The sequence below is a fragment of the Mya arenaria genome, chromosome 7 (assembly GCF_026914265.1).
Source record: "Mya arenaria isolate MELC-2E11 chromosome 7, ASM2691426v1".
Taxonomy (NCBI): Eukaryota; Metazoa; Mollusca; class Bivalvia; order Myida; family Myidae; genus Mya; species Mya arenaria.
Genome location: NC_069128.1, coordinates 19,657,307 through 19,769,690, shown reverse-complemented (window position 1 = coordinate 19,769,690; position 112,384 = coordinate 19,657,307). Strand labels below are relative to the sequence as shown.

General features: G+C 35.6%; 4 protein-coding genes and 1 long non-coding RNA gene across 11 annotated transcripts in view; 2 read left to right on the top strand and 3 right to left on the bottom strand.

The window, feature by feature from the left end:
* Positions 1 to 7,073: 7,073 nt before the first annotated feature.
* Positions 7,074 to 96,585, top strand: LOC128240264 (zinc metalloproteinase-disintegrin-like acurhagin). The gene is made up of 20 exons (XM_052956818.1): positions 7,074 to 7,258; positions 9,436 to 9,605; positions 11,753 to 11,830; positions 12,945 to 13,068; positions 16,688 to 16,793; positions 19,113 to 19,209; positions 21,773 to 21,850; positions 24,233 to 24,399; positions 25,160 to 25,197; positions 25,451 to 25,562; positions 28,039 to 28,203; positions 28,678 to 28,804; positions 31,091 to 31,207; positions 32,821 to 32,872; positions 80,620 to 80,769; positions 82,139 to 82,258; positions 84,170 to 84,412; positions 86,224 to 86,360; positions 94,755 to 94,792; positions 96,086 to 96,585. Exons 1-20 carry the CDS (start codon positions 7,147 to 7,149, stop codon positions 96,168 to 96,170), a joined length of 2,316 nt encoding a protein of 771 aa, XP_052812778.1. The 5' UTR covers positions 7,074 to 7,146; the 3' UTR covers positions 96,171 to 96,585.
* On the bottom strand, positions 64,262 to 75,269 carry LOC128240267 (uncharacterized). Of its 7 annotated transcripts, none has more exons than XM_052956821.1 (7): positions 74,861 to 75,269; positions 72,726 to 72,804; positions 66,980 to 67,045; positions 66,689 to 66,754; positions 66,059 to 66,124; positions 65,768 to 65,833; positions 64,262 to 64,926 (listed from the first exon to the last, which is right to left on the bottom strand). In XM_052956821.1, exons 1-7 carry the CDS (start codon positions 74,897 to 74,899, stop codon positions 64,901 to 64,903), a joined length of 408 nt encoding a protein of 135 aa, XP_052812781.1. In that variant the 5' UTR covers positions 74,900 to 75,269; the 3' UTR covers positions 64,262 to 64,900. The 7 variants fall into 7 exon arrangements, with proteins under 7 accessions (XP_052812781.1, XP_052812780.1, XP_052812785.1 ...); XM_052956820.1 differs by having other exon boundaries at positions 72,702 to 72,804; positions 74,861 to 75,268; XM_052956825.1 differs by having other exon boundaries at positions 74,969 to 75,266.
* On the bottom strand, positions 86,485 to 93,922 carry LOC128240266 (uncharacterized). Its single transcript, XM_052956819.1, has 3 exons — positions 93,636 to 93,922; positions 92,701 to 92,873; positions 86,485 to 89,006 (listed from the first exon to the last, which is right to left on the bottom strand). The coding sequence occupies exons 2-3, from the start codon at positions 92,854 to 92,856 to the stop codon at positions 88,683 to 88,685; spliced, it is 480 nt and encodes a 159-aa protein (XP_052812779.1). The 5' UTR covers positions 92,857 to 92,873; positions 93,636 to 93,922; the 3' UTR covers positions 86,485 to 88,682.
* Positions 96,586 to 97,943: 1,358 nt separating the features above from the next.
* On the bottom strand, positions 97,944 to 103,517 carry LOC128239860 (uncharacterized). Its single transcript, XR_008261947.1, has 3 exons — positions 103,413 to 103,517; positions 101,483 to 101,667; positions 97,944 to 98,639 (listed from the first exon to the last, which is right to left on the bottom strand). It is a non-coding gene; the product is annotated as an uncharacterized LOC128239860 (long non-coding RNA).
* Positions 103,518 to 109,966: 6,449 nt separating this feature from the next.
* The window catches only part of LOC128241917 (cadherin-12-like), a 7,915-nt gene continuing 5,497 nt past the window's right edge, over positions 109,967 to 112,384 (top strand). The window contains exons 1-2 of the mRNA XM_052959046.1: positions 109,967 to 110,089; positions 112,071 to 112,350. Coding sequence (XP_052815006.1) covers positions 110,032 to 110,089; positions 112,071 to 112,350 — 338 coding nt within the window. The 5' untranslated portion in view covers positions 109,967 to 110,031. The remainder of the gene's footprint in view (positions 110,090 to 112,070; positions 112,351 to 112,384) is intronic.

Genomic DNA, 112,384 nt, shown 5'->3' with positions numbered 1-112,384 from the left:
TGAAAACACAAAATAACTTTATAATTGTTCAAAATAATTATTCCAAATGTAAATTATTATGTACGAACGTTATGTTTTCTCCAATACATACAGTCGAACCCCGTTGGCTCGAATTCATCGTTGGCTCGAACCGGTTTGGCTCCAATCCCTCGTTGACTCGAACACGTTTGGCTCTAAATCATCGTTGGCTCGATCTCATTTGGCTCCAAATCATCGTTGTTTGGAACAGGATGTTTATGACTCATTTCTTTATACTGAAGGTAAGAACTCCCGCTAGGCTCGAACTCCCCAAGGCTCGAGGTATTTTGGTAGGTCCCTTGGCGTTTAAGCCAACGGGGTTTGCCAGCATTTATATTTATAAATCGCCGATTCCCCATATTTGGTTCGGCCAAAACTCGTCAAACTAAACATTACACTGGTACAGTCTTATTTGTCAAAACGTTCGTTGACTAACTCCGTGATAGTGATTTTATCTTCAAATGATTTCTTTTAGGTTAGAATGCCCAAAACAAATTTAATTTAGTTCATTCAAAGTTGAATTCAGTTGAACGATCGTTGGCCCGTGTCTTTTCTTTAATGATTAGAATCTGCCCGTTCCCCTAAATAATTACCATATCATCATAAAAAAATTGATGAGTTGTACTGTTCATTTTAACCAATTATGTAAATTTATTCATTAGAAAAATATTTCGCTATGTAATGCGGTCGACGATTTTCTATTCCGCACACTAGCATTTGAATCGTATCATAAAAAGTCCGCTTGTATTGAAAAACGAAAAATAATATACAGACGAGTCCATGATATGGTTTAGCTTTTGCGTACTAAATATAAGTCCGTCATTTCTTCCTATCTTATTATATTTTGAATTTTAACTATTCATTCAGGGCCGCAACAAGATGAGAAAAATACCAAAATATATCCACTAAATTAACGTAGGTTCTCGAAGGCTGATTTTAAACCTTAGAGAAAAGACTGGTGCTTGTAATCTATTTTATGATCAAATATGAGCCTTTTATGATATGAATGTATACTAAATGTGTTCTATTATTCAGCCTTGTTTGAAAGGAGAAAATGGATATTTTTGCCTGTTTTATTTTGTTTTCAGGAGCTTGATAAATAATTGAGTTTTCATGGGTTTGATAAATAAAGTGGCAAAATATCTTTCTATAAAAAATAGTTCAACAAAAAAAATGTGTAATTGAGGAAAAATGGAAGAAAAAATGGCTCGTTTTTACAATCTGTACCTAATTCATAGCAAGTGTTTCCTAACTGTTGGATGAAACGGAAAATAATACTTTTCATCTTTGCATCCATTAAGATTAAATTTTATATAATTAATTTTTTCTGTACGAGAATCAAACGTCACAGTCAAAGCAAGTAACACAGACGACTACACGCATAAATTACATAAAAAGAAGTATAATAGTTTATTAATAAATGTTCACAGTCATTTGAATGTGATTTATGAACTTCGAAACTTTCTGCCATTATTAAACTGCAGTAATTCATAGTTATTTTATGGTACTTCGTTGGTAGGAGTGACCCCTTTAATAAATTCTAAAAAAAATACTTTTGAATTAAATGTCACTATTCTTTTCACAGGTCATATGACACCAAGAAGGAGATCATTCCCCTCAATTAACTATGCAAATAATGGGGTTACCGCTTACGAAAGTGAAGTTCACTGGGGGTAATGCCTGTTTGTAAAACGCTCAGGCTCACACTTGTCCAAACATTTCCGAGTATCGATATAACTAATCGGATACTACTGTAAACGATACAACGAAAATGACACCAAATGACAGTAATTTAAGCAAACATTGAGGTATTTTCTATCTATAGATTTTAAGGTAACCGCCGTAAGTATAAAATGGGTATTTCAACCGATATTCGAAGTTCTCATTCTCACCTTCTATAACATTCCTTATTAAAAGCAAAGTTAAACATACGACGTATGACAATGTCAGCGACTCATTTACAACATTTTCAACATCTTAAGAGGCAGCACTGTATTCGACCGATTGGAAACAACGGTAGCAGCAGAACTCTCAGCGACCCATTGACAGCCACAAAAGGAGTGGTTTTGTCAACCCCAAACCCAGCGACCAGCTGACAGTAACGGTAGTGGCAGAACGCCCAGCGACCAATCGGCAGCAACGCTTGAAGCAAAATTGCCAGCGACCAAATGGACGGAGCAGCATGGTCAGTGACTCATGGACAGCAACAGTAGGAGCAGCATGGTCAGTGATTTATGGACAGCACCAGAAGAAGCAGCATGGCCAGTGACTAATTGACATCAACAGCAGGAGCAGCATTGTCAGTGACTTATGGACATTAACAGTAGGAGCAGCACGGTGAGCGACTAATGGACATTAACAGTAGGAGCAGCACGGATAGTGAGTTATGGACAGCACCAGTAGAAGCAGCATGGTCAGTGACTAATGGACAGCACCAGTAGAAGCAGCATGGTCAGTGACTAATGGACATCAACAGTAGAAGCAGCATGGTCAGTGACTAATGGACAGCAACAGTAGAAGCAGCATGGTCAGTGACTAATGGACAGCACCAGTAGAAGCAGCATGGTCAGTGACTAATGGACAGCACCAGTAGAAGCAGCATGGTCAGTGACTAATGGACAGCTCCAGTAGAAGCAGCATGGTCAGTGACTAATGGACAGCAACAGTAGAAGCAGCATGGTCAGTGACTAATGGACAGCACCAGTAGAAGCAGCATGGTCAGTGACCAATGAACAGTACAAGTGGGAGCAGCATTGTTAGTGACTAATGGACAATAACAGTAGGATCAGCATTGCCAGTGACTAATGGACAGCAACAGTAGGAGCAGCATTGTCAGTGACAAATGAACAGTACAAGTGGGAGCAACATTGTCAGTGACTAATGGACAACAACAGTAGGAGCAGCATTGTCTCTGACTAATGGACAGCAACAGTAGGAGCAGCATTTTCAGTGACTAATGGACAACAACAGTAGGAGCAGCATTGTCAGTGACTTATGGACAACAACAGTAGGAGCAGCATTGTCAGTGACTAATGGACAGCAACAGTAGGAGCAGCATGGTCAGTGACCAATGGACAACAACAGTAGGAGCAGCATTGTCAGTGACCAATGGACAGCAACAGTAGGAGCAGCATTGCCAGTGACTAATGGACAGCAACAGTAGAAGCAGCATTGTCAGTGACTAATGGACAGCAACAGTAGGAGCAGCATTGCAAGTGACTAATGGACAACAACAGTAGAAGCAGCATTGTCAGTGACTAATGAACAGTACAAGTGGGAGCAGCATGGTCAGTGACTAATGGACAAGAACAGTAGAAGCAGCATTGTCAGTGACTAATGGACAACAACAGTAGAAGCAGCATTGCCAGTGACTAATGGACAACAACAGTAGAAGCAGCATTGCCAGTGACTAATGGACAACAACAGTAGAAGCAGCATTGCCAGTGACTAATGGACAACAACAGTAGAAGCAGCAGTGTCAGTGACTAATGGACAACAACAGTAGAAGCAGCATGGTCAGTGACTAATGGACAGCAACAGTAGAAGCAGCATTGTCAGTGACTAATGAACAGTACAAGTGGGAGCAGCATGGTCAGTGACTAATGGACAACAACAGTAGAAGCAGCATTGCCAGTGACTAATGAACAGAACAAGTGGGAGCAGCATTGTCAGTGACTAATGGACAACAACAGTAGGAGCAGCATTGTCAGTGACTACTGGACAGCACCAGTAGAAGCAGCATTGTCAGTGACTAATGAACAGTACAACTGGGAGCAGCATTGTCAGTGACTAATGGACAACAACAGTAGAAGCAGCATTGTCAGTGCCTAATAACCGGCAACAGTAGGAGCAGCATGGTCAGTGATAAATGAACAGTACAAATGGGAGCAGCATTGTCAGTGACCAATGGACAACAACAGTAGGAGCAGCATTGTCTCTGACTAATGGACAGCAACAGTAGGAGCAGCATTGTCAGTGACCAATGGACAACAACAGAAGAAGCAGCATTGTCAGTGACTAATGAACAGTACAAGTAGAAGCAGCATGGTCAATGACCAATGGACAGCAACAGTAGAAGCAGCATGGTCAGTGACTAATGAACAGTACAAGTAGAAACAGCATGGTCAGTGACTAATGGACAGCAACAGTAGAAGCAGCATTGTCAGTGACTAATGAACAGTACAAGTAGAAACAGCATTGTCAGTGACTAATGGACAGCAACAGTAGGAGCAGCATTGTCAGTGCCTAATGAACAGTACAAGTAGAAGCAGCATGGTCAGTGACTAATGGACAGCAACAGTAGGAGCAGCATTGTCAGTGACCAATGGACAACAACAGTAGGAGCAGCATTGTCAGTGACTAATGAACAGTACAAGTAGAAGCACCATGGTCAGTGACTAATGAACAGCAACAGTAGGAGCAGCATGGTCAGTGACTAATGGACAACAACAGTAGGAGGAGCAGCATTGTCAGTGACTAATGAACAGTACAAGTAGAAGCAGCATGGTCAGTGACTAATGAACAGTACAAGTAAATGCAGCATGGTCAGTGACTAATGGACAGCAACAGTAGGACCGGCATGGTCAGTGACTAATGAACAGCAACAGTAGAAGCAGCATTGTCAGTGACTAATGAACAGTACAAGTAGAAGCAGCATGGTCAGTGACTAATGGACAGCAACAGAAGGAGCAGCATGGTCAGTGACTAATGGACAGCAACAGAAGGAGCAGCATTGTCAGTGATTAATGGACAGCAACAGTAGAAGCAGCATGGTCAGTGACCAATGAACAGTACAAGTGGGAGCAGCATTGTTAGTGACTAATGGACAATAGCAGTAGGAGTAGCATTGTCAGGGACTAATGGACAGCAACAGTAGGAGCAGCATTGTCAGTGACCAATGGACAACAACAGTAGAAGCAGCATGGTCAGTGACTAATGAACAGTGCAAGTAGAAGCAGCATGGTCAGTGACTAATGAACAGTACAAGTAGAAGTAGCATGGTCAGTGACTAATGGACAACAACAGTAGGAGCAGCATGGTCAGTGACTAATGGACAGCAACAGTAGGAGCAGCATGGTCAGTGACTAAAGGACAAGAACAGTAGGGGCAGCATTGTCAGTGACTAATGGACAGAAACAGTAGGAGCAGCATGGTCAGTGACTAATGGACAAGAACAGTAGGGGCAGCATTGTCAGTGATTAATGGACAGCAACAGTAGGAGCATCATGGTCAATGACTAAAGGACAAGAACAGTAGGGGCAGCATTGTCAGTGACTAATGGACAGCAACAGTAGGAGCAGCATGGTCAGTGACTAATGGACAACAACAGTAGGACCGGCATGGTCAGTGACTAAAGGACAAGAACAGTAGGGGCAGCATTGTCAGTGACTAATGGACAGCACCAGTAGAAGCAGCATTGTCAGTGACTAATGAACAGTACAAGTGGGAGCAGCATTGTCAGTGACTAATGGACAACAACAGTAGGAGCAGCATTGTCAGTGACTTATGGACAGCAACAGTAGAAGCAGCATTGTCAGTGACTAATGAACAGTACAAGTGGGAGCAGCATTGTCAGTGACTAATGAACAGCACCAGTAGAAGCAGCATTGCCAGTGACTAATGAACAGTACAAGTGGGAGCAGCATTGTCAGTGACCAATGGACAACAACAGTAGGAGCAGCATTGCCAGTGACTAATGGACAACAACAGTAGGAGCAGCATTGGCAGTGACTAATGGACAACAACAGTTGGAACAGCATTGTCAGTGACCAATGGACAACAACAGTATGGGCAGCATTGTCAGTGACTAATGGACAGCACCAGTAGAAGCCGCATGGTCAGTGACAAATGAACAGTACAAATGGGAGCAGCATTTTCAGTGACCAATGGACAACAACAGTAGGAGCAGCATTGTCTCTGACTAATGGACAGCAACAGTAGGAGCAGCATTGTCAGTGCCTAATGAACAGTACAAGTAGAAGCAGCATGGTCAGTGACCAATGGACAACAACAGAAGAAGCAGCATTGTCAGTGACTAATGAACAGTACAAGTAGAAGCAGCATGGTCAGTGACTAATGAACAGTACAAGTAGAAGCAGCATGGTCAGTGACTAATGAACAGTACAAGTAGAAGCAGCATGGTCAGTGACTAATGGACAGCAATAGTAGAAGCAGCATTGTCAGTGCCTAATGAACAGTACAAGTAGAAGCAGCATGGTCAGTGACTAATGGACAACAACAGTAGGAGGAGCAGCATGGTCAGTGACTAATGAACAGTACAAGTAGAAGCAGCATGGTCAGTGACTAATGAACAGTACAAGTAGAAGCAGCATTGTCAGTGACTAATGAACAGTACAAGTAGAAGCAGCATTGTCAGTGACTAATGAACAGTACAAGTAGAAGCAGCATGGTCAGTGACTAATGAACAGTACAAGTAGAAGCAGCATGGTCAGTGACTAATGAACAGTACAAGTAGAAGCAGCATGGTCAGTGACTAATGGACAGCAACACTAGGACCGGCATGGTCAGTGACTTATGGATAGAATCAGCAGGAGCAAATTTATCAGCGATTCATTGACATCTCGAAATAGGTTTGTGGTTAACATGGTACAGGATGTTATTTTATGTTCTTAATCCTGAAAATGGACACTTTTTGAAAAGTTACCAATATAAAAATCTGTATGATATATATATATTTATATATATATATATATATATATATATATATATATATATATATATATATATATATATATATACATGTTTTTCAAAGAAACATATGTAAATTGATGAAACACTCGCACAGAAAGTTGCGGAAGACTGTTTATAAGCGAATAATAATTTACTTTGGTCCAATGAATTTGAAGTGCATCAGTTACAAAATAAACATGGTCCATCGAATCTTTTTACAATATGTACGTATATGATTATATGAGGAAGACATTTGGCAGCCTTTTCAACTCTATTTAAAGACCTGTCATGCATGAAGGAGTCGTACGATTGGCCAAAGATATTTAAACATAAGAAATGATCTGTACTATAAAATGCCCCTGAATTTGGAACACGCACTTTAAGCAGTTTGTTTGAATCATAAATTGAAGAAGTATAAATTGAAGAATTAAAATCATAATGATTTTTAGCTTTAAAATGGTTAAAAAAATAACATTTCTTTTAATCAGTGTATGTCATTTGTGTTCAGCACATTTTGACACATCGCTTTTTAATGGATTAACCGAAATAGGTAAGCATATATATATTATTTTTTAAATATTCTCTTATTCCTTATAAAAATAGCTTCGAATTTCGGCGTTGGCATATAATCATCGCTTTTGCAACTTGGTTCAAGTTTTCTTGCAAGCTGGTGTTATTTGACTATATAGTCGAAACTCGACAGTCGAACTCTGTTATCTCGATGTTCTTGTTATGTCGAACTTTTTTCGACTGTGTTGGGTTTAATTAGACATGTTTTGTATTTCGGTTAAAACGACTTTTCGTTATCTCGAAGGTCCCAATGCCTTCAACAAAGCGAGTTTTGACCATTATAAGTGTTTGTTTTTATTAAATAATGTTACTTTCTACAATTTGGTTTAATTTGCAAAATTTGTTGACTCCGAATACTCTTGCAGTATCTTATACTACCATCCCATCAATGTGTTGAGATACAAATAAAAAAAAATTGTTTTCATAAGACAATTTGAAAGCCTATGGATTATCAAAATGTTCCATTTTAAATTGATTTTACTTGTACGTACACATATTTCAACAAGGTAGTAATTTGACCAAAAACAGACCACCCCGGGCTATCATCATCTCAACATACTGCAGATACTCATTTTAATTTAATGCATGGTTTACTTCCATCTTGTCAGTATCCATTCTTGTATCTATCCAATACTGAATATAATTTTTATGATTTCCATAATAATTATATTCCCTTTTCACAAAAACACTTGTTGATACCTGTTCATTATTCCATTACATCGCCATTACCTTCTTCAATTTTGCTGAACAAATATCGCACGATTTTACTATTTTCATATTCAATACATGTTCATATCTTGATGTGGTCTGTCTGCGTTGTTTTGTAATGTTCGTATCTTGATGTTGCCAATGTGATTGTGGTGTTCATATCTTGATGAGGCCTATGTTTGTTAACTTCATATTTTGATGTGGTATATCTGTGTTGTTTGTAATGTTCACATATCGATCTGGTAAATCTGTGTTGCTTGTAAATATCCTGATGTGGTCTATGTTCATATTTTGACCCGGTTTACCTTTGTTCTTTGTAATATTTATATCTTGATATGGTCTATGTTTTTAATATTATATTTTGATGTGGTATATTAATGTTGTTTGTTATCTTCATTTTTGATGTGGCCTGTCTGTGTTGTTTGTTATCTTCATTTCTTGATATGGTCTGTCTGTGTTGTTTGTCATAGTCATATCTTGATGTGGTCTGTCTGTGTTGTTTGTCATAGTCATATCTTGATATGGTCTGTCTGTGTTGTTTGTCATAGTCATATCTTGATGTGGTCTGTCTGTGTTGTTTGTCATAGTCATATCTTGATATGGTCTGTCTGTGTTGTTTGTCATAGTCATATCTTGATGTGGTCTGTCTGTGTTGTTTGTCATAGTCATATCTCGATGTGGTCTGTCTGTGTTGTTTGTTATCTTCATTTCTTGATATGGTCTGTCTGTGTTGTTTGTCATAGTCATATCTTGATGTGGTCTGTCTGTGTTGTTTGTCATAGTCATATCTTGATATGGTCTGTCTGTGTTGTTTGTCATAGTCATATTTTGATGTGGTCTGTCTGTGTTGTTTGTCATAGTCATATCTTGATATGGTCTGTCTGTGTTGTTTGTCATAGTCATATCTTGATGTGGTCTGTCTGTGTTGTTTGTCATAGTCATATCTTGATGTGGTCTGTCTGTGTTGTTTGTTATCTTCATATCTTGATATGGTCTGTCTGTGTTGTTTGTCATAGTCATATATTGATGTGGTCTGTCTGTGTTGTTTGTTATCTTCATTTCTTGATATGGTCTGTCTGTGTTGTTTGTCATAGTCATATCTTGATATGGTCTGTCTGTGTTGTTTGTTATCTTCATATCTTGATGTAGCCTGTATGTGTTGATTGTAATGTTCGTATCTTGATGTGGTTTGTCTTTTTTGTTTGTCATTGATGTGGTCTATGTATGTCCATATCATGATGTGATCTATCTGTGTTGTTTGTAATGTTCATTTCTTCATGTGGTATGTCTGCGTTGTTTGTAATGTTCATATCTTGATGTGGTCTATATGTGTTGTTTGTAAGTTGAGTGTATCAAGATCAGTATCTGTAAAGCCTTAGTCATGTGCCTTTTAACAAAGCCTGCTGGGCCTTCCCCATTTTCCATTATATTACCGGTCTTGTTTTACAGAGAACGTTGACATCTCGCATACGTTTCACCACCATAGAAAACGATCGCTACAAATCAAAGTTGCTCCTGCATTTATACGGACAACACTTACAGGTCCTGATTTAGATGTACAGCTGCGGTTCGTGAGGAAAGAAACTCATATTTTACAAGAGTCATCGGCTCCAAATCGAGTAATATTTAGTTTCGACAACAGTATGTATTTCATTGCCCAGTGTGGCCTACTCCATGAGGAATTATCAATTTTACTTTCAATGTTGTGTCCAAGGGGGGCTACTCCATGAGGAATTATCAATTTTACTTTCAATGTTTTGTCTAAGGGGGGGGGGGCTACTCCATGAGGAATTATCAATTTTACTTTCAATGTTTTGTCCAAGGGGGGCTACTCTATGAGGAATTATCAATTTTACTTTCAATGTTTTGTCCAAGGGGGGCTACTCTATGAGGAATTATCAATTTTACTTTCAATGTTTTGTCTAAGGGGGCCTACTCCATGAGGAATTATCAATTTTACTTTCAATGTTTTGTCCAAGGGGGGCTACTCTATGAGGAATTATCAATTTTACTTTCAATGTTTTGTCTAAGGGGGCTACTCAATGAGGAATTATCAATTTTACTTTCAATGTTTTGTCCAAGGGGGCTACTCTATGAGGAATTATCAATTTTACTTTCAATGTTTTGTCTAAGGGGGCTACTCTATGAGGAATTATCAATTTTACTTTCAATGTTTTGTCCAAGGGGGGCTACTCTATGAGGAATTATCAATTTTACTTTCAATGTTTGTCCAAGGGGGGGGGGGGCTACTCTATGAGGAATTATCAATTTTACTTTCAAAGTTTTGTCCAAGGGGGGCTACTCTATGAGGAATTATCAATTTTACTTTCAATGTTTTGTCCAAGGGGGCTACTCAATGAGGAATTATCAATTTTACTTTCAATGTTTTGTCCAAGGGGGCTACTCAATGAGGAATTATCAATTTTACTTTCAAAGTTTTGTCCAAGGGGTCTACTCCATGAGGAATTATCAATTTTACTTTCAATGTTTTGTCCAAGGGGGCTACTCTATGAGGAAGTATCAATTTTACTTTCAATGTTTGTCCAAGGGAGCCTACACGCGGATGTATACAATTTGCGACGCTCTCAAACTAATGTTGGGGCGAGTTGAACAATCGATCCTCCAGGAACTTCTTGACGTATGCAATAAACAATCATGGAATTTGTTATGTTTGGTGAACTTATATTATTTTGGTATCAATTGGAGGGTTTAATCTGTAGAAGAAGAACGTGTTAATATTTTACCGATACAATAAATTACAAATAAGTTTTGTTTGCTTTGAAATATTGCAGCGTATGTCCTTTCACGTCCGAGTTCAGTTGAAATTAAGATAAAAAACAGACTGCAATAACTTCATTACAATAACTTAGGTGGCATTATTATTAAAATATGTCGATGGAGTTAGGTAAATTGTTGATTATGGTGATTTTCAAAATCAATATATGCATTATTCAATTGTAACCACGCACCCCACCCCCTCCCCATCCCAAGGTCCGGTGTATACTGGGAATAGCGGGGGAAATGGGCTATATTGTTACCTTCGAGGTGGCACCGCAGGGCCGAGAGAGTGCGGTGGATTTGTTTTCGCGCCGAAAAAAGCGGGGAATGGGCCTTATCTGGGATGTCCAGGGGAAGCGTGGGCATTTTGGCGGGGATTTTACCAGCAGTGTGTCCTCGCAGGGCGGGAATTTTACCCGGGATTTGTAATATCAGTTAGTTGAAAGAAACGTTTTAATATGATATGCAAAAAAAATTAGCAGGTTTTTATATCAATGTGGGAATACAACGTGTAAATTGACGCCTTAAATGCTACGTCGGAAGGCAGCATTTTGCTTCGAATGAAGACTTAAAACAAAGATAACTTTTCCTTTTTCTTTACAATTTTAAATGAAACAAAGGGCCGTCTAAGCCGCTTAAAGAGCCCCGCCTTCGTTTGATTACCGGTCGGGAGTTTTATGAGGTGATTAGTTTCCTCAAACACTTCGACAAACCTGTTTTCAAAATAAGTTTTGACAGTGCTCCATTAGGCGGCGGTTTTGTGAAAAGCTCAATCAAACTCTGGTAAAGACCGAAGGCGCAGCTCTGTTTACAAGCGGCATATACTGCGCCATTTTTCATTTAAAATGGTGAAGAAATGGTAAAGTAATCTTTATTTAAAATCTTCATTCGAAGCAAAATATTGCATTTCGACGAAGTATTTATGACGAAAATGGTCACGTGGTATACACACGTGGTTGTATGTGATGTGCTCATCTCTCCATTGCAGTGTACATGTATGTATGAAGACGCCAGTAACTTTGCCCATGCTCTGGTCGACATATGCAAAGGACAAGGGACTCTCTTGGTAAATAGCGCCCATTTTATGTATCGATTTAACATTTTATATCGATACACTACTATTTTGTTCTTTTATCGAAGCATTTCTATTTGCTCTTTTATCGATATATTACTATTTTGTTCTTTTATTGATACATAACTATTTTGTTCCTTTATCGATACATTACTTTTTTGCTCTTGTATCGATACATTACTATCTTGTTCTTTTATCGATACATTACTATTTTGACTTTTTTTGTTAAAATATACCATAATGAAACATGAGTTGTTTTGTTATATTTTGTTTTCATGATCATTGTGGTAACTGTAACCGCGTATATTTGGTGTTGTATGGTGTGATAAACTATTAAAGATTCATCACCAATACGAATTTGCGAAATGTAAATACCTTGTCTGGTTTTATTTGGTTTTGCACTTAAGCTCACCTGAGCTATTGAGCATACAAACGCATGCCTGATCATATATCGAAGCCGGATTTTAATAATAAAAAAAAAGAAATTGCTTGATTTTTTTAATTATTATATTCATTTACTCGATTGTGTTAAGAATAAAGAAGCCAAATTCGAATGTTGAGAGGTATAGAATATATATCAAAACATTTATGTTGCTTAAAGATTTTAGATAGTACATAGAAATACTCTTCCTCGGCACACCAGCGTATTCATAACCTGTATGATATGATATAGGTTATAAATACGCAGGGGTGCCGAGGATATGAAATAGTTTGAAAATTTGAAAGTAACAGCAATGCTTTGATTGATGCAATGGTGATGTAATGCCCTAAGGACAAGCCACATATATAGTCACTCGAAAACTGCAAATCTGCATTTTACCGTACACTTATTACTAAAAGAGCAATAATTTTATGTTTTGATCGATTTGAGGATTTTTTTACGTGTAATAGTTTGACTATGATAATTATATTTAAAGCTTTCTACAAAAGTACCATACCCTGATGAAGTTCGATTTAGTATAGAATCCCTGTTCTCATAAAAGGAAGAAAAAATGCCTACCCTAATTTCATTTGGAAATGTTCGTGGAAATAGCCCTTTTTTTGGGGGGGGGGGTCTAAATGAAGTTTGGCATTAACTTAGCTTACACTCTTATGTTTTCCTACCCAGATGGCAGAACTGTACCGTCAAGATGAATTGTTCATTATTCTGCCCGGAACCCAGGACGCAAACTCACACAGTCTGTTTAGGGTGTCTGAAAACTCTACATATACAGGGGAAGATTATACTTCGGGTGAGTTGAAACATACATAAATTATATTTACAGTGTGTGTATACCACGTGATAAATTACGTCGAAACTAAACTCTCAATCAAACTCTGGTAAAAGACGAAGGCGGGGCTCCGTAAGCGGCGTAGACTGCGCTTTGTTTCATTTAAAATAATGAAAAAAGTGAAGTAATCTTTGTTTAAAGTCTTCATCCGGAGCAAAATATTGCCTTCCGACGTAGCATTTATGGCGCAATTTATCACGTGGTATACACACACTGATCTATTCATAACGATATCTTTAAACGTTTAATATATGTAAATTGTGTCTGTTGTCACGTGGCACTGTGTGCCTCCTTGGTTGTCTGTTTTGCTCACTTTGTTGATATTCAATATGCGACTAAAGTCAATCTTGTGGTCACACGTCGTCATTGACTTTTTTCACTCTATTGGTCATTTATCATTAACAAGTAATCCGATGACCTACACCGTTCTTAGATCCAATTAATACAAATTTTGATTACCAGCCCTGATCACTGTGCATTTAAACTCTCTCATTATTGAAATATTGGCAACTGAGCTAGTTAGTCCCTATCAGTAACAACCATTATAATGTGTTTGACCAGTGATTTTTCTTTCAAACGTAAATGAAATATCGAAAAAATACCAATGAGTATTGTACATATAATTAAACAAATATAAACAATATATGCACTAAAAGTAAGTTACCGAAAGTGGCGCGAAGGTTGGTTCCCAAAATATAGAGCGTATGTATACCCCGTGATAGATTACGTCATAAATGCTACGTTGGAAGCTACGTTTTGCCTCAAAGGATGACTGAAAACAAACTTTTCTTTTTCTTCATCATTTTAAATGAAAACAGGGCATGATATGCCACTCAAAGAGCACCCCCTTTGTTTTATTACAAGAGTTTGATAAAGTGATTGATTTTTTTAAACACTTCGACAAACCTGTTTCCAAAATAACGCTTTGACAGATCTCCATCAGGTCACGGTTTAGGGAAAAGGTCTGTCGAAGTGCTTGAAGGAACTTCACTCACAATCAAACTTAGGTAAAAGACCGAAGGCGGGACGCTGTAAGGCGCGTAAACTGTGCCATGTTTCATTCAAAATAGTGAATAAATGGTGAAACTATCTTTGTTTTAAGACTTTATTTAAAGCAAAGTATGTATTGCCTTCTAACGTAGCATTTATGACGTCATTTATCACGTTGTATACACACACTGATATTAGTGTAGCAAATGGACATAAATATCTTGCTGATTTAGGGGGTCAACCGGTCTACGTCAGATAACAGTAACTCTTATATATCAAAATAATCGTTATGACCTGCAGAATATGAAACAATATTTCCTTTTTACCAAAAGTGCTGGATTCTCCGAAAATCAAAGATGGCGTCCAAGATGGCCGCCCAAAAATTGAAAAATGCCCCAGTTTCTTTTGATGTTCTACTTAGCGCATAAAAAGTGATTTTGGGGGTTGACATACATCAATGTATGCGAAAATGTGTACACCATATTCTGATATGAACATTTTAACATCCTTTCTACACAATTAAGTGAACAATATGTTAAAATATGCATTAAAGTAGCATATCTTCACAAACCAAATGCTAGCAAATATGTAAGAAAAAAATAGTCAGACATACAACAAGAAATATTCGGTGAACAACCGAAAACAACCTGGCAGTGCTTCGAAACTATTTGAACATTTGCAAAACTACGATGACGTGACGAAATATCAAATCATATTTTTATAAAAAAGGACTCTTGGTATTGTTTACACAAGGTTCAATAGTACATTTTTGTCATATTTCTTAAATATTCTCAATTCATATTTTAGAATGTTTCAAACAAATACGTATTTTTGGCCAGTGGCATTGCAGTGAAATGCATTGTATGATAAAAGTTAAACTATGTGGTCAATGGTCGAAATAGAAAACATAGAAACAGTTTTATTTCGAGATGCTGTTATTTAAAGCTGCACTCTCACAGATTGGAGGTTTTGACAACTTTTTTATTCTTTGTCTTGGGACGAGCCAATATTTTGCGAAAATCCATGGAAACTGGTTATATAAGACTGCTGACAAAAAATTATATCGCAGATTTTAATATTTAAATTAAAAAAATATGATGTTTTATGCATTTTCCTTAAACCGTTAGTAACGGTTCAATCCATAAAACATTAATTTTCGAACCGAAATATTGAAATCTGCGATCCGATCTTTTGTCAGCAATCTTTTATCATTAGTTTGCAGATATTTACGCAAAAAAATGCTCTTTCCAAGATAAAAAATAAAAAGTTGTAAAAATTATATATCTGTGAGAGTGCAGCTTTAAACATGTATGTTTATAAAACAGCAGGGGTGAAACATGTGTCACCGTAACGCATGACTTATATGAGGAAGGTTTCTATATATTGGTAACGAGGTCGATTTATTTTGATACGTTAAGCACCATTAACTCGATATGATGACATCTGCACTGATGATTGACTTGTTGTTGATCTATGCTAAAACATTGTTAAAACAGCCTGTAACTTCATGATAGAACGATGTTAAAGGTGTATGGGCGATGTATAAGTTGCCCCCCCCCCCAAAAAAAAAAAAAACAAGAAAGAAAAAAACAAAACAAAAAAACAAACACAAAAAAAAACCAACAATGTGCAGTACACATCCTCCGTTTATTGATCTTTATCTACTTTATCCTGGGCCAATAAACGAATACACAGGAAATTGACCCCTACTGTGACACCAGTGCGATTAGCAGGAGACGCACAGCAGGGGATTATCATGCCAAACATTCCTTAAACAAGGCCTTTAAACATTTAGTTAATTGTGTATACAAAAATATTTAAGCTCTATTGTGAAAAAAGTAGAGCTAATAGAACAACTTTCGGGTCCCTTTCTTGTAGTGTGTAAAAGCCAGTACTGGGCTGGTATACAATATTTGTCTTAATTTGATCTAAGAACGATGTAGCTAATCGGATTTCTTGTTATCTATAACTGACCAATAGCGTGAATGAAGTTAATGACGTATGATCGCAAGATAAGCTTCAATTGAATATCGAATACAAACCACCCCAGGTGTCCATTTAAAGTGGCTGATATCAATACATACAATATTTTTTAATTAAAATAGAAGAGTGAATCCAAACAGCCAAGCACCACTGGCACCGGATTTTCAAACTAAATTATTATTATTTTTTTAAATCCATTTTTTTTTCTAATAGTTCCAAACTAAAAATTATAATAAAAAATTATAATATCAAAAATTTGAAAAAATATATATACAGTACATAAGTGCATATTTATAAAAACATATTTTTCAATATTTTTTCACATTTTTGGTATTACTTTTTTAGTTTTGAATTATAAGATCTTCGGATTTTTTTTTTAAATGAGTAAGTCTGAAAATCCGGTGCAAGTGCCAAAACCCTATCGTAGCTTCTGCAAATCTGACCATATCCAGATTAAAATAAACACTGAACAAGGGACCCAGAAGACATATTACAAAGTTAATGGAAAACAACTGTTGAAATTGAATGCATACTTCAAACGTTTTATATATCTGCAGGCAAGAAAAAATCGTTCATATTAAACTTACTGTTTTCATATTTCTTTCAGATAAATCAAGACCATCAAACATTAGTGAAAGGCAAAAACGGGGGACAACAGCTCAGGCGTATATTGCCGAACTTTGTTTTGTGGTTGACTACAAGCTGTACCAGTTGTAAGTATTAAAGCTGCACTCTCACAGATATATCAGTTTTACAACTTTTTTTTTAATTTTTTGGCTTGGAGAGAGAATTATTTTGCGTAAATATCTGCAAACTAATGATATACCGTTACTTACGGTTTAAGAAAAATGCATAAAACATCAATTTTTGAACATAAATATAAAAATCTGCGATCTATTTTTTGTCAGCAGTTTTATATAACTGGTTTTAATGATTTTTCGTAAAAATTGGCTCGTTCCAAGACAAAAAATAAAATAAAAAGTTGTCAAAACGTTCAATCTGTGAGAGTGTAGCCTTAAAGCTGCACTTCACAGATTGGCCGTTTTGACAACAATTTTATTTATTGATTTGTCTTGGAATAAGCCAAATGTTTCGTAAAGGTCTAAAAACTGGTGATTTAAAACTGCTGACAAAAGATCAGATCGTAGTTTTTTTTTAATATTTACCCTCGGAAATTTATGTTTTATGGCTGTAGACTGCTGGCAGAAGATCAGATCGCAGTTTTTCATATATAAGTTCGAAAATTGATGTTTAATGGCTTAAAGCGTTACTAACGCTTTAAGAAAAATGAAAATTTCGACACCTACCAAACAATTGAGCTCTTTTATATTGTGTGTTATCGTATATGACCTATTTGAAAACATTGATGCCAAAATCAGCTGATTCTGAGACAAAAAATCAAACAGTTGTCGAATCGGTCAATCTGTGAGAGTGCAGCTTTAAAGACATCATCGAATAAGTTTCATGAGAACCTATTCGTACGTACTTTTGTAATAAAACTGGCAATAGCTATACAAATATCTGTTTCAAGTTTGGTGATAAAAAAGTGATTATCTTAGTTTATGAGCTAGAAATATATGTGTTATTAAAGCATTGAAATAAAAAAATTCCCCAAATAATACTTTTTAAGTCATGCTTGTGCATTGGCATGAAAAACAATTATATAATTCAGGAAGTTTTCTGTATATTGGGTTAAAAGGTAGATTATTCATGGTGATACGTAACATATTAGTGCTGTAATTTTGTCATTAAAATCATTTTCTATTAGCTTTTGGATTCAAAATTTATTTTATTTGATAAATTATGGGTTTCAAGCAAACAAGCAAACATTTTACATTTAAGACATTTTAAATGAAATTTTGAAATGCATCCATTAAATAAGTTCTATCTAGTGTCTGTTAAATAACAAGCAATAGATAATATTTGAACTTCTCTCAAAACCCGCTATGTCGAAGTTGTTGGTATCTCGTGAAATATTCGAGAAAACGAACATTCGATATAACCAAAATACAAATCATATTTATCTTAACCCAAAATATTTACAAACAGTTCGACATAACCGGAACATCGAGATAATACTGTTCGACATAACGAGTTTTGACTGTAATAATTTAAACAGCGAATCATTCACTGGCGGTTCAAGCGCATGATAGTTTTTATGAACGGGGGAGGGGGGGGTGCAAACAAGTCGCAATACTAAAAGACTCAGGCCTAACAGATCAGAAATAAACAAAAGACACATAAAGTTCAAAACACTACTTGTTTTATGACAAAGCCTTTATACTGAATTCACTGGCACCGGATTTTCAAGCTCAATCATTTTTTTAAAAAATCAAAAAAAAATCTTATTATTCCTTACTAAAAATTATAATTCCGAATATGTAAAAAATTATTGAAAAATATATATATTTTTTAAATATGCACTTTGTACTGTATAATGTTAGTATATTATTAGTATATAATAATAATTGTTAATTGTTAGTATATTAATGTTGATGATTGTATCACTAACCAAAATCATTTAGATAGAACTGTTTGGTCAACTTTTGTATTAGAATAATTTCTTTCAATTGGGATTAGCGGCCATCTTGAAAATGGCCGCCATTTAAAATAAAGAAGATGGCTAACAGTTTTTTTTTTCAAACAAGTAACCTAAACGGATTTCTTATGCAAATTTTGATGATTGTATCACAAACCAAAATCATTAAGATAGAACTGTTTGGTCAACTTTTGTATTAAAACTATATTTTTCAACCGGGATTGGCGGCCATCTTGAAAATGGTCGCCATTTTGAAAAATAAGATGGCTAACGGGTTTTTCCGAACAAGTAACCTTATAGGAATACCTATGCAAATTTTTATACTTGTATCACAAACTGAACGATTTTTCTTAATATTGACCTAATCTGCCGGGCTAATACCTAAGGAATCGTTGTGGTTTTCTTATATCCAATACTTATCATTGAGGACAAGGAATGGGTACTTGTGATATTTCACACTTATAAGTTAAATAACAGTGTTCATGTTTCGCAGTTGGTACGATAAGACGTCTGCCACACTGTCCGCAACCAACAGGGATCAGATGGCACTCACGATGATCGAGAACTTCTATGCTTTCAAAGGGAACGGGGTAATCTTTTTCTTTCTCTTTTTTGTCTTGCATTGAATACCGTTTGGGGTTATTGTCAACGGGCACGATAAAAAAACTGCTGTGAAACCCTGACAGTTTTAAACGGCGGCTCGGTGTATGTGCGTGCGTCAATCCGTGCAGACATCCGTCCGTCTTTCCGAGTTTGGCTTGTCTGGGTTGTAACTTGGTCAAGGAATTGTTTGCCACAGATTGATTTACTCGTGCAATTGTATGTCATACATTGATTTACACGTGTAATTGTATGTCATAGATTGATTTACACGTGTAATTGTATGTCAAAGATTGATTTACACGTGAAATTGTATGTCATAGATTTATTTGCACGTGTAATTGTATGTCATACATTGATTTACACGTGTAATTGTATGTCATAGATTGATTTACAAGTGTTATGGTATGTCATACATTGATTTACACGTGTAATTGTATGTCATAGATTGATTTACAAGTGTTATTGTTTGCCACAGATTTATTTACACGTGTAATTGAATGTCATACATTGATTTACTCGTGCAATTGTATGTCATACATTGATTTACAAATGTATTTGTAGGTCATAGATTTATTTACACCTGTAGTTGTATGTCATACATTGATTTACACGTGTAATTGTATGTCATAGATTTATTTACACGTGCAATTCTTTGCAACAGATTTATTTGCACGTGTCATTGTATGTCATAGATTTATTTACACGTGCAATTCTTTGCAACAGATTTATTTGCACGTGTCATTGTATGTCATAGATTTATTTACACGTGCAATTGTTTGTAAACAGATTTATTTACATGTGTAATTGTTTGCCATACATTGATTTACATTTGCAATTGTATGTCATAGATTTATTTACACGTGTAATTGTATGTCATAGATTTATTTACACGTGTAATTGTATGTCATAGATTTATTTACACGTGCAATTTTTTGCAACAGATTTATTTACACGTGTAATTGTATGTCATACATTGATTAACATGTGCAATTGTATGTCATAGATTTTTTACACGTGCAATTTTTTGCAACAGATTTATTTACACGTGTAATTGTATGTCATACATTGATTAACATGTGCAATTGTATGTCATAGATTTTTTACACGTGTAATTGTATGTCATACATTGATTTACACGTGCAATTGTATATCATACATTTATTTACACGTGCAATTGTATGTCATAGATTTATTTACACATGTAATTGTTTGCCATACATTGATCTACATGTGCAAATGTATGTCATAGATTTATTTACACGTGTAATTTTATGTCATAGATTTATTTACACGTGCAATTGTATGTCATAGATTTATTTACACGTGCAATTGTATGTCATATATTTTTTACACGTGTAATTGTATGTCATAGATTTATTTACACGTGCAATTGTATGTCATAGATTTATTTACACGTGCAATTGTATGTCATAGATTTATTAACACGTGTAATTGTATGTCATATATTTATTTACACGTGCAATTGTTTGCAACAGATTTATTTACACGTGTAATTGTATGTCAAACATTTATTTACACGTGCAATTGTTTGCAACAGATTTATTTACACGTGTAATTGTATGTCATACATTTATTTACACGTGCAATTGTATGTCATACATTGATTTACATGTGCAATTGTATGTCATAGATTTATTTACACGTGTAATTTTATGTCATAGATTTATTTACACGTGCAATTGTATGTCATAGATTTATTTACACGTGCAATTGTATGTCATAGATTTTTTACACGTGTAATTGTATGTCATAGATTTATTTGCACATGTAATTGTTTGCCATACATTGATTTAAATGTGCAAATGTATGTTATAGATTTATTTACATGTGTACTTTTATGTCATAGATTTATTTACACGTGTAATTTTATGTCATAGATTTATTTACACATGTAATTGTTCGCCATACATTGATTTACATGTGCAAATGTTTGTCATAGATTTATTTACACGTGTAATTGTATGTCATACATTGATTAACATGTGCAATTGTTTGCCACATATTTATTTACACGTGTAATTGTATGTCATACATTTATTTACACGTGTAATTGTATGTCATACATTGATTTACACGTGTAGTTGTATCTCATACATTGATTAACATGTGCAATTGTATGTCAAAGATTTATTTACACGTGTAATTGTATGTCATATATTGATTTACACGTGCAAATGTATGTCATAGATTTATTTACACGTGTAATTTGATGCCATACATTGTTTTACACGTGCAATTGCATGTCACAGATTGATTTACATGTGCAATTGTATGTCATATATTAATTTACACGTGTAATTGTATGTCATACATTGATTTACACGTGCAATTGTATGTCATACATTGATTTACACGTGTAATTGTAAGTCATACATTGATTTACACGTGCAATTGCATGTCATAGATTTATTTACACGTGCATTTGTATTTCACAGATTGATTAACACGTGCAATTGTATGTTACATTATGATTGACATGTGCAAAATGTATATCCCAGATTGATTTACACGTGCCGTTTTATGTCATAGATTGATCTACGGTTCAGAGGGCTGAGCATGTACAACATGGATATAGCAGCACGGCTGACAGGAATCTATGTGATTAAGGTATAGCAACCTGTTTTTTACACAGCTGACTGGAATCTATGTGATTAAGGTATAGCAACCTGTCTCTTACACGGCAGACTGGAATCTATATGATTAAGGTATAGCAACCTGTCTATTACACGGCTGACTAGAATCTATGTGATTAAGGTATAGCAACCTGTCTTCTGGAATCTATATGATTAAGGTATAGCAACCTGTCTTTTACACGGCAGACTGGAATCTATATGATTAAGGTATAGCAACCTGTCTATTACACGGCTGACTGGAATCTATATGATTAAGGTATAGCAAGCTGTCTTTTACACGGCTGACTGGAATCTATGTGATTAAGGTATAGCAACCTGTCTCTTACACGGCTGACTGGAATCTATGTGATTAAGGTATAGCAACCTGTCTCTTACACGGCTGACTGAAATCTATGTGATTAAGGTATAGCAACCTGTCTTCTGGAATCTATATGATTAAGGTATAGCAACCTGTCTTTTACACGGCTGACTGGAATCTATGTGATTAAGGTATAGCAACCTGTCTATTACACGGCTGACTGGAATCTATGTGATTAAGGTATAGCAACCTGTCTTCTGGAATCTATATGATTAAGGTATAGCAACCTGTCTCTTACACGACAGACTGGAATCTATATGATTAAGGTATAGCAACCTGTCTATTACACGGCTGACTGGAATCTATGTGATTAAGGTATAGCAACCTGTCTTTTACACGGCTGACTGGAATCTATATGATTAAGGTATAGCAACCTGTCTCTTACACGGCAGACTGGAATCTATATGATTAAGGTATAGCAACCTGTCTATTACACGGCTGACTGGAATCTATGTGATTAAGGTATAGCAACCTGTCTTTTACACGGCTGACTGGAATCTATATGATTAAGGTATAGCAACCTGTCTTCTGGAATCTATATGGTTAAGGTATAGCAACCTGTCTCTTACACGGCAGACTGGAATCTATATGATTAAGGTATAGCAACCTGTCTATTACACGACTGACTGGAATCTATGTGACTAAGGTATAGCAACCTGTCTATTACACGGCTGACTGGAATCTATATGATTAAGGTATAGCAACCTGTCAATTACACGGCTGACTGGAATCTATGTGACTAAGGTATAGCAACCTGTCTTCTGGAATCTATATGATTAAGGTATAGCAACCTGTCTTTTACACGGCAGACTGGAATCTATATGATTAAGGTATAGCAGCCTGTCTTTGAATGTATTTGATGTGCAAATAAGCTTTTCATGATCTAAGCATTGAAAAGATTGTTAGTTTAAACATTTAATTTTATTTTACAACGATTGTGAAGGAAGTTATGATAATTAAAGTTATGAGGCACAATGTTGCGCGATAGTGTGGTCTTGTGTTGTGGGGGAAACCGGAGTAACCGGAGAAAATACACTTGTCCGGCTTGATGACAGCAAACCAAACTACATGCGCACAGGCTGGGAATCGAACCCAGGTCACCTTAGTTAAAAGTGAGTGCGCTAACCACTGCGCTTACCAGAAAAGATTTTTAAATTTTGATTTCTGATGTCGGTTATTGTTTGAACGGATATTACTTACCATTACTAATATGTTGATTGAATGACCGAAAACACATCAAAAATTAAGTAATTGCATTTTGTACTTGTGTCATTTGTTTTCCCTGAATTCGGAATTGAAATTATTTGTTATTCAAACATAGCCATATTTGTAAATGGAATACAGCCTACATTTACAGCCAATGAATTTGCAGCAATGCAACAATTAAGTAGTAGACTTAATCATTAAGAATTTTGACTTTCGCACGTGTTAAAAAGTCCGCACACTGTCAATCATTAGATACACCCTCACTGCGTCAGATTTTGCGTTGACAATATATCAGCCAATGAGGTTGTATTCTAAGTCAGTTAGATGACATTAAGTGAATTCTTAATAATTAAGAAGAACTCGTTCGCTACGGTTACTCCGCCCATTCTTAATAATTGACTTCATGTCATCTAACTATTACTTAGAAGACAACCTTCATTTTCAGCCAATGAAATTGCAGATAGGCAATCATTACGTACTTGACTTAATCATTAAGAATTTAAATTTTTACGGGTGTTTAAAGGTCCACCTATTGCCACTCACTCGATGCATACTCCCTGTACCAGAGTGTGCGTTGACAATGTGTCAGCCAATTAGGTAGTATTCTAAGACAGTTAAATGACCTGAAGTAACATTCGATTTGATTATGGAATTTCTACTATTTAAAAAGCAAACCATTTCTTTGCAAACCTCAATAGAACCATATGCTTTCATATTAAGGAACTTACTACTTGTAACACAATATCTGGTTAAAAAATTAAATATATCCTACTGTCATTGTTGTTTTTGCAGATTTCCGCAGAAGCATCAACTTTTATCACTCAAGTCGACTATACGTCATCGTCACGTGGTCAGGTTGCTGCGGATACGTTACTTTCCGCATTTGACACTTATGTCACCAACAAGAGGGCAGCCGACAGCTCATTTCCGAACGCCGATCATTATATGCTTCTTACTGGGTAGGTTTTCGATTCTTCAAGTATTAATTTTCTAGTCTGTCACTCCAAAAATGCATCATATTCAAGGGTTGAACATGTTATGCTTGTCACTGCATAGGTAAACGATTCGTACGGTATTTGACATTTTTGTCACAATATATAGGCAGCTGATCGCTTATTTCCGAACGCCGATTATTATATGCTTTTTACTGGGTAGGTTTTTCGATTCTTCGAGCGTTAATTTACAATTACGTCACTCCATAAAGGCATCGAATCCGGGTGTTGATTATGTAATGCTTTTTTATACGATTCATATGGCATTTGTTCTTTTGTCGCTAACAAGAAGGCAACCGATATCTCATTTCCGAACGCCTTTCATTATAATAATAATAATGATTCTTACTTGGGAGGTGTTCAAATCTTCCAGCGGTAATTTAACAATTTTGCCATTACCTTCTAAAGAATGCTATAGAAATCTCATTTCCAAATCATTATGCTGGTGTTAGATTCTAGAAAAAAGTCTACCCACCGACCCCATTTTTTGGAGATGTTAGTGCAAACAAAGAACTGTTGTAGGTGGCCTTATATAAGTTCTTTTCAGTATATCATCTCATAATCGTTGAAGAAACATTATTTAAAACATATCTTTAGTTTCAATTTATTGGAAAGAGATTTAAGCTTGAAGAAATCGAGTCCAGCAAACCCTACTTGAATAAATATTTGTTCAGTTCATAGAATCAAACGATTAAATCAAAAAGTGAATCTTTTTATTTCTTTTCAGTCACGACCTATCTTTGTCTGGACAACTTGGAGCCGCTGGTATACATTCTTATTCATTGTCTTGATCTTTTAAACAAACTATGGCGCATTTAGTAACATACAGTGAGTGTTCTAAAATTCAGGTTGGGTTCAAACATTATAAAATAACTGTTTTGATTTCCCAGTTTTAACGAATAACAGTTTTCGCAAGTAAAATAACATTTTTGAACTCAAGGCTCAGCTTGTAATACAGCTGTTGGATCATGCTTACTTATAGATGAAATACATGTAATGCTCATTTAAAAATCCACAGGATATGCGGAGGCTAATTCCATTTGCGGTACAAATGCAGTTTCCGTCTCCCTCGTAGAAGAAACCTTCAACTTCCTATCAGTGGTCACTATGGCACACGAGCTGGCACACACGTATGATTGTTTCTGGTTTTTATATTTTAACTAATGACATCATGACCCATATTTAATCAGACGTTATGACCCATACTTGCCATCATGACCCATATTTAACTCGTGACTTTTGACCCATATTTAACTCTTGCCATCATGATCCATATTTAACTCATGACATCACGACCCATATTTAACACTTGCCATCATGTCCCATATTTAACTCATGACATCATGACCCATATTTAACTCATGACATCATGACCCATATTTAACACTTGCCATCATGACCCATATTTAACTCATGACATCATGCCCCATATTTAACTCATGACATCATGACCCATATTTAACTGTTGCCATCATGACCCATATTTAAATTATGACTTCATGGCCCATATTTAACTCTTGACATCATGACTCATATTGAGCCCATGACATCACGACCGATATTTAACTCTTGCCATCATGACCCATATTTTCTCATGACATCATGACCCATACTTAACGCATGACATCATGACCCATATTTAAACCATGACATCATGACCCATATGTAAACCATGACATTATGACCCATATTTAAACCATGACATCATGACCCATATTTAAACCATGACATTATGACCCATACTTAACGCATGACATCATGACAGATATTTAACCCATGACATCATGACCCATATTTAACTCTCGCTATCATGACCCATATTTTACTCATGACATCATGACCCATACTTAACGCATGACATCATAGCCCATATTTAACCCATATTTAACTCATGACATCATTACCAATATATTTTACTCATGACATCATGACCCATATTTGACTAATGAAATCATGACCCATATTTAACCCATGACTTTTTACCTATATTTTACTCATGACTTTTGACCTATATTTAATACTTGCCACCATAGCCCATATTTAACACATGCCTTTTGACCTATATTCAACTCTTGCCATCATGACCCATATTAAACTCATGACTTTTGACCTATATTCAACTCTTGCCATCATGACCCATATTAAACTCATGACTTTTGTCCTATATTAAACTCTTGCCATCATGACACATATTTAACTCATAACTTTTTACCTATATTCACTTCTTGCCATCATGAACCATATTTAACTGATGACTTTTGACCTATATTCAACTCTTGCCATCATGACCAATATTTAACTTATGACATTTGACCCATATTTAACCCATGACATCATGACCAATATTGAGCCCATGACATCATGACCAATATTGAGCCCATGACATCATGACCCATATTGAGCCCATGACATCATGACCCATATTGAGCCAATGACATCATGACCCATAATTAGTTCATGCTTTCACGACCCATATTCACTTACGTCTTGGGTCTAAGAGAGAGACACACGACTCAAACCTTCAAATCTGTATTTAAGTGTCAAATTTGATTTCTCTCATTGTAATGTTTTTCCCTGTTTTCATTTGTTCTCAACCTTTTTTCTCCCTGCTGTTTTTCTATTCTATTGAATATGAAATGACGTTTTTGAAAAGAGCCGTAACTGAAGTTGGAAAACACTCGTGGCCCAAACTGTGCATGTCCTAAAAATGTAAAAGAGCAATAACAATTTACGTTTTCTTTATCATGGATTGTGTAAATGTATCATCATTCAAGAAGTTATGAGTAGATCAAAGTCTAAAATTGATTTTTGAAGAGCAATAATGGTAAACATTGCTGCATATACTTAAAACCAGATATTAAATAAATTTTTCCAAATATTTTGCCAAAAGATACTATATTCAGTTACTTTGGAACATTTATGATTCGCTTTTCGGAAAAGACATTAGTGAATCAGAGCTTAAAGGGAATGTGTCACAGATTGGCAAACAAAAAGTTTTTTTCTGTAACGAATCTAAGGACAATTATCTAATAGAATGTGTTACGCTTTGATATCATAATTGTAAAAAAAGTACCAAAATGTTAAAAATTGTGTCGGAGACCGGGTTCGAACCCGCGTCGCCAAAATTGAGGTCCAGCGTCTTACTGACTGAGCTATTAAGGCTTATTCTAATCGGGTGACATAATTAAGCTATACACCTAACTCGGTAATATCACGTGATAACACCGACTAGCCAATCACGCATAAGGAATGAATTCTACCTGGTAGACATACCCAGTTATCTTTTTAAATGGAAAAATACGAAACAACTGCTAAACTTAAATAAATTTTAAACTATGTGGTACTTCTGTTAGTAAGTTTCAATACATTGTACACATCGATGCCATGTCATTTTTCGATAATTTTTTTTTGCTATTTTATCATCTGTGAGACAGCCCCTTTAATTCCTCAATACAAATAATGAAGGCAAACTTGATCAAGTATGCCCAAGTGATCAAGTAAAAGTGTTCGAGTAAGTTAAGTGATCAAGAACGGAAAGTGATCAAGTACGCAAAGGTGATCAATAAATAAATATGGTATGCAAATAAGGTTATTGTACTTTTACAGTATTGGTGGACGTCATGATGACGTCATTAGCGAATGTAATAACGACGGCGGGTACATCCTCTCTGCCTCCAACTCCGTAAGGACGGGATCACGAGCTAGGCATCCGTGGATATTTTCACAGTGTTCCGCCACCGACATGCAGACATTCATTGCGAATTTGGACAAGTAAATATATGCTATTTTATACTTTTTTCTCTACGTATACAGCACAAACAGATAACAGGGATGGTATTTATAAATTTTCTTAAGTCAATTCCTAATTTTAGTACCTCTTTAGTCATATGAAATAAAAAAATAAAGAATTTCCAAAATACATTTATTTTATTGACGTTATTGAAAAAAACATACATTAATGGTAAAAAAGCAAGTGTACATTTCTTTTAATTTGGCTATTTTTTTTTTTAAGAAATCGACTTCAGTAAGGAAATTACTTATTATAAGATGCTTTATGAATACGGCCCAGTGTTTTAATGTAACAGTGGTGTAGTATAATAATGACGGAATGGAATTAACATCTGTTGATTATTGTTCCAAAAAATCAAATTATCTATTATTTTTGACGAGCTTTGTTAAAATATTGTTCTAGTAAAAAATATTAGCAATTCTTTTTTAATATCTAAATGCTCCATCTATATTTAGCACATGCCTTACGACATCTGCTAGCGGAAGTGACCTCACCATAAGCGGAAGGACGGCTCCAGGGCAAACATATTTACCAGATAAACAATGCGAGTACATCATAGGGTCAGGATCGGTGTTTTCTAGGGTATATTTTTACCTTTATCATTATCTATCAGTCAATAATTTAAATACTTACAAAAACAGTGTGTGTATGTAACCAGGTGTTAAATTATAGGTTGTGCGAGTGTTTCCCAGGCGTGTATGTTCCGTTATATATGATTAGCTTGAGTGTGAATACAAATTATCCTGTAATGGCAGTGAACACTTTTTACTTACATAATTGTTATATTCACGGTCTATGAACAATTTATTAAATCCTTTGTCCCTTTCCTTTCTTCTTTATGTCATTCCACATTTGCTTCTCGTAAGAGAAAGATTGTCATTCTCGACTCAATAATTAACTTTACTTGATTTTACAAACATCATAGCTGTCCTGGGTTCTTTTCCATTGCATATAAATAAAACATTATCGAACCCTACAAGGCGTTTATTGAATAAATAGCCTCAGGTTACATTTGGCTCCCCGACGGGAATCGAACCCCGGTCTCCCGCGTGATTGGCGGGGATACTTACCACTATACGAAGTGATAATTTACGACATAAATGCTACGTCGGAAGGCAACAATTTGCTAAAAATGAACACTTAAAACAAAGATAACTTTTGTTTTACTACACCAATTTTAATTAAACAAAGTGCAGTCTATGCCACCTAAATAGCCCCGCCTTCGTTTTATAACCGAAGTTCGATAAGGTGATTAGTTTCACCAAACACTTCGACAAACCTGTTTTCAAAATAATGTTTTGACAGTGCTCCGTCAGACACCCGTCTTGTGAAGAGGTTTGTCGAAGTTTTTTAAGAAACTAAACTCTCATTCAAACTCTGGTAAAAGACCAAAGGCGGGGCTCCATAAGTGGCGTAGACTGCGCTATGTTTCATTTCAAATGATGAAGAAATATTGAAGTTATCTTTGTTTGAAGTCTTCATTCGAAGCAAAACTTTGCCTTCCGACGTAGCATTAATGACGCAATTGATCACGTGGTATACACACACTGAAAAAGCATATTGTAGAGAGAGCGATTTAATAGATGGGGTTGTGAAATGCGATGTGTACGTGTATTGCTTCTGAAATGTTTCTTTAAACTTGAACTAATGTACGCTCACATATACTTGTAAAAATCACGTTTCTTGGGTTATTATACATATCAATTTTAACTTTTACAATGCTTTGATGACGTAATGCACAAAAAGTCGTCTACACGTACCTAGATGACGTAATGCACAGAAAGTAATCTACACGTACCTTGATGACGTAATACACAAAAAGTAGTCTACACGTACTTAGATGACGTAATGTACAAAAAATAGTCTACACGAACCTAGATGACGTAATGCACAGAAAATAGTCTACACGTACCTTCATGACGTAATACACAAAAAGTAGTCTACACGTACTTAGATGACGTAATCTACAGAAAGTAGTATTCACGTACTTAGATGACGTAATGCACAAAAAGTTGCTCAAAGGCACGCATCGTCGTACAAGAATGTGTTCACCACCTCTTTTCTATGTTTACCGTTGTTGTATGCTCGTCATATTGTATCTGTCGTCAAGATATGCGCAGGTTTTATTGTTCCAATGCTGGTCCTCTTACAGTAACCATAGTTGTCCCTGGTCGTCATTATGTTTGTATGTTGACCATTTCAAAGTCTATTCCTCTTTAGAGCATTTTCAAAGCTTCTTTTAAGCTTAAACAAGAACTCTTCCAAGCCTTTCTTTTTAAGCATCTTAATGTCCCTTTTAAAGCCTCTTCCAAGCTTCTACATAATATTTCCAATTCTATTTTTCAAGCCTCTTCAGGACCAATCCAAAGCCTCTACAGGACAAATGCCTCGTCCAAGCCTATACAGGGTTTTTTCCAAGCATGTGATTAAGCCTTTTCGGGACCTTTTCCAAGCCTCATACAAGCAACTACAGGATATTTTCATATCGCATTTATAAGCCTATACATGACCGTTTCTTGTCCTCTTCAGGACATTTTCCGAGCTTTTCCAAGCTTCTTCCAAGCCACCGTAGAATATTTTCCAAACCACTTTTTCGAGCCTCCATAGGACCATTTTCAAGCTTCTACAGGACAAAGGCCTCTTTAATGCACATACAGGTTTTTCACCAGCCTCTTTTTCTAGCCTCTACAGGTCTTTTCCAAGCTTTTACGGTCAAGCATCTGCATGATGTTTTTCATGTCACCGTTTTAAGCCTCGACATGACCTGTTCCAAACCTCTTCTCGTTATTTGGCCAGAAATGCATTCCGTCCGACCATGAAGCCAGATTTCCCCGCGTTATGTTTTTTGAATATTTAAACCTATTTCAGTCTTCTCACATTGGAGCTTTTGACAAGATATGCACTGGGATGTTTTGTACAAAAGGTGATCCTCTGTCAGTAACGCTTGTTGTTCCAGCTGACGGTACATCGTGTGGCAACAGGAAGGTAAGCATCTACCATTCCATTTTCAATTCATTCGGCGTAAGCCGGTCAAACGCCTGGCCACAAATAACGAAAATACTTTAAATATCAATCTCAGTCTCAACTCATTTTACCACATAGCATCAAAAGTTATTAAAAATCATGTGTGTTTTTAACCTTGTAAAGGAGCATTCTATCATAGAGTATGTTGGTGATTATTTTACAGCCAAAAATGTACTTGTATTCATTGTTTTCAAACAACTACTTAAAGCTGCACTCTCACAGATTGAACATTTTGACTACTTTTTTTTTTTTTTTTTGTCTTGGAACGAGACAATTTTTACGGAAATCCATGGAAACCAGTTATATAAGACTGCTGATAAAAAGTTAGATCACAGATTTTTTTATTTAAGTTCAAAAATGGTTGTTTTATGCATTAAGCCATAAAACATCAATTTTCGAACAGAAATATAAAAATCTACGATCTGATTTCTTTTCAGCAATCTTATATTATTGCTTTGAAGATATTTACGCAAAAAATTGCTTTTTCCAAGACAAAAAAGAAAAAGTTGTACAAAATGGTATATCTGTGAGAGTGCAGCTTTAAGTATAATCGTTCTACAACTTTAAAAAAAAAATTAACACAATCTGTTTAGCAACACATTCTATGAGATAATATGTTTTCAAAAAGTATAAGAAGCATGCACAATTTTGAATCATACTATGGTTTTATGTGGTTAATTGAGTTGAGATTGAAATTTGACTTAAGTATTTTTGTGATATTGGGTTTACGCCGGCATCAAACAGCCAGGGAAGTGGTTCACCGCTTGTATATTTATGAAAACCAGCTTGGGGCATGTGTCCACGTTTCTGTAGCATATGAGGTCCTACCTGCTAATCTTCAAACAACTTAAACAGTGTACATGCACATGAGGACTACAATTCAATGACATGTCGTAAAGGACTTTTAACAAGTCACCATTTAAAACCTTACAGCTAAACATAAGCAGTCCCATTCGAAAAGACAAATTAATGATTTTGTTGCATGGTTGTCAGATTGCCCCCGCGAACTGATGCTAATGATTATTTCAAGCTCGTCATCATAATTTGGTGAATAATAATAGTCTCTTGTATGTTCTAGTGCTGTTGGAATTAGGTGCTAGACACCAAATGATACAATAGCAAGAAAAATAAGAAAATTGTCAAAAACTTACTTAATATTGACATCTTTGTGTACAACGCATTGAATCTTACTTACTGATGTATCACATAGCTTACAGCAAATGCAATTTTCGCATTTTTGCGCATTTTTCCAATTCGAAATTTACTAGGGTTGTCTACCACGTAAATCTCAGTAAGTTTGAAAATAGCGTCGGTATATTTATCTGTTCGCATAAACAGATATGATTTAACCTGGGAAACCATAAGCGATATTTTAAACAGGGGACAACAGATGAGACAGTAACATGATTGTTTCGTTTATCATTTTAACCATGTAAAGTGATGTATTATCGGCCTCCTGGCTTTGACAATTCTAGACTTGTTTTGAGGAAATTCTGTAGTCTTTTACCATCTGGTGTCTAGCACCTTTAAGAAAGTATTCATTGTTTGGTTAATAAGTCTCTTGTTTATTCCAGTGGTGTTGGAATGGTGAATGTATAGAGTCCAATAGTGCACCCGTAAAGGATGGTGAGTTTAAATTCACACCTACGATTCTTTGTTATCCCTTTGATAATGTTTAATAATAACGCCATCTTGGAAGACTTAAGCACTTAAGGCAAACACAAGATCTTGTTCCATTTTCTGCAGTCCAATATGAGCACTCTGATATATAAAGTCACTGATATCTGTCGTAGACCGGTTGGGTTCTCCAAACCGCCGTCCGGTTTCTACACTTATATGTCTGCTTGTTTGAAAACATAATGTTGCGGCTGAACTTCAATAAAAGAACACTTGAGATAGAAAATTAAAACAAAATGTCTGGTTCATGTGTGTGTTTGGCATCAAATAGCCAATAGTCCCTTCGGTAAGGACGTTCAGACTTTTTGTAGAAGCTAAAGTAAGGCTTTTCGAAGACACATTTCCATTTCCTGCGTAATTATCTATTCCACTTCTCACCGAGATTTATTATGGATTATTTGGCTTGCTTTTTCAATTCACATTTACGTGAACTTACGCTGCAATCTTATTCTATATTTAAATTAAGTGGTCTTTTAATTCGCACTATTTCAAACCGCATAACATACATACGGCCCATTTTGTAACCCCGGCGAGCTAATAATTTTAACATGTCATGTGAAAAGTAGATCTGACGATACCTGATTTGGTTTTACCAGTATTTGTTTTAATAATGCACCAGTCAATTGTAACCACGGCTCCCCAAGGTCTGGGGAATAGCGGGGACTTTGACTTTCGGTCCAGCCAAGCCCGGGTAAAATCCCTGCCCTGCGGGAACGAACTGCTGGTTAAATCCCCGCCAAATGCACCCGAAACCAAGGGACCGTAGGTAAGGACAATTCCCGCTATTTTTGGCGCGAAGACAAAACCACCGCATTCACCCGGCACTTCGGGGCCACATGGAAGGTAAAAACACGGCCCATTTCCCCAGCTATCCCCCGTATACCCCCGGATCTGGGGGCCGTGGTTACAATTGACTAGTGCTTAATATGATAAGTTCAAAACACATATAATGGCAAGTAGACAGATACTCACAAAGTAATCACGATAGAAAATATTTGTAAGTAGGAGATAGCAAGTGTAAGTCCACCTAGCAATTAAAGTACACATTTACCGAATTGAGAAGACTTTATACTAAACATAAATCCTTTTTATAAGTCTATCTTCCGTATATCATTAGATAAATTAACATGTGGTGTGAAATACCAGAATTGACATATTAACATATTTGATTCATAATTCACAAGAAAACACTAAAGAAGAATAAACAAATATTTATATTTTTACAGTGGATGGTGTTGTCGAGAGGCAAAAAAGAGATTAATATATATTTATTCTATATACAAAATAATAAAGAATAATTTGACATTGTGTAGTGCGGAAGATAATACAGGAGTGAAGGAATAGAACGGAAAGAGATATTTTAGGGAAGGAGAAGTTGCTGATCCGAGTCAGAGGCGGTGAAACCTGGTTTAGTTTAAACTTATTTGTTTTGCAACGAGTGTGAAACAACTAATTACACATTCGGAGCTCCTCGGCCATTTTTATCGAAAACAACCTCGGATGTATTTGGACGGTTTACATAAAAGTAGTATGTTTATGTCTGCTGCAAGTAGGTCGCGTAGTAATTTTATTTAAAAGTTAAACTTTATAACATAACTCTCGGGAAACTTTGCAATATTACACTTCACTGGCAATCAATTTAAACTTAGATCAATAAATACAACTCTAAAACACTACATTTAATTAATGATATAATTAAACAATATGAACTACTTCAACTGATGTACTGGAATACATCTGAGGTTGTTTTCGATAAAAATTGCCGAGAAGTTCCGAATGGTTATAACAGCATTATATAAATCACTCTCGTTGGCACGGTGTTACGCGAGAATGTGATCTTGTGTTGTTGGGCGGGTGTGTGAGTGTGTGTGTGGGGGGGGGGGGGGGGGGTACCGGATTACCCGGAGGAAACCCACTTGTCCGGCTTGGTGACCACAAACCAAACTCACATGCGGCCAGGCCGGGAATCGAACCCGTGTCGCCTAGGTGATTTCAATTTGCTGCACTAAAATCTCAGCGTCCGATTAAGAGTTTAGTTTCTTAAAACACTTCGACAATCCTTTTCACGAAAACGCCACCTGAGCACTTTAAGGTGGAACGCGACTATGAACTTTTTTTCGAGTTACTGTCTGAAAATTGGTATACGAATAGAAGAGCATATGCCCAGTTAGGGACTGTTTTTACTTTTTCAATATTCGGAACAGTTTTGAATCTACAAATTTTCAAAATATACCACTGACGTCAATTTTGAGACGTCTGTCATGTTTTTGCGTTCCAGCTACAATAACCGATATTTTCATCAATTCTTCGTTAACAGCTATGAAATTTCAACGTCAAGTACGTCTTGTGAAAATGTTCACGCTCATATAATTTTCTTTCTCTTGTTGAACGTCATTGTTTCTAAATTTGTCTATAACGGCATTTTTCGCGGGGAAAACGGCGTCGTGTTTCGCTGAAAAAAGTGCGCCTTTCTTTAATTCTTGAAAAAACTGCTCGTTTAATTTTTGATTTTTTGAAATACATGTATTCAATGCTTTATTACAAATCGCATGATATCAAGAAAAGGGTACCTCACCGACTTCGTTTTTGCGCAGTATCAAATAATCTAACCCCTATACCTGTTTCTTTTTCAATACGTAGTGTATTTAAACGTTTAGCATGACGTTAATCGAATTGCTTTTGTTTATTAAATGGAAATTTTTTTAGAAATCTTAGAGTGTCTGATCAGTTTTTTGTTAGGGATATTTGTTATTGTTGTTGTACAAAATATCTAATTCCACACACGACGGGCGCTGAATAACCAGCTTTATGAATCAATGACTTAAATCTGGCGGCTATTTTAATGAGAGGCTTTCTTAATTATTAAGCAATCATTTGCCGAATTATAATATTTTGATAATACACATCAATATTGGTTCCAGTCACTATGCTATGAGCTGTGACTATGCTGATTAGTGCTTTGTTTTTTATATAATTATACACCTACAGTAATAACACAACAATAAACGGTTCTACTACTTTATTAGTTACCAATTTCTTTAATAAGTCTCAGTACAGATCTGCAATTATAAGGCTCTAAACTATGCAAAAGCATAGTAAATCCAGTGTGTGACATTTATTTCATACACAAAATATAACTAACAAAGCCAAAAAATTATAATCGACAGAAATCTGCATTGTAATAAGCACAAACGGATCCCGGCAGTAGAGGGGGTGCAGCCCCCCCCCCCTCCCCCCTTAAAATCATCCAAATTTTCTTCTGTATGTCACTATCGGAGAAAAATGTAATAGTATACAGATCTATAAAATACGCGACTATAGAGTTCAGTGTCTTGAATCTAAGTTTGATGTAGTCAATCGGTTATCGTTGAATAAAAACATATACAATTAATAAATTCCACTTATATTGGTAACCATATTATTGACTAAGTTTGGTAGTGAATATAACTCTTGAACATTTTTAACAAGGGTCATTTGTTACGCAACGGTTTGGGGAGGGGTGGGGGATGGTTAGTTCTTGACGTTTAAAAGTGATCGGTCATTCTTTGAACAGAAAGAAAATTACTCATGTGGTCAATTTATAACGGGGTAAATCGGCGTTAATTTAAAACACACTAAAATTTAAAGTGAAACTCTTATTCAAATCAATATTCCACATGTATAACAAACATTTATTTTGACTGATAAACCCTTACTTCTTATGTAATAATAAACTCATACAAAATATTATTCACTGATAAAAAGATTGTAACTGTTTATTTAATAGTAGAAAGCGCAAAAATGATTCATTTTTATTTAGTGAATGATAAAGGATTTACTATGGTCTCTTATTTCTTTCAAATTAAACTCGGTATTCTTCATAAGAACCATTGTTTTCGATATGTATTTATTCTTATAGTATAAGTTGCGGTAAATCGTATTTGTGTTTAATACTTGTGTTTGCATAGATTGTAAATGATCCCATTGAATTGTTTATATTATCTCATCTTATTAAGGGATGTTATAGTTCACACAAATACACTTACATGAACGCACGTATACGCCCACATACTCGTACATGCACGCACGCCCATACACACGAACGCGCGCGCGCACACACACACTATGATAAAATATATGTTCCAAATGGCTCAAATGATGATCTTAAAGTTAATGTTTTAGTGCAGTAAAATGTTTAATTTTGTTAATCAATGCATTGTTTGTTTTAATCCATAACGAGTTGTTTTGTTTTCCTGACTTTACCACGCAATCAAAGCTTCTCGTGCGTTCAAGCAAATTCATGAGACAACTTTCGGCGACGCATTCAATGCCCATGATACAGAAGCCAACATAGCTACCTTATCCCGCACTCAATGTCCCTGCCGTGCGTATTGTACACGCGTGCGTGCGGGCATGCGTGTGTACATACATGCCTGCGTGTGAGAGCGTACATGTGTGTGAGAGCGTGTGTGTGTGTGTGCGCGTGCGTGTGTGTGGGCGTGCGTATGATCGTCTGTGTGTGTGTGCGTGCGTGCGTACGTGCGTGCGTGCGTGTGTGTGCGGGAGCGCGATCGCGTGCACATTTATGCATGCATGTGCAGGCGTGATTGAGTGTGGTATGGTGTGTGGGGTGCGTTTTTACGCGTGCGTACGTGTACGTTTTGTGCGTGAGTTTGTATGTAAGCTATAACAACCCTTAACAAAATGAGCTGATAGTAACTATTTAAAGATGCACACTTACTCTCCCATCTCAACTCAACTCAATATCTTAATTTTCCTCATGGTAAGACATAATCATAATATATCCAAACATTAATAGACATAGAACATACAATAATAGTACAGTTTAAAATTATAGCATATTGTTGTCAAAATATTTATATAGGTAGGATATAGCTATATATATATATATAAGTATAAATAAAAAGCTTACATTCTACATGCAAATAAAATAAGTCTATTTGACTTCCATGATAGTAAGGTCGTGTGTGATCTGACGCTTGGATGCAGAAATCTTGTCGAAAACAAAGGTTCTTATGAGAAATACCGAGTTGATTTGAAAGAAATGAGCATAAAACATGGTATTTTTACATTATGAGACAGTAAATATTATAGCATTCACCAATAATTTAATGTTTTGGTGCATTTTGTTATTAAACACGCGGTTAAAATCTTGTAACCAATAATTAATATTTTCCATAAATGCATAATTGATTAAGAAGTTATAATCAGTGCTTTAATGATTTAATAATGTTAAACTATTCGGAATTTAACAGAAGTAAACAATGAATTATCAATTAACTAAAATTAACAACAACTGTTAAATGTTATTGATCAGTGGTTTATTCAAAACTAAGCTTTTATTAGCGTAAATAATAGTTCGATTTACGTCATGCTAAACGTTATATAACAATACGCAATGAAAAAGAAACAGGTATAGGGGTTAGATTATTTGATACTGCGCAAAAACGAAGTCGGTGAGGTACCCTTTTCTTGATATCATGCGATTTGTAATAAAGCATTGAATACATGTATTTCAAAAAATCAAAAATTAAACGAGCAGTTTTTTCAAGAATTAAAGAAAGGCGCACTTTTTTCAGCGAAACACGACGCCGTTTTCCCCGCGAAAAATGACGTTAAAGACGAATTTTAAATAAATAACGTAAAACAAGAGAACGAAAAATATATGTGCGTGAACGTTTTCACAAGACGCACTTGAGGTTTAAATTTCATAGCTGTAAACGAAGAATTGGTGAAACGATCGGTTATTGTAGCTGGAACGCAAAAATATGAGAGACGTCTCGAAATTGACGTCAGTGGTATATTTTGAGGAGTCATAGTTTCAAAACTGTTCCGAATATTGAAAAAGTAAAAACAGTCCTTAATTGGGCATATGCTCTTCTATTCGTATACCAATTTTCAGACAGTAACTCGAAAAAAAATTCATAGTCGCGTTCCACCTTAAAACATTATCTTTTTTTTTTTTTTTATTATGAAATATTCACAAGAAAAACACATATAAAGCAGTATACAAGCAATGATAATGATGTATTTACTATTTTAACAAATATACTATGCAACTGGATCTATATGAGTTTTTGGTTGCGTTTTGGTAGAGTGATGTTATTTATGTAGGTTTTTAAATTAGTGATAATTGGTGTTACTGTTTGAAATTTGAGTATTATTATTGTGAATGATGATTAATGGACAGTAAGGAGTATGGAGCATTAAATAGTGTTGTTGTTGTTGTTGTTGTTGTTGTTGTTGTTGTTACTGTATGGAGCATTCAAAGATTTAAATAATTGTTCAAAAGGTTCCATTTTTTCTGATGGATATGTATTCGATTGTAAACGAGGGCAGTTTCTCGTTCTATGGTTTCTCTTAGTCTGATATAATTCAAAAAGAATGCAAAGGTTGGAATTATACCTCTATTTTTCATGTTACTAATGAAAAATTTCATTACCAATATCAAAAAGTTTACGATGTTTGAATGTTGTGACTTATCATTGTATCCGAGACTTATTATTTTTAAATCTAAAACAAGTGGAGTAATGTTTTGATTTATTAAGTTCATCAATTGTGACCATAAGTCTTGTGATATTTTACATTCCCAAAACAGATGTTCTTGTGTTTCAATATTTTCCTGACAAAAATCACATAAATTTGATTGGGTTAATTTGCATTTATATAAGAAAGTATTTGTCGGTATGATTCTGTTTATGTACTTATATTGGAAGCTTCTTAAAGAAATGTCATTCGTCGAAGCTATATATTTTGTATACACTGACTTCCAGGGTATATCATTTATACTATTCAAATGTAAGTGTTTTATCCATTTTTCCTGTAAGTGTTGGTTCATTTCACCTTTTTGTTGGATAGAGTATAAAAGCTTGTTTGGTTTTGTTTTACTGGACATAATTTTATGTTTAAGTGTGTTTGCTGTGGTATTTTCTGGTGTTTCTAAGTTCATTTTATTTTTTATTTCATGTGGAATACAAGATAAGAGTTGAAAATATGTGAGATAATCATTAGTATTGATATCGTATAAATATTTAATATTTTCAAATGAATAAAATTGTTTGGTACGATAGTCAAAAATATGTTGAAGATATTTAATTCCCTTTTCGTACCACTCATTGATGTAAAATGTATTGCAATTATTTTTAATTGATTTATTGTTCCATATGATTATTTTACTTGTTGGTGGTTTAGGAGTGTATTGATTTATTTCTGTCCAGGAACTAAGTATATCTAGAAGAAAGGGATTATTGCAGCATATCTTTTTGATGAGTTTTTCATTTAAATTGCATTCGAATACGAGGTCACCCCCGAATTTATTTAATAGAATATTATAGAATTGCTTATATTGACCTTTATAGGTATGATCCAGTATTCTTTTAACCCATGATGATTTTATCGATAAGGTGAGTTTGTATATATCAGGTAAATTCAAACCACCGGTTTCGTATTTTTCTGTAATACAAGTTCTTTTTATTTTTTCAGGCTTATTATTCCATATGAATTTATATATATCTTTGTTAATTTCATCAAGTATATTTTTTGGTGGGGTTTGCAAAACCGTTAAGGGATATATGATTTTTGGTAAAGCAAATGTTTTTATTACAGTAACTTTCCCAAGAAGTGTAAGTTTTCTATGGTTCCAGCTTTTCAAACAGTTTCTAAAGTGTTGTAATTTGGGGAGGAAATTGAGTTCTAATAATTCTTTTTCATTATTAGTGAAGGTTATTCCAAGTGTTTTAGCATTCGTGGAGGTCCAAATAAATTTCTTATCTGGGAAGTATGTTAAACTTGATTGGCAAGAGTTCCAACTCTAAGTATAATTGATTTGTTCGAATTAAGCTTTAGGCCAGATATTCTACCGAAATTCTCTATTGTGTTTATAAGTGTAGAGAAGGATTTTTCTGTACCATTATTTACATAGGTGGCATCGTCAGCAAAAAGTGATTGTTTAATTTCTATATTATTGATGGTGAGGCCGATTATATCATTTTGATTTTGTATTGCGTTTGACAGTATATCAATGCATATAATAAATAAATATGATGAAAGGGGACACCCTTGACGGACTCCTCGTTCAATATTTATTTCCTCTGAAAAGTATCCGTTACTTGTTATAATGCTTTTTATATCATTGTAGAAGAGTTTAACCCAATTTATAAGATCTTGACCAAAATTGAAATGCCTTAGACACGATATTATGAAGTTATGGTCTAAGCTATCAAATGCTTTTTCAAAGTCAGCGAAAAATATGAGACCAGGTGTATTTGTCTTTTTGAAATGAGATATACATTCTGCTACGAGTCTGACATTTTCTCCAATATATCTGTTTTTGATAAAACCTGTTTGGTACGGGCTAATAATGCTCGGTAAAATGTTTTTTATTCTATTCGCTATGGCTTTTGTTGCGATTTTATAGTCGACATTTAGCAAACTTATTGGTCTCCAATTAGAAATTAGTTCTGAATCTTTTCCGGGTTTTGGGATGAGAGAGATTATTCCTTGCTTTTGTAGATCCGACAAGTGCCCTGTTCTGAATGATTCATTAATAGATTTTAAGTAATAATGTTTTATATTATCCCAAAAGGTTTTATAGAACTCTACTGACAGACCATCAGAACCAGGGCTTTTGTTATTTTTCATTTCGTGTATTGCTTTATGGCATTCGTGTTCGGTTAAAATACCTTCGCAAGATCCAATTTGTTCATTATTCAATTTAGTGTTGGTATAATTCAACATTGACATATCAGTTTCAATATTTTCGTTTTTCTTATATAATTTATTATAATATTTGTGTTGTTCATTGAGTATATCTTTTTGACCAGTAACTAATTTATTATTGACTCTTAGTTTATTCATAGTTTTCATTTCTGCGTTCCTTTTTTCAAGATTAGAAAAATATGCCGTGTTTTTTTCATTATTTTCAATGTGTATGGCTTTTGATCTCAAGATTGAACCGTTAACTCTTTTTAAAATAATTTCATTAAGTTCTGATTTTAAAGCCATTATCTGTTCTGAAATATTGCTATGATCATGTTCTAAGGGTATTTTTTTCTCTAGATTATCAATGTTGGTTATTATTTCTTTTTCTTTTATGTTTGTTTCCTTTTTTAGATTAGATGCAAATGCTATAGTTGTGTTTCTTATGTTGCCTTTAATTATAGCCCACAGGGTGACTGGATTAGCTTCATTATTTATGTTTACAGTGTTTTCAATAGTATCTTTAATCAATTGTTTATATTCTTGATTAAATAATAAGCTATTATTTATTTTAAAGTATCCTGGTCCTCTTTTGTTTTCTTGTGTGTTAAACTTCAAAAGTACTAAGGAATGGTCTGTTTTAAAACTTGCATTGATGTTACAGTCAATAATATAATTTTGTAACATGTCTGAAATTAGAAAATAGTCTAATCTGCAATGAATGCTTGGTTTTGTGCTCGAATGCCATGTAAATTGCTTTTTATCTGGATGTTTCAAACGCCATATATCAATTAAATTAAACGTCGACATAACATCGATTATATATTTACGGCAACGATTATGTTTGTTGATATTTCCGTTTTTCTTATCTAGATTTACATCAATTATCGTGTTAAAATCACCGCCTATGATATATCGTGTGTCTGAGTGTATATGCAGAAAATTTTCTAAAATTTTAAATATGTTTACGTCGTCCGTGTTAGGGCCATATATATTTATAATGATAAATGTTTTGGAATTGATAGAAAGTTCAATTGCTAGAATTCTGCCTAATAAAACTTCGTATTTTATTATGTCGCTAGCTGGAAAATTTGGATTAACAAGGATTCCAACGCCTTCACTGTTTGTGGAAGAACCACTAAAGTAACATAACCCGCCCCATTCTTTTTCCCATTGTTCTTTGTTTTTATTATGAAAATGTGTTTCTTGTAACAAATAAAACATATAATTCTTCTCTTTTAACCACTGGAATATTTGCATTCTTTTAGTTTTGTTTCCTAATCCTCTTACATTTATAGTACATAATGTGCAATCCATGCGGATTTAAATAAAGAAGTTTGGGCTAAATATTTGAATGCTCCTCTATTGTATAATGTGTAAAACATTGTGTATGTGTATAATGATTGGCAGATTTTATTTGCATGTACAAAAGATATAAAAACGTTGATGCGTATGGTCGTGATTGTAAACACATTTCAGAAGCTTGCCAATATGCATGTGAAAAAAATTGCAATCAATATAAAAAGGTACAACATAATGTATCTAAATATCATGTCATTCATAGCCTATACAAATTAAAAAAAAAACACAATATATATGGAAAAAAAACTTGTATGATATTTATATTTTATAGAAATATTTTAACTAATGTTTATAATGAACATAACAATAAATTTAATATATATTCCCACATGCACGCAATGTGCGCGTATAACAAAGAGTATCATATTCTGAACGTGTGCTTGCACGTTGTCATGAACCAAGATTTAAGCAATATTTTAACTACTGTGTGTTATATTTCACCAACATGTTCGTGTCATCTGGCACGCACGCACGCACACGCATGCACAAGCAAGCACCCACGCATGCGCACGGACACGCACACACACACACACACGCACGCACGCATACGTGTATGGACCGTCAATTGAGAACACTTGACTTTTCACAACCAAATGAGAACTTTTTTCCCTGCATATATTTTGGCATTATTAATGCACCATAGCCTTGTATATTTTTTCTTTTTTATATAAATCACTTTGAAATAAAAATATTTCAATATCTACGGATTTGACAAAACACAGTGAAATGAGGACATAGTTCCCACTGGTGGGAACATTCCACTGAGGACGTCGCTCCAACTGAAGACACAAAACACACACCGGCTATTGAGAACGCACAGAATGAATGCATGCAATTGGAAACACTTATAACTTATAAACAGAAGTTTCAAATTTCATGTTGTATCCAGAGGGCCATGGCCCATGTGGACAAATGCATACATTTTAAGTGTGTACATGTGATATCATAGGAATAAAACAATCAATATACATGTGTACACTGTTAAAAAAGGAAATGTTACATTACATCGCAAATAAAATTATTTCATGCAAACGAGTATATATTTAACTTATGACACAATTGTGTAAATATATACATCCCAAGCATCCATGATGATTTCATATTTACATATTTCAAGTATTTCTTTATAGAAGAATAAACAATTTCATATTTGAATATGCATGTAAAATTGATGGTCTACTCTTCTGTAAAGAAATACTTGAAATATGTAAATATGAAATCATCATGGATGCTTGGGATGTATATATTTATATACATGATAGATTGATAAATCTATAATATAATAATTAATCAATATCCGTAAATCGCTACAATCGACTACCTATACGAAACGAAAATAAAGGAAGTCTAAGGGAATTTATCATTATGTTTTAAATATTAAAGTGCAAATTAAGCATGCTTTAAATGTCTTAGAGCGTTTTGGTTACAGGCAGGAGTTACCACAATATGCACACAAACATTAAATTAAGTATCGTTTAAATATATAAATGAAAGAGAATGAAAATTACGTGCAGAAAGTATTCTAACATACGCATTTACATTGTTGTGTTTTCAAATAAAACAGTTTGAATTTATTGCAAAGACACGCTGCATACAAAAATACATAACAATGCTCTCTATGGTGAATTATGTTAGCGGCCCCACAAATGAACAGTGGAAATCTGTGTCACAGCAATGACATAGTCTTAATTGAATGGTTTCGAATATAGTTAATTAAAAAATATATAATAATATACATAAGAACCATCTGTCATATAAAATCTACTTCAGCTGTTGGATAGAAACTTTGTCTTCAAAACATTTTTGTGACAAAACTGTACTTTTTCCAAAACTATTGATGATGAAATAGGCCTATTTGCTCAAGGAAGAAACAAAACCTAGAAAATTTAGGCTATCTAAGATTGAATATTGAGCTATGTTAAATGTTCCAGTATAGGTAGAAAGCACAAGTCAGCAATGGCTTAATTAAGATGCGGAGTTGCTCTACTTAGGCTTGAAACGGGAAAATATGAAATTGATATCTCTGAAAATCGACATTTATGACCTATATGTAAAATTGCCATAGAAAATGAAATTCATGTACCTTTTCACTGTCCTAATTATATTAAAAATCAGTGTCAACAATTGTTTCCTGATTATTAAAGCCAGATCTGATCGTTTTTATCAGTAGTGTGTTTGTATATGTGAATATAAACTAACACATGACAACACATGTTGTCTGCTGTTGGAACTTTTAAAGATTAATTTAGCTGCCAGCAAATCTCAAAACACTATGTTTCCATGTTATATTGAGTTATTTTATTCAAAGACAATTAAAAAAATGCAGATAATCTCCCTCTTCTAAAATAGCATATGTGTTTCAAACCATATATAGAACAGCTTTGCTTATCCACAACAAAGATCTGATCATATGTGGATACCTTATCTAATATCCCTTTCCAAGTGGCGCATAAGTTTTATACGCACAGTCAGAATTTTTTCATCGCCTTAAAGCAGTTTTTAAATGGAATTAGCAAGGGCGTCATGCCGACTTTGCTTCTGAAACAGTGATGTTACGTAAGTTACAACGAAATTGAAACGGAAACAGCATTGACATTGAAATTTTCAAAAAATGACGTCCAGACACGCTGTTGACGTCACGTCATTTTGCGGAATACTTACCCACCTTAAAGTGATATAAAAAAACCCACGTTTTACCATATTGATGGTTGCTCCGGGTAAGGGTATGTCAGTTGCTATGGATACCAGATATGTCAAGAGTAAGAAAAAAAATAAAAAAAAATACCAGCGCTAAACCACAATTAGTTTAAAATACATTCTCAATAGATGTCAAGATAATAGCTACATATGCATTTGCGTTTGTGGATAATGACGTTATCCCGAGAACTTCTGGGACACCCCACTTATATATGAATTCAATTTAGAACATGACATTTTTCTTGACTGTACATTTTAAATGGATGTACACATCGGTACGCACTGTCCTCACTTGGATGCAAATTGGCACACACTGTCCTCACTTGGATGCAAATTGGCACGCATTGTCCTCACTTGAATGCAATTCACACTGTCCTCATTCTGCTGCAATTTGACTCTTACGCCTGTAAATTGGCACACACTGCACTCATTTTGCTCCCAATAATAAAATGAGCCTCACTCAGCAACACACTATTATCATAAGCAATTAATACCTTTCTGGAGATGAGTTAAGAAGTTATAATGTAACATGTGAAAAATGTTACCATGTTATATTTAGTTATTTTAATTCAAAGATAATTTTTTACAAACAAATATGCAGATAATCTCTTCTAAAATAGTATATGTGTTTTAAGCCATGTGTACAATAGCTTTGCTAATCCGACCACAAAAGAGAATTTTGCTCTGTAAAATGATAAATTTATAATATGTGTCTTAGTTGCTTTATAAAATTGAATCTTACTAGAGTGATAATTTACTTGTATGTATTGTTTGTTGACTATACTTTTATTTATGAAAGTATAATGAATTGATGAGACTGAAATGCATAAGAGAACTACAAACAAAAATAGTACAACAGGGCACTATTATGCACACTCCTATTGATTTGCTACACTTTATTTCGTCGTACAAAGTATATTTAACAAAAACATGAGCGACTTCCTTCAAACCTATTCTTTGACAGTTTTAGATATATATATAGATGGTACTCTCCCGGCCATACATACCACTCTAAGAAGAAACTATTATATTAAGCTTATTTCTTGTATTATCCAATTGTTTTCAATAGATAACATCTCTTTACAAACGTTTTCTTTTAAATACGAGAGGTGTCCTAGAAGTTCGTGGAATTGTATAATAATTTTTGCAATACGGGCCCCAGTTTTTCGAAACTTCATATGTACCTTTATAATAGGAATTAGCTAATCGCACTATTTTTCTTTGTCTTTTATTCACGTAATATCAACTTCAATAAGAGTTATTAGACTTTTTATAGGAATTACTGTTACGGTTATCAAAACAAACCATATTTTATCTAGACTACCAAAATTACATTTAAGTATGTGTTTTGTCTAATTGAAATAAGTGTCTTAAGCCTATTGAGCTTAAGAAGTTCCGAGGAATTGGGGCAAAAAGATCAGCATGACAATATTTAATATTTCGAAACATAAATGTATAAATAAAAATTAAATATCAAAAGCTCCGAGAAATTGGGGCCCGGTTATTTTGAACAAAACGATCACCATGACCATATTTAATATTTCGAAACATTATTGTATTAATATCAAAAGCTTACAATAAACATAAATCCCTTATCGGATGTACGGAAACTACCCATCACACAACACCCGGAGCACGAACGACGTCGTAGACATCAGCTGACGTCAGAATACAATTCCTTGTTAACTTTTTCAACGTAATCTCCGTCGGTGTTCACACATTTCCGGTGTCTGCTGATCCATTTCTGGAATGTTTCGACGTACCACTCTTTGTACTTCTGTTTCGAGGTCATAACCAAGTCTCGTCAGTTGTTTCAATACGATCGAGAAATGCATTCCCCTCTTCTGATAAACGTTGCAGAAAGCCATTCGAACATATCACACGTCGTTCCCTGTCGTGTTCGGTCAGTCATGGAGGTACCCAGCGCGCGCTTACTTTCGACATTCCCTGTTCGTCAGTCAGAATGCGGTAAATAGTTGATATCGAGATAACCAGGTCATCTCCAATACTTCGCACTGTTGCCCGCCTGTCTTTGTAGATATGGTCTTTCACCCGATCAATTTTCGAATTCACTTGCGCTGGCCGGCCTGCCCTGGTGTCGTCTTTTATAGACAATCTACCATGATTACAGAATCGCTTATGCCACTTATATACGAACGTTTTGCCGAACGGTGTAAGCGTTGTCGACCTTTTCGCCTGCTTTACGGTTTCTGACTGATATCTGAAGGCCTACGCTCAGCTGTTGACGTCATGCCGACTTTGCTTTTGAAACAGTGGTGTTACTGAAATTACAATGAAATTAAAAAGGGAACAGCAATGACGTTGAAGTTTTCAGGAAATCACGGCCAGACACGCTGTTAACGTCACATAACGAGATTTTACCAATACAAACGCTTGCTGCGGGTAAGGTTAGGTCAGTTGCTATGGATATCAAATATGTTCAAAGTAAAAAAAATACAAAAAAATACAAGCGCTAAACCACAATTAGTTTAAAATACATTCTCAATAAATGTCAAGATAATAGCTATTTGCGTTTGTGGATAATGACGTTATTCCAAGAACTTCTGGGACACCCCTCGTATATATGAAATCAACTTAGAACATGACATTTTTCTTGAGTGTACATTCCTTCTCAATGGATGAACAAATCGATACGGACTGTCCTCACTTGGATGCAAATTGGCACACACTGTCCTCACTTGGATGCAAATTGACACACACTGTCCTCACTTGGATGCAAATGGGCACGCACTGTCCTCACTTGAATGCAATACACACTGTCCTCATTCTGCTGCAAATTGACACTAACTATCCTCTTACACCTGTAAATTGACACACACTGCACTCATTTTCTCCCTATTATAAATGAGCCCCACACTATTGTTATAAGCCAGAAATAACATAAAATAAATTTCTATAACAGAAACTTCTATAAGTTACAAGTTCGCAAAATAAACGGCTACATTAGTTGGGGTATTTTAAATGCAACTCTTTGTGATTATGTAATGGTTAATAGAATCTCTTTTAAGAACAACTGCACTTTACATTCGGTAGAATTGTTTCTGCAATTCTGAGTCAAAATGAAACGCAGTTAGAGTCTCTCCTTGGAAAAGTATGCGAAATAATTGTTCTGCTCTAAATCTGCTAAGAAAGCTTACAAAATGATTGTCTAACAGTTAAGCATAGTTTATTAATCAGTTGTCCTTTCCACCAATATGTGCCATGACAGTTTACAATATGGTGTCTGGCCAATTCAAACACATTGGCTTTGCATATTTTGCACGTATAGGGTTTGAAGTACCGTGTATATGAAGCATTCGCCGAGCTGATTGCGTGTCTTATATTATCTATACTCTAAGCAAGCAAACTAAAGCTTTGGAGGTGCAATGCTATCATGAACAGCAAAATATCGCGGAAGGTCTTCATCATTTTGTTTTCTAGCTTTCTACGTATTTGTAGTAAGCTGATTTACACACCATTCTAGCAGGCTCAATGGCATATTAGTTCGAGTCCACGTTGGTAGATATTGCATGCGTTTAACTGCTTATCTGATGTATTTTCACGCTTCAGACTATCTTACGCCAGTATTTCGTGCCAGAGTTCGTCACCGTGCAATACTGTATGTATACATAATTTCATGATAAATACGCTAAGTGTTAGCTAGTTAACATCATCAGTGGTCATCAGTGGTCTTTACTATTGCGAGGATTGAGAAAAGAGACACACTTCCTTATCTGATTTGTTCGTCAAATACATTGGTGCATTGAAAGATCCAATCTTACTCTCAAATTAGATTTACCACAATTAATACTATTGTTTTAATATTCTAAAAAGGATGAATAATTGTCAAAAGCAATGTTTTTATGAAGGATACCGAGTTTAATTTGAAAGAAATGAGCATAAAACACGATATTTCTACCTTATGAGACCATAGTTCAACACAGTAAATCTTTCAGCATTCACCAATCATTTAAAAAAATTGCGTCTTCAGCTATTAAATATAGTGACGGTTACATTCGTGTGCTTTGCAGTTCCTGTGTTGGTTATGTGTTCAGTGCCGATTTTAATATCTGTTGCATTATTGTGTTTTAGGACTAAAAATTATTGCTTTGCTTTTTGTCAACATTAAATTCATATCCCCACCTATTAGCATAGTTTTTTTACAACAATGTGGCAGTGTTAAGTCGTCTGCAAGTGTTGGATTATTGCAATGGATACTGAAGTGTAAGATAATTGCCGGTAGTTTCTTCTTTGTTGAAGAGACCGTCTTTAACGATGAGATAACTCCAAGAGGAAAGAGCCCCCCTTTACCGAATGCCTTGTTTTACATCGAAGTGGTTCCAAGCTATCCCAGGGATGTAAACGAATAATCGAATATACGATCGAAAGTTTAGTATTCGAAAGTCAAAACGGTATTCGAATATCCGAGGTTTTTTGTTGAATAAATAAAACAATTAAACCTTTTTGCCTACAACTATGTTGTTCTGTAAAAAGTTTGTTTGTTTTGTTTTACAACGGTTGGCACCCAATCACAGAGGGGTGCACTTGATGACAATGCACTTTACACGAATCATATGCACTTGCGGAATAGAGGGGACGCACCCGGCGCGCGCTCCCTCTAAAATCCTCAGTTTACTTTTAATTTCAAAATGAGAGAGAGAAAGTTATAAGACATGTTCAAAATGCATATTTTTGACTACAAATTGTTACAATGGTCTTGAAGCAGTAACTGCAAGCCAACATGCAAATAATTTATGCAATATATGTTCGGTTTATAGGGAGGGGCGCATGTGTACTGGTTGCGCTCCTTAGTTACACCCCCTCTAACGTCAACTCCTGGATCCGTCCCTGATATGGAATATATCTTCGAAAAGTAATAACAGTCCCCGTATTTTTTTTAAAAAGACACGCTATTATTATAGCGAATAACAGTTTTACTCCAACTTCTGAAAGATGCATATTGGTAATCACGTATTCAACTTCACTATCGAAAGAATAACCGACTATTCGAATATATTGCCATTCGTTTGCATCTCTAAGTCCAAAACGTAACCTTTTAGGGCACTGTGCGTGTTCGCAATTAAGCGTAGGAATGTTTCGTCAACAATATATTTCATTTCGATGATTATTGAACTATATGGTGAGCAGCAAAGACCTCGGCTATTTTCCATCGAAAACAACCTAGATATATTTAGTCGATTGACAATGTCAGAAGCAATTCATATAACTACGTTGCAAATAGATCTCGTAGTAATTTCAGTTTAGCAGCTAAACTTCCGGACTTTAATATTTGGGGTCTTCCTTTTTCATGCAATATTAACTGGCAATGAATTTGAACATAATAATATAAAATTCACGTTAAAACACTACAATAAATCAATACTATTTTTTAAAATTTGACGAACTACTTGTACTGATCTACCGGTATCCATTTGAGGTTGTTTTCGATAGAAAATAACCCAGATGTTCCGAATGGGCCCTTACGGATCACCGTAGGAAATACAACTTCTCGCGGGTCACTTTAGGTTGCCGGGTCGGGTTTAAGGTTTGTGTAGCCTATTTTATAGAGAAACCATAGACTAATTTATGTTGAAAACCTATTTCGATACTCAAGAAACGCAAATAAAAATTGTGGTTGTAGACGATATTTGAGGAAATATCAACGATTGCTTAAGGGTTAAAGCTTTAAATGCCTTTTTAACTCTCCAAACGATTTGCAATACTTTATTTCGTCATACAAAGTATATTAACAAAAACATGAGCGACCTCCCTCAAACCCATTCTTTGACAGATTTAGATATATAGTTGATACTCTCCCGACCATATATATCACTCTAAGAAGAAACCATCATATTAGTGTATTGTCCAATTGTTTTCAATAATAAACATCTCTTTACAAACGTTTTTCATAAAAAAATATGTACGAAATCAATTTAGAAAATAACATTTTTCTCGACTACGTTCTTCCCATGTGGGCCTAGAGTATGAATACAACTTGAAACTTGAATAACCTAAATGAAAGTACATATCGGTACACACTGTCCTCACATTGATGCAAATTGGCACACACCGTCCTCACTTGGATGCAAAAACATGCACACACTGTCCTCACTTGGATGCAAATGGGCACGCACTGTCCTCAATTGGATGCAAATGGGCACACACTGTCCTCATTCTGCTGCAAATTGATACTGACTGTCCTCTTACGCGAAAATGCATGGAAACCAGTCATATAAGATTGCTGACAAAAAAGGATCTCAGATGTTTATATTTTAGTTCAAAAATAGATGTTTTATGCATTTTTCTTAAACCATTATTAACGCTACGAGCCATAAAACAATATTTTCGAACGGAAATAAGAAAATATGCAATTTGATCCCCTGTCAGCAGTCTTCAATCACTGGTGTGCAGATATTTACGCAAAATTGGCTCATTCCAAGACAAAAAAGTTGCCAAAACGGTAAATCTGTGAGAATGCAGCTTTAAACGACGTATTCATTAACATTAAAAGAGCAAATTCAAAGAAAGCATACAAGCAGATTGATCAAAACCCATAGAATAGGATCGGGTCGGTCGGTCGGGCGACAAACAAACTTGTTTTGGCCTTATAGAACACGCGGTGCTCATCGCGCGTGTCCTCACTTGGATGCAAATTGACACACACTGTCCTCACTTGGATGCAAATGGGCACGCACTGTCCTCACTTGAATGCAATACACACTGTCCTCATTCTGCTGCAAATTGACACTAACTATCCTCTTACGCCTGTAAATTGACACACACTGCACTCATTTTCTCCCTATTATAAATGAGCCCCACACTATTGTTATAAGCCAGAAATAACATAAAATAAATTTCTATAACAGAAACTTCTATAAGTTACAAGTTCGCAAAATAAACGGCTACATTAGTTGGGGTATTTTAAATGCAACTCTTTGTGATTATGTAATGGTTAATAGAATCTCTTTTAAGAACAACTGCACTTTACATTCGGTAGAATTGTTTCTGCAATTCTGAGTCAAAATGAAACGCAGTTAGAGTCTCTCCTTGAAAAAGTATGCGAAATAATTGTTCTGCTCTAAATCTGCTAAGAAAGCTTACAAATGATTGTCTAACAGTTAAGCATAGTTTATTAATCAGTTGTCCTTTCCACCAATATGTGCCATGACAGTTTACAATATGGTGTCTGGCCAATTCAAACACATTGGCTTTACATATTTTGCACGTATAGGGTTTGAAGTACCATGTATATGAAGCATTCGCCGAGCTGATTGCGTGTCTTATATTATCTATACTCTAAGCAAGCAACTAAAGCTTTGGAGGTGCAATGCTATCATGAACAGCAAAATATCGCGGAAGGTCTTCATCATTTTGTTTTCTAGCTTTCTACGTATTTGTAGTAAGCTGATTTACACACCATTCTAGCAGGCTCAATGGCATATTAGTTCGAGTCCACGTTGGTAGATATTGCATGCGTTTAACTGCTTATCTGATGTATTTTCACGCTTCAGACTATCTTGCGCCAGTATTTCGTGCCAGAGTTCGTCACCGTGCAATACTGTATGTATACATAATTTCATGATAAATACGCTAAGTGTTAGCTAGTTAACATCATCAGTGGTCATCAGTGGTCTTTACTATTGCGAGGATTGAGAAAAGAGACACACTTCCTTATCTGATTTGTTCGTCAAATACATTGGTGCATTGAAAGATCCAATCTTACTCTCAAATTAGATTTACCACAATTAATACTATTGTTTTAATATTCTAAAAAGGATGAATAATTGTCAAAAGCAATGTTTTTATGAAGGATACCGAGTTTAATTTGAAAGAAATGAGCATAAAACACGATATTTCTACCTTATGAGACCATAGTTCAACACAGTAAATCTTTCAGCATTCACCAATCATTTAAAAAAATTGCGTCTTCAGCTATTAAATATAGTGACGGTTACATTCGTGTGCTTTGCAGTTCCTGTGTTGGTTATGTGTTCAGTGCCGATTTTAATATCTGTTGCATTATTGTGTTTTAGGACTAAAAATTATTGCTTTGCTTTTTGTCAACATTAAATTCATATCCCCACCTATTAGCATAGTTTTTTTACAACAATGTGGCAGTGTTAAGTCGTCTGCAAGTGTTGGATTATTGCAATGGATACTGAAGTGTAAGATAATTGCCGGTAGTTCTTCTTTGTTGAAGAGACCGTCTTTAACGATGAGATAACTCCAAGAGGAAAGAGCCCCCCTTTACCGAATGCCTTGTTTTACATCGAAGTGGTTCCAAGCTATCCCAGGGATGTAAACGAATAATCGAATATACGATCGAAAGTTTAGTATTCGAAAGTCAAAATCGGTATTCGAATATCCGAGGTTTTTTGTTGAATAAATAAAACAATTAAACCTTTTTGCCTACAACTATGTTGTTCTGTAAAAAGTTTGTTTGTTTTGTTTTACAACGGTTGGCACCCAATCACAGAGGGGTGCACTTGATGACAATGCACTTTACACGAATCATATGCACTTGCGGAATTAGAGGGGACGCACCCGGCGCGCGCTCCCTCTAAAATCCTCAGTTTACTTTTAATTTCAAAATGAGAGAGAGAAAGTTATAAGACATGTTCAAAATGCATATTTTTGACTACAAATTGTTACAATGGTCTTGAAGCAGTAACTGCAAGCCAACATGCAAATAATTTATGCAATATATGTTCGGTTTATAGGGAGGGGCGCATGTGTACTGGTTGCGCTCCTTAGTTACACCCCCTCTAACGTCAACTCCTGGATCCGTCCCTGATATGGAATATATCTTCGAAAAGTAATAACAGTCCCCGTATTTTTTTTAAAAAGACACGCTATTATTATAGCGAATAACAGTTTTACTCCAACTTCTGAAAGATGCATATTGGTAATCACGTATTCAACTTCACTATCGAAAGAATAACCGACTATTCGAATATATTGCCATTCGTTTGCATCTCTAAGTCCAAAACGTAACCTTTTAGGGCACTGTGCGTGTTCGCAATTAAGCGTAGGAATGTTTCGTCAACAATATATTTCATTTCGATGATTATTGAACTATATGGTGAGCAGCAAAGACCTCGGCTATTTTCCATCGAAAACAACCTAGATATATTTAGTCGATTGACAATGTCAGAAGCAATTCATATAACTACGTTGCAAATAGATCTCGTAGTAATTTCAGTTTAGCAGCTAAACTTCCGGACTTTAATATTTGGGGTCTTCCTTTTTCATGCAATATTAACTGGCAATGAATTTGAACATAATAATATAAAATTCACGTTAAAACACTACAATAAATCAATACTATTTTTTAAAATTTGACGAACTACTTGTACTGATCTACCGGTATCCATTTGAGGTTGTTTTCGATAGAAAATAACCCAGATGTTCCGAATGGGCCCTTACGGATCACCGTAGGAAATACAACTTCTCGCGGGTCACTTTAGGTTGCCGGGTCGGGTTTAAGGTTTGTGTAGCCTATTTTATAGAGAAACCATAGACTAATTTATGTTGAAAACCTATTTCGATACTCAAGAAACGCAAATAAAAATTGTGGTTGTAGACGATATTTGAGGAAATATCAACGATTGCTTAAGGGTTAAAGCTTTAAATGCCTTTTTAACTCTCCAAACGATTTGCAATACTTTATTTCGTCATACAAAGTATATTAACAAAAACATGAGCGACCTCCCTCAAACCCATTCTTTGACAGATTTAGATATATAGTTGATACTCTCCCGACCATATATATCACTCTAAGAAGAAACCATCATATTAGTGTATTGTCCAATTGTTTTCAATAATAAACATCTCTTTACAAACGTTTTTCATAAAAAAATATGTACGAAATCAATTTAGAAAATAACATTTTTCTCGACTACGTTCTTCCCATGTGGGCCTAGAGTATGAATACAACTTGAAACTTGAATAACCTAAATGAAAGTACATATCGGTACACACTGTCCTCACATTGATGCAAATTGGCACACACCGTCCTCACTTGGATGCAAAAACATGCACACACTGTCCTCACTTGGATGCAAATGGGCACGCACTGTCCTCAATTGGATGCAAATGGGCACACACTGTCCTCATTCTGCTGCAAATTGATACTGACTGTCCTCTTACGCGAAAATGCATGGAAACCAGTCATATAAGATTGCTGACAAAAAAGGATCTCAGATGTTTATATTTTAGTTCAAAAATAGATGTTTTATGCATTTTTCTTAAACCATTATTAACGCTACGAGCCATAAAACAATATTTTCGAACGGAAATAAGAAAATATGCAATTTGATCCCCTGTCAGCAGTCTTCAATCACTGGTGTGCAGATATTTACGCAAAATTGGCTCATTCCAAGACAAAAAAGTTGCCAAAACGGTAAATCTGTGAGAATGCAGCTTTAAACGACGTATTCATTAACATTAAAAGAGCAAATTCAAAGAAAGCATACAAGCAGATTGATCAAAACCCATAGAATAGGATCGGGTCGGTCGGTCGGGCGACAAACAAACTTGTTTTGGCCTTATAGAACACGCGGTGCTCATCGCGCGTGTCCTCACTTGGATGCAAATTGACACACACTGTCCTCACTTGGATGCAAATGGGCACGCACTGTCCTCACTTGAATGCAATACACACTGTCCTCATTCTGCTGCAAATTGACACTAACTATCCTCTTACGCCTGTAAATTGACACACACTGCACTCATTTTCTCCCTATTATAAATGAGCCCCACACTATTGTTATAAGCCAGAAATAACATAAAATAAATTTCTATAACAGAAACTTCTATAAGTTACAAGTTCGCAAAATAAACGGCTACATTAGTTGGGGTATTTTAAATGCAACTCTTTGTGATTATGTAATGGTTAATAGAATCTCTTTTAAGAACAACTGCACTTTACATTCGGTAGAATTGTTTCTGCAATTCTGAGTCAAAATGAAACGCAGTTAGAGTCTCTCCTTGGAAAAGTATGCGAAATAATTGTTCTGCTCTAAATCTGCTAAGAAAGCTTACAAAATGATTGTCTAACAGTTAAGCATAGTTTATTAATCAGTTGTCCTTTCCACCAATATGTGCCATGACAGTTTACAATATGGTGTCTGGCCAATTCAAACACATTGGCTTTGCATATTTTGCACGTATAGGGTTTGAAGTACCGTGTATATGAAGCATTCGCCGAGCTGATTGCGTGTCTTATATTATCTATACTCTAAGCAAGCAACTAAAGCTTTGGAGGTGCAATGCTATCATGAACAGCAAAATATCGCGGAAGGTCTTCATCATTTTGTTTTCTAGCTTTCTACGTATTTGTAGTAAGCTGATTTACACACCATTCTAGCAGGCTCAATGGCATATTAGTTCGAGTCCACGTTGGTAGATATTGCATGCGTTTAACTGCTTATCTGATGTATTTTCACGCTTCAGACTATCTTGCGCCAGTATTTCGTGCCAGAGTTCGTCACCGTGCAATACTGTATGTATACATAATTTCATGATAAATACGCTAAGTGTTAGCTAGTTAACATCATCAGTGGTCATCAGTGGTCTTTACTATTGCGAGGATTGAGAAAAGAGACACACTTCCTTATCTGATTTGTTCGTCAAATACATTGGTGCATTGAAAGATCCAATCTTACTCTCAAATTAGATTTACCACAATTAATACTATTGTTTTAATATTCTAAAAAGGATGAATAATTGTCAAAAGCAATGTTTTTATGAAGGATACCGAGTTTAATTTGAAAGAAATGAGCATAAAACACGATATTTCTACCTTATGAGACCATAGTTCAACACAGTAAATCTTTCAGCATTCACCAATCATTTAAAAAAATTGCGTCTTCAGCTATTAAATATAGTGACGGTTACATTCGTGTGCTTTGCAGTTCCTGTGTTGGTTATGTGTTCAGTGCCGATTTTAATATCTGTTGCATTATTGTGTTTTAGGACTAAAAATTATTGCTTTGCTTTTTGTCAACATTAAATTCATATCCCCACCTATTAGCATAGTTTTTTTACAACAATGTGGCAGTGTTAAGTCGTCTGCAAGTGTTGGATTATTGCAATGGATACTGAAGTGTAAGATAATTGCCGGTAGTTTCTTCTTTGTTGAAGAGACCGTCTTTAACGATGAGATAACTCCAAGAGGAAAGAGCCCCCTTTACCGAATGCCTTGTTTTACATCGAAGTGGTTCCAAGCTATCCCAGGGATGTAAACGAATAATCGAATATACGATCGAAAGTTTAGTATTCGAAAGTCAAAATCGGTATTCGAATATCCGAGGTTTTTTGTTGAATAAATAAAACAATTAAACCTTTTTGCCTACAACTATGTTGTTCTGTAAAAAGTTTGTTTGTTTTGTTTTACAACGGTTGGCACCCAATCACAGAGGGGTGCACTTGATGACAATGCACTTTACACGAATCATATGCACTTGCGGAATTAGAGGGGACGCACCCGGCGCGCGCTCCCTCTAAAATCCTCAGTTTACTTTTAATTTCAAAATGAGAGAGAGAAAGTTATAAACATGTTCAAAATGCATATTTTTGACTACAAATTGTTACAATGGTCTTGAAGCAGTAACTGCAAGCCAACATGCAAATAATTTATGCAATATATGTTCGGTTTATAGGGAGGGGCGCATGTGTACTGGTTGCGCTCCTTAGTTACACCCCCTCTAACGTCAACTCCTGGATCCGTCCCTGATATGGAATATATCTTCGAAAAGTAATAACAGTCCCCGTATTTTTTTTAAAAAACACGCTATTATTATAGCGAATAACAGTTTTACTCCAACTTCTGAAAGATGCATATTGGTAATCACGTATTCAACTTCACTATCGAAAGAATAACCGACTATTCGAATATATTGCCATTCGTTTGCATCTCTAAGTCCAAAACGTAACCTTTTAGGGCACTGTGCGTGTTCGCAATTAAGCGTAGGAACGTTTCGTCAACAATATATTTCATTTCGATGATTATTGAACTATATGGTGAGCAGCAAAGACCTCGGCTATTTTCCATCGAAAACAACCTAGATATATTTAGTCGATTGACAATGTCAGAAGCAATTCATATAACTACGTTGCAAATAGATCTCGTAGTAATTTCAATTTAGCAGCTAAACTTCCGGACTTTAATATTTGGGGTCTTCCTTTTTCATGCAATATTAACTGGCAATGAATTTGAACATAATAATATAAAATTCACGTTAAAACACTACAATAAATCAATACTATTTTTTAAAATTTGACGAACTACTTGTACTGATCTACCGGTATCCATTTGAGGTTGTTTTCGATAGAAAATAACCCAGATGTTCCGAATGGGCCCTTACGGATCACCGTAGGAAATACAACTTCTCGCGGGTCACTTTAGGTTGCCGGGTCGGGTTTAAGGTTTGTGTAGCCTATTTTATAGAGAAACCATAGACTAATTTATGTTGAAAACCTATTTCGATACTCAAGAAACGCAAATAAAAATTGTGGTTGTAGACGATATTTGAGGAAATATCAACGATTGCTTAAGGGTTAAAGCTTTAAATGCCTTTTTAACTCTCCAAACGATTTGCAATACTTTATTTCGTCATACAAAGTATATTAACAAAAACATGAGCGACCTCCCTCAAACCCATTCTTTGACAGATTTAGATATATAGTTGATACTCTCCCGACCATATATATCACTCTAAGAAGAAACCATCATATTAGTGTATTGTCCAATTGTTTTCAATAATAAACATCTCTTTACAAACGTTTTTCATAAAAAAATATGTACGAAATCAATTTAGAAAATAACATTTTTCTCGACTACGTTCTTCCCATGTGGGCCTAGAGTATGAATACAACTTGAAACTTGAAAACCTAAATGAAAGTACATATCGGTACACACTGTCCTCACATTGATGCAAATTGGCACACACCGTCCTCACTTGGATGCAAAAACATGCACACACTGTCCTCACTTGGATGCAAATGGGCACGCACTGTCCTCAATTGGATGCAAATGGGCACACACTTCCTCATTCTGCTGCAAATTGATACTGACTGTCCTCTTACGCGAAAATGCATGGAAACCAGTCATATAAGATTGCTGACAAAAAAGGATCTCAGATGTTTATATTTTAGTTCAAAAATAGATGTTTTATGCATTTTTCTTAAACCATTATTAACGCTTCGAGCCATAAAACAATATTTTCGAACGGAAATAAGAAAATATGCAATTTGATCCCCTGTCAGCAGTCTTCAATCACTGGTGTGCAGATATTTACGCAAAATTGGCTCATTCCAAGACAAAAAAGTTGCCCAAACGGTAAATCTGTGAGAATGCAGCTTTAAACGACGTATTCATTAACATTAAAAGAGCAAATTCAAAGAAAGCATACAAGCAGATTGATCAAAACCCATAGAATAGGATCGGGTCGGTCGGTCGGGCGACAAACAAACTTGTTTTGGCCTTATAGAACACGCGGTGCTCATCGCGCGGGTTCTTCGAAAGCAAGACTCCCATGGGAGATTTCATGGACTATATTTGATGCGCCGAACGACAGCACTTAGCCGTTGTCATGTAGAATAATGACCCCTCATTTAATTATGGTCAATTTACAACGTATAAAGTGATCCCTACATATATACGTCAACATGTGCTCCGATAGATACATATCCGAGGATATAAGTTTACAGCAAGACCTTACCAAATTGGGTGCACGGGCTACGAGCACATGAATAGTTTTTGTCACAGAGGGAAAAAATAACACTGTATTTAAGTGTTGTTTTCTAAGCCATATAATTCCGAAAGCTGGAGTTGGCATGCATTAAAACGGCTTGGTTATAAATTTTATAAATTCAACGACATATATTAACTTAATGAACTTATTTACAGGAATAATGTGTTCGTTTGTGGCAAGTTGCATAACTTCAATATTAAAAGAGTTATGGCCCTTTGAAACATTTTAAACAACACATATTTTTCATGATTTATAAGCCCGTTTGTAAAACAGGACGCATACAAGTGTCATTTGCCGCATACACGCGGGAAGGGTCCAGTATGTTGTCTAAAACATATATATTGTGAATAACTTTAGAACCATTAGTCGAATCAGGTGATCGATATAGGGCCATCTTGTTTAAAATTCTGTTAAGATTGAGCTATTCCACACACTTTAATGAACAAACACCGGACAACAATTGATTGATACTAAATTGACCATACATGCTTGTAAAAACAAGTCTAAAACATGTATCGTTTATTAGCGTAATTTTCCGCGAGATCGGGCATAGTGGTCACAATTTTCAGCAATTTTTAACAACAGCCCAAATTTGAACTTCTGGTTAAACTTATCATTTTACCGATCACTTTGCACAATTCTTTTTGAAGGCTGATAAAACGTGAACGAGTTTTTTCAAAGCTGCACTCTCACTGATTGACTTTTATAAAAGATGTCTCAGAATCAGCTGATTTTGACAATAATCTCTTCATTTCAGTCATATAAGTTATCTCACAATATAACAGATGGCAATTGTGTGGAGATTGGGCGAAAATTTCCGTTTTCTTGCAGCGTTAGTAATGCTTTTACCCATAATTCAACTTTCGAACGTAAATATAAAAGACAAAAAATAAAAAGGCTGTCAAAATAGTCAGTCGGTGAGTGTGCAGCTGTAAGAAATTTAGAATAACTTTGCACAAGAATCCATCACGAGAAGACGGCATGTCGCATACAAGATCCATGTGTCTCAAAGGTCAAGGTCACCGTCTCGACGTCTAGAACTAAGCACAAGAATCCATCACGAGAAGACGGCATGTCGCATACAATATCCATGTGTCTCAAAGGTCAAGGACACAGTCTCGACGTCTAGAACTTAGCACAAGAATCCATCACGAGAAGACGGCATGTCGCATACAAGATCCATGTGTCTCAAAGGTCAAGGTCACCGTCTCGACGTCTAGAACTTGGCACAAGTATTCATCACGAGAAGACGGCACGTCGCATACAAGATCCATGTGTCTCAAAGGTCAAGGTCGCAGTCTCGACGTCTAGAACTTGGCACAAGAATTCATCACGAGAAGACGGCATGTCGCATACAAGATCCATGTGTCTCAAAGGTCAAGGACACAGTCTCGACGTCTAGTTTCAATTACTTTGTTTTAAAATACATTTGTATCGCATACATAAATTGGACGGGGCTAAATTTGACACCAGGCAAATCAACATAGACGAGACTCTATCTAAACGATCATAGTTGGTCATTCGTAAGGAAGTTAGTGGCTGTTGAGGATGTCCATGGTTACTTCTAATGAACAATCTTTAAGGACCATACTAAGATTAAACGTTCCCAGTATAAAGGATCTTGGCCTTGTGGTTTCAGACGAGGTTTTCCTATATTATTGTTCAGGAAACCGGTGACATGCTGGGCAGGAACAGCTTGACCCCAGTGGCATTATTTGAACATTCTTGGTAAGACTACTACATGATGCTACAATCAAAAACTAATGATCCAACAAATGCAGTTTCAGCCAAGCTAAGACGTTACCTATATGATAATATTGTATTTATAAAACAGGTGGCCCCGATGCGTGGCCAATTTTGACTCCAGACCGAAACTTAGCTATTTGCCAACATGTTTTAAAGTTCTTCTTTCCGTTGCCATGATATCTAGAGTTCTGCATGGTATTAAAATCTTCGAACAATTTTGAAAGGGGGCCTCACAAGGAAAACATACTTGCTAAACACATTTATTATGAGAATATTCATGTAAGGTTGCATATGACCATATTAATAAACAAATATTTTGCCATTACATAAATGGATAGTGCAGGTACCATTTTTGTTGTTATTTTGCACAATTTTCTTTCAAAATACACTAGTTATTTTAGAATATACAGTCTAAAAAATGTATCACTTCTTCGTGTTTAACACAATATTAAAAGGTATATAAAAGTTTATAATTTTACACTTAAAGAGATTAAAGATGTTTAGTATATATGCTTTCAAGTGGTTTTTAGGGATATATCAGTGAGAAAGAAATTGATTGTTTGAAACAGTAAAAATATCAATTCGATATTTTTTTACTGATTTGAAATTATAGCCTGCTCTGCTATCCAAAACAAAATTCAGAGCACACAGGGCTGTGACACAAAATCAATGGCGTTTCGTGGAAATATAATGCAATTAAATGTCTCAATATACCAATTTTAGGCATATACTAAAAAAAGTTGTTTTAGTTTTGAAACACAATATATTTCACAATTGTGAACACCAACTAGAACTCCGCAAGTCGGATGTGTCGCCTGACGAATTATTTACTGTCGACATTATAGCTGTTCGATTGGCATTTTATTCATTTATAGACAATGATGTTGCCATTTAACTTTCAAGTGTAGGTGGCATTTGAACCCTCAATCAGATATACCTACGGAATAAGTTTCAGGTTGAAATCTCCTATAGTTTACGAGATATGCCACGGACAAAACCTAAGCAAGAAAATTAACAAAGGGCAATAACTCTAAAAATATGGCAGCAAGAGTAACGGTTCTTGTGCACTGCACTTGCCCTCAATGAGATATACCTAGCTATGAAGTTTCAAGTTGATACCTCTTATATTCTTCAAGATATGGCCCGGACAAAACTTAAAGCATGAAAATTAACAAAGGGCAATAATTTTAAAACTAAGAAAGCAAGAGTTACTGTTATTGTGCACTGCACTTGCCCTCAATGAGATCTGTCTAGCTATGAAGTTTCAAGTTGATACCTCTTATATTCTTCAAGATATGGCCTGGACAAAACTTTAAGCATGAAAATTAACAAAGGGCAATAATTTTAAAACTAAGAAAGCAAGAGTTACTGTTATTGTGCACTGCACTTGCCCTCCATGAGATCTATCTACATATGATGTTTCAAGTTGATAACTCTTATATTCTACAAGATATGCCCCGGACAAAACTTTAAGCATGAAAAATAACAAAGGGCAAAACTCTAAAAATATGGAAGCAAGAGTAACAGTTCTTGTGCACTGCACTTGCCCTCAATGAGATATATCTAGCTATGAAGTTTCAAGTTGATACCTCTTATATTCTTCAAGATATGCCCCGGACAAAACTTTAAGCATGAAAATTAACAAAGGGCAATAACTTTAAAACTAAGAAAGCAAGAGTTACTGTTATTGTGCACTGCACTTGCCCTCCATGAGATCTATCTACATATGAAGTTTCAAGTTGATAACTCTTATATTCTACAAGATATGCCCCGGACAAAAGTTTAAGCATGAAAAATAACAAAGGGCAAAACTCTAAAAATATGGAAGCAAGAGTAACAGTTCTTGTGCTCTGCACTTGCCCTCAATTAGATCTATGTACATATGAAGTTTCAAGTTGATACCACTAATAGTTTAGGAGATATACCCCGGACAAGCGAAAATGGGACGCGAACGCCGCCGCCGACAAAAGTAACCCCTATATGTCGTCTTTTCAGGCGACACAAAAATGAAAATTACACTTGTGAAATATAACTTTGGTGCTTACTCGTTGATTTTTTTACAAAAGTGAACTGAAAAAACAAACATTTATCCTTTATTTCTACATCATGATACATGTAATTCATCAAACCAAATATTACAGTGACTAGTGCAGATAATTGCATATAAAAATATAAAAAAAGAAATTTCAACTACATTACACCTTGGTCAAATAAACGATACATTATTATTATTTAGTTGACATATGATTAAAAATGCCTATTTTAAAAATATGTTCATTTATTTAAGTACATGCCATTTTCACATTACACACCCAAAATAAAAATGATTAGATGATGTCATTTTATTTGACTACTCTTTCTATATATTCACATATGTTTCATGATCAATACTTAGAGTTATACATCTGTGTTGTAAGATATGGTGTTTGCTACACAAAAATCTCAAAAGCTGAATTTTGAAATATGCGGCCTAGACACTTCACATAAAGACTGATTCCTTACTTTAACAAAACCATGACACAAACCACAACACTGGTGATAATAATTCAGCGTTGCTGTAGCTGTCAATCCTGTTTACCACTGTCAAAGACCTTCTATGTAAACATTTGTTTTGCTTGATAACAGTCTCTTAATCCAACTTGGAATGGCGTTTCTGTAACCTGAAGCACTTCTGTATACCAGTTTCCACAGCTGGGGTTTGGCTTCAAGGTGTTCTTTGTCACTTCCTTGGATGGTGCTTAACTCCTTTAAAAATATATAAAATATTTGTATAAATGCTACATAAAACATTATGAATTTCAAACTAATTTGGGACTTGATATCGTCCGCCGATAGCTGGTTAGAGAACAAAGAAGTGATAGCAGCATTGTTGGAGAACAGAAGAAACGGTGACCATAACGTTTTCAGCATCTGAAATCTGTCATAGATGTGCAATGCTTGAGAAAGATTATTAGTAGTTATTTTAAATCATATCTATCACGACAAAGTCTTATCAGAAAATCCCCACACAAGGATATATTTTTATTTTTGACAATTGAATGCAAGACCTTGATCTAAATATATGTATTAACTAATTGAAAAAAATACTTCATGAACAATGTCTCTTGGACCATACCAGGTGCCTGAGTCGGAGTGAAGTTGAATGTCTCTAAGTCAAAGAAAGGATATATGTTCAATTGTGCTCATTTTAATGTTTTATTTTTATACAAAAGCAATGAAATTATTTCTGACATTCATATGATCATAACTGTCCTCATCTAACTGATAATTCCCATGAACCTCATTAGTGCTTCTTGGGTCAATGGCCAATTTGACATAGGGCATTTATGATTGAATCAATGGTCCTGAAATGAACTTTCACATATTTATAATATATATATATTTACATTTAAAGTACTATATTAAATTGTGAATGCTATAAAAATATAAATATGTGATAATGCAATGCTAAATTAAGGTTGTGTGTGGGAAAATGCCCACATCTTATCTGCAATAAATGGTCAAGAAAGTTTCTAATGTCACCAAGCTATCCTATGTAAATATATACATATTACACCTATTAAAGAGTCCACAATCACAAACTTACCAATGTTTGAACTCGGGGCAATGTCCACATAATAATGAGCTGGACCATTGTGAACATCAGAGTTGCCTGAAGTTAAACAAACACATCACATAATTCAGTAATAATGCAGTTGAGAAACATCTGATAAAAAAAACTCCCACTGAAGGCAATTGAAGACACACAGTGTTAACTGACAGGCAACTGAGGACAGTGTGTGAGAAAAGACAAGCTACTGAGATACAACATGTACTATGAAACATTAGGGCTATAGTAATGTTAAGACACTTTAAGAGTCTGCAATCACAAACTTACCAATGTTTGAACTCGGGGCAATGTCCTCATAATAATGGGCTGGACCATTGTGAACATCCGAGTTGCCTGAAATAAACAAACACATCACATAATTCAGTAATAATGCAGTTGAGAAACATCTGGTATAATTAAAATCTCCCACTGAAGGAAATTGAAGACACAGCCGGGCTTCCATTTAAGGAAGTTTGGAAGTATCTTACTCCCTTGAAATGGGTTAAAACTTCCAAACTTAATTCCTTGGAAGTACAAAAACTTCCATAATTTTGAAGAAACTTCCAAAGTAAAAAGTTTGAAAGTTCAAAATATCAAAACCTGGTGTCAATATTACTTTTATGCTCAAAATTTCAATCAGTCTTGGAGAAAAATGAGTAATTATAACACAAATCTGTGAATTTGGCAAGATATAGCTTCAAAATTATGTGATTTTTAACATACTATTTAAAAAAATACTGGAAAAGAAGAAATTGTACTCGGGGAAACTTAAACCATTAAATTATAGTAAAAATCTTCCAATATTGATGGTCAGGAAATTCTTACTTCCAGTTTTAAATTCTTAATGGAAGCCCTTAATGAAACATAAGGGCTGTACTATTGTAAAGCGACATTAAGAGTCCACAATCACAAACTTACCAATGTTTGAACTCGCGGCAATGTCCTCATAATAATGGGCTGGACCATTGTGAACATCAGAGTTGCCTGAAGTTAAACAAACACATCACATAATTCAGTAATAATGCAGTTGAGAAACATCTGATAAAAAAAACTCCCACTGAAGGCAATTGAAGACACACAGTGTTAACTGACAGGCAACTGAGGACAGTGTGTGAGAAAAGACAAGCTACTGAGATACAACATGTACTATGAAACATTAGGGCTATAGTAATGTTAAGATACATTAAGAGTCTGCAATCACAAACTTACCAATGTTTGAACTTGGGGCAATGTCCTCATAATAATGAGCTGGACCATTGTGAACATCCGAGTTGCCTGAAATAAACAAACACATCACATAATTCAGTAATAATGCAGTTGAGAAACATCTCCCTTTTAGATACAGCATTCCCAGGAAACACAGTGTGTAACGACAGGCAAATGAGGGCAGGGTCTTAGAAAACAAGAAATATCATTACCAAAAATAAACAACATAGATAAAATTGTATTCTTTTATTTATCTAAAAACTATACTTAGATTCACTTCCAGCAGACATTTTATTGATTTTAAAAGTAATATTATTAATTTGGTTACTGTTTTTTATTGTTCATTTAAAGCTGCACTCTCACAGATTGAACGTTTTGACAACGTTTTTTTTATTTTTTGTCTTGGAACCAACCAATTGTTGCGAAAATCCATGGAAACCATTTATATAAGACTGCTGACAAAAAAAAGGTCGCAGATTTTTACATTTAAGTAAAAAAATGATGTTTTGTGCATTTTTCTTAAACAGTTAGTAATGGTTTAGGCCATAAAACATGAATTTCGAACGGAAATATGAAAATCCACCATCTGATTTTTTGTCAGCAATCTTAAATCATTAGTTTGCAGACAGTTATGCACAAATTTGGCCTTTCCGAGACAAAAAATAAAAAAAAGCTGTAAAAATGGTATATCTGTGAGAGTGCAGCTTTAACAAACCCGCCGCTCAAAAAAAGCAACTTCAGAAAAAAAATGAAATTGGAAATCCCAAACTTTTTTAATCCCTCCGCCCCGAATATAACCCGTCGATTAAAATAATATGTCATGGAAAAAAGACAACTTCTTCCACATTCAGCTTTTCATCGTTTCTATAGCCAGTCTATAAGTCATCCAATTGTAAGCCCTGACAACAATGCTCGAGAAACTGGCGGACTGGTTTTAGTTAAGCTATTTCTCGGACAGCAAAACAGTAAATTCATTTGTTAAAATAAATGAAAGTGATACGTTCTCCGATATTTTTAACACAAGCATTCCCTCTTATACAATCGTAAGGCTGTACGTGGATATCGAACGGCTGAAAATGCAAGTAAACATGAAGAGGAGATCGCCATACCTAAAGACAGGCTCCATGTTGAAACAATTTGGGGAAAAATTCATTGTCATAGAGGTTTTGTCAAAAATTGAGAAAGAAATCATGCCACCTACAATGACTGTACATGCATTTGATATAATGATGTCCACGACAAAGAAATTCCCAAGGCTAATAGTTAACTGGTTTTACCTGACCTCAGGGAAATAGTTTTGATTATTAATCAACACAACATTCAGTTAATTTTAATAGTCGACACATGTAAAGATTAAATAATTAGAAAACCATCCAGGAAGTGACTGACGTGTGAAATAGTTGTAGTGTTTAATAAAAGAACTTGTGTAAAGATTCAATGCTGTGAACACCATCCACAGAGTCAGTAACTGTTGTGTGCAATTGTTTCAGTTAGTTTTTAACAAAAAAATGTTTTTGAAGATTCAGTGATGAGAACAGTATCCAGTCAGTATAAACTATCATATTATGATTCAAATGGAACTGACTTATGTTTAATATAAAAAATGTGTTATGATTGTGAACAGTGTTATGATTGGGAACAGTGTTATGATTGTGAACAGTATCTAGTCAGTATTACCAGTCATGTTATAATTATAATGGAACTTATTTGATTAAAATAAATTTTTTGTTAAATTGTGAACAGTACCTAGTCAGTTTTAACTATCAAGTGATCAATTATAAAAAAAATAATAGTAGTGATCAATATAGAACTGCTGTAAAGATTTAATGATGTGAACACCATTTAGGCAGTATTTGTTTAGTGATTGGAAGAATTTTTTTTTAATATAGCACTGTTGGTAAAATTCAAGCCTATTTGGTGTGTTAAGTATTAAATTGAAGAGATTAATAATAAGCTTATTAAACAAGAGGGCCAAATGGCCCTGAATCGCTCACCTGTCATATATTGCACATTCTTCAATGTATATACAAATATTGAAAACCTAAGCCTATGAACACGGGGCGTGGCCAATTTTGACCCCAGGGCTAAAGTTTGAACAATCTTAATAGTGGTCCGATAAACGATGCTTCATACCAAATATATAAGGCCTTCGCCTTTTGGTTTCGGAGAAGAAGATTTTTTAAGTTTTCATCATATACATATATAAGGAAACCCATGACCGCCCGGGTGGGGCCATTTTTTGACCCCAGAGCCAAAGATTGAACAATATTGGTACAAGTCAACTAGATGATATATCATGCCAAATATCTAAGGTCTTGTCACTACTTGATTTAAGTGTGTATCTATATATGTATATTTGTTATTAATTGTTGTATGTGGCCCATATTGAAAATTGGTATGTGTACTAAATATGTTATCCAGTTTAAATTAAGACGTTACTTTTTTTTGTGAGTTCGGAGAAGATTTTTTAAGTTTTCACTATAACACAATTTTGACCCCAGGGCCATAATTTGAACAAACTTTGTAGAGGTCCACTAGACGATGAATCATGCCAAATATCTAAGCTCTAGGCCAAGTAAGTTCAGAGGGGAAGATTTTTTAAGTTTTCACTATAAACATATAGAGAAAACCCATGACCCCCCGAGGCGGAGACAATTTTGACCCTAGGGCCATAATTTGAATAATCTTTGTAAAGGTCCACTAGACGATGAATCATGCCAAATATCTAAGCTCTAGTCCAAGTAAGTTCAGAGGAGAAGATTTTTTAAGTTTTCACTATAAACATATAGAGAAAACCCATGACCCCCCGGGGCGGGGACAATTTTGACCCCAAGGCCATAATTTGAACAATCTTTGTAAAGGTCCACTAGACGATGAATCATGCCAAATATCTAAGCTCTAGTAAGTTAAGAGGAGAAGATTTTTGAAGTTTTAACTATAAACATATCAAGTATACCCATGACCCCCCGGGGCGGGGCCAATTTAGACCCCAAGGCCATAATTTGAACAATCTTTGTAGAGGTCCACTAGACGATGAATCATGCCAAATATATAAGCTCTAGGCCAAGTAAGTTCAGAGGAGAAGATTTTTTAAGGTTTTCACTATAAATATATAAAGAAAACAAATGACCCACCGGGGCGGGGCCAATTTTGACCCCAGGGCCATAATTTGAACAAACTTTGTAGAGGTCCACTAGACGTTGAATCATGCCAAATATCTAAGCTCTAGGCCAAGTAATTTCAGAGGAGAAGATTTTTTTAAGTTTTCACTATAAACATATAGAGAAAACACATGACCCCCAGGGGCGGGCCAATTTTGAACCCAAGGCCATAATTTGAACAAACTTTGTAGAGGTCCACTAGACGATGAATCATGCCAAATATCTAAGCTCTAGGCAAAGTAAGTTCAGAGGAGAAGATTTTTTAAGTTTTCACTATAAACATATAGAGAAAACCCATGACCCCCAGGGGCGGGGCCAATTTTGACCCAAGGGCCATAATTTGAACAATCTTTGTAGAGGACCATTTGGTGATCCTACCTTCCATATATCAACGGCCTAAGCCTTGTGGTTTGGGAGAAGAAGATTTTTAAAGTTTTTCCTTTTGGTTGCCATGGCAACCCGAGTTCTGCATGGAATTGAATTCTTTGAACAACTTTGTTAGAAGACCACCCAAGGACCATCCCTATGAAGTTTTATTAATATTGGCCAAGCGGTTAAGGAGGAGATGTCTTTTAAGTAAATTGTTGACGGACGACGCACGACGGATGCCGGACAAAAGGCGATCACAAAAGCTCACCTTGTCACAAAGTGACAGATGAGCTAAAAATGTATCCTACCAAAATATATAACAAGATTTCGACATTTAAAAATGAAAGGCCTTTGTCCAAATATGTCACAACTGTGAATCTGTTCACCTTATATATTAAAGTGTGTAAGCCAAGTTGATTAGAACTTGGAATTGTGTGTGCATGAAGTGGTTTAAAAACAACTGTTTTAACTTTTGTCCTGTCCCTAAAATCAGTCCATCATGTTATTCCTACATAAAAATATATACAAACATTCACAGCATTAAAATAGATGATAATTCAATTTTAACCGGTTAAAATAATGTTGGATTAAGGGTGCTTGTATAACAAATATTTGCTCAAATATCCTCTTTGGAGACCACTAATGGACACTTAATGACATATTTGTTGTTGCGTGATTGGTTGATTGACATGATCACTAGATTTTATCAATGTATTGTTAAAAGGTCAAACTATCCATCACATTTGGATAAGTCCTGGTGGCGTAGTGGTGAAAGCATTGGGTTTCTATTTTATTCCTCACTTAACAGGCATGGGTTCGCACCTAACTTTATAAAAGTAAAATACTTTTTTTATACAATAATTATACACTATATATATTTTTCTGCAATTTGGATATCATAGAGTAAAATTATAATAAATAAGTGTTTGCATATATATGCATTACCAGAAAAACAATTTTTGGTCCAAAAACACGAGTGAGTCCCTTAAAAATGCAAGAAAATATAAACATATTTAACATCTAACATTAACAACATACAAATTTCACATTTTACCCTGGTCATTCTCCTAAAAAAAGAGGATTAATGCACCAGTCCATTGTAACAACAGACCCCTAGCTCCGGGAAATAGAGGGGATTTTGACTTTCGGTCAAGCCAATCCTGGGTAAAATCACCAGCCTGCTGGGACAAACTGCTGGTAAAATCCCTGCAAAAATGGCCCCGGACCCCAGGATAACTAAGTAAGGCCCATTCTCCGCTATTTTCCCCCAAAACAAAACCACTGCATTCACTCGACACTGTGGGTCCACCTACAAGGTAAAAACACGGCCCATTTCCCCGCTTTCCCTTGTATACTCCCGGACCTGGGGGGAACTTTGGCCCTGAGGGGGAGGGGGGGCATGGTTTCAATTGACTGGTGCTGCATAAATCATGCTTAGTTTTTATATAGATCTGCAAACGTTTTCACTGCTACTGTTATAAATTGTCCCCCAAAGATAAATGACTTCAGAAAGAATAGCTTTTACAGGTGTAAGCGACACACACTTCAAAACATGCCAGTATTTGCTAATTTCAGGTCCTCAGGGATGATAACAGAGCCAAGTTGCCAATCCTGAAAATGTCTGCGTGGGGTTCAGGGGGCCGCTCAAGGCCCCCGATGGGTCCAGGGCAAAGCCCTGGTGGGGGGACATGGGGGCAAAGCCCCCCGAAGCTTTCCGTATTTCAGGGATTCTAATACCCTTTTTTGCCTTAGAATAGTGTTCAAGGAGTACATCTTTCGGTTTGGTAGATAAAATTATGTTCAACAGGAGACATCCACAATCAGAACAATTATCAGGAATCTTAGCAGTGAAGTTTAACACAGTTGTCTTTAAACAAAGTTAAATTTACTCTTTTTTTACCTGAAGTCACAGGCATTAGACATGTACCTGACATTTTGGTTCAGTTGTCCACTTCCCATAAAACTCAACTGGCTATGATCAAATGCCTGTGTATGAACAGTCTACACTGTGGGATGTTTGATTTATAATAATGAACAACATATCAATTATCATGCTTGCAAATGTTTATTGTAAAAGTGTTATTTATTCAATTTTTATGTATCACAAGAGTATTTATTCAATTTTATGCATATTTGATGAGAATATAATGTTGTTAATTATTATATATATTATTACAAGTAATATCCAAAAATACCTGCACAAATTGCAATGTCCATACTTAGGTTGTTAGGTTTGGATATATGACACATCTGTTCTGTCCTCTGCATCTTCTTTGGGCTGCCATTACGCTTCATCACCTGGCAAATATCAACAGCAAACTTTATTTCTGTTTCTAAAGTATGGAAATGAAATGAGATCTTCAAACCTGAGGGCCGGTTCTGTTTGTCGAGTTTTAGTAGGACCGAGAATTCTGCAACACATTTTTGCGATGTGAATTATGTCATTAATATTTCGCAATGTGGTGATTTGTAAGCAATGCTCCAGAGTCATTTCCCACATAGAAATAAAAGCTTGATGAGGAAAGGCTTTTAAAAAACTGTAGAGTGATTCTTAGTTTATTTTAAGACAATAAATTAAAATTGTTTTTGCGAAAGGGTCACCAATTTTTTGGAGTAGGTGATCCTGTGGGTCAACTGATAAAAATATTTGTGTAGCGCCCTGCATTTATTCATCGGAATCAGAAAATACCATTTTGGTAGGATGTATATTAGGTGAGCCAATATAGAAAAATATGGCAAGATTTGAAAAATTCATTGATTATAAAATCAAAAATAAGCATGTTGATGAATTTAATAGAAAAAAGCATCATCATTTTGAATTTGTATTACAGAAAATGAATGGATATAAAGAGATATGTCCTGAGTGAAGTGAATAAGTGATACAGAAAACCTAAGGTCCTAATTACCATTAAATACTGGAGATTCCCTTTTAAAACTGTCTGTGCATCCTTGGGACTTCTCAAGATTCACTTAATTATTGTGAAGGGCCCTCAGTTGTATGATTCCTGGATTTTTAGTGATGTTTTGTTTAAACATCATTAAAAAAACATGGACAGCATATTATGCACCAGTCAACTGCAACCCCCCCCCACCCTGTCCTGGGAATAGAGGGGACTTTGACATTCAGTCCAGCAAATCCTGGGTAGAATCTGGGCCCTGAGAGAACAATTGCTAATGCCCATGCTCCCACACCCAAGGTATATATGAGGTAAGGCCCATCTCCCCAATATACCCCCAGACTAGTCTAAAATAATAGACGTGTTATAAGGGTTTCTTCTAATCCCTAACATCTAAACGGGTTTGTGCAAAAACAGGGGGTTTTTGAAAATTTTGAAATTGTATTTAGAGAAGTATTTCATGTTTGAAATAGATAATAAAGGTTTATATTCAATTTTTACCATGTAAGTGCAAAGATATTTTGCTCAAAACAAGCATTACATGCATTTAAACCCAGGATGTACCTTTCCAATAAAATGAAACATGACTGACACAGACAACAATTATGCAAATCCTAACAACTCGGCCATCTCCGGCACGCTTCGAGATATACCTCATAAATCTAATCGTAACAACTCGGCATCCCCCGAGGTGTTCCAATTGTTGTAAAACTGTGAACCCAGCCTTGCAGGTGCCCTTCATGTATATATATTGTTATGTTTTGACGGTATGAAATGAAAAAAAACACAGCACTCATAATTATTCGTTGGATATTTTTTTTTGGTGTACGGAACTAATACGAAATAACATTATCTGGTAATATTTATTGTTTATATGATATTTTATTGACGCAATATGCTTTAACCAGGAAACATGATCGGAATAACTACCCACTTTTGGTACAAAACAATTTGTACGTGAAGGATTAGCCATATCAAATCGTAAAAAAATCTGTCAACATACAATTATTTGGATTATCCCCTAGTCATTCTAAAATGACTAGACTATCCCCCAGACCTGGTAGGGCGTGGTTACAATTAATTGGTGAATTAGAACGGCTATTTTAATGTCATAGAAAAATTGTTGTTGTTTTTTGTTAACCTGGTCAAAATGCTAATTTGGCGAACCATATACTATAGTTTCATAAAGAATCCAATTACATTTTAACCTCAAGCACCTGTGATTTTAACAAACAATTATTGTACCCAACTGGTCATACATTACTGTACAGTACTGTTACTATACATCATTAACATGTCAATCTTAAAAGCAGAATGTAAAGTTTACATCTTTAAAATGTTGAAGACATTACAGAAATCGCAGTCCTAAAATTTCCTAGTAATTTTTTTACAAGAATGGTCGCGAAAATACATGACATATATTATTTATCACGAATAATTAAAAATCCATTGCTTACATAATCATTATTGTACTGTTTTCGTATTAACTGCAACATAATCACACATGATTTGAATGAATAGATACAACTTATAACACAGGATATACGTAAATCAACATTGCTTACGGTTCTGTCTGGTGTTGACCGTCAAATGAGGCATCGAGTGCGAAACACAAAATATGGCGAATTTCGTAATCGACACACTCGACCGACACACTCGACCTTGACACCTCCGACTAAGGCCCACTATTTTTTTATTATTTATTTTTATGTTTTAGCCCAAAACGAGTATTTTAAGAGTAATTTATTTTTTTGTCAAATGAGGACGTTCTCACTTGACCGAAATGTCCTCAGTCGCTGCTGTTATTTCTAATAAATGTCTTCAGTTGACGGTCTGTACACACGCACGCACGCGCGCACACGAGCTCACTCAGGGACGCACGCACACAAACACACATTCATGAGCATGAATAATATATATATATTACTCATTATGTGCACGTGCAGGATTATTTTCTATTTATATGTATCAATAATAAATTATTCAAGCAACGTTATAAGTATAGCTAAACAACAAAATACACAAATTGAGAGGTATAAGCTATTTCACGAGTTAAATATTAAAAATATATAGTTTGAAGTAACTATCTAAGGTCGAATTCGTATACAAAGCACATATAATATTAAAGTGTATAGAAAAGTCATAATATGTGTAGCCAAAATATATTATGTGTTTCTATAAAACACTTGTAAAATACATGAATTTTGATAAGACGATATATCAAATGATATCAACCCTTGTCAAAAAATAAAACAAGGGATATATGTTGACGCAAAGTGTTTTTAAGATGCATAGCAATGTCTATCCATGCCTTTTAACGAAAACAAAACAAAAAGGCATTGCTGATAGTGATTATCATTTTTAGATGTTTACATTTTTTTTTATTTTTTTTTTGTTATATCATAATAAAATGTCTTTCCTGTTGCGCCTTTGATTCAATATGCTTTTATTCTTATATGAAAAACACCCATGTGCTTATACAGAAGTATGCGTATTCTAAGAAAAATAAAAGATATGCATGTGTATTTAACCAGTATTGTAAACAGTTCATATACTTGAATATTTTAGTGATATCAATATATTTTGTTCATTATACACATTAATGGATTTTGAAATATGTAAAATTGAAGTGTATTCGTATAATATTTAAACAGGAATGGGATGTGTAAAGCTATATATCTTATAATATAATTAAACAATGTACAATATGCGTTTACTGCATGCTATTGACTACCTAACTTATATTTGACAAGCGGATGACCTTGATGAATAATCACGATACGTTCTAAATAGGATCAATAATAGCGCATGATATCAAATAATGTATGGACAGTTTAATCCGATGACCACTGCTACTACACTGTGCACCAGAAAGTTACGTGTTCGGCCAAGGAAGATCTAGCCAACTGTCATAATCGTCGTAGTCCACCCGAATAACCTTGCCCGATTTGTCTCTATATAGGATTTTGCCGTTCGAAATCCACGCTTGATCGACTTCGTCTTTCATCTTATGGCGGACACTCATGAATACCTCATGATTGAGTTTTGTCAGATCGTCAAACAACCATATTCCTGAACCGCGAAGACTTCTCTTATTTCTCATGACACTGTCACGCTTCATTCGTGATTTGAATCTAACGATCACATCTCGTTTTCCGCGTACAGTTTTCCATAACCTGTGAGAAATATCAATGTCGTCATATACAACATTGATTTTTCTTTCACTGAGTAGTTTTACCACTTTTTCGGCGGTCTCTTCTGCTTTTTCAGCTCTCGGATTTTCGTTATTTTCCGGCAATCCTCGTATCCGTATATTATTAAGGCGTGTGTATTGCTCAAAATCATTCTGTGAGTACTCTCTTTTGGTTTCGTTTTCAATCACATCTCTCTTCAGTGTGTCTATTTCTTGATCTCTATCTTTGATATGCTTTTCTAATTGTTCTATTTTCTTGGATTGCTTGTCTTTGTCAGACTCTCTGTCAAATTGCTGACATTCGAGTTTTTCAATTCTGAGTATCGCTGACCCGAGAAGGCTTTCCTTCATATCAGTGAACATTTCTTTTATGATTTCTCTTATATTCATTCCCTCGGTATCTTTATCAATGACTTGCTCAAGCTTCTTTTCTAGTGTGCTTGTCGATTTATCGATTTTTGACACCATGCTATTTAATTTACTAGTGATCTCTTTTAGCTGCTTTTTAATTCCAGCAATCTCTTTCTCGTTTGATTTTTCTAGTTCATACTCGTCGTCTTCCATGACCGCTTCTATATCTGTGTGTTTTGTCTTTTTCTTTTTCTGTTTCTTTTTCTTAGTATCAGGAGATTTATCCTCCGTCACACTGGTTTCTATTTCACTCGGCTCACTTATGCTTTGCTTGCTTGGCTTACGCTTTTTGTCTGTATCAGCTTTATCTGCCATTATTTAATGGAACATTGAAAGAAGCTTTTTAAAAGGTAGTGTATACGTTTTAATGTTCTGCAGTATACTTTGGAATTTGACCAGCGTAGTCGTTCCACGTGTGCAGGTGAAAATATAGTACACTGGACAAGGTCAGCTGTTATATCAGTTATCGATCAATAGAATTTTGTACATGCAATAAATCAGCAAATAATTCTTTTTACTGCAAACCGTTCATGGTGTCCTGTTTTCTACACAATTTACTTAATAAGTTATCCAAATTTGCACTGCAAAAAAACTTTGTTTATATCCTATTTTACTAAATTTAGTCACAAGTTTGTAAGCGGAAAAAACACTGCGTCCATCTTATAAGGGACATCACTCCTCCCTCCCTAAAACATTATCTTGAAAACAGGTTTGTCGGAAGTGTTTTAGCGAACTACTCACTTAATCGAACTCTGGAAATATAACAAAGGCGGGACTCTTAAAGCGGCATAGACTGCTCTTTGTTTCATTAAAAAAATGAAGAAAAAGAACTGTCTTCTTTGTTTTAAGTCATCATTCGAATCAAAATATCGCCTTCCGACGAAGCATTTATGACGTATTTATCACGTGGTATACACCCACACTGAGTCTGTAGTCTGTACAGCCTAACAATAAATGTAACTACCTATATATTCCTGTATGAACACACACATCTGCATGTACGTGTATTTCGGGTGCCATATTGTGTCTGCATGATCCCAATGTGGTTATAATTAAGTCATCCATCAATTATATTATTATAAACACATTGGTAAAGTTAAATTTAAAGGTTAAACAATGTTAATTTTGAATATTTTCAAAGTTTTCATCGAGGACTTTTTTATATCTAGACATTATGTTATTATAGAAACAAATGAATAAGCTTGGTAAATATTAATCGTATTCTGTTATTGTATTATCTCCCTTTGATACTAGTTAAACTAGAAGCATCATTATTCAAATTGCAATCCATGTTAAAATAATAATATTAATATGGCTTATTAAAATCAATTTGACATGGAAATAATCACGATTTAAATATGTAAAATTCACTAACACGTCATTGCATCCCAATGATGGATGGTTAAATTTGGACTAACTTAATTTCAATAGAGTTTGTATATGAATTTGTATGTAAAGTGTTTGTACTGTTGTCGGTGTTTCTTCTTTGCTTGAATTTTTGTCGTTGTCACATATTTATATCAATGATTTGATTTATATGTGTATGTGGGCGCTCCCAACGTTATTTTATGTTGTCAGGCAGGCAGACAGACAGACACACAGATATAACATATACAATAATACCGCAATATTGTACAAAAAAAATATCGCATGATTTTGCATTAGCTTTCTCTTTTTCAATTAAGATTCCTATCAAAGCATTTGCAATCAACATATTGTATGGCCCATGGTGACCAGGCAGGTGTAAAAAATATATTCATAATATTATTAATCGCTTCTATAAACACTTAATGGGTTTGCTTTGATAACAGCTTCGGTAAAATCTGTATTGAATGGTAATATCTTTTCTAGACATTCAATAGAGTGTTTTGATATCAGCTTCTGAAAATCTGCCTAACTGTTGTTCTTCGATCCACTATATTGACCAGTGATGTTGCTAGATCATATTCAGAATTATTAATCACTTCTTGAAAATCAATAAGGTGTTTTGGTATCAGGTTAGAAAAATCTGCCTAACTTCGTACATTCGATCAAAGTTTATTGTCAAGACATATTGATCACCTGGTATCCCTGGGTAACCGTATGTTTGGTTGTGGCCAATACTGTAGTAGCTTTTTTCAGTTTATAGAATGACTAACTGCAGTCTTGCAGCAAATGAGTTCAGAACATAATCGATAGGAAAATAACAAAAACAAAAAAAAACACCCTAACTATTGGGTATTGATTTGGAGCCATCGTCTGCAGATGAATCAATGCTTTTGCTGCTTACTATCACGTTAATGTCTCTCAGTCGTATGTTACAGTATAACAAAGTCACATTTAGAACACCATGGCCATTTTCAATCGAAAACAACCTATGGACGGTTTACAATATCAGAATTCTTTACATTTAACTACGCTGCAAGTAGATCGCGATCAGTTAAGTAGTTACCTTAAAGCCTTAAAGTCTTTACTCTTTGGAATCGTCATCATTTATGCAATAATACACTTCACTGGCAATCCACTCAAATATGCACTCCCACTACCACATATTATTTACCACAATTAATACTATTGTTTTATTATTCCAAAAAGAATGAATAAATGTGGAAAACAATGGTTATAATAAAGGATACCTATTTTAATTTGAAAGCGATGTGCGTAAAAAAACAGTATTTCTACCATTTGAGATGTTAACAGATCGCAGTAAATCTTTCAGCATTCACCAATCATTTAATATTTTCGCGTTTTCAGCTATTAAATACACGGTTACAATCTTGTTATCAGTATAATAATTTCTTTAATTAAGTTAATATTTTCCATAAATTCATTATTAAGTAAGTAGTTTAAGGTTTATCAGTCAAAATATATGTTTGTTATACATGTGTATGCATTGATATTGAATAAGAGTGTCACTTTAAACTTAGTTATACAAAATACACGTTAAAGACTACAATCAATTATTTGTTTTATTTTAAACTTCACGAGCTACTTTTACTACTGATCCGGAAGTAGGATTTGTATTGGTCCCAGTACTAATGTACCGGCATACATCCGAGGTTGTTTTCGATGGAAATTGGCCGAGGTTCCAAATGACAAAGTCAATGTTAAATGTGTATTGAACACGGGTAACTAGATTTACAAAGAAGGAACGCTAGTGATCATCAATATTAATTGATTGGCCTTTCTCTTTGCCTTTTCCTAGTTCCGGCCATTGAACTATACTTGAGTATGCCTAACTTCCTTGCCTGTTTCGATTAAATCAATACAGCGACTCGCCTGATTTCTAAGTTTTTTCTTGATTTTTTTCCGGTGTTTGTTTGCGACACACTAAAACCTTGTTTCTTTCTTTTACTTTAACTGTTTTTTTCTGCAATTATGATATCATAGAGTTAAATAATGATAAAATAATGTGTTCAGTTGCATTACCGGGAAAACTTTTTTTGTCAAAAAATGCGCGGATACTTTACCATCTAAACGACGGGGAGTTGACAAGTGGAGCTTGTGTAAACCATTCGCCCAAGAGGCAGTTACCCCATCAAGCCATCTAGCGTGATTTAGATCATCTAATAAAAACTATCTTCCCGATCCAGCTTAAATAAATAATAATTAAACTGTTTTCTTTATTTATAGAAACTTGCTTGTACGGCGACCAGCCTGGTGATTTTCTAGCCGGAACCACGTGTCAAGCGAGAGTCAGCAGTTACCATGGTTACTGCTACACATCGGAAACACGTGAACCGTGTTGTTCATCGTGCGCAGCCGTACACTCAGGAATATCCGGTTTGTGTTATAATGTGGTTTACTAAACGAAGATAAAATTTTGATTCTTTTGGCTTCTTATTAGTTTAAACAGTATCTATTCCACATTAACATACAAAAAACATTAACAATATTACAAAAAGTAAGGTTCGGTAAATAAGATACTTAAATCTTATTTCAAGTCCGTTCCTAATGTTATTAAGTGATTAAACATTATATTTACATTTTTGGACAGAATTGAAGAAGTGTTAAAAATATATATAATGATATACAGTCGAAACTCGAACTCTGTTATTTCGATTTCATGCTTATGTCGAACTTTTTTCGAATGTGTTGGATTTAGTTAGACATGTTTTGTATTTCGGTTAATTTCTAATTTTCGTTATCTCGAAGTATTTCCCGAGGTCCCAACGACTTCGACATAGCGAGTTTGACTGTATACTGTTTTAATAAATGTAGCTATATACTTGGGTTTCTTCTTAATGTAGTTTATTAAATAATATTTTTACAAACTCAGGGAGAAAAATGCTTGAATGCAGCTGTGTTATTAAAAATGTAAACATTAAGTTTTACCTTGACGTGTCTAGTCTATATTGTTGTATTCGTCTGCTACATATCAAATGGTAGCGTACTTTTGAAATTACATGCAAATTAGCACACTTGACCTTGACCTCGAGCTCTGTCACTTGCTGCAAATCCGGGGTATCAGAAAATAAATGTGCCGGTTTTATCAGTGTGGGGAATTACATGGCTTCAATACAGTTATTTTTGAATATCTGTTTTGACAGAAAAGAGGCTACGAAATGTTTTCGTATCTTTTCTGTAAAAAAAATAATTTAAAATTTACTTCACTTATTTGTTTGTTTACATCGGTTGTGACCCGTGTTGTTCCATGTGAGAACCCCGTTAAAGTCACGTGATTCCTAACTCTGTTTATGCACACAAAGCGTTTACAAAACGTGTCGTCTTACTGTTTTCGGTTTTGCGTTTTTAACCTTTTATCTATTTTACTAAAGACTGTCTACTTTTAGAGCTTATAGAGCGAGCCAGACAAGCTTTGCAGAAAAACCATGAAAAACGTGACTATAGCCACTATGACTTATTTACAAGCGAATCTCGTTGGCTCGAACTCCGATGCACCGGCATAAATACCTCAAACTTCGAAAAAAATCCAGCCAAGCGGGAATGCTTACCTTTAGAATACTGAAATCGGTCCTTTACTTCCAGTTCGAGCCGACGAGGAATTCGAGCCAAGCGAGTTCGAGTCAAAGGGGCTCGATTGTATTGCAAATATGAGTAGCAACTGAAACTACTATTTGCAATTATTGAAGAATAAAGATATTCAAAATAATTATTGGGCAATTAATCCTAACTAAGTCCTTTGCTTCAGGATGTGAATACGGCGACCGCAATGATTGTAGCCAGATACATAAATGGCAATGTTATACACAGACCATTGCTGACACCTCCTGCTGTCAGACATGCCTAAACTACAAGGGAACAATACCAGGTAAAAAGGATCCGTCTTTGGTACACGTTACAATTATGCTATAGTCAGATACACTACTGGTACTGTTCTGCACAGACCGTTGCTGACACCTCCTGCTGTCAGACATGTCTCAACTACAAAGGAACAATACCAGGTACAAAGCATCCGTCTTATATGGTACATGTGATAATTATGCTTAAGCCAGATACATGAGTGGCAATAATTTTATACGACAGGGGCGTAGCCAGCGTTAAGCATTTACGCATGTGCGTAACATCAATTGAAGAATGAAAAAAAGTTATTATGGCCAAAAAATGGCATCAAAGGCTTAGTTGAAAAATGATATCAGAATAAAAGGAAGATCAGCTAAAGTAAGCATTGCTTCTCTGAGCCAAAATCAATCACTTGATAACTACAAAGTCGGCAGCTTCGAACCTATTAATCTCTTCAAATACACCTCAGTGCTCAAGATGGTAGTTCCATTTTTCTTTTTTACCCTGGGAGGCCCCCCGAATCCCCAATCGGTTACAGAGATATTCCCCCTCCCACACCGCCCCTATCGTGCGTAACATTCAGTACAGCTTGGCTACGCCCCTGTACGCACAGTTAAACGTACTGCTCCTGCTGTCAGACATGTCTCAACTACTAATGAACCATACCAGGTACATGTTATTCGTTTTTGGCACACGTTACAATTATGCTGTAGTCAGATACACTACTGAAAATGTTATACACAGGCCATTGCTGATATCTCCTGCTGGCAGACATATCTAAACTACAAGGGAAACATACAAGATACATAGCATCCGTCTTATATGGTACATGTGACAATTATTCTGTAGTCAGATACATAAGTGGCAATAATGGTATACGCACAGAAAACTGCTATACATGTCTAAACTATAAAGGGAACCATACCAGGTACACATTATCGGTCTTTGGTACATGTTACAATAATACTGTAGTCAGATAAACTACTGATAATATTCTACACAGACCATTGCTGAAACCTCTGGCTGCCAGATATATATTAACTACAAGGGAACAAATAAGGTACATACCCTCCGTCTTTGTTACACGTTACAATTATGCTGTAGTAATACACACTAGTGATACTGTTATACACAGATAATTGTTGAAAATTCCTGCTGCCAGACATGTCTTAACTACAAAGGAACAATATCAGCACGGGTAGACAGTTTTAACGGCAAAATTCGTCAGTCAGTAGTTCGACAAATAACCTAGTTTAAACGATAAAAAACTACTGACGAATTTTCCAGTAAAACTGTCTAAATGTCAATGAACGCATACCAGGTATATGTTGTCCGTCATCGGTACATGTAAAACTTAAACTGTAGTATTATGCACTAGTGATACTGTTCTACACAGACCATGGCTGAAATGTCCTGCTGTCAGAAATGTGTAAACTACAAAGAAACCATACTAGATACAAACGCTACGTATTTGGTACATACAACACTTATAAAAACATAATGTCAGCAATGTCTTAAAGGCCTAGTTTAAGCCTTCTTTAAGTGACCCCCCAACCCCCACCCCCACCCCAAAAAATGGTGTATAGAACACAATCTCTGTGTATTGATCTAATTCTAATTGCCTGGTGCCGTCTTATCAGATCTCCGATCTGAGTATCCTGCTGTGCAGTTTTGGATGTTCTATTATAGAAATGGACCCGAAATGGCCCTTACGCAATAAACAAATACATAAGAAATTGACCCCTACTGTGACACCTGTGCAATTAGCAGGAGATGCACTTCAGGAGATTGCATGCCAAACATTCCTTAAACTAGGCCTTTAACTACAATGGAATCATACCTGGTACATACCTTCCGTCTTCGGTACATGCTACAATCGTGCAAGGTTATGAACGTATCACATTTCAGTATATAATATATTATTATTTTATCAATCAAGGGTGTGAATATGGAAACAACGTGACCGGCTGCACCACTGCCGCGTGTGCCAGTGCACCCCAGCAGTGTTGCGAGACTTGCTACACTGGCGTACAACCCCAGCAAACCACCACCAGACTTGCAGATGCGACAACGACGGCTCCGTCAGCGACTGGAAGACCGACCCAGGGACCAACGGTCCAGCCGACTGCGCGACCGACATCAATGTCGACCGAGAGTGGGCAATCTGGAGATAGTTTACCAAGTATGTACTATTCTGGTTATAATAACTATAATAGCTTTTTTGTGTTGCTAAGTGGCTATTTATAGTAATGACATAAACTCTAAAAATAAAGATATAAATGAAAGAGTTAAAATGGCTGCCAGAACGAAAAGTATTGCTACAAATACCCTCTGAAACAGGGGTTTCATTTTCATCGATAATCAGAAGTGCGCTAGATGGCTAGAGCAATATTTAAAGGCGTTTTTGGTGAAAAGAGTTTGTGTAATGAACTAGCAAGTGAAGTCGAAATTGAAATACGATTGATATTGAGTTTCATTGAATCGATAAGAGGCTTATAAGCAATGAAAGTCTTTTAAGAAGAACTTTTATTCACACCAAACCACCCGCAGCCCCCTCCTCCCCCCCCCCCCACACACACACAAATAAATCGTTCAAGTTTACTCATTTCAATATATTATAGGAAATAAAAGGTATTAAATACGCCAAAAGTGCACTATTTCGGACTAGCAAATTTTAAATTTCTAGGGGCCGTGAAGTGATATTTCGAAACAAAGAAATACATCCAAACTATTGAACTAGAAAAGTTGGTTCGAAAGAGCACCGCCTTCGTATTATTATCGGAGTTTGACTAGTTGATCAGTTTCCTCGACACATCTCTTTCCATTATAACGTTTAGACAGTGCTCCATCAGGCGGCAGGAAATGGTTTGTCGAAGTGTTTTAAGAAACTAAACCTTTCAATCAAACTCTGAAGGCGGGTCTCTGTAAGTGGCTAAGACTGCACTATGTTTCATTTGATATGGAGAAGAACTGGTAGTTATCTTTGTTAAAAGTCTTCATTTGAAGCAAAATATTGCCTTTCAACGAAGCATTTATGACGCAATTTATCACGTGGTATACACACCCTGTTAGATGCTGTGGCGGTATTCTTTACTTCAAGCATCGTCAGCGACCACAGTACTTTCTTCCGTTACACTTCATACACATACCGTGAGACAATTGTCTGACAAAATCTCGTTTTAATGAATATACAGGAGGCAGGAGGGACAACTCTTCTTCCAATGAATTGGCATGTTGCAATCAAATATTGTTCAATAGCATTACAGTGTCAGTAGCCTACGTGGCCGTGTGGTATTGACAACTGCTAAATATTATTTTACTGAGAAGGCGGACCCTTTTCAACTCCGGCAATCACCCGAATATTTTTAAACCATTAAGCATCTGGTACTTTGGGGAACCAATGAAACTGTCGCATTAATTATTCATGTTTAAAAGAGTATCGTAGCAAATTGCCCACGGTACACAACGAAGCATAGCGTAGTGTGTATCGGGGGTATCCGACGATGTTCTTCCAGTAGCAAACACTATCTCTTCAGGTCTCATCCCTAGGGACCAGAAAACAATGGCTTAATCAGTGCCGCCCTTTGATGGCCGACACACAGCCATTAAATTGTAAATAAAAGCTGTTCTTATTTATAATTTAGCATCTTTTCGAAACAATAAATTAACTATCTTTTGATGTCCCGATTTGTACTCGCGATATTCATTATCGATATTAATATTTGATTGGATATATATATATTTATTTATTTTTGGGAGGGGGGGGGGAGTTGTATCTATCCAATCGTAAATATCATTCTAAACGTAGCATGAACGAAATGGTGTTTAAGTATGTACCCAATGACATGGCACCACGTGTTTTAGGGGTTCATTTTGGAATAAATTCAGGAAACGTAAAGAGGTATCCAGTGAGTGTGTTTAAGGGACAGTGGTGATAAAATCCTAGTTGAAATGTCTGTGTGATTGTTTACCTTCAATTATTCTATATTTCAGAGTGGGTGCTTCCGGCCGCCGCAGGTGGGGGAGGGGCGTTACTGTTGATTATCTTGGCAGTGTTGTTGTGTTGGTGCTGTAGAAGTAAACCTCAGAGGCGCCCAGCATCACGCGAAACGTACCGTAGAAGGAAGAGTGTAAGTCTCATAGCATACAATATCTTTTTCTGCTTTTGAAAACACAGCATGAAATTTCTAATATTGGTATCTGATATTTTATACCATACAATTATTGGTCAAAATAACATTAACTAACAGTTACAACTCTCTGACATTGGCATCTGATATCTGACACCATCCATTTATTCATCAAAATAACATCATATTACAACACCAATCTCCGACATTGACATTTGATTTCTGTTAACATGCAATTATTGGTCAAAATAACATAAAATAACAGCAGCCAATCACCGACATTGACATTTGATATCTGATATCGTACAATTATCGGTCAAAATAACATAAAATAACATCAACCAATCTCCGACATTGAAATTTTAGTATCTGATATCATACAATTATCGGTCAAAATAACATAAATTAACAGCAGCCAATCACCGACATTGACATTTGATATCTGATATCATACAATTATCAGTCAAATAAACATAAAATTACAGCGCCCAATCACCGACATTGACATTTGATTTCTGATATCATGCAATTATCGGTCAAAATAACATACAATTACAGCAGCCAATCCCGACATTGACATTTGATATCTGATATCATACATTTAAACCTGTTTGCAACAAAACACAAAAGTGATTTCACAATATGTATCTGTTTCTTTCGGTATATTGCATTGTGATTTATTTATAAGGTTATGCGTATAAACAATAGTCTAAACCCCAGACCACTCGTTTTCAAGAGAGCTCGATGTTCAGTGACAGTTCCAAGAGGGTAATCCTATCATTTATTGACATGAAAGCTGTTTTCATCCGAGTGCGCTCTGTTTGTCTAATTTTATGTTTAAGGTCATGTTTAATCCTTCTATAAGTGACCCCCCCCCCCCCGAAAAAAAATCGTGTATAGTACACAACCTCTGTGTATTTATCTTAATCTAATTGCCTAATTGTATTATCAGATCTCTGATCTGAGTGTCCTGCTGTGCAGTTTTGGAGGTTTTATAATAGAAAATGGCCCTGAGCCTATAAAAAAAACAAATACACAGGAAATTGGCCCCTACTGTGACATCGGTGCAATTAGCAGAAGATGCACAGCAGAGAATTGTCATGCGAAACATTCCTGAAACTAGGCCTTTAAGCCCTTGCCTTGTGTCTCTAAACGGGGTTTAAATTTGAATGTTTGGCTACTGGGCTTGTCCCTGTTGTTTTAATTGTATTATTGTCAATGAATTTAAAGTTGCACTATTATTCCCAAATAAGATGTACCACAATTAATACAATTGTTTTAATTTACCGAAAAGGATGAATACATATCGAAAACAATGGTTCTTATGAAGTGTTTATCGATGTTTAATTTGAAAATAGGTACAGTAAACACGGTATTTCTAACTTATGAGACGACAGCTGATCACTGTCAACTTTTTAGCACCCACCAATCATTTAATATTTTTGCGTTTTCTGATTTTAAATACACGGTTACAATTTTATTATCAGTAATTAATACTTCTTATAGACGCAATTTTAGTAAATGTTAAAGGTTTATCACTAAAAATTTATCAGTGAAAGGAAACTTGTATCACACTTTCTTACAATTGAACCTAAAGAAATATTAAAGTTTACCGTCTTTCTCAAAATTGAACCTAAAGAAATATTAATGTGTACATTATGTCTGTGTACCACAGAGACTCTTTTGCATTACGGCGATGTACATTGTTCATTTAGTGTATGCTTTTTATATGACCAAAGCAAACAAGCGAGTTATAAAAGAAATTATTTGGATAGTGACAATTGTCGTAAATCTGCCATTCATTGATTCGTCTATTTGTTTGTTTTGTATATATTAAGATAAAGAACGAAAACGAATGCTTTAACATCGCTTAACTCGTGACAGCCCATAAAGCTTCGTTGTAAGTGCCTATTAATTTATGGTATAGCGAATGACTGCAGCATGTGATTAAAGAAAAAAATAAGTTGTTTAATATGTTCATTACAATTTTATGAGAAACATGTACAATTTAAATCAAAATTTAATGTAAAGCGCTGTCATGTTTTTTATTACTTAATTAGCAACTTTCTCGGTTAAAAATCTTAGTTTATTGGAATTTTAAGAGAAAACGTGTACAATTAAAATTAAAATTTCATGTAAAGCGCTACCGTGTATTACTAATAAGCACCTTCAATATTAGTCCATTTCGCTGTTAAAAATGTCATTCTATTGCAATTTTATGAGAAATCGTGTACAATTTTAATCAAAATTTAATGTAGAGCGCTAGAATGTCTTTTCAATTAGTACTTTCAATAAGCACTTTCGCTGTACTTCGATCGACCACTAAACATTACTTTCAAAGCAAATCGAACCGCCGCCATAACCTCTATGAAGGAAAGACGCGCTTCTGGAATCTACACTTCCTGAAACATTAGAAACATTGCCATTAGTTTTAACACTTGACACGGAGTCATACTTCCGGAACGCGCCATTTGATCTCGCGAACTTTCTTTGTTCTTCTGGGGTCATTCTCCCATTTTTCTGATGGGTCGAGCGATTATCCGTTTGACCCCTTCTAGGTTCATTAGTTCCAGCTTCATTTGCCTCATCTTCCTCTTCGATCCAATCTGTAGTTAGGTACTTGTTGAGCACAGGCACTCGGTCGACCTAACCAAGCAACAGAAACACTTAATTAAAACAGAATACTTAAAGGGACTTATAGATTATTATATACCGTGTTTGCAGCGACTTTGTTTTAAACTGTGATGAAACTAAGGTTTTTTTATTTACTGTAAAAGTTATCAATTAGCACCAAAATTTTGTAAGTCCCGAGCTAAAATAATTCAATTTGTACTAACATTTCATTCGCTATTGGCAAAATTGAGACATTTTTAAAAAAAAGTTGTCAAAATATTTGTTCAATAAAGCTCTATTTTGAGGTTTGTATACGACAATTTAATTGAATTAAGCATTTCTTTATATACCAGACACCATTAATATGTGTGGCCCTAATGTACATGTGCGGCGCTAAAACGAGGTTTTCATATATGTGCTACAATCTATAAGGGACGGTCCATAGAGTAGAATATGAAAAATAAGAGTTCAAAATAACGAATGCAAGTCCTAACATGCTTTCAATGCCACCCTTAACATTTCTAACCTAAGTGACAACAAAAACTCTTCATTTTACACTGTCAGATAATAATTTGTAATTCTGCTATGCACATCGGTTATTTCATAAATATACCATGCACAAATAAGTTCTGGGGTGGTATTCAAAATACGAAGTTGACTTCATTCACTCTATTGGTCAGTTATGAATAACAAATACTCCGGTTAGCTACATCGTTCTTAGATCCAATTAAGACCAGTACTGAATTCCAGCCCTGTGGGTATTCAATATTCAACTTAAGTCAATCTTATGGCCATGCATCATTTACTTCATTCCTTATATTGGTCAGTTATAGGTAAAAAATTATCCGATTAGCTCCACCGTACATGGATCCAATTAAAACCAGTATTGAATACCAGCCCTGGGATTGTATTCAATATTCAACTTAAGTTAATCCTATGGTCATGCATCATTTACTTCATTCATCCTTTTGGTGAGTTTATTATAACAAATAATCCGATTAGCTACATCTTTCTAAGATCCTATAAAGACCAATATTGAATACCAGTCCAGGATCTCAAATCCTGTTTAAGACACAAGAATAAGACCAACCAATATGGACATCAAGGACATTCGAGTAACGACTTCTAAGTTGCTTATTGAATACGGCCACACGCCACGATTTTCTAGCCTTTCTTTATCACAGTGGACACAGGACTGCCGATCAATATGAAATGTATTGCCTGTTGGAAAGCAAATATAAGCTACTTATTTTTTATTATGATATCTACAAAGGGCAATTTGTTGGCCATGCAGAACAGTCCAGATATCATGATTTCTTGGACGTAAAATTATCGGTGACTCAGTTTACACTGAAGTTTAGTTTAGTGACCCTTAAACCATAACAGCAACAACAACAAACACACTTTGTTAACTGTTATAAATTGTAATGGTAGCAATAAAAAAATAACGACCAAATTAGAATTAATTTTTGGTCTTGAAAGTTAAGCTCCCAAACATCAATATATCATAATATAAACAACAGTGGTTATATTTGAGTATCACTAAATACAGAGTGAGGAATCACGTGACTTAAAGAAGTTCTCCGTGGGTAACCATGGGTAATAACCGACGTAAACAAACAAGTTAATCACGTGATTCCTCACCCTGCCATATGTTATTAAAGGAAGAAGCTGGTAGGTGGCACAAAGCAGTTGCAATGCGATGTATAGGTTAGAGTTTATTAAGTAATTTCTTCATGAATACGTTAGTGACCCTGGTTTCTTATTCACGAAGAAATTACTTTATAAATTCTGACCGACTTAGTGTAAGCCCCTTCCAAACTGCATAATAGCTTTAAAACTAAGCCGTGCACCTGTCAAAGTGACCTGCCAATCACTGCAAGATATACTGACGTATAGTTTGAGAAAAAAGGACGAAGAAATAGAGAGAAGCCAGCTAAAAGATGTGTAAGTGTGGTTGGGTGTAGTTCAGATCTTTTTTACATGTACAGTCGAACCTCGTTAGCTCGAACTCCTCGGGACAGGCGAAAAAACCTCGAGCCTCGGAAAATTCGAGCCAAGCGGGAATGTTTACATTCAACATATAGAAATCGGTCCTTTACATCGAGTTCGAGCCAACGATGAATTGGAGCCAAGCGAGTTCGAGCCAACGATTTATTAGAGTCATGCATGTTTGAGCCAACGATGAATGCGAGCCATGTGTGTTCGAGCCAACGGGATTCGGACTGTACATAAAACGATGAACTGCATCAAACTATTTTGCTCTTCAGTCATCACCGTATAAATAAAGAACGGAGGGTTACCTTAGTCAATGATTGAACATTAGAGGGCATATATTGCCTTTGTGCCGTAAAACATTTTTTTTTAAATACAGTCGAAACCCGTTGGCTCGATATCCCTGGCACCTGCCAAAATACTTCGAGGCTCGCGAATATCGAGCCAAGCGGGAATACTTACAAAAAGTGAAAAGAAATTCGGTCCTTAACATCAAGTTCGAGCCAACGAGGAAATCGAGCCAAGCGGTATCGAGCCACCGGGTTTTAAGTGAATGTTTATTTGAATTTTACGAATACTCTTGGGTATTCAGTTGCCTTGATGTATTTGTAAAACAACTCTTATCTCAATGTTGTGCCCGTAACCATAACTTCAAATAAAACGTCAACCACTTAGCAATAATGGAACTTCACATGATGGTATAAATATGAATGCGCCAAGAGACTCTTCTGCCATTAAAAACAATTAACGTACCTTTTGAGGCTGATAAATATTATGTTCATAATAAAGAGAAGTCTGGAATTCCTTTCATGTCAAAGGCATCGACATTTGGATATGATGAAGTCATATCTTCACCGTAAAAAAATGGAAATCAACCTGTTCATAGTTAGTTGTTAATGGTTCCAGCATTGATTATAATCTGGGGACTGTGGCAAATATTTAGGTACTGTATCCATTGGCAATGTGGCAAGGAAAACCATTTTATCGTTTTGCTGTAAGATTTCAGACCACTTTAAAGTTGCTTATAAATATTAACTGCTGATTTATTTCATCTTTTAAGACCGTCTGTCCGTTATTGAATCCATGATTATGATTGGTTCGAAATGATTCTGATGTGTATCAAATTATAATATTGTTTCACATTCTTTAACACCGAGGTCTTTTACGTATTATCCCTTTAAATATTAAATATAATGCAATGGAATTTGGAAGATGTGTATTTTGAGATCGCAAAACAGACAATGTAGGATTTTTACATACATATTTAATAAAATAACGGTGTTAAGCGAAATTGAGCTTTTCCCATGTAAGTCAATTTATAACTAAATGGAAAATTTACCCAAAACCTTTGCTCTACACGATTATTACCAAACGTAATGGTATAAATAATATATGAGTGCTTTATTTAATTATGACAAACATAAGTCATTTGTTCTCCTGTAACATTTAATACGTGTGCACTAGCCAATCCAAACTGGGAGAGGGGTGCTACCGGCGCCCCCTCTAATTTCGTCCATAATTACTTTTTATTTCTATTTAGAACAAAAAAGTAGTAGAATATGGCAAAAAAGTATTATTTCAAAAGAAAATTGTTAACGTTTCCTTGTGAGAGTGCCCCCTCCAACCCCAACCCCTACCCCCTACCAACACGTTAACCAAATAAATTAAGGTTCTGAGGGAGAGGCACAAGTCAAATCCTGGAACCGCCTCCGATGTGTCATTTCAAACTTACCCAGTCTTCAATCGTCTCGACGTCAACTTCTAGTTTTGTTCTATACAAGAACAGTAGGAGTAGGGCAAACAGCAGACCCGTCACTATCGGTACCACAATGTTCACCCACGTAGGAACACCGGCATTAGGATCAAACTCAACATCGTTTTCCGCCATCTACTTTATCGCTGGTACTGGGTTTTAATACAAAAGCATATCTTGGGATTGTGTATGTTTTGGAAGCCTAAACACGGGCCGCGGTACCACTGTACAGTAGAAATTAATTCTCGTCTTTAATTTTTGCAAATTTGAAGTATAGTTTTTTGTGAACAAATGTAATTATGTACAAATTGCTTCATTAACAGGACCATTTAACATTCAACAAGTTTTTAAAACATTTAAAAGGCCTAGTTTAAGCCTTCTAACAACATCTGTGAATTGATCTAAATCGTATTGCCTAATTGGCTAATCAGATCTCCAATCAGAGTATCCTGCTGTGCAGTCTCTGATGTTTTATTATAAAAATGGACCCTAAATGGCCCTGAGCGAATAAAACAATACACAGGAAATTGGCCCCTACTGTGACACCAGTGCGATTAGCAGGAGATGCACAGAAGGGGATTATTACGCCAAACATTCCTTAAACTAGGCTTTTTAAACCTGAAATAAGCAAGAGTACGGTACGGTGGTACGGCTGTACGGGTTTTAGTAATATCCCAATTCGAAGTTGATAACTTTATACTATACTTGTATTTTGATTTAAACAAAATTCTACCAAATGAATGTTTGCAAAATTAAGAATCAATATTGGCTTAAACCGTTTATCATGAAAGAAGACATTTCATAGAATAGAAATAGTTATTTATAGAAATAGATTTTGTTCGTACTTAAGTAGCCCGATGTTAAATAATCAATCTATTTTTATCGATAAAATTTCATCATAAATCTTATTTTACCTGTATACATAAACTTAGATCCTTTTCAGGTATCTATTCATGTTCGTGATGTTTTGTCTATCCTTATCCTGATGTTGACAAACATATTAGTGATCGCACTTTGAGATCCCTTCCCTATTGTATTCGTTGATATTCGGTACTCATTTTTAGAAGTTTAACTCAAATTTAAATGTAAAGGAAGTTTAAATTCAGCTTTAATCACATATTCATATGCACGCTCTACTTAATGGCCCACAAATTATCTTATTGCGTCGGTTCAGCCTACCCTCGATTTAATGATAGATGAATGGTTTTCAATTACTACTCATGTGATGTGTATTCTTTTTATAACTTATTACGTATGGCTGTTATCTACGGATCAAAATGTTTATTTACCTTTAAGCATAAAAACATAAACATTATAGACACACAAAAGACGTAGTAAAAAACATGCATGGATTATGTTATGCATATCGATTATGGTTTTTTGCGAATAATTAGTGTATTTTTAAGTCATAAGATATACTTAAATTAAACAAACAAACAAAATCACTGTTATTTACAATTTAACATGTTTGAAAAACAGGTACATGTTAATACTTTATACTTGCTCAGTGTGTGTATACCACGTGATTAATTACGTCATAAATGCTACTTTTGAAGACAATATTTTGATTAAGCCAGTAAATAAAGATAACTTTACTGATTATTCATTATATTAAATGAAACATGGCGCAGTTTACGCCGCTAGTATTGCCCTGCCTTCGGTCTTTTACCAGAGTTTGATTGAGAGTTTAGTTTCTAAAAACACTTCAACAAACATTTTCACAAAACCGCCCCCTGATGTAGCACTGTCAAAACATTATTTTGGAAAGAGGTTTGTCGAAGTCTTCAAGGAAACTAATCACCTTATCTAACACCGTTCATAAAACGAAGGCAGGACTCTTTCAGGGGCATAGACTGACCGTTGTTTCATTTAAAAATTGTGAAGAAATTGAAAAGTTTTCTTTGTTTTAAGTCATCATTCGAAGCGAAATGTTGCCTTTCGACGTAGCATTTGAGACGTAATTTATCACGTGGTATACACACACTGTATTTGTACATTTGAAACTTTAATAATTGTGTGAATATCGTTTTCAGAGTGGTGCTGGTTACGGGTACAGAAAGCCATCATATCCGTAAGTATAGCCAACCTTAGCAACTCCCAGTGAATGGGCCTTTCGAATACCTCTCCCTTTCCCGTCGCCATTCTCATAAAATTCCGGAACGAACTATGTTTGCTATAAAGCCAAAACTCCAATAAAATATGCTTACCATGTAGTTTTAACGCTGATAAATTGTGCCTACCATATACTTTCAAAGTCTGATGAATTATGCTTGCCATATAGTTTAAAAATCTGATAAATTATGTTTACCATATGTTTGAAAGTCTGATGAATTATGCTGGTCGTATAGTTTAAAAGTCTGATAAATTTTGATTGCCGTCACTGCATCTGGAAAAAGGTTGTGACCGTTACTGCATTATGGGTGTTTGTGCGGTGACCTTTACTGAATCTGTGATGGTAAAGAACCGTTATAACATTACGCAAATTTGTCTAACGATCAGTACTACATTATGCGTGTTAATGTAGCGACCGTTACTACTTCTGTGCAGGAAAGTGACCGTTACTGCATTTAACGTGTTTGCGTAGCGCCGTTACTACTTATGTGTAGGAAAGTGACCGTTACTGCATTTGACGTGTTTGCGTAGCGCCGTTACTACTTCTGTGGAGGAAAGTGACCGTTACTGCATTTAACGTGTTTGCGTAGCGACCGTTACTACTTCTGTGCAGGAAAGTGGCCGTTACTGCATTTAACGTGTTTGCGTAGCGCCGTTACTACTTCTGTGCAGGAAAGTGACCGTTACTGCATTTAACGTGTTTGCGTAGCGCCGTTACTACTTCTGTGAATGATAATGACCGTTACTGCATTTAACGTGTTTCTGTATCAACCGTTACTGCATTTAACGTGTTTGCGTAGCGACCGTTACTACTTTTGTGCAGGAAAGTGACCGTTACTGCATTTAACGTGTTTGCGTAGCGACGTTACTACTTCTGTGAAGGATAGTGACCGTTACTGCATTGAACGTGTTTCTGTATCCACCGTTACTGCATAATGCGTGTTTGTGTAGCGACCGTTACTGCATAATGCGTGTTTGTGTAGCGATCGTTACTGCATAATGCGTGTTTGAGCGACCTTTACTGCCAAATGCGTGTTTATGTAGCGACCATTTCTGCTTCTGTGAAGGACAGTGACCGTTACTTCATTATAATTTTTTGTGCAGCATTCGTTACTGAAAAATGCGTGTTTGTGTAGCGACCGTTACTGCTTCTGTGAAAGGTAGTGCCCGTTACTACATTATGCGTATGTTTGTAGCGACTGTTACTTCAGTATGCGTGTTTGTTTTGTAAGGACGTTTTTGTTTTTTCTAGGGACAATGCGAATGGATCAGGAAACCGATATGGTAACGGAGCCCGCCATGGTAGAGGAGCTTACAACAACGGTTATAGATACTAGGACCAGCTGTATTCAACTCTTCCTCAATCTATTTACCCTATTGTTCTGTAAATTTGTATTATTGCACAAATATTATAGTGTTATGATAATATGAGATTGATTTTGTTTTTGTATGATGTATTATAAACACTTATTCGGACAATCCAATATTCGTTCAAAAGTATTGAAAACATGTTTTGTTCAGTATTTTGACTATTATTCAAACATTTAATTTGTATTATCGCTCATGTTATTATCATGGATACACTGTTATTTTAAAGACAATCCAACAATTATCGATGTTTGTTTCATTAATTTGCTGATGGGTTTCTATGTAATTAATGGTTTGAAAGTTTATGAGTGCGTGTTTTTATACAATTCTGTTCATGTGGAGATACGAAACCATATGAAACAATATATTCTCTTCTTGTGTTTACGAGGCTGTAATCCTTTTAATGATGAAGAGGAAACATTATGTTCATGAATTGAACATCATAAATATTTGAATACTTGTTATTACATTGCCATACTGCATCACGTAAGGCTTAATACATGTTATGTTTCGTAAGGTAACGTTATGTTATTGTATGTAGCACTAACTGGAGCTAATTCCCCGCAGGCTGCTGACAGATGTACGATAATTGACCGGAGACCTGGAAAAATGATGTCACGTCCGCGGCGAAGCCATATTAAAATAACAAAATACGTACAAAGGCATATGGTGATAAAAACAATGTCTGGTAATTAATTCCATATAGGTAACATAGGTATTAAAGGTTCACCATTCCATTGTCTGGAAACTCGACTTAGTATGGTATCATGTCCAAATAAATTGCTTTGTTTGCTGCTGATTAAGAATACATAACTAAATATCAGCGATAACAGAATTCGGAGTCGACTGTGTTGGGTTTGATGATACACTTATTGTATTTCGGTGTTTATGTCGAATGTTTGATATCTCGAAGTATTTCCCGTGGTCCCGACGACTTTGACATAACGGGTTTCTTAATATCAGCGAGAACAAAAATCGGTCTCGAATGTGTTGGGTTTGATGCTACACTTATTGTATTTTGGTTTGTATGTCGAATGTTTGTTATCTCGAAGTATTTCCCGCGTTCCCGACGAGTTCGACATAACGGGTTTCGACTGTAATACCACAATAATTATGTTGTTCGTGTCAATTAGGGATTTGGCCGTTCCTTTATAAGTTCGGTTCTCAAACCTTATTTAATCTGAAAATACTCATAGTATTTTTACCAACAATACAATGAAAAGGTGACGCCCAGCATCTGAACCGTTAACAATGTTCTTGTTTAAAGCCGTGCAATACAAGGCATATGACTCAAGAAGAAACACACAATGCCACAAGACAACGCCACAGGATAATGTCACAAGACAACGCGATAACGCCACCACGCAAAACGCCACAAGACAACACCAAAGCGCCACAAGACAATACCACAAAACAGCATGACAACGTCACAAGACAACGCGAAAATGTCACAAGACAAAGCCATAACGCCACAAACCAAACGTCACATGACAACACACAGTCTTCATGGATGTAAACTATCAACGTTAAAACAAATGTGTCTGGGTCAACGATATCTTACGCTCAGTGAATATATAAGTTCACTGGGAGGTGGTGGGGCTATACCCGCTTTAGAGTACCCAATCTTACACTTGTCAAAGAGAAAATGAGATAACCTGACATCCAAATTGCCTTTCGATGTTTAACCATGCATCGATATGAATTGTATGTCTCACAATATAATTATTTAAAAAAATCCAATAGTATATTCTAGACTAATTTCTTTTATAATTAAGGTTCATGGTACGACTATTTTAACACACATACAATAGAAGCACTCCAAATTATATCTGAAACTTCAGTCTCAAACGTTCGTATCTGCTGAACAGTTTGAGTCTTAAGAGTGTTCTAGATAGTGTATGTATAAAATTCCAGGCTTACAAATGAGCGACCCTGACACAACCCTAGCATTCGCTTATATTAGCTCCGTTTACATTTTACAAGAAATACATAGATTTATCATATAGAACAAATGTCAAACTTCAAACTGTTTGTTTGTAAAAAAATACGTCTAAAATTTTGAAGGTGATTTGAACATGTTGTTTGTAGACAACGCTATACTGGACGTTAGTTATTAAACAACAGCGCCAAGCAAACACCTCCAGTAAATCCTCGTAATTTCATTACAACTTAGTGCAAAATCTTTCACAATTATTATCAAAACCTGCGTTTGTGTACGTCATTTGACCTGCATGGTCATGCCCCGAAACAAAGGAGATTTCCATTCCCAGGGTTTTAGACACCGAAATTTTGCCTCCCTTGTCCAGAGCAACTCCGGCCTTTCCTGGTTCAACGAATGTAGTAATCGCTGGTTTTTCTTCTTGGACTTGAACTGCGACTTCTTCTTCACATACCCATTCCGTCGTAAGATGGTTTCTAAGAATTGGTAGTTTACCGGCCTGAAAATATATAAAAATGGCGCGTTGATTGTCTCTCGTATGTTGGGTCTTAACCACTAGCGGTTTCAGAGGGGATTGGGGGCTCACCCGGCGCGCGTCCCCTCTTCAGTCGTACAAGCTTACTTTTTATATCAATATGGGAGAAAAAAACAGTAATAAAATACGCTCATAATGCACCATTTCCGACTACAAATTGTTAAATTTTCTTGAGGGAGTTACCCCAAAATCCCCATGCAAACACTTTACACCATATACTTTCGGTTCTGAGGCTGGGGCGCACGTCAAAATGTTGCGACCCTAAGTAACGCCCCCTCTAACATCAATTCCTGGATCCACTCTTGTAAATCAGGTGTTTCTTTACAAGGAAGTCGTTTTTTTGTCGCGGTTGAGCTTATCACTGTATTTTCTATCGCATCATTCCGGAATATTTACATTTGCCTTGTTCTTTTTAGAGATAACACTTGAAGTTCATATTGTATAACACGCAAGGATGTCATTGTTGTTTTTTACTATTGCGCTCCGATTCGATTAGCGCAACGAAATTAAACCAATGATTTACGACGTTACAAAAATCAGCTATTATTTAAAGATGCACTATTACTCCCAAACAAGTTTTACCACAATTAATAATACTGTTTTAATATTAAAAAAGATGAATACATGTCGAAAACAATGGTTCTTATGAAGGATACCGAGTTTAATTTAAACGAAATAAGTGTAAACCCCAGGATTTCTACCTTATAAGGCTAGAGTAGACCACAGTAAATCTTTTAGCATTCACCAATCATTTAATATTTGTGCACTTTCTGATATTAAATACACGGTTAAAATCTTGTTATCAGTAATTAATATATTCAATAAATGCATTATTTAGTAAGTACTTAAAGATTTATGAGTCAAATTTGATGTTTGTCATACATGTGTATGTATTGATTTTGAATAAGAGAGTCACTTTAATACACAGCTATGTTGTCAGATTCATTTCAAGAACAAATACTCATAAAAGATACTACTATCTTTTTATCGTAATGAATGATTATTTAAAATCTAGAAGACAAAACTGGGTTTGTCATTGCAGTGTCGTTTAAGTCTTGGTCGCATTTTTCTTGCATTTATGCTGTATGAACGCAGTTAAAAATTCAAGCGAGCAAATTACCCACCAGCGCTAGCGCGCTTCATTGAATTTACTCTCCTGCCCTACTGCGTTCTAACAGCATACACCAAAGAAAAAAAATGAGATAAATCCTGAAACGACACTGTTATGACAAATCCAGTCGTCCAATACCTATAACATATAAACACGTTTATATTAACGGTCAAGCTAGTGTGTGGTCTTAATAATACAATGAAAACTACAGGGACAAGCCAAGTAGTCGAGAGAAAAAACAACAACATGTTTATAAGGCACAAGATAAGGGCCAATCGACAATGAACTAGATACAAAAACGTATGAACACCATAAACACAAATACAATCGCCGCAAACAGACCACACTCGCATCAAAACAGCTTACATAACACACGCATCAAAATATTTAATATCTTACATAACACACGCATCCAAATAGCTAACATAACACACGCATCAAAATAGCTAACATAACACACACATAAAAAAGCTTACATAATACACACATCAAAATAGCTTACATAACACACGCATCAAAATAGCTAACATTACACACGCATCAAAATATCTTACATAACACACACATAAAAAAGCTTACATAATACACACATCAAAATAGCTTACATAACACACGCATCAAAATAGCTTACAACACACACACGCACGCACGCACGCACGCACGCACGCACGCACGCACGCACACACACACATACACACACACATCAAAAAAGCTTACATAACACACACATCAAAATAGCTTACATAACACGCACGCACGCACGCACGCGCACACACACATCAAAACAGCTTACATAACACACACACACACATCAAAATAGCTTACCTAACACACACATCAAAATTTCTTACCTAACACACACATTAAAATAGCTTACCTAACACACACACATCAAAATAGCTCACCTAACACACATTTCAAAATTTCTTACCTAACACACACACATTAAAATAACTCACATAACACACACATCAAAATGGCTTACATAAAACAAACATCAAAATAGCTTACATAACACACACATCAAAATAGCTCACATAACACACACTATATAAATATTGCATGGCTTCCAGTGTGACAGTACATATTGTCAACATGAGGGAAATACTGTTACCCGAGGCGAAGCCATGCAATATTTATTTTATTATACCGAACACAGTTACATTTATATTCATAATCATATAAGATTTTTACCATTACACAACTTTCAAGTTTAATCAATTTATTCTGTAATTATTGTTTGTTTACACTAGCTGACACTATTCTGCAAATGTCATTTGGAAATATTGCAAACACCGGAAGGTACCAGATTTACAACACATTTTTTTAAGCGCTTACCACCTCAGACTTGGGAAAACCCACATGCCTATTTTTAGACGCGCGTGCTATGTGACAGTAATAATGTCAACCGGTCAAAACGGTACTGTCAATGTGACAGTAAGAAATTGCCCATGATGGGTATATGAGAAATTAACATGGGCAGGTCACGTGAGGTATAATAAATCAAAATAGCTCACATAACACACACATCAAAATAGCTTACATTACACACACATCAAACTAGCTTACATACAAACAACAAATATACCGACTGTCTATATATTAATCAATGTTTTCGTTACCTCTTACACGCTATTTAGTACCTGAATAATAGGGATTTTAATTCAAATAAATAAAATATTCGTTCTTCACTTACCAAATGTTCAAGTTTTTCAACGGAAACCTCTCGTTTTGTCTTATACAGCCACACGAGGACGAAAATAAACATCGCACACAAGGCTATCGGAACAGTGACGTTGACCCACAGAGGAACGTTAGTGTTCGCGTCAACGGTTTCTTCGTTTTCTTCAGCCATCTTCGGAGAGCTGCAGCTTGTAAGGACTAAAAATAGACATTTCAATATTAAAATTTGCACGCAACTATTTTTAGACGGTGACGTCATTACTATACGTTAGCGTTGGTGATAACCGTTTCCTCGTTTTGTTCAGTCATTACTTGTTCTGTGCCGACTGTAAGGACAAAAGGTAGAAACAAACTAAATCGAATCTTAGTGCTCACTGTTATTTAAACGATGTGCACTGGAACGTTAGCGTAAATGCCAATCACTGGCAGCTGATTTTTAAACTCAATCATTTTTTTTTTATATCAAAAAAATCTTATAATTCCGAACTAAAAATAATAAAACCGAAAATGTGAAAAAATATTGAAAAATTCGGAATTATAAGATATTTTTTTGATTTTTTAGAAAAAATGATTGGGTTTGAAATCCGGTGCCAGTGATGCCAATGTTTTATTATGTTTCTCTAGCAATTTTATCACTCTAATGTCTCCAGTAAGGATAGGAAATAAAAAAGAGGAATTATTATATTTTGCAAACAACGCCATGAGAACGGTGACGTTTTATCATAACGGTTCGATTGCATTGGCGTCAACGTTTTCTTTCTTGTCGTCAACCATCTTCTTAATAATGCGTCCTGTACACGCAATATACAGGCTTAAACTAATATCATTATTTGCAAAAAAACGCTACTAGAATCTGTTTATCCCAAAACTATTCGTTAGCGTGAGTGTCAGCGTTTTATATTCTTTTCTTCAGCCATCTCATTGTTTATACGGTGGAGTCTAAAGGCGCAGGAAAAGGGCATACCAAACACCATCATTATTTTGCACAAAACGCTATTTTAACAGTGCGGTAACATTTTTTAGCTATGCCAGAAATGCATAGATGCAATATCAGATCTTACCCATTCAGCCAATTTTGATGACATTTGAATGAAAAATTTTCATTAACCTCATTTTACAGCGGTAGAAAAACAACTTGGAGTGAATGCTGGTTAGAGAAAGGATCCTTCAGCTTTCGATAAAGAATATTAGCGTTTCTCTAACATATAATAGTCAACTCCGCTTTTCATTCAAGAACTTGCACCTGTTAAAGCTACAGCCACACCAAAGCCGGACCCAACACGGACCACCACGGGTTCTACACGGAACACCCTGGACCAAGAGATATCTTGGTCCGGGGTGGTCCGGAGTGAAGTTGAGTCGACGGTCCTTCGTCGGTCTCAAAACATCGGACCAGCCCGGACTCAACACGTCATCAAAACGGACGAACGCGGATCAACACGGAGCCAACAGGGGGCCAACATGGATTATCCCGGTTCCTCCGCGGTAGCGCCACGGACCGTCCCGGAATGACCCGGATAATCCCGAACCAACACGGTGTCAACACGGATGACATCCCGGATCAGTGAACCCAACATGGACCGCCCCGGGGTGATTTAAGTTCAATTTGGTGTTCCATGTTTTAGTCCGGGGTGGTCAGTGTTGGGTCATGCTTTGGTTTGACTGTAGCTTTTAGTATATAAACATATATATTGTAGTTATTAGTGGACTTAAAACACGGTCAAAATATCATATACTATTTTTACGTCTCCTTTTGTATTAAATTCACTTAGGTGGCATTTAATATTCCATTATAACAAACATATTTAAAACCTTTTCTTTCAATTCATATCCGACATTTAGTTTTATGTTTGCATATGTTATTGATACTCATATTCGACATGCTCTGTTTCTATTTTCATTTCATAACTATATAAATAAATAGATACATATGTTATACTTACTCAGATAGAACTCCAAATAAAATAATTGCGTTCCGAGTTCAGACAATCAACAACTTTTGCGCGGATGTGCAAGATTATCGCTCAATATAAATGCTAGCTCACGGATAGATTTGTTAACCGACAAAAGTTTTCATTTGTAGGTTAATGAAATACATGTATTTTATTTCGGCTTTGATTTACAATTCGATTTCACAAGTGAAACTTCTCAATTCATTTCCACAGACCATAAGTGAAGATTTCTTTAAAAGATTAATATACCATTTGAACTTACGGTATCATGAACGTTTTATTGTTTTATAACATCTTGTAAAGATATCTAAGTGAATGATGAAGCCAAATTTAGTGTAGATGGGTTACGTGCTTTGAGACCCGTATCGTATTTTAGGTATTCAATATGCTTAAAATACTTGAAACATTATCCTTTGATTGAACCGTCTTCATTGCTGCTGCTGCTGCTGCTGCTGCTGCTGCTGCTACTACTACTACTACTACTACTACTACTACTACTACTACTACTACTACTACTACTACTACTACTACTACTACTACTACTACTACTACTACTACTGCAGCTGCTGCTGCTGCTGCTGCTGCTGCTGCTGCTGCTGCTGCTGCTGCTACTACTACTACTACTACTACTACTACTACTACTACTACTACTACTACTACTACTACTACTACTACTACTACTACTACTACTACTACTACTACTAATACTACTACTACTAGAAGAAGAAGAAGAAGAAGAAGAAGAAGAAGAAGAAGAAGAAGAAGAAGAAGAAGAAGAAGAAGAAGAAGAAGAAGAATGAAATCGCTGTAATGCTTTTGAAATTATTTTCCATATATATGCGGTCTACATGATCAAATTCCATTAAATTTGTAAATTTGTTATCGTTCATATTTTGAAGTTTATAAAACATATCACGGCTACACCATCTTGTTGTATATTCAATAAAAAAAAAGATAACTAATGAATCATTTGCGTTGTCTATATTATTCTATTCAGGGCCAATATTCATAATGACCTTATCCTTTTCCTTAGACATGCCTCAGTGATTCCATTCAGCCTATTCAGTGTGTGTATACCACGTGAAAAATTACGTCATATATGCTACGTCGGAAGGCAAAAATTTGCTTAAAATGAAGACTTAAATCAAAGATAACTTTTCATTTACAACACCATTTTAAATGAAACAAAGAACAGTCTATGACGCTTAAAGAGCCCCGCATTTATTCTATTTCCTAAATTTGATGAGGTCATTAGTTTCATCAAACACTTGGACAAACCTGTTTCCAAAATAATGTTTTGACAGTGCTCCGTCAGACGGCCGTATTGTAAAAAGGTTTGTCAATATGTTTTAAGAAACTAAACTCGCAATCAAATTCTGGTAAAAGACCGAATGTAAGGGCTCCGTAAGCGGCGTAGACTGCGCTATGTTTCATTTAAAATGGTAAAGAAATAGTGAAGTTATCTTTGTGTTGAGTCTTTTTTCAAATCAAAATATTGCCTTTCGACGTAGCTTTTATGACGCAATTTATCACGTGGTATACACACACTGGTATTGGCCTGCTTAATATAAAGGCCAATCAAATCACTCAGTTTCAATCTAGGTTGTCTACTGAATACGGCTGCTGTTCTGTTAGAACTGTATATTATTCCCAAGACTTTCATGGATTTTAGACAAGTCTAGGCTAAAATGATTGATTTTTTTATGAATAATTTATTTCAATTGGTTCCTCTTATTCTTTGGAAATGGTTTCGATTTGCAGAAAATGGTGTGCGTTATCGCTGTATGACACGAAATAAAGATTTGGATTAAAACACACGTTTTTCTTATTTATAGAAACAATCAATCACCAGAAAATGAAAACCTGTTGTAAATGTATCAATATGCCGGATTGTTGGTAATTAATTGAATATACAATTGCAGACATGATTAATATACAATGTACATGGCGATGCACATCCTGTCGGCCTATTTCATCAAATTTTTAAGAAAATATAAATGCAACGGAAAGGGTTAAATTTTGATTTAAACATAAAGAATGTCGAAACTGCATGCATCCCTTCTAGGGCCTAAGCTAGGCCAAAATATAAAGGCGGGGCCCTTTTAAAGTACCCTGTTGCACTTTTCCAGTACCCTGCTGCCTTTTTACTACATCCTGCTGCCCCTTTCCAGTACCCTGCTGCCTTTTTACTACACCCTGATGCCTATTTACTACACCCAGTTTCCATTTCCAGTACCCTGCTGCCTTTTTACTACACCCAGCTGCCCTTTTCCAGTACCCTGCTGCCTTTTTACTACATCCTGCTGCCTTTTTACTACACCCAGTTTCCCTTTTCCAGTACCCTGCTGCCTTTTTACTACACCCAACTGCCCTTTTTCCAGTACCCTGCTACCTTTTACTACACCCAGCTGCCTTTTACTACACCTAGCTGCCTTTTCCAGGACCCTGCTACCTTTTACTACACCGTGCTGCCTTTTACTACACCTAGCTACCCTTTTTCCAGTACCCTGCTGCCTTTAACTACACCCTGCTGCCTTTTACTACACCATGCTGCCTTTTACTACACACAGTTGGCCTTTTCTAATACCATGCTGCCTTTTTACTACACCAGCTGGCCTTTTCCAGTATCCTGCTGCCTTTTTACTACACTCAGCTGCCCTTTTCCAGTATCCTGCTGCCTTTTTACTACACATTGCTGCCCTTTTCCAGTACCCTGCTGCCTTTTAACTACACCCAGCTGCCTTTTTCCAGTACCCTGCTGCCTTTTACAACACATTGCTGCCCTTTTCCAGTACCCTGCTGCCTTTTAACTACACCCAGCTGCCTTTTTCCAGTACCCTGCTGCCTTTTAACTACACCCTTCTGCCCTCTTCCAGTACCCTGCTGCCTTTTTACTACACCCTGCTGCCCTTTTCCAGTACCCTGCTGCCTTTTAACTACACCATGCTGCCCTTTTCCAGTACCCTGTTGCCTTTTAACTACACCCTGCTGCCCTATTCCAGTACCCTGCTGCCTTTTTACTACACCCTGCTGCCTTTTACAACACATTGCTGCCCTTTTCCAGTACCCTGCTGCCTTTTAACTACACTCAGCTGCCCTTTTCCAGTACCCTGCTGCCTTTTACATACACCCAGCTGCCCTTTTCCAGTACCCTGCTGCCTTTTAACTACACCCAGCTGCCCTTTTCCAGTACCCTGCTGCCTTTTACAACACATTGCTGCCCTTTTCCCGTACCCTGCTGCCTTTTAACTACACCCAGCTGCCCTTTTCCAGTACCCTGCTGCCTTTTACAACACATTGCTGCCCTTTTCCAGTTCCCTGCTGCCTTTTAACTACACCCAGCTACCCTTTTCCAGTACCCTGCTGCCTTTTACAACACATTGCTGCCCTTTTCCAGTACCCTGCTGCCTTTTTACTAAGCTTTGCTGCCCTCTTCTTGTACTCTGCTGCCTTTTAAGTACACCCAGCTGCCCTTTTCAGTACCCTGCTGCCTTTTAACTACACCAGCTGCCATTTTCGAGTACCCTGCTGCCTTTTTACTACACCCATGCTGCCCTTTTCCGGTACGCAGCTGCTTTTAACTACACCAGCTGCCCCTTTTCAGCACCCTACTGCCTTTTAACTACACCCATGCTGCCCTTTTCCGGTACGCAGCTGCTTTTAACTACACCAGCTGCCCCTTTTCAGCACCCTACTGCCTTTTAACTACACCCTGCTATGCTCTTTTGTTTGACAGAGTCTGTTTTCAGAAAAAAAGTATACAAATACAATTAAATACACATAATTTTGACACTAAAGTAAAGAAAACAACTAAGGTATTTATGACAAACTATTATTATTAATAGTAGTTACATAACATACAAAATAGAATTAAACATTGGCTCTTGCAATTGCCCCATTAAGGCTCATTCAATGTGCATCAAAAGTGCCCTTTCTGACCTACGCACCCTGCCCTTTTTCAAGTCCTGGCTGGAGCACTGTCTTCCGAAGGATTCTGAATCTAAGAGTGGTATTCAATATATAACATAAGTTAATATTATGGTCATTCATCCTTGACTTCATTCACTCTATTGGTCAGTTATGAATACCAAGTAATCCGATTAGCTACATCTTTCTTAGATCCAATTAGGACCACTATGGAATACCAGTCTAGTGAAAGCATTTACGATGTTTGCTATGATAAAACTAAGTATACAATCACGAAGTTACAGTTTATAACTGAATGTTAGCATTCGAGTTAATTAACCTAGTACTATATTAGCACGTTGAACTTAAAATGTATGAATAATGCACCAGTCAATGGTAACCACGCCCCCCCCCCCCCCTGGTCCGTGGGTAGGGCTTGGCTGGACCGAAAGTCAAAGTCCCCGCTATTCCCCGGACCTGGGGCATAATATATCATCAGTGAAAAAATATCAGAGCTTTATGTCTATTGCAATTGGTGATATAAAATGTAATGTTATAGTCGCACACAGTGTTGAAATGGATTTTTTTAATACACAGTCGATTGCTAAAAAATGAAATTAGCATGGGTAGCTAATCGTACCGTTTCTGCTGTAATAGCTTTACTTTTTATGTTTAGCTTGTATATCGTGTTTTAATTGCATCATTAAATTAAAATATGTGTAGTCGGCTGCGTAGCTGACTCTACGCAAATACGCAGTTGCGTCAAGAAATTTTGGCATGTCGAATTTTTTGTCATACCAAAAACCCCGAATTTGAAATAAAAACTGAGGGGGGGGGGGGAGAAGGGGTTAATATGCTGTCCGTCATCGATCTACGTCATCCCAAATTGGCCCTACTTACGTGCCTTGCAGTTGTTTTTATAAAGTCTGTGTGTGTGTGTGTGTGTGTGTGTGTGCGTGCGTGCGTGCGTGCGTGCGGGTGTGTGTGTTTGGGGGGTGTTTGCGTGAGTGCGTGCGTGCGCGCGAGCGTGTGTGTGTGTGTGTGTGTGTGTGTGTGTGTGTGTGTGTGTTAACGCGCGCATGTAGTATATCAATGTAATTTTAATAACATTAATTTAGATTTTTGTATGTTTCATAGTCCCTGAGGTTTTGTTTGAAAAAGATCAAGTCAACAGTAGGGTCATAAAGGAGATTGATCGACTTCATAATCTGATTAAGTCTGTTATTTATAACATGCAATCCGATAAGGTACCAAGTTTTTTTGTCCAATTTATGATCGATATTGAAAACCATTCCCTGATCATACAGATTGATTTTTGTTCCTTCAGTAGTGTTTTGTCAAGTGTATCTAATAGTATTAGTTAGTAATGAATAATGAATAAGCGTTAATTTTCTGTTTAATACCATTCAGTTTGTGTATACCACGTGATAAATTGCGTCATAAAGGCTACGTCGGACGGCAATACTTTGCTTCATATGAAAACTTTAAACTAAGATTACTTGAATATTTCTTCACCGTTTTAAATGAAATAAAGCGCAGTCTACGCCGCTTACAAAGCCCCGCATTCGATCTTTTCCCAGAGCTTGATTGAGAGTTCAGTTTCTTAAAACACTTAGACAAACCTTTACCGGGGATAGCCGGGAAAATGGGCCGTGTTTTTACCTTTTACCAGGTGGCACCGCAGTGCCGGGTGAATGCGGTGGTTTTGTCTTCACGCCAAATATAGCGGGGAATGGGCCTAACCTAGAGTCCCTGGGGTGCCGGGGCATATGGCGGGGGTTTCACCAGCACTTCGTGTTTTATGCACATTTCTTTCAAAAAAAAACTCGGTATCCTTCATAAGAACCATTGTTTTCGACATTAATTCGTCCTTTTTGGAATGTAAAACAATAGTATTATTTGTGGTAAATCTTATGTGGGAGTAAGAGTGCATCTGTAAGTATGTGTAAAATACTGTATGAGTACAATTTAACTTTCGGTATCAATTTGTCCAGAAATGGTGTGTAAATATTGGCTTATCTATCTAGACAAAGTTCGTTACCTGTATGCTAATATTTCATTTATTCTAGCGTCAAATACACTTTTAACACGACCTATCTATATACTGTCATTTCCGCTACATTGACACCATTAGCGAGGTGTTTACTCAGAAACAAAAAGGAACGGAATGCAATTAGACAATATGAAATTGAAACAAACTTGTACGATTAATTTTTATCGAAGTATATGAAGCATATATTGACAAGGTTAACATTTAAAGCGGAATAGGAAATACATAAGAGTCTTATTTAGGCCAAACATTGAAACAAAGCATTGGATACAACAACAACCAATCAAAATCGATTGCTGACATCAGACGAACGCTTTGTTCCCGGCAGTTTCTTAGCAACCCGTGTACTTGTTCCGTGCCATGTCACCTTTGAATTATTAATCGAAAAACGGTTACAAATGGAGAACCAGTCTCCCGACAAAAAAACTGATTTGCGCATGCGCGAATGCAAATGAAAATGACGTCATTAGCACCAATGTCTTACTGCGAGAGATTGGTAGTTGGTTGCTATAATATTATAATGTATAGATTTTTCTGTTTCCCTTTAGCCAAGGCAACTAAAACAACATCCAATCGGTATAAATATTCGCTCTGACCAGGTTTATTGCGGTTTGGATACAGGAGATATAGGTTACACTTAATTGTGACAAAACCATGAAAGGGTGCGCGCTAACTAGCGCGCTTGTTCTTTTGGCGATTTTTCGCGAATCTGGTAATTAATACTTTTATATTTCTATTTTTTCATTTATTCTATACCTCTTTCACATGAAATATATTTTGAATGCATTTTGATTTTTTCTTGTGTATTTTTTTTTCTAATTTATTTTTTCATAGTTTTATTAAATTTCATAGTTTGTTAAAGTCTCATTTATAGACAAGTCGCTCAAACTTGGTCATATGAAACACTTTCAACTTGTGGCCAGATCCGTCATTTTTTGTAATTTTAATTCATTTTCTTGTTTAACTCATTTAACTTAAATGATTAAAACCAAAGAAAGCATAAAATAAGGTACAAATTAAAAATATTAATCTATGAAAATGTTTTGTTTTTTTAATTAAAAGCTACGTATGCACAAAGTCCCCAGTAAAAACATCAAAATATAGTGTATATTTGTTATCATACTTATGTCATATGCCTTTTTTGGACAGCAAAAACAGCTATAATCTAATATGTTGTTAATATGTTGTTATATTGAAATTAGCTGACTATTTAGCTTAAATTATACAATGTAAGAGAACTACGTATAAGTCGAATGTAATTAGATTATTTTGACACAGCGGTCTGAGTTGGATTTCATTCACACATTAAATATATGTTCTTAACATTTAAAACGCTGAGTTAAATTTAAACAAAAAATATCACATTAAAATTTCTTAAAATTATTATACATCGTTACATATTTATTTTTATTATTAATCTTTATGATACAAAATCGTTGAGCGTTTGTATAAAATAAGGTTACAGTCAATTTCTTAAAATTTTCAAATGTCAAATGGAAAGGAATGGTTAAGTGTTTTTAATATTAAAGCATGTTGTTTTTTTTCAATAAGGTCAATACGAATAATGTATTCAGTTTTTTTTATTTCATATGACTAAAGAGATACTAGAACTAAGTTGGGAAATGACTTAAAGCTGCACTCTCACAGATATACCATTTTTACATTTTTTTTACAAATATCTACAAACCAATGATATAAGATTGCTGACAAAAAATCAGATCGTAGATTTTTATATTTCCGTTCGAAAATTAATGTTTTATGGCTTAAACAGTTACTAACGGTTAAGGAAAAATGCATAAAACATCACTTTTTGAACTTAAATATAAAAGTCTGCGATCGAATTTTTTGTCAGCATTCTTATATAACTGGTTTCCATGGATTTTCGCAAAAATTGGCTCGTTCCAAAACAAAACAAAAAATTAAAAAAAATGTTGTCAAAACGTTCAATCTGTGATAGCCATAAAACATTAATTTTCGAACGGAAATATGAAAATCGATTTGTTTTTTGTCAGCAATCTTATATCATTGGTTTGTAGATATTTACGCAAAAAAATGCTCTTTCCAAGACAAAAAAAAAGTTGTAAAAAATGGTAAATCTGTGAGAGTGCAGCTTTAAACCGTTAAATATGTATTCAAATTTGTATTATATATCCTATACATACTCGTATAGGCAATCGCACATGATCAATATACACACCAGGCCCATCAAATGTTTAAAAAAAACTATAACATTAGCCAAGTCTTGCCAGTCTGACTGTTCAAAGCTGAATGACCAATTCACTGACCAACACTACATTTCCTCGTGCTGACTTACAGCGCCACCTAGAGTTCGTTACATTTAACTAAGGAAATTATTTTTCCTCTAAATCGAAAACTCAAACTAAAAAAAATGTACATATCTTTACCGATATGATATTTTAACAGCGCAGTGAGTATATATCAACGTGATTTGCATGGTGGCAATAATTTAGGGAGTTTGAGCAAATGTCAGACGAATAAGTATGTCACAAAAAACTTTTACATCTAGATTTTGTGTCTAAACCCATCGCCATAGGATACACCTTTACGGTATTATTTACTTTACTTTATCCCCGTCGAAACTGAGATCAATCACTGTCTTATATTTTTTAAACAGATTAAACTAGACTTACAAGTATTTCCGTTTATCTTGACTTTGTGTTTCTCCTTTCAAGATGCGGCTGTCACCGCATGGTCCAGTCCCTCCCCGGGCATTTCCGCAACAGCGGCTGATGGAAGTATAACAATCCCATCGTCGGCGGCTGTAGCGGAGGACGCGGCCGTTGGCGACACTCTGTTCACTGCCACGGCAACTGTCAGCGGCACCGCTTCGTACGTGCTTGTAGACGATGCCGGTGGTAAGGGAACCATTGGTGCATCGACAGGAGTGGTGACCCTTGCCACAGGACAAAGTCTGGACTTTGAAACGGCTACTACTTTGGTTTTCAAAGTTGAGTAAGTTAAATTTATGTTTCTACATCAATGCTTT

Coding starts and splice junctions, on each gene's coding strand:
- LOC128240264 (XM_052956818.1), top strand. CDS start 7,147: ATGATTTTTAGCTTTAAAATGGTTAAAAAAATAACATTTCTTTTAATC. Junction 7,259..9,435: donor TAATGGATTAACCGAAATAG/GTAAGCATATAT, acceptor CTTGTTTTACAG/AGAACGTTGACATCTCGCAT. Junction 80,770..82,138: donor CGTACACTCAGGAATATCCG/GTTTGTGTTATA, acceptor CCTTTGCTTCAG/GATGTGAATACGGCGACCGC.
- LOC128240267 (XM_052956820.1), bottom strand. CDS start 74,899: ATGTTGCAGTTAATACGAAAACAGTACAATAATGATTAT. Junction 67,046..72,701: donor GGACATTGCAATTTGTGCAG/GTATTTTTGGAT, acceptor TGTTTATTTCAG/GCAACTCGGATGTTCACAAT. Junction 64,927..65,767: donor TGCCCCGAGTTCAAACATTG/GTAAGTTTGTGA, acceptor ATATTTTTAAAG/GAGTTAAGCACCATCCAAGG.
- LOC128240266 (XM_052956819.1), bottom strand. CDS start 92,856: ATGGCGGAAAACGATGTTGAGTTTGATCCTAATGCCGGTGTTCCTACG. Junction 89,007..92,700: donor TCGAGACGATTGAAGACTGG/GTAAGTTTGAAA, acceptor TTGCTTGGTTAG/GTCGACCGAGTGCCTGTGCT.